The 144,179-nt window shown below is 34.0% G+C and overlaps 4 protein-coding genes, 1 long non-coding RNA gene, 1 other non-coding gene and 1 pseudogene across 6 annotated transcripts; all 7 read right to left on the reverse strand.

Annotated features, from left to right (window-relative positions):
- Positions 1 to 940: 940 nt before the first annotated feature.
- LOC128225750 (adhesion G protein-coupled receptor L3-like) lies at positions 941 to 13,057 on the reverse strand. The gene is made up of 23 exons (XM_052935653.1): positions 12,982 to 13,057; positions 12,236 to 12,403; positions 11,745 to 11,936; positions 11,321 to 11,521; positions 10,319 to 10,419; positions 9,996 to 10,175; positions 9,641 to 9,721; positions 9,314 to 9,434; positions 8,706 to 8,819; positions 8,333 to 8,405; positions 7,710 to 7,812; positions 7,034 to 7,077; positions 6,740 to 6,851; positions 6,229 to 6,332; positions 5,768 to 5,876; positions 5,278 to 5,428; positions 4,057 to 4,126; positions 3,665 to 3,731; positions 3,419 to 3,504; positions 2,949 to 3,075; positions 2,682 to 2,723; positions 2,187 to 2,290; positions 941 to 2,084 (listed from the first exon to the last, which is right to left on the reverse strand). Exons 1-22 carry the CDS (start codon positions 13,055 to 13,057, stop codon positions 2,198 to 2,200), a joined length of 2,415 nt encoding a protein of 804 aa, XP_052791613.1. The 3' UTR covers positions 941 to 2,084; positions 2,187 to 2,197.
- Positions 13,058 to 24,784: 11,727 nt separating this feature from the next.
- LOC128227198 (putative adhesion G protein-coupled receptor E4P) lies at positions 24,785 to 40,948 on the reverse strand. Its single transcript, XM_052937498.1, has 22 exons — positions 40,768 to 40,948; positions 40,529 to 40,627; positions 40,196 to 40,296; positions 39,876 to 40,055; positions 39,508 to 39,588; positions 39,129 to 39,249; positions 33,238 to 33,351; positions 32,869 to 32,941; positions 32,272 to 32,374; positions 31,967 to 32,010; positions 31,694 to 31,805; positions 30,862 to 30,965; positions 30,443 to 30,551; positions 29,940 to 30,090; positions 28,527 to 28,596; positions 28,147 to 28,213; positions 27,902 to 27,987; positions 27,246 to 27,372; positions 27,023 to 27,064; positions 26,587 to 26,670; positions 26,364 to 26,472; positions 24,785 to 26,027 (listed from the first exon to the last, which is right to left on the reverse strand). The coding sequence occupies exons 2-21, from the start codon at positions 40,542 to 40,544 to the stop codon at positions 26,416 to 26,418; spliced, it is 1,842 nt and encodes a 613-aa protein (XP_052793458.1). The 5' UTR covers positions 40,545 to 40,627; positions 40,768 to 40,948; the 3' UTR covers positions 24,785 to 26,027; positions 26,364 to 26,415.
- Positions 40,949 to 42,288: 1,340 nt separating this feature from the next.
- Positions 42,289 to 43,886, reverse strand: LOC128227199 (uncharacterized). Its single transcript, XR_008259776.1, has 3 exons — positions 43,743 to 43,886; positions 43,023 to 43,214; positions 42,289 to 42,449 (listed from the first exon to the last, which is right to left on the reverse strand). It is a non-coding gene; the product is annotated as an uncharacterized LOC128227199 (long non-coding RNA).
- Positions 43,887 to 50,686: 6,800 nt separating this feature from the next.
- LOC128225751 (adhesion G-protein coupled receptor D1-like) lies at positions 50,687 to 63,178 on the reverse strand (annotated as a pseudogene).
- A 7,728-nt stretch (positions 63,179 to 70,906) lies between these two features.
- Positions 70,907 to 71,659, reverse strand: LOC128225752 (GTPase IMAP family member 9-like). Its single transcript, XM_052935654.1, has one exon. It carries the CDS (start codon positions 71,651 to 71,653, stop codon positions 70,907 to 70,909), a length of 747 nt encoding a protein of 248 aa, XP_052791614.1. The 5' UTR covers positions 71,654 to 71,659.
- A 3,160-nt stretch (positions 71,660 to 74,819) lies between these two features.
- On the reverse strand, positions 74,820 to 74,896 carry Trnah-gug (transfer RNA histidin (anticodon GUG)). Its single transcript has one exon. It is a non-coding gene; the product is annotated as a tRNA-His (tRNA).
- A 17,539-nt stretch (positions 74,897 to 92,435) lies between these two features.
- On the reverse strand, positions 92,436 to 129,361 carry LOC128225753 (uncharacterized). The gene is made up of 56 exons (XM_052935655.1): positions 129,224 to 129,361; positions 127,590 to 127,746; positions 127,111 to 127,283; positions 125,074 to 125,251; positions 124,784 to 124,944; positions 123,575 to 123,800; positions 122,817 to 122,944; positions 122,052 to 122,219; positions 121,142 to 121,333; positions 120,753 to 120,953; positions 120,373 to 120,555; positions 120,109 to 120,207; positions 119,652 to 119,752; positions 119,313 to 119,492; positions 118,871 to 118,951; positions 118,551 to 118,671; positions 118,143 to 118,253; positions 117,741 to 117,813; positions 117,319 to 117,421; positions 116,964 to 117,007; positions 116,439 to 116,550; positions 116,078 to 116,181; positions 115,108 to 115,216; positions 114,633 to 114,783; positions 114,276 to 114,345; positions 113,803 to 113,869; positions 113,558 to 113,643; positions 112,875 to 113,001; positions 112,594 to 112,635; positions 112,079 to 112,162; positions 111,864 to 111,972; positions 111,607 to 111,667; positions 106,704 to 106,865; positions 105,375 to 105,502; positions 104,035 to 104,226; positions 103,126 to 103,311; positions 102,586 to 102,686; positions 102,271 to 102,450; positions 101,901 to 101,981; positions 101,532 to 101,652; positions 100,781 to 100,894; positions 100,423 to 100,495; positions 99,820 to 99,922; positions 99,503 to 99,546; positions 99,225 to 99,336; positions 98,727 to 98,830; positions 98,254 to 98,362; positions 97,750 to 97,900; positions 96,427 to 96,496; positions 96,047 to 96,113; positions 95,803 to 95,888; positions 95,147 to 95,273; positions 94,921 to 94,962; positions 94,484 to 94,567; positions 94,261 to 94,369; positions 92,436 to 93,932 (listed from the first exon to the last, which is right to left on the reverse strand). Exons 1-56 carry the CDS (start codon positions 129,297 to 129,299, stop codon positions 93,868 to 93,870), a joined length of 6,489 nt encoding a protein of 2,162 aa, XP_052791615.1. The 5' UTR covers positions 129,300 to 129,361; the 3' UTR covers positions 92,436 to 93,867.
- Positions 129,362 to 144,179: the final 14,818 nt, after the last annotated feature.

Here is a 144,179-nt window from a genome sequence, read left to right on the forward strand (position 1 = left end):
AAGTGTTCGAAAGTACTCCGCGTAAGTATGAACCATAGAATTATGTCCGCTAGAGTGTCAACAGCTAATACACAATGAATGCCCACTTTTCACCTTAAAAAAGTATAAGGGAATATGGAAATTACAAACAATTGACGTTTCGGAAATGCCTTCGTCGAGCCATGTGCATTGCAATAGGGATATGAATAGCAGAAATGTCATCACCGTAACTGAATGTTGATGCTAGACACAGAACATCTTTTACCTAACCGTTAAGAACATGTTTGCGGTGATTTTTTCCGAGTCACTTGTTGAATCTCGACCAATTTCCCGGCCTAAATATTCCAATACCATATCGATGGTTGACCATACCGAATTTGTATTCAAATCAACTTTGTGTTTGACTTCAATAGTATGAAAAATGTGCACGTATCCATTGTTAATAAAAATATCTTTAGCGTAGATGAAACGATGTTTACAGTTAAAATCTATGATTTATCAGATACAAACACAAACCAACCAGGGTTCGCTTTGGGTTCTGAAATGTTGTCACCATCCCGATCCGTCGGGACTTGAGTAGGCCGTGGTCGGCCCCCTTAGAGGTCAAGGCCCGCGCCCTTTGGTGGGTTCTTTGAAGCTCCTTCGCTTATAAGCATTTAAAGAGCTTTAAATTGCATTTGAACATATCTATACATGTTGATATAAGACAGACATAAAGAAGGAATATCATTCAGATGTTATTATATGAATAACACATTTTTTTAGCATATTTAATTTACACATTGCCATACAATAACATAAATCTTATTGTATATGAAGCACATGTTATAAGCACTTTGTCATTCAATAACATATCATATTTTATTAACAAACACAGGGTTAAGTATATAAATACAAAAACAATAATTAAAGTGTTGCAACAAAATGGGACATTTGTGTTAAAATGTGTTTAATGCCTCCATACAATTGTGTTGTAAAATTAAACGATACATTTATGATTACAGGATACACACTAATAGGCAGTGTTTTATGTTTGAGCATTATATACTACAGACGAGGTAGTTTGTTTCTTTCCCGACATTAGCCAAATAAAAATACCTGTCCTATATTCCAAACGATTCGATTTTCTCTAGCAATGTGAAAAAAGGATACAAGGTACATAAAAATTATTTGTGTTACCTACTCGATTATTTCCACCTCATTATTGATTTTTAAGAGGGTATGAATTAAACATACTTGCCAGTTCCTACCATATTTATTAAATCAAACATTAATTTTTAATTTATTCCCTTCCCCTTCCCGATATTATTTTGGAAAAAATATCGTTGAAAGAGAAACGTATTGTATGAGTATGCCTGAAAGGATCGCTTAGGCTTTTTATTCATTAAAGTCTGATTTCTGGGTTTTACAACCAGGATTCATAACAGCTGAAGTATTACACAGTAGTGCCAAGTTGTGTCTCTGGCTTAAAAATATCTTAAAATTCTTCTCTAGTAAGGATTTTTAAAAGGATTTAAATCATACATGTTTTTCATAAGTCTTAATTCACCCGCTCCTTCCGTATGTAATTTTGGACATTATAAAATAAAAAGCTACGTCACAAAGTACGGCTAGTTTCATGTCATAAGTTATATACATTTGGTTCGTTATTACATTTCAGTTTCATCTAAGCACAATATATTTTTCAGAACTTTAAGCGTCTGACAATTTACAGCAGAGGATTGTTGGAAAAATGGGATATTTCGAAATATTATCTCGGTCCAGAGCGTCTCCGAACTTGCATGGTTCAGTAATCAATCATATAAAATATTAAGATCAAATGAATGCCGGTCAATAAAAAACTATGTGGTTCTTTCGAACATTTACAGCCCCATATAGCACATAAAAATGCTCACCTAAAATGTGCAAATTTCACAAAGAGAGAAGCAAACCTTCCCTTATATTTCTATTCCTTGCTAAATCATTACAATGCAATTAAGTGTCTTTGTGTAATCTTCTTCCAGCTTTAAATTCCCATGCATTATTTTGCAAAATTGTTAAAGCTTACAAGATAAAGTTTATGTTTGTAGGAGATGGAGCTGACGTATTGTCTTCTTCTTCATCTCCTGAAACAGAGTGAGATTAATAGTAACATGCTAAATAAAAAGGTCAAACAGGTCATAACCGCCAAAACATAATCAAAAGACCAATGGAAAGAGTGTTCTTACTTTTCGTATTCTCATAATTCCGCCGGTAATATCTCGTTTCTTTTCATCTGAGTAAGCATAACCGTTTCTCTGCGTTTTCTGCATTGTAATACAGCATCACGAATCTATAATAAGATGAAATATCATTTCATCATATTCTGGTTTAAAGGAAGAAAACAATACAAACTACAGCCACAAGCAAAATAACCTAATAATCCAAGATTAAAAGAAAACGGAACAAAGCCAAGCAGACTTAAAACATCGTCACAATGCCAATCAAACGTAACAAACAATCGTTATGTGAAAATGTTGGGATGACCGTTTTGGCACGATCAGTGAAGATTTATCAAAAAATAACTGTTGAATTTAAAACAGGTTAATGAGCGCATCACATTTACAAATGTTCACTAATATACCTAAGGTCAACATTATCTAAGCTAGTGGCATTATGAGCGCATTTATTTCGTCAATCAATAGTCAATTGAATAATATAGATATTTTTGAGCATATTCGTACCTGTGTATTTAAGGCACAGTGAAAGATGAAAATAACCAGCCCCTGCAACATGTATAAAAAGTTAAGTCAGTTATACTGCAATCGTGAATATTCGAGTAACTTAAATATACTTTTCTGTATATCTTTTAGCTCAAATCAACCGCATTTATGATGAACTTAAGTTAATATACATTGACAATAATTTAAGAACAAAATATGTATAAATTGTTATTTTTATAAGAAAATACTCTATTGACGCAGAGGTTCTATATTTGAATCAAGATTTACCTGCAGAGAATTGCACACTGCAAATACATACTGCACCCACGCCATGCTTTTGTTGACGTAAATTATCCCTAACACCCATGTTATTCCAGTTAATGGTAATAATACCAGAAGGCCTCTAACTGCCATTCTTAAAAAAAAATGTCTCTAACCGTACGATTATCAGTCTTGTGTCAGCTTCATCAAATATCATAGAAGGGAGTTCGCGCTTTGGATAAATAAAAAGTAGTACTTCACTATTGAACATTTATCATGCAATTGCCCCAAACGAAGGCCTGTGGATTTTGCTTAACGACAAACAAATTTAAAAAAAAACTTCGGTCGAAAGCAAACATGAATCATTATGTTTTCAACTATTTGTCTCTGAAGAGGAAAACTATGATACATATTAAATTATACAATACATATAACGAACATAATTTGGCTTTTTGATAAAATAGAGCAGCAACTATACACCTTCAAATGCAACTTACTTAGATTTGTATAATGTACTTCTTTGTGATATTGCATGGGACCCAAACATCGTCTTCATAACGACGACCAGGATCACAACATTTACCTAGGTAATGTATTTGTTGATTAAAACGGCAGCATATATGGAACTGGTAACCATTTTAAGAATACAAATGTTGAAGTTACAACCAAAACTTATTTAAAAGAAGGAATGCGTTCATTCTCCATGCCGGTAACAAATAACAACATCAAATTAAATCAAATACCGTTATTATTGCAAGAGCTGGTCCGACAAAAGCCCAAATAACTCCACTCTCTACTGACAACCAGCAACTGAAGAGGAGAAAAAGAAAAAAAGATGCATGTTTGTATCCTGTGTGCTGCTTGGCTTTTGACTTAGAATATTGAGAGATTCTGCAAGAGCATAGTAAGTTCTGGTTAATAGCGATGTCCTATCAGTTTTCATTATAGTTATGCAATAACAGACAACATTGACAACATTACTTGATTCTGGCAATCAAACGAATGCGAGTGTGTTTATCATGTTTTTAAAGCTGTTATTATAATTGATCACAAATTTTCCGTGTTTTTTTTTATAATGCATTGTTTTTATTATTAAAAATACATCAAAGCTCAAGTTATTTGCAACTGCTCTTACAAGTGTTCAGTTTCGTAACCATACGTTCTACCGGCTCCTAAAGTTATCCCTACTATCACCGCTGGAAAAACTGTGAAATAAACAAAATAGCAAGATATCATTAACTTATGAAGAAAAAGTATAAAAAAGGCATACTCATTTCCTTTTCATTTCATTCTGGAGATCATTCATTTTAAGAAATTAAACTGACTGCTGTTTGCATATTTCACATGTTGCTTTAAAATGACACTCTTATTCAAAATCGTTGCAAACACATATATTACAAACATAAATTTTGAGTGATATGCTTTACCTACATACTAAAGAATGTATTTATAGAAAACAATTATTACTGATTACAAGACTATAACCGTGTATTTAATACCTGAATACGAAAAAATATTAAATGTTTGGTGAATGCTAAAAGATTTAATGCGATCTTCTATAGTCTCCTAAGGTAGAAATACCGTGTTTTATGCACCTTGCTTTCAAATTAAACTCGGTGCCCTTCATAAGAACCATTGTTTTCGAAATTTATTTACTTTTGTTGGTATGTCAAAACATTTTAATTAATTGTGCTAAATCTTTTTTGAGAGTAAGAGTGCAACTTTAAAGGCCGGCCAAAAAGAATCCACATTCTTTCGGAAAAGTCAGTCGACAGTATTACTTTTTTATGTGTAAAAGTCCCAGACTAACCAATCAACAATGTATTGAGAGTTTTCGATGATTTATTTTTAAAACAAGACAGTTATTCAAACAAATAATTGAAAGTAGTGGATGAAATTCAAAATGCAAACATCTGTTTGAAAGTAGCTGCAATCGTCAAAATGCCTCAAGACAATATTGATTGGCTAGTTAATAAACTTGACTCATAAACATTTTCATTTTGTGTTAAAACATTTCCGGGAAAAAGGTTATGTTTTTTTATTGGAAATCTTATACAATCTTCTTTCGTTAAAATTACTCAGTTCTTAATTACAGCTTCACATGTTGCAACGGATATATAAATTATGTTTGCTAAATATTGAACCTCAAAATAAAATTAAAATTGCCTTTTTAAACATTTTAATTTTTTCTTCAAAGAAAGTTTGTATTGTGGCCGGCCCTAATAATGAAACCGCGATTAAATAAACAGTATTCTTCTTGAAAACAAATTTTAAACTTAAGACGAAGAACTTCTGACAATAATCATAATTTAATACAATCATGACACATGAAACAATAGTACATAAATAGTCGTACTCCAAGCCGCCACAATGATCCACTTAAACTTCGACTTTGTGGTGAATACAAAACGGACAGACATGAATATGTTCAGTCCTTCCGTGAGCATGAGGCAGAACACTACGAGGTAGATGTAGTGTAGAAGGGCAGCTATTGTAGTGCAAACTACCTAGTAAGTGTAGGAAATATAAAGCGGTATCATGGCTGTGTCTGTTATTGTTGTTGAAATAATTGGACAAAGAAATAAAATAGTAATGAATAACATTAAATCATTTAGTTTTAACGTTAGTGCTTCTGTTCTGAGAGGATTGCCGTGGTTTATTTATCAATCTCAATTCGAAGAATTTAAAAAGGAGCAAAAAACTGAATATATTTATTCTTTATGATAATATAAACTGTCTAAGAAAAAAACTTAAGGAAAACTCAAAGTTATGGTATTTCGATCTAAGTACAAAGAACATTAAATCAAGTCTGATGATAATTTAAAATAATTTTATAAGCTACGTGCCCTGTTTCCTGTTCTGTCTACTCCACCCAGAAACAACGCATAAGACAAAATAAGAGCTGTCGATAAATTCATGAGAATAACTATTCGTGTATGGTCAGTTTTCATGCATCTGAAATGAGAGGAGCAATGGGTTAGGATCAAAAGTCAAGTATTCCCCTCAAGTAATTTACTGACCTATCTGGTAATTTAAACGATGTGTAAGAATGAAGCTCTAAAATGGTTAAACAGAATTACACGTTAACTTTGAACAATGTAGTACTTTAAGGTGCTGGCTCGATGGCGACGACGAAAATGCTCAATACCCTAATTGATCGGAACGTTTTCAGTTTAAATCACAGGCAGATTAATTCGCATTATACAAATACATATAATCACATATGCACAGTGATAAAGCATATAGCCATACTTGCACTGTAGTAGCAGTATTAGTGATTTAAATTATTCCCGTTTATAGCTTATACCTATGAAAGTATATGTGTAACGCCACTGTTAGCACCAGACCCAGCATCGAAATACTGCAGCAGACAATGGAAATGATATCCAGTGCTTTGGTGTTCACATTATCCTGAAAGGCACATTACGACCAAAATTATTGAAGATAAATTGCATACTACATATGTTTAATGTTTTAAATATATATTAAAAATAATATTGTTTAAACGCAAGCATTTTTCGGATAACGTTCGAAATATAATAGTTATTTGAATCTCGAGTTGTGTATATTTTACGAAAATAAGTCATTGCTAGCCACAACGACGGAAATGTCAAAGTCTCTTTTAAATTAAGAAAATGGATATTAAGATAAAAAAAGATAACTATCACAAGTCAAATTTTTCTTCAAATGCACTTAATGATATATAGGGTGGAGGCATTTTAAATCTTTAAGTGAATTATGGCCATATAGAATCGGTATATTAATAAATTTATAAAATCATAAAAACCATCGATTTGACTTGCCCTTTCCACCATTACCTGGATAAATGGGCTCATTAGAATGGCAAAGTTGGTAAGATGACTACAACTGCAGACTGTAATAGATGTATTTGTGTCGATAACCACGCAGCCACTGCTGTCCCAAACCGACCTATATGATAGGAAATATTATAAAGCTATACTATGTTTGTTAAACTGTATAGTAAATGTAGAATTCGTACCAAAATGGCATATAGATCCAATTGCTTATGGATAATAATGTCGTTTTACAGAATTGGTCGTAACGATTGTTAAAATTATTAACTGTGCGAAATTAGATTGTACATTGCATACTCTGATTTATTCCAAAACGAACAGGTTGGAAAAGACAGGCTTTTCTGAAATTGATAACAAAGTGTTGGTATAAACATAAGCATTAAAGCTGCACTCTCACAGATTTAACGTTTTGACAATTATTTAAAAAAAAATCTTGAAACAAGCCAATTTTTGCGAAAATTTATATAAACCAGTTCTATAAGACTGCTGACAAAACAATAGATCGCAGATTTTCATATTTAAGTTCAAAAATTGATGTTTTATGCATTTTTCTTAAACTGTTAGTAACGGTTTAAGCCATAAAACATTAATTTTCGAACGCAAATAGGAAAATCTGCGATCTGATCTTTTGTCAGCATCTTATATCATTGGTTTGCAGATATTTACGCAAAAAAATCCTCTTTCCAAGACAAAAAAAAATAAAAAGTTGTAAAAATGGTAAATCTGTGAGAGTGCAGCTTTAAAGACATTGTCTATCATTGCAAATCATTTAAAGTGAACATTCATTCTAACAGTGTATTTGTTTTGAAAGGAAATTAATTATTTAACAATAATCATCTCATCATTAATGTCACTAAGTAAGCGATTGATAATTTGAATTAATGGCCTAAATATCTATAAAATATAAGTTTAAGTCGACATCAAGCTAAATGTTCAATTGGACATTTCACAATTAAGACAAATAGGCAATTACCTCAAAATGCGTGAACGTAAGGATTATTTCAAACGCAGGATTAGATTCCCAGTTGTCCATATTTACAGAAACAATTTCGGTGTTGATGCTTCTTTCCAAAGGTCTGAATTAAAAACATATCAAAACAGCAAATAGGGGATGCTATATTGTACATTACGTTACACAAGATGTCGATGCATCACAATAAGTTAAACCAAAGAACATGACAGGTAGCTTTAAAGTATGCCATTATTTCACTCAAATGATTACTTTTGTAATTGCAGTGTTACTTTTGAATGGGCCATGTTAATGTTAAAAACAATGCTATTCAGTAACCGTATATAAAATACAAAATTTTAATAATGTCATTTATCTGTGTCGTTTTTTATTACAGACTATTATTTAATTCTGCAGCATCTAATTGTGCCAAATTTGATAAGTTATCCACAGGTTACATTTCTGCAGTTTTGAACATCAAACCAATTCGATTGGACAATAGTAATTATTTGACAAATATTGACCAATCAATCAGCATCTTGATAATTATTATCCAAACCAAGGAATTATCCATGTTTATACATTTTGCTGTATGTAAGAATTATGTAGGGTTATATGTTTTTAAAATGAAAACGCGATCTGTTTACCTGTGTTCGTTTGACGAAGCAGAGACGATGCCAGACAAATTTCTGTAAAATACAGCCGAGTACTTCATTGAATCTGTATTTAAGAACAGAATATAGTACACATAATCTCAATAGCGTTTCAGACGTATTAAAAACAACTCAAATAAACACACAAGTGTTGCATCTAGCCCTCTGAAACAACAAAAGAGGCGTAACTTATTGACGACTGGTAACACGTCAAGTTCAATGTACTACGATTTGGCCTATCTTGAGGGCTTCTAATATACTCATAGCAATTGACGTTTTTCATAATTCTAGAACTATAGTTCAGTTAATCCTATGTTTAAATGTTGAAATCAAAATAACAAGATTACAAAACAAAGAAAGGATATACCTTTCAAAGATTTGTTTGGCAAATGTAGTGCGCTTGAAATCCCTAAATTAGTGTTATTTCCAGGAAACGATATGTCATCATTTGTTGTGTTGTATATTCCTGCTACATGCACAACTACAAAGCAGAAACGATTCCTAAATTAATATAAAGGATTTGAAGATGTTTTATTAAAACAAAATAATATATACAGGAAAGCTCAGTAACCCAATTTAATTAAACGAAGACTTTGTTAAGAAGCACACAATTTAACAAGCTTTACTGCTTAACATTTCTGCTATCCAAAGCAAATATCATCGCGCAAAGGACTGGGCCACACAATGGCGTTATTTCCGAAATTACTTTACTTATACATTTAATACCAGATTTAGGCATATAATAAACAGAAAAAAGGTTTCTTTTAGTGTAAAATTGCAAAATCGCCACTTGTGAAATATAATTTTTAGTGCTCTCTTGGTGAAATTTAAACAACGATATTTCACCGAACCAAACAATGATCATCTATACAAACATGTCAACAAAATAAATGGTATAAGTTGCATGTATGGAATATTTTTTTCCTTATAGTATGTGTTTCTGTTTATTGATTTGGTAATTGATTTCGCATTTACCTAGATTTGAAGCAGCGAATGTCTTCGATGTATTGCCAAGGTCCCCTATACCCTCAGAAATTAAGGCGACATATTTGTCAACGACATTCAAAACCCTCATTGCTCCTTGACGTTCCAGTGTCTGGAACGTTAACAAATAGAGTTTATGTAGTTTTTCACTTCTTGTGTAATATCAAAAACGTTTCCTTCTCAATTTGAATGCGAAACATGTTTATATTCACTCCACTGTAGCAGAAACTGTTATTAAATTCAAACTAGAAAAATCAAACTCATATAGAATCGTACAACAGATCATGATGACAAACTAAGACAGCACATTATAACTACCAGTTCTGTATCATTCTCCATCGCTTGCCAGGATTTTGCATTTTGTTGATCTAGCAAGTTGCTTATAACGGACAGGAACGACTGCAAAGAAAGGAGATTTTTCAATGGCAATTATGAAACATTTTATAACAAATGCCTTCTGCTTGTCATACACTGAGTCATTGTGGGGTTTGATACTACCTGTTAAAAGTTATATACGTAAAACGTACTGTAATGTGAAAATGGACCATTTTCATGTACGATTTCTTTTCTATCACCAAGTCATGCATTGATATTCCATTAAATCATAGCACATTCATTGATCTATAAATATGCCCGTAGGCATAAACTTTCTATTTCATCTTTAATACTCCACCTCTGTCTGTTCGGTTGTGTCAGAAATGTTTTCCCCAATGGTCGCAATGGTATCTAAAATGTTGGTCACTTGATTCAGATCACCACCAAATGCCGGGCGTCCATTTGAATGCGTGACTGAGGTTAGGTTTGACAACTTCAGAAGGTTGATTTGAATGTCTTTTTCTGTTGGATGCTGCAGCTGAAAATATTTCGCAACAAAACAAAAGTGAAATGACATACGTGTTGAGTCTCAGCACGAGTCAATAAGTTTATTGTTACAGATTTGTGTAATGAGTGGGTTTTTTAAAACAAAAGATAAATACAAAATGATTATCAACATACCGCTTGCGATATTTCTGCTATCGACTTGTGAATGCAGTTGTAAATTGGGTACAGCCACGTTCCATCCATCAAGCAATGCCGGGTTATTTCTCCTATATATCCTGAGAAAGGTTCAAGCATCAACAAGTTTTGAATTACTATCACTATCCGTTATAGTTACTTAATCGTTATAGTCATTGTAGTTGGAGAACGATTGAAAGAGAAGGAGAGGTATCATTATTATTGTTTTTATTATTATATTTATAATAATAATAATCATTATTATTATTATCATTATTATTATTATTATTATTATTATTATTATTATTATTATTATTATTATTTAATTATTATTATTATTATTATTATTATTATTATTATTATTATTATTATTATTATTATTATTATTATTATTATTATTACTATGATTTAATTATTATTATTATTCGCTTACCATCAGGACAAGCCATACTTATGATTTGCCCAGCCCTTGTTATGTTCCAAATGTGTCCGTATAAGTCAATATCGTCTGGGCAAAACTTCTCGCTCGTCACTTTAAAATCAAATGTTATCCATGAAGAAATTAACAACAACATTTAATTTCATAATTTGATATCATCTTTGACGGTACTATGTGACAGTAATTTGACTGGTTTACCTTTCTCACAAACGGGCGGGTTTCCACTCCATGCTCCGTCAACTAAACACGTGATGAAGTTTCGACCAATGATCGATGTTGAATTTTGGCAACCGAATTTTATGATTGAGCCGACCAAATATTGTGAATTTAAATGGTTATAATTTAAAATATTCACATTTGGTTGTAGCTTCACATGTGGACATTCTGTGAATGACAGAAATGTGATATTTTTGTATATTTTCATTATTTCATATCAAACAATTAAAGGTAGTATAATATTAATTGGACTGTACTTAAATCGTACTGCTGCAATTTATCAAATAAATAACATCAATGAAATAAATAAAATCAATAACAGTATGAATGTTCAAAAGAGTTATTACCAATCGCAACACATGTTGGAGGGAAACGTTTGCTCCATGCTCCATTTGCAGTACATGTTACAATTTCGGTGAAGACATCCCTTGTGTGTTCAATATGAAAGCCTAAGTCACACCTCAAAAACGCTTTGGACCCATAGATGGTAGAATTGGAATAGGTGACAGAAGATGAGGTTGTATTTGACTCCACCCAGTCTTCACAGTCTATCGTATTTACAACATTTTTTATTAGAGATGAATTAGTAGACAGTCAAAATAACATATATGCATGAATCTCCGAGACACACAGGAAACGAATTGAATAATTAGTGTTTTATTAATCTTACATATTTCAAATAAAAGAAAAATTGTTAAACTTATAGTTCATAGTTAGACACATTATTTGACGGGGTCAACATGGAGGAAATAAGCTGAGCACATAACATACCCACTGGGACACACGTGTAGTTTTCTGAACTCCATTTCCCAGTTTCTATACACTGTAGAGTTATTTCGCTGTCATTATAGCCATATACAATATACCCATCTTTGCACCTAACGCGGGCACTAGATCCATACGTTGAATTGTTGTCTTTTAACAACACCTTTCCATTACTTAGTAGATGAGGCATTCCACAGTCTGTTTGTAAAACCAGAATACTATGATATGGTCATTTTGCAAAATGTTTGCAAATTGAAGGATTTTAATCAAACTTCTTTATTCTAATACTGAGATTTATCTGCAAAACTAACCGGAGACTGGAATACAAATTGAACTTTATACATAGAAACGGTATCAGGGACCTTAATAAAACAGTTCTAAAACGCGAAGACTGTGAACCTTTACTGAATGCAGTGCTGTATAATGGATGTTGTGTTTCTTGTCTGATTTTGCTTTATTGTGCAAACGTATATATTGATATACGTAGCATACTTAACCTTTTGGTTGACAAGAAACGTTTATATTAGACCATTCTGAGTTTTCCAAACAACTTGAAAAATTGTGACCACTGAAATCAAATCCTTCGATGCAATGAAATGTCGCGTTAGATCCGATGAGGTTTGTTGAAATTGTATAGCCATTTTTTATCACCAAATCAAAACAACCTGAAATATTCATATTCAACAAATATATCATAATATATCTACCGCTTAAATTAAATGTTCACTAAATAGCCATCAACATCTGGTCATTGAAAGTATGACAAGACTCCGATTTGTTCAGAAATACTAAGGTTCTACACCATTAAATCATGTATAATTTATGTCTCCATGATACAATCCTGGCTGTCTCTCGTTCCGTCTCATTTTGCCAGTACCGCTGTGAAGACAGAAAGCTAATCGGGGCCTGTTTCATGTAATTAACTTAATTAACAGAAACAGGAAAACGTTCTTGATGACGTTTCCTATTGTACCAAGTTCGTATATGTATTCCCGTGATTACTCTCTTTGTCAGCAAAACTTTTGCTGGCCGTTCTAAGGCGTACCCTAAAACAGCTATTTATATACTATATCTTAAATTTAAAGTAAACTTGCCCTACGATTAGTTACGGCTTACTTTCAGTTCTATATGACTCTTGGTGCCGAACCAAAACTACCTTCATGTTTTAAAAAAGGGCATACAAGTTATAGATTTAGTTATTTTTAAGGTTTAAATAACAAAACAGCAGAAAATTGATTCTTACCGTGCATGACAATCCAGTATCTAGCTTTGAACCCAGTATAAGAATAATACTGGTCTGTGGTAAATTTCAAGCTCATCGCGCTTGATGTTGAACAAATCCTACCAATTAATCCACTGGAACCACTGAAGCTGTATAGTGACAAATATTTTCAAAATCATTTCAACGAAAACTCAAGTGAAAAGGAACGATGGTTAAACCATTGCGCAGATCCTGGTGCGCTCATATTACGTGAGTGGTAAGTTTATATCATTGACCTAACTAAGGTTTAACTCCATAAGCTATCGATTAAACAGCTGGTTTGGTTTTTATGTCCCTTTCTTTTACATTGATAATTGATTGGAGAAGTGTGGTCAATTCTTGTTTATTGGCTTAGAATCCCTCGAGTAAAATAATGTCAATAACTCCGTTGGTTGGTACCGTAACTATTACAACAACAAAAACAAAAACAGCACTTTCATATTTGGTACACGCAATAAGAAAACAGTATTAAGATTTAAAAATGAGTTATTTATCACTGTTTTTTTTCTTTCTTGGAAATAAATGCGTAAATGTACTTAATTCACTGGCATGTATATTGGTGTCATGCACGCCCTTACTTTCCTATTGATCTAGAAGCATCAGGAGGTCCATCAAATACCCGCACATAATCGCAGCAGTGTTCAGTTAGAAAATCATCAAACTGTATGCATACTGTTGAAAGTTGTGGTCCGTTTATGTAGTAAGTACAATTAAAATTATTGGGGTAGTTCCTTGGAAAGTTCGGTGAAGAAACGTTCCCAGACATTCCTTGCAGCCATACGATGTTAGAGGTAGATGTTACTGCAGAGTATAACGTTTATCTATAAGCGTCGTGTAACATTTTTTGATAAAAAGCTTCCATGTCCCATTATTTGGAATTAAGCTATTTGATTTGTCAAACGATTTCATATATGAACAGGGCAATCATACCTGAATACGAACTCACCGTTATGTCGTTATTTTTATGTGAATACTGAAACATTAGTAGATTTACGTCTTCGTCATTGATGATAAAAATTGGAGGAAACATGGGAATGTATTCTTTTTTAAATGTTTTTCAACAATGTTTCACTTACTTTTTTAGAAATCGTAGTCAATTTTGGATGGGAACAGCCTTCAAACAGTTTTAAGTGATTAAATTGTGAGCACACACTTTTATAAGATCTAAAAATGTCATCTATAATGGTAGTTAAAATTAAGAAAGAAAAGTCACAAAAGTTTTAATGATGTAAATCAGAGATAAATTACCTAATCCTAAAATGATATAATTGAATATCATCATCATCATCATATTGTGTCACTATTTCACATGTTAGACATTGGTTGTATTCCCGCACACTTAACCTCTTGTTAGTATCAAAGAAATAACACTTACCATTGACTACGATCTCCGTTATAATAAAAAACACCACACACATATACATTGTTATGTTTAAAGTTATATTCAGCATTTCGTTTTTAATCCGGTTGATATTAATGATTTTGAACACATCCTTTACGAATTGAGATAATAAAAACCCATTGCGGCCCACGTAATTTCTGTTTCTGAGCATTTGGTTCAAGTGCTGTTCACTACCCAACAGCATGACATGTGAAGGCATACTTTGTAGTAAAATACAAAATATTTTAGCTAGTTTTCTACATTGCATTTCTTCATAATGCCATATTACGTAGTTTGAAATACCGAACTCAAATGTTCATATTATTTTTTTCAAACAAATTTATTTTCTAGTGCAGCCTTGTATTTATCTTTCGTATCGAGTGCATATTTTGTTATCATTTAACCTCAAACGTTGGTTATCTCGCATTTCAATACTTATTTTCTTGTCAAACATTATAATCATCATCCCGGCGCATCACTATCGCATACAGAGGTCACTTAAACAATCCAGGTGAACATTTTAAGTCAATAATTATGATAATGGGTTGATGTATTCATTACAAACAATGCATCATTTCTGACTGAAAATGTCCATATTTTAAACACCAAAAAACACAATTATTTTGAAATCATGTCAGAAAAAAAATACATTGAAAAATATTTATATGTATGATTAGATAAACATAGCGTTCTCTTAATCAGGGAAATGGTGATCGATTTTATTATTTGGAATACAATTGCCTTAACCAATGTTTATTGATAAATGTAAATCAATGTTTGGACAGAAAATAAGTAAGAAATAAAACGTTCTTGGAGAATCCAAGCGGCAAAACCGGCGTAGGAATGACATTCTACATCATTGGCACTAAAAGGGTATGCAATAAAGACGGCATTCAGAATAAATATTTTACAACCCAACATAACTCTCCACAATCAGGCATTAAGGGAAAAGTAAACTTGTTGCGTTCAGTAAAAGGTAGTATTTAAGTTAACGGGTGTTTTAGAAAACCATATTTTTTATATATCCACGAGAGAAAACATTGTGTTATATCAACAAGAAAAATACCAACGAACATCCTCTTTACTCGTTATTACATTATATTTGATTAGCTGATATTGTCTTAAAGGACCACTAATTCAACCCGAGGTGCACAATTTCAAATGCAGATTGACATAACATTAAAACCAACATCCTAGTGATGATTTATGACTCTAACTCAAATGCAATTCTCTGTATGCCACATTCTAATTATGCCAAGGACCTAGCCTCAAACAAAACACCAGATGCACACTTTTACATGCTGGATAACATTTCATAACAATTCCATGCTTTTTGACCATCAGCATATATATGTGTGAACATGCCCAACTAGGGTAAATTGCATGACTGTTTCTACTAGATTATTATATTATTATATAATTATTATATTTACGCTAGTTGAGGATCTTCACAAATTGGCTAACAGTCATGTAATGTTTTATGACTAAGGCTGATACTGTTGGAGATAGGCGCATGCTCTATGTGAGTTATTTCTTGATGGCTCATGGCCATAGCTCTGTACTTTTGGTGTGAAGCAACATTTAACACCCATGAGTGAAACATAACTTGTTCTGTTTAACATTCCTATGATGTTTTGTTACTCTTGCTCACATACGTTTGGAGATACGCGAGACATATTACTGCATGTTGTATAGATTAAGACTAGGCCATAACTACGACATCCTGCAATTACAGGGTGGTTCGACACATTAAATCACAGGTACACAACAACAGCTGCTGCTTACATTCCTGTTCAGTTTCATTACTCTGGCTATTATACATTTTGAGGTGTGTGCGACAAAAAAAAATTATGACGGACATGCGCAAGGTGAAGAAGCCCCTCTCGACTCTTTCAATTAAGGCATAAAAGGGTTCGCGTAGCTAACGGGGAACATTTAATAATATTAAATGATGTATATCATTTTAAAAAAAACACATACATTGTACATTAATGCTGATTGATTCCATCGACACAACGCCAACGCCATTGATATGTCAACATAATCTTATTTTTGGTGGTTTTTAACTTGGAGAGGCGTTTTTGGTGTAGCTTTTGAATATCATAGTGCACATGTAAGCATGTGTTGGTGAACAGTGTGAATTAGATTACATGTTTAGACCGATATGTTTGAATTGTTAAAGCAATGAATAGTTATCAGTTAGCATTACAATATGTACCACTATAATATAAGAAAGGTCTTTATTATTACATATCAGTACGAACTGATGACATTTGGACTTAAAGTACAAAGCAAACGCATTTTGAAATTTAGAAAATCCCATGACAACTAAAGCTTTAGTGGTTACATTTGCCTGTATATTGCACACCACATAATGCATTTGTCGGAGTGAAAGCGAGATGGACGGAAACGACGTATCAAACAGTATCAAACAGTCGTACCTGCGCGGCGATCACTGGATAACTTCTTGAAAGACAGCCTTAATTCGACTTGCTATCAAAATTAAAACTAATACAGCAGAAATAGGCAGAAATACAATATATTATATATAATAGCTTTCTATCATAAAACCTCTCAAAGGCCATGATAACAATGCTACATGTTTCACGATATAGTATTGACACTGAAAATTGTTAATTGAGTACAAATATATACGGTTTGCCCGATGCAAAGATCTCTGATTCATATCAAGAGAGATCCCTACAATGGTGCCTGGACAAAAAGATGGCTGGTTGCCTTGTTAAGATGATATTGAATCAGCTTCGACAATGTTTGGATTCCTTTTCCAACTCCAAGTTGTGTAAATGCAAAATCCTTCTCAATGTACGATTGTATGAACAGATAAAAATCATAGTTATTCTTGAATTCGATCAAATATTGTTGCATCAAACTAAAGTTATCATTTATTACATCCTCAGACCCGATATCCATTTTGAAAGATGTCCACGAAATGTGTAAACATTGTTTTAACGTCTAGGCAGAGTCACTAAAGCAAATGCACCAGTCAATTGAATCTGTCAAAAACCAGTTATATTAATATACAAATATCAAGATTATTTCAAACATTGGTAACACAATGCGACTATCTTGAGCAGAGTTTCTGGAAGGGTAATCAACCGTAAGCTAATGCAGACCCTCAGACAGGCGAGTCCAGGACGAAGCACACCTCCCAACTCGGAGTCACTCGAACCATCTAATAACTCGATCTAAGGTATGTCCCGAGCGACTCTGAGTTATCGCCAATCTACTGTAGTTTAGTGGTATTGGTAAGTGTGAGAGAACAATGTCAACGATCGAGTTGCCCTTGCGTTTGTAAACAGAAGTTAAATAAATAGATTCGGTAAACAAAGGCAAATAATTAACAATGCTGGAGATGAAGCTTCTGTCGATGAGTATAAGCCTCCGTATAAAACTTAACACTCAAGAACACAAAAAGTGTTAGGAAAACACACTACAAAAAGAGCGTGATTATGAACACTGCAAAACTTTTCTGATCTTTGTAGAACTAATACAGTGGTATTCGTTGCCTTTAGACATTTTCTGCATGCTTTAATTTTGTTATAAAAGTCAGCCACTCATATGTTACCAAATCCGTTACATTTTACAAGGCGGTGTGTCTGTTTGTAAAGTAGATGACGTCTTGTCGGCATTCTCATTTACTGAAAAAAGAAAACAACGTTCATTCGTTTTGCTTTTGCTCTATAGATGTGTTTAAACAATTGTTCTTTTTTATAACCTGAAAAAATACCTGCAAAGAATTGCAGACGGCAAAATAACACATACTGCACCAACGCCTAGTTTTTGTCGACGTAAAATATTCCTAGCACCATGTTATTTCTGTTAACAGCAGCAATAACAGAAGGCATATAACTGCCTTCTGAAAAGAAATCACAAAAAACCTTCATCCGGACAGATGCTATATTTGGGGACAGCTTCATCAAAAAACCTAGTAGCTAGTTGTATCTGAATGTATTGTGGTCATAAGAATTGAACTATTAGTAGTAGAAGTAGAAGTAGTAGTAGTAGTAGTAGTAGTAGTAGTAGTAGTAGTAGTAGTAGTAGTAGTAGTAATAGTAGTAGTAGTAGCAGCAGCAGCAGCAGCAGCAGCAGCAGCAGCAGCAGCAGCAGCAGCAGCAGCAGCAGCAGCAGCAGCAGTAGTAGTAGTAGTAGTAGTAGTAGTAGTAACAAAACAAAACATAAACAAATATAATTCGATTTCAAGTAATACCGAAATTTGTAACAGTTATTTGATAGATCTACCCTTCTCACACACTGGCTGGATTACACTCCATGTCCCATCAACCAAACACGTGATTTAGTTTCGACCAATGATCGATGTTGCATTTTCCCAACTGAATCTGACTATTGAGTTGACTTGATATTGCAAATTTAATTGACTTTTTAAAATAATCATATTTACGGGCAATATTCTGTAAAAGACATTTGTGAAACATCAAATCCAATTATTATTTCTTTTATATCATTTTAAGATTTTATAACAGAAGGAATGATATTCAACTCTGTTCTTCCTCAATATACCAACTTATCGAATAATCAGTATTTAAAACAGTTGTCCATAATGTTAGGCAATGAATGTTCGAAATATTGATTACCAATCGGAACACATGTTGGTTTACTCCATGTTCCATTAGCAGTACATGTTGCAGTTTCGTAGAAAAGGTCCTTGTTATGAAGAATGAGGAATCCCAAGTCACACTTTAACCGCACTTGGGATCCAGAGATGGTAAGATTGGAATAAGTGATAGAAGATGAGGTTGCATTCGACGCGTACCAACTTCCGCAATCTGTTAACGTAAGTAATACGTAAGTAATACGTAAGTAATACGTAAGTAATAAGTAACATGGTATGGCTACATCAAGAATAATCAATAATACTCAAAGTAATGAAAGATCGATCCTCCAAGTAAAATTGGTCACAAATGTATGATATGTTGCAAATTTGAATAAAATGTTGGTCACAATTCCGAATCAAATAATTACTAATATCCTTAAAATAGTTGAATGCAAACTTGTCATAAACAAGCTCAACTATATATCTATGACATACACGCTGGTAAATACGTGTAGTTTTCTGAACCCCGTACCCTGTTTCCATACACTTCGTTATATATTTTGTCAGTTAAATGAAATCAAGCAACGCACCTAACGTAGGCACTCGATCAATATATTGTACTGCTGTCTTCCAACAAAACGTGTACATTTCTTGGTAAATGAGGAATCCCACAGTCTTTGAAATAGGAAAACAATAAGTGATACTATTATACAATGATATGATTTTGATTAAGCAAAAGAAGCGCAAGATGAAAGTTTTCAACCATAATCTTTTTTTTATAAATATATATATAATTATTTTTTAAACTTAATGGAACCTTTTGGAAAAATGGACTAAACTTTACCATTCCACAAGCACAACTTGCAATACAACTTACCGTGCGTATCATTTCAGTCAAATGTTAGAATGTATAGTTCAGAACTCGTAATATCAGAGATTTTGGAAATAATTGTCTATGATCACGAGTACAATAAAATACGATAATTCCCGTTAATCAAGAAATATTCTGTTTATCTTATGTCTTTCTTAGACATGATTATATATGTATTTGTATTATTATTAACCGTAGTGGGTATCTGAGCAAAATAGGTAGAAGAGTAGAAGAGCACCTGAAAAGCACTTGACAAAATAGTTCCTCAAATGTTGTATGCGTTATCATTATTTCTACAATATTGCAGATAACGTCTTTTTTATTATTTTAATGACTGAAGCAACTATTCTCTTAAAATAATAGCATGCTAATTTAGCGGCACATGAATACATGTACGTCTCCATGGGACACCATTTTATGTTTTGAGCGGGGGTAGCATATAGCTCAACAAACAAAACGTGTCTAAGATTTATTTCAATTTCGATCAACAGGTAGTTGCATAAATTTATAATAAAGTTATATTATATTTTAGTGTTATTATTTCACTGACAAAACTGAATATTATACCGATAAGCATTACTTATTACTTATTTTATACAATCCAGAGCGCCATGGAACGAATTCAAACGCTATTTCTTTTAATCAAACAAGGGCTATAACTTAACAAGTATAAAAGCCAGGGTTATGGACCATGCAACACATATGCATATTGTCTTTGGCAACGTGGAGAAGTATTTAACGATGACTTCAAGTTATTAATCTTCATGATGTTGATGTCAGTAAACAAGAAGGCTCTCTCTTTTTTGAATTTTATAATAAAAAGCATATGTAAAGCGTCACATTTATCGCTTCATGACCGGTAACCCGGCAAGTCTCGTAACCGAATTTTTCTCGTTATGATTTGTCGATCCGATCTGCATATACGTGAAAATTATTTACATGGTGTTTGTCTTTGCAATAAAAGATCTTTTTAATAATTAAACATTCCTGTTATATACTTACTGATCAGTTCCTTGTATTTTCTTTATTCTTTGTTTTGTTTGATTTGCGCAGTACTTAGGATAATATTTAGAAAACAATCGATAGTATTTGCAAGAATGAACGGAATATATATAAGTATGTATAGAGCGTCTAAATATGTTCATTGTTTCAACTCCGGTAGCGCTTTCTTTTTGTCGCACTGACAATATAGCATAAGGGACAATCGTCATTGTATCCATATATTATGTAATCATTTCAGACAAATAGACGAGAGAGACAATCTGTTACTGAATAGCTTCTCTGCCATTTGAAAGTTAATTTAAATATATTTTGTAAACGATTTATTATATTAAATATTAAAAAATATCAAATCTTTTTTACAAGTTTGTGTAAATGAACAAAAACAAACAATATGGCGGTCTTGCAAAGCTTACAGACCTTCCGAGAGAGTTTTGTGAATGTTTCCTGACTTATTGGCCTTTAAACAACTAATCAAGCCATAAAGTATCCCAATAAGAATTATATTGTAGATGTTTGTGTTAAGAAAAAAGATGCAGAGTTCACTATGAGTGCGACAAAACGTACATACCGGTCACAGCGAAAGAATGAGAAGCTGCACGTTATTTAAATTTTGGTCGAGATTCACTTGTTAAGCGGTGAAATTTGACAAATCCTAGCAATTTAACTTAATATTTTGTAAATTGGTATTATGAAATACTTTGAATTCAATTCTTCCGGTCTAATCTGTAACATACTTTGATAGCATTGATCACCAATTCATATTTAAATGTTTAAAGCACTTCAATTTTGGAGAAGAGCTTATACAGTGGGTAAAACTGTTCTATACAGACATTTAAGGAATTATTCTAAATAATGGTCATCTCTCGGATAGTTTTACTATAGAACAAGGTGTACGACAAGGGTGTCCCTTGTCTTCTTTTTTTTCTAATATGCATTGAAATACTTTCAAATTATATTGAATGTTGTCCTGAAATCGAAGGTATTAAAATACAAAACTCTCATATAAAACAAACATTATTTGCTGACGATGCTACGTTTTTCAATAATGGAAATGAATGGTCATATACAAATCTAATTCATTCAATTCAAGATTTTGGAATAACGTCTGTATTAAAAATAAATTACTCAAAAACGATAGTTCTTCAAGTAGGTGACTTAAATGGAAAATAATATACATTTTAGTAAGGGAAGTCGTTTTACTTGGACCTCAACATCTGCAAAAGCACTTGGAATCATATTTTCCAATAATAGAGATTCTTGTTTGACCAACAATATTTTATCAAAAGTACAAGAATTTAACAAATGTCTTAAACAATGGCAACATATAAAGTTAACCCTTCTTGGAAAAGTTAATGTAGTTAAGACATTCGCCCAACCAAAACTAATTTTTCCTTTTACTGTGTTACCAAATCCTCCTGATCAACTGATAAACGTAATAAAAAAATCTATGTTTGCTTTTATATGGGATAATAAACCTGACAAAATTAAAAGAGAACAGTTATACCTCTCCCGTGAAAATGGGGGTTTAGGGCTCCCGAATTTGAAAATATTTATACAAGCTATAAAATGAAGCTGGATTAAAAGATTAATTGATGATAGTAATCATGGGAAATGGAAAATATTTTTAATAAAATACTTTACAAACAGGGTGGAAATATCATATTTGACTGTAATCTGTATGAAAACGATATCAAAATTTATGTGGTCAAAACATTTTTTTTTAAAACATTCTTACATCTTGGAACATGTTTAAAAAGAAGCAAGCCAACACACACATAAGAAAAGTCATAATTTGGAATAACTCCGAATTAAAATGTAATAATGAAACAATATTATTATAAAGAATGGCACGATAAGGAGATACTCTATCTCGAACACATCTTCGACTTTAGATTTAAAATGTTCTATTCATTTGATAACATGCAACTTCTGTACGAAATCCCCAATCGTGACTATCTAAAGTATCTACAACTTATCAATAATATACCGCAATATATGAAAAATGAACTAAAAATATCAGATATTACGGTTTTGGTTGAAAAAAATTCGATGTTGGAAAAAATTAAGACCCAAAAAAAGATAACGCAGTTTCTGTATAATAAACGTATTCAAAATAACACTTTTGAAATAAAACATAAACATATATGGGAAAACTCTTTAAACGAAACACTTAATTGGAAGGAAGTATATTCACTGCCATATATAGCAACAATTGACACATGTATGCGAGCCTTTCAGTTTAAGATAATCAACAGAATTATACCAACAAATAAATATCTATTTAAATGCAAATTATCCAATTCTAGTTTATGCAACTTGTGTTCCAACTTTGAGGAAACAATAAACCACATGTTCTGGGAATGTCATATCATACAAGACCTGTGGAATGATTTGAAACGCTTTCTCCACTCAAAAAATATTAGAATTGAACTAAATCTAAAACATGTTTTATTAGGAATAACCGTTGAAAGAAATTATAGCTGCATTAACTTCATAGTTATACTTCTAAACTTCTACGTTTTCTGTTAAAAAAACAGAGAAACCATTCCTTAGTTCCGAAATTTTGAAAAATACTTATATATTCGAATCAATATTGAACGTGAAATAGCTATTATGAAAGATAAATTAAATGTCCATTTGCAAAAAAATGGGCTTCTCTTTTATAATCACTAGATATATAATACATTTTAGAAAGCCAGATTGTCTCTTCTCCTTTTCTTATTATATAAAAAAAAAAATGGGTATTTTCTCTTTCATTTTTTTTTTAATTTCGCCCAATCTCCCCCCTTTTTTTCTAAATCAGAAAATCGCAAAACAATTGGTTCTTCATATGAAAGATACTTTTTATATACATGTCAAATGTTTTCTACGTATAGCTGTATGAAGTGCTTTTTGTATATGTTTGAATAAAAAAAAGAAAAAAGAAACGTATGATGTTTTATTCGGTAGTGATTTTATTTGTGTCTTAAACCTAGCGCTTTAAGTATTATTGTTTTACTGTACATAACAAGATTCATTGGAAGAGTGTGGTCTGTCTCTAGTAGTTTTTGCTAACGCAGTCACAAAAGCATTTCAATATCTTTACTTTAGTGTTGATGGATACTTTGATTAACAAATGGATATAATCCCCTCTATTTCAGTCGTCAACAATTTTGATTTTTTGCGCTATATATTGCTCGCTCAATGAGCACAGAATGACGTCTGTTGGAGTGTAAATTGAAAAAGTGATATCGTCAACAGTCAATGCACAATGAATGTCCGCTTTCACTGTAGAGAAGTTAATAGGGAATGTGGATTTTGCAAACAGTTGACGTATCGGAAATGCCTTCGTCAAGCCAATGTGCATTACAATAGAGATATGAATTGCAGAAATTTCATTACCGTAACTGATTGTCTAGACTAGACATAGAACATCATTTTTAAAAAACAAATCGAATTATGTATGCACTCCATTGATGTGAGCGGTCTTATTTGTATATGTAACTCCCCTGTGATTTAATCAGATACAAACACCAACCAACCAGGGTTCCCTCTGGGTTCTGAAATACTGTCACAACCTTTCCGCCGGGAGTAAAGAAAACCGAGGTCGGCCTCACGTACGGGTCAAGGCCCGCGCCCTTTTGGGGGTTCTTTAAATCTCCTGGAGTTTAAGCATTTTAAAATCTTTAAATTGCATTTAGACATTCTAGTACATGTTGATATAAGACAGACAAAAAGTAGGAATATCATTTAGGTTTTATTATATGAATAACATACTAAATTAGCATATTTAATTAACACATTGTCATGCAATAACATAAAAATTGTATAAGAAGCACATGTTATTACCAAGTTGTCATTCAATAACATATCAATTTTTATTGGCAAAACATATTGGTAACTATATACATACAAAAACAATAATCAAAATATTGCAACACAATTAGACATATATGTATATGTTGAATTCTGTGTAATGTCTGCATACAATAGTGTCATGAAATTAAATAATACATTTATGATTGCAGGATACACACTGAAACGGCAGTGTTTAATGTTTGCGCATTATATTAATACAGAAAAATTAGTTTGGTTGTTTTTGTTCCCATATTAGCCAAAGAAAATACCTGTCCTTTGTTCCAAACGATTACTCTAGCATTGTGCAAAAAAATACAACGTTCGTATCAATTATTTGTGTGACCGAAAAATATTGTTGAAAGAGATACGTATTGTAGGAGGACGCCAAGTTGTGTCTCTGACATTCAAATATTTAAAATTCTTTTTCTAGCATTTTTTTTTAAAATATTTAAATCATACATGTTTTTCGCAGTCGTACAACAACACCTTATTCTTAATTCATTCGCTTCTTCCGTATTGGAAAATATCGTTCAAACATAAAATCAAAAGCTACTTCACAAACTACGGCTAATATCATGTCTTTTACAAGCAAGGACTAATTAGTTGTATACAACTGATTCTTTATTTCCCTTTTAGTTTAATCTAAGCACAATATATTTTCAGAGCTTTGAGCATTAATACGCATCTGCATAAAGAGGTCAAACTTTCACGCCATCTGGCTAAAATCAAACTCCCTAAAATCGCCTTATTACGTTATGCTATGGAATTCTGATGACATCCCGTTCGTACAAAGCGTTATGAAACGAAGCGAAAGTCACGCAATTAACTGTCACGTTCAACACATGTTTTGATCATCCATTAAATGGCAGAGTCGTTATAAGATAAGATTCATTCGAAGCTTAAATAATCAATAAAATTAATATCAAAATATATTTAGCTGAGTTTCTTGAAGGCGATCTATCTGACAATTTGCAGCTGAGTATTGTTGGAAACCTGGGATATTTCGAAATATTATCTCGGTCACGAGCTTGCGTGGTCCAGTTATCAATCAAATAAAATATCAAGATCAGATAAATGCCGGTCAATAATAAATCTTGTTGAAAAAGCTTATTTCGAACATTTACAGCCCCATAATGCACATTAAAGTTCTCATCTAAATTGTGAAAATTTCACAAAAAAAGATAAGAAGCAAACCTTCCCTTACATTTCCATTCCTTGCTAAATCATTAAAATGCAATTCGTTGTCAATGTGTTAACTTATTCAAGCTTTAAATTTCCATGCATTATTTTGCAAAATTGTTAAAGTTTACAAGATAGAATTTCTGTTTGTAAAGGAGATGATGTTTTGTCCTCTTTTTCATCTTCTGAAACAAAGTGAGATTAATAGTAACATAAAAATGCTAATTAAAAGGCTATAGTCAAAAACGTCATAACCGCCAAAACATCCCTTTGCTTTTACTGTAAAAATATCTACACATGTATAAACAATTCCTAAATTAAAAAAAATACTGATACCTATCCTGTGAACATTTTTTCTAGCATATGCAATCGGCTTATATAGACAACTTATAGTTACAAATTAATAAAGTTAAAAACAGTTTTACTCTAGATTATCTGATGTGCATTACAAGTGCAAACAATATCATGAATATATAGGAAAGTCTCGATGATCATCTAACCAATGGGAAGAGCGATCTTACTTTTCGAGCTGCTCATTATTCCTCCGGTTAACACTCGTTTCGTTTCTTCTGACTAAGATATCGAGCTTTCAGTGACTGTCATTGATGTCGAGTTCATTCCAGACATGCGCTAAAAAGCATGATATATTGGATTTTATTATTTTACAAAGACAACTGAGCTGTATACTTTGGCTAGGCAAAAATACTTGTTGTTAACATAACACTAGATCAAAGCTCTACTTACTCGAAATGTTACACTGGTGCTTCTACTTTTGGTTGACATAACAGTTTCACTGCGTTTTCTGCTTTGCAATACGGCATCACGAATCTAAAATAAAATGAAATTTAATTTGATCATATTTTTGGTTAAAGGAATAACACAATGCAAACTACGGTCACAAGTCGAATAATCAAACATCGTCACAAGGCAACACACACGTACCACAAGTAATCGTTATTTGAATATGTTGGGATAAGAATAATGGCTTGATCAGTGAAGATTTATCACAAAATAACTGTTGAATGTTAACCCGGTTGATGGGCACCTCACACTTACTAATGTTTATTTATCTACCTAAGGTTTACACCATCTAAGCTAGTGGCCTTGTGGGCGGATAATTTTCGTCAGTGAATAGACAATTGAAAAATATCGTTATTTTGAATTTAAAGAATATTCATACCTGTGTATTTAAGGCACAGTGAAAGATGAAAATAACCAGCCCCTGCAACATATATAAAAAGTTAAGTCAGTTATACTGCATGAATATTCGCGTTAACTTATCTTAATGCTCAAATCAACAGCGTTTATGATGAACATAAGTGAATATATCGACAACAATTTAAGATCAAATATATATATAGTTTTTTCACTAAGGAAATAAACTATTGTGAAACGAGATTAACCTGCAAAGAATTGCAGACAGCAAATACATACTGCACCCACGCCATGCTTTTGTTGACGTAAAATATTCCTAGCACCCATGTTATTCCAGTTAACGGCAGCAATATCAGAAGGCATCTTACTGCCATTCTGCAAACAGTATTTAAAGGACTTAAACGGGACGAGTATTGGTCTTGTGACAGCTTCATCAACGATCATAGAAGCGAGTTCTCGCCTTGGATAAATATAAGAAGTAGTACTGCACTATTAAACATTTTAAAAACACTTCGGTCAAAAGGATACATGAATCATGATGTTTTCAACTATATTTCTGAAACAGCTATATACAATACATATACCGAACATAATATAGCTTATTGATAAAATAGGTTGTCCAGTTAGCGCAGTGGTTAGTGCACCCGCTTCTCACCAAGGCGACGCAGGTTATATTTCTGGCCTGGGCGTATGTGAGTTTGGTTGGTGGTCAACAAGCCGGACAAGTGGGTTTTCTCAGGGTTCTCCGGTTTGCCCCACATCACAAGACCACACTCTCGCGCAACATCGTGCCAACAAGAATGACAAAGTATAACCTACCATAGCCTTCTTCACAATCGTTGTAAAATATATAATGTTTTAACTAAAAAAGAGCAGTAATGATAAACCTTCAAATGCAGCTTACTTAGATTTGTCTGATATCCTTTTTTGTGATATTGCATGAGATCCAAACATCGTCCTTATAACTACGACCAGGATCACGGCATTTACCTAGGTAATGTAATTGTTGATTAAAACGGCAACATACATGGAACTTGTAACTATTTCAAGGATACATATGTTGAAGCTACAACCAACGCTTATTTAAAAGATCGAATGCTTTCATTCCCAATGAAGGTAACAGATGACAAGTTCAAATAAAACAAACACCGTTATTATTGCAAGAGCTGGTCCAACAAAAGCCCAGATAACTCCACTCTCAACTGACAACCAGCAACTGAAGAAGAGAAAAAGACAAAAATGTATGTTTGTTGTCCTGTGTGCTGCTTGGCTTTTGAATTCGATTATTAAGAGATTCTACAAGAGGATAGTAAATTCTGGTTAATCGCGATGTCCTATCAGTTCCCATTTCAGTTACAAACACTCATGACAACATTACTGGATTCTAGCATTCAAACACGTGCGAGAGTGTTTATCATGTTTATAAGCTGTTATAATTATCGATCACAAATTTCCTGTATGTTCTATATAATGCATTGTTTTGATTGATGAATAGTCAACAAAGCTCAAGCTTTTATAACTCCACTTACAAATTTTCAGTTCCGTAACCATAAGTTCTACTGGCTCCTAAAGCAATTCCTACTACCATTGCTGGAAAAACTGTGAAATAAACAAAATAGCAAGATATCATTGGTAATAAATTATAGTGATAAAATATGAATAAGACATTATCATTTTACTTTCATTCTTGAAAAAATTCATTTTAAGCATTTAAACTGACTGCTGTTTACATATTTCGAATGTTGCTATAAGGGCCGGCCACTGTCCAAATGTGGGTGAGAAAGGTTAAAAATTAAAACGTTTCAATAGTTCATGTTTTATCTAGTTTTGAGAAACGATCATTTATCAATAATAAAATGTACATTCATTCTTGGTGAAATGTTTTGCGGGAGTAAGGAGTTAAAACAAATTTTACAAAAGAATATTTTATCACATTTTGGATAAAAAAAGCATTAAAAGTCTGTCGAAATTATTAGTTTGTTTTTATGTGAAAATGCCCCAGACTAACTATTCAACAATGTCTTCAGAGTTCTTGATGAAATATTATCAAATAAGAAAGTTATTCAAACAAATAATGATAAGTAGTGGATTAAAATTAATTTCCTGGTTACAAAAATCCCCAATATCTTTTTAAGAATAGCTGCAATCATCACAAAACCTCAAGACAATGTTGATGAGTAGTTCCGATAAATATGAATTACAAAAATACTAATTTTGTTTCAAGATATTTCCGGGAAAACGGTAATGATTTTTTATTAGAAATCTGAAATTGTCTTTGGTTAAAATTGCTCAACTCTTTATAACAGCTTCACATTTTGCTACTAATATATGAATTATGCTTGCAAAATATTGATTTTATGCGAAAAGCTACAGAAATAAGCTCAGTAGCAAAACGTTTAAACATAAACCCGGTTTTATGGCACTTGGTAAACGCCAAAGACATAGAACATAAAATCACAAACAAGAAACATGGAAGAACAGCACAAAACTCCACAAGCAGCACAGTGCCTACATACTTTATATAAAAAAACTAGGTATGTTTATCAAGGATTGTTAGGTACTGCCTTGGAACGGTCAGTAAAATGTAAATTTATGGGGGTTAAAACCAGTTTAAGTGCACAAACCTCACTCTTATCTCAACAATCCAAAATAAAGATAAAACGCAAAAGGTAAATCTTATCAAAGAATGCATTAGTGTTCAAAGTATGAACCTCAAAACTTAATACAAATTGACTTTTTTAAACATTTTACAATTTGGTTGTTCAAACGAAGTTTGCATTGTGGCTTGCCCTTATAATCAAAACCTCCATTTTTTTGGCCGCGATTAATTATACAGTGAGGTTATTCTTCCTAAAAAATATCGTAAACTTGAGACGAAGAACATCTGACAATAATTGAATACAATCATGACACATGAAACAATAGTACAGAAAAAGTCGTACCCCAAGCCACCAGAATGATCCACTTAAACTTCGACTTTGTGGTGAAGACAAAACGGACAGACATGAATATGTCAACTCCCTCCGCGAGCATGAGGCAGAAGACCACGAGGTAGATGTAGTGTAGAAGGGCAGCTATTGTAGTGCAAACAATCTAGTATATGTAGGAAATACAAAACGGTATCATGGCTGTGTCTGTTGTTGTTGAAATTATTGGACAAAGAAATGAAATAGCAATGAAATAACATTAAATCAATTAGTATTAATGTTAGTGCTTCTGTTCTGAGAAGATTTGCCTGGTCGAATTTAATATAATTATCAATCTCATTCGACGAATACAAAAAGGAGCAAAAAACTGAATTTTGTTCTTTATCATAATGAAAATTGTCTAAGAAAAAACATTCAGAAAAACTCAAAGTTATGACAGTTCGATCTAAATACAAAGAACGTTAAATCAAGTCTGATTATAAATGCGTTAATTTAACATAATTTTATAATCTACTTGCCCTGTTTTCTGTTCTGTCTACTCCACCCAGAAACAACGCATAAGAAAAAATAAGAGCTGTCGATAAATTCATCAGGATAACAATTCTTGTTTGGTCGGTTTTCATGTGTCTGAAAAGAGAAAAGCAATGGGTTAGGACCAAAAGTCAAGTATTTTCCTCAAGTGTTTTACTGACTTATCTGGTAATGTTAATGATGTGATTGATGTTTAGTTCTATTATGATTAAACAAAAGTTACACGTTAACATTATAGTACTTGAAGATGCACGCTCGATGGCGACGGCGAATATGTTCAATACCGCAATTGATCAGAACGTTTGCAATTTTAACCACAGGCGGATTACTTCTTTGGTATTGCATTATACAAACATATATATTCACAAATGCTAATATTTTATTTTTTCCCATTTATAGCTTATACCTATGAAAGTATATGTGTAACGCCACTGTTAGCAACAGACCCAGTATCGAAATACTGCAACCGACAATGGAAATGATGTCCAGTGCTTTGGTGTTCACGTTATCCTGAAAGGCACATTACAACTAAAATTATTGAAGATAAATTGCTTACTACATGTGTGATTTAAATTTATATTGAAAATAATTTTGTTTAATCAAAAGCATTTGTCGGATAACTTTAGAAATAAAATAATCATTTGTATATAGAAGTGTCTATCTTTACGGAAATAAGTGACTTCTAGCCTCAACAAATAAAATGTCTTCCTTAAATACAGAAAGTGTATTTTAAAGCTGTACTCTCACAGATTGAACGTTTTGACAACTTTTTTTTTGTCTTGAAACGAGCCAAATTTTGCGAAAATACATGGACACCAGGTATAAGAAATTGCTGACAAAAAAAAATCAGATCGGAGATTTTTAAATTTAAGTTCAAAAATTGATGTTTTATGCGTTTTTCTTAAACCGTTACTAACAAAAAAAAAATTTCGAACGGAAATATGAAAATATATGATCTGATTTTTTGTTATCAATCTTATTGGTTTGCAGATATTTAAGCAAAAAAATGCTCTTTCCAAGACAAAAAGTAGAAAAGTTGTAAAAATGGTATATCTGTGAGAGTGCAGCTTTTATGATAAAAAAATAATTATTACATGTCAAGAAATCTTCTGCAAATGAATTTAATTATATAAATGATAAAGTTGAGGCGAAATAACTATTGACATACTGATTTAGAATATCAATAATTTAATCAAATTATGAAGAAAATCGATTTATCTTGCTCATAACACCTTTACCTGAATAAACGGACTCATAAGAATGGCAAAGTTGGTAAGATGACTACAACTGCAAACTGTATGAGATTGATTTGTGTGGACAACCTTGCAGCCACTGGCGTCCCAAACCGACCTACACAGGAAATATTACAAATGCATACGAGGAAGTTTATAGTATATGTGAAATTGGTACCGAGATAGCATATAGTTCATTGATAACAATGTCGTTTTTATAGAATTGTTTTGTCGAAACGATCGTTAAACATTATAAAATGTGTGCAAATAAATACATACTCTGATTCGTTCCAAAACGAACAGGCTGGAAAAGACAGGCTTTTCTGAAATTGATAAGAAAGTGTTAGTATATACATAAACCATAACTGCATTGCCTATCATTACAAATTTTAAGTGAGCACTCATTCTAACTTTTTGAAAGGAAATTAAACATTAAACAAGTTATCATCTCATCATTTATGTCACTATGTTTAATGATTGACTATTTGAATAAATGGCTTAAATATCTATAACAATAAGTTTAAGTCTGCGTCAAACTAAATGTTCAACTTGACATTTCACAATTAGGACGTTAGGGCGATTACCTCAAAATGCGTGAACGTAAGGAGTATTTCAAACGAAGGATTAGATTCCCAGTTGTCCATATTTACAGAAACAATCTCGGTGTTGATGCTTTTTTGCAAAGATCTGAATCAAAAACATATCAAAACAGCAAATAGGGGATGCTATGTTGTACATTAAGTTATACAAGATGTCGATGCATCACAATAAGTTAAACCAAAAAAACATGCCAGGTAGCTTTAAAGAATGCCATTATTTCAATCAAATTATTACTTTTGTATTTTCAGTGTTACTTTTGAATGAGCCATGTTTAAAATAATGATATTCAGTAACCGTATATAAAAAACAACATTATAATAATGCCATTTATCTATATCGTTTTCCATTATGGGTTATAATTTCATTATGCAGCGTCCAATTGTGCCACACTTGATATGTTATCCGCAGGTTATATTTTTGCAGGTTTGAACATCAGAGCAGTTTGGTTAGACACTAGTAATTATTTGACAAATATTGACCAATCAATCAGCATTTTGGATTTATCCATGGTTCTACAATTTGCTGTAGGTAAGAATTATGTTAGTTCATATGTTTTTAAAAATAAAACACGATCTGTTTACCTGTGTTCGTTTGACGAAGCAGAGACGATGCCAGACAAATTTCTGTAAAACACAGCCGAGTACTTCTTTGAATCTGTATTAAAGAACGGAATATAGTACACATAATCTAAATAGCGTTTCAGACGTATTTAAACATCTCAAATAAACACACAAGTGTTGCATCTAGCCCACTTAAACAAGAAAAGAAGCGTAACTTACTAACGACTGGCAACACGTAAATGTACTACGCTTTGACCAATCTTCAGGGCCTATAATATACTAATAGTAATTGACGTGTTTTTATAATTCTAGAACTATTTTCAGTGAATCCTAAGTTTGCATGATAAAATGAAAATAACGAAAACAAAACAAAACGAAAAAGGAAAATACCATTTAAAGATTTGTCTGGAAGATGTAGTGCGCTTGAAATTCCTAAACTAGTTCCATTCCCAGGAAACGATATGCCATCATTTGTTGTGTTGTGTATTCCTGCTACATGCACAACTACAAAGCAGAAACGATTCCTGAATTAGTAAAAATGTTTTAAAGGCGTATTAATAAAACAAAACCATATATACAGGCAAGCTCAGTATTCCAATACAATTATACGAATACTCTGTTTAGAAGCACGTCGCTTAACAGACAATTTAAAATTAAGACAAATAAACACGACAAAAAATAGACACATAGCTTTATTATATGCTTTAGTTTATGCTCTGTTATATCTTTCCCGGTACTTGACAGAGAAAGCAGAATACAAATGTAATTTCATTGTTTCAAACATAAAAAAATTGACAATCTTCACTGCTTTGCAATTCTACACCTTTAGCTATCCAAAGTATTTATTATTGCAAAATATACGTCAATTGTGAAATATAAATTTTAGTGCTCTTTTGGTAAAATATACAACGATGTTTCAACGAACCAAATGCTCATCATCTATGTATATAAGGTCAAGGTCAAGGTCAATGGTCAGCACGGGTATTTTCAGCAGTGTGTTAAATAGTAATTTAAATCAATCTAAACGAAGTAATCGGATTGTTTTCCTGGTGATATGGCTTCATGATGGGATGGAGATGGTATGGACGAAAGTGGTCGGATGAGTAGTGGGGATAATGGGGATAATGTGGAATATAACATTCAAACAGGTAACAGATTCGAACAAAGGCAAAATGGCGGCTTCGAAACTGTAAACAGAAGAAAGAAAAGAAAGTTCAAAAGCGGATCAAGTGGCTCAAGCACCTCATCAAATATGTTTGCAAGTATGACAACCGATGATAAGTTGATAAGTATATTTGAACAAGTGAATAAAAACTATGATCAAATCAGAGTAATTGAAACCCAACAATCAGATTGTAACACTGAAATGAAAAATATTAACAAGAGTTACCGGGAAATGGATGAAAGTATGACTCGTATGGAAAGATTACGTGAGGCTCAGCTTTGGAGCTCTAAAGTGCTTTCATACAAATCCATAGATGCAGAAGCTAGAAGCATGCGTAACAACATTGTTGTGTATTGTTTAACAGAAAGGTTAATAGGTAACAGCAATCAGCTTGTGTTAAACTTTCTGAGCAATGAACTAGATATGGACACTAGTGAAATGCATATTGAGAGGGCACACAGAATGGGGAAAATATTTGACAACAGGAAAAGAGATCATAAACGGCCAATGGTTATCAGATTCAGGGATTACATAGACACAGAGACAATAATGAAAAATGCATATAAATTAAAAGGGAGCTCATTTGGCGTGGATAGACAATATCCAAAGGAAATCTCGAAAGCAAAATCATGGAAGTTCAAGAGGGTCGTAGTAGGAGACAAAAGGTTAAAATTATGTTTCCAGCTAAGCTTTTTATCAATAGAAAGTTGTGAATGACATGTTTCCTGAATGTTTTAAGGTTCTAGGATCTGACAGTCTGACAGGTTCACATGACAGCAAGAGTCAATCACAACATAGGGAGAGAGAATACACTCGAGTTTACTCAAACGATACTGTCACTGATGACGATGTGGGATTAGATGAATCGTCCGGTGAAAGCGAGCTGAGTGTGGGTGAGGTTTTCGAAGAAGGGGACTTGATGGTAAATGACCGGGGTAACGCCCACAAAAAGGCAAACAAGACATTATCATGTAACCAATCGAAAAACAGCGAATATCGAAAGTCAGACTTACCTGAAAATAATGTAGATAATTCCGTAAAGAATGATGCACAAGTTAAGGATACTTCAAAGAAAGCCACTCATCACACCACAAAGTCAAACAGTCCACGAAAAGAATTAAAAACAGGCTTGCAGAATACACCAAAACATGTATCACTGCCAGGGAAATCACGAGGTAAAGAGAAGCAAACCGTGTCAAGCGCTAAAAATAGAACTGTGGTAAACCAAGACCGTGGCAATTTGACGGGATCCAAGGCTACGGGGGGTGGACGGAATAGCAAACCGGCGGGGGTCGAGAAGAACAGCGAGTCGAGAACCAATGGTAGACAAGGTCGATTGGAGAAGTAGGACAGCGGGGAGGAGTCAAGAGAGGTCATGTTTTGTGTACTAAACGTTCAAGGACTTGTGGGGAAAACCTATAATAAATTAGACTGTGCAAAAAAATAAAAAGTTATTTAATGATAATGATATTGTTTTGTTGACTGAAACGTGGTTGAATGATAATTTAATTTATGATGTGGATGGATTTAAATATTTCGTACTTAGTAGAAAAGATAAAATTATTGGATCTAAACGAGCCAGTGGTGGTATAATAGCATATATACATAACAGTTTGACAGGTCAGGCGGAACTAGTGAAACAAACTGAAGACTGTGTTTTGTGGTTGAAAATAAATGGTAATTTATTTAATCCCAGCAATGATATTTTCTTGTGTTTAAATTTATAATGTCCCACAACGTAGTAGTAGGGAAATGTTTGCCGATACAAATATATTTCATTTATTGATAAATGACATGATCTATTTAGAAAATATGTACGACTATGGTTGTAATTTTGTAATAAGTGGAGATTTCAATGCACGTGTTGGTGAAAAGCCGGATTATGTTGAAAATGAAAATATTCATGTTGTGAATTTATTATCAGATGATTATATTATGGATGATTGTATTCCAAGAACCGGTAAAGATAAGACTATAAATGTGTATGGCAAACAGTTGTTAGAATTTTGTAAGGCGACAGGGTTAAGAATTGTGAATGGAAAGTGTGGATTAGATAAGGATATTGGAAAGTTTCATTTGTAAATTCTCAAGGCTGTAGTTTGATTGATTATGTCTTATGTTAAAGTGATTTTTTTTCAATGTATTTCATCTTTTGACATTATGGACATTAATGTTATATCAGATCATTGTGTTATTAGATTTGGTTTAAAATCATGTACACAGACTAGTATGAATCAAGGTTTGCAAGATGATGTTTTGAATATACCATTTAGATATAAATGGAATGATGAAAAGAAGGATTTGTATTTGCAAGCACTTTGTTCTGATAATGTGGTTGAACAATTAGAGTTATTGTGTGAAAACATAGATTAAACAAGAGGTAATGCTGATTTAGATGTAAATCTTTTGTCTTTTACTGATAAAGTGGATACTATATGTAAACCTTTATTTAAAAGAAACATTTGTAAAAAAATTATAACAGAAAAGAAAATGTTTGCAAAGATGCTGAATATTTTGATAGTGACTGTTTTGATTTAAAGAGAAGGTATTATAAATGTTTGAATTATTATAGAAATAACCCTTGTGATGTTACAAGAATAGATATGGTGCATGCAAGGAGAGATTATAAAAATGAGGTTAGAAAAAAGAAATTTGTATTTGACAAGTCACAAACATGTAAACTCGAAAATGCTAAAATGAATAATGCAACATTGTATTGGAAGATGCTTAAAAGGATCTATTGTTAACAGCTCATGCGCCCTTACATCCGGTGATTTTGTAGTATATTTCAGATCTATAAATGATCCTGAATCAGTGTTTTTCCAACCTGATGAAGACATATTGTATTTCAATGAAAGATTTTTAAAAGGATAATTAAATGTTATGTTTGAGGAGCTTAATGTACTTTTTACTATTGAGGCTATCAGAAAGGCTTGTACTAAATTAAATAATGGTAAATCAGGTGGCCCTGACTGTTTTATTCATGATTTTTTCAAGTATGGATCAAACAATGATGCATTTAGTACAGCTTTATGTAAATTGTTTAACAAATTATTTGACATTTGTTATTTCCCTGAGAAGTGGTCTGAAGGGTTCATTGTGCCATTACATAAAAATGAGATGTTAATGTTGCAAGTAATTATAGAGGTATTACATTATGGAGTACACTTGGAAAGTTATTTACTAAAGTTATGAATGATAGACTTACTGATTGGGCTGAAAATTATCAAGTGTATATTGAGGCTCAGGCTGGCTTTAGGCAAAATATGGGAACTATTGATAATGTTTTTGTTCTACATGGCATTAGAAACTATTTCACAAAAACAAATAAGAAGTTATTTACTGCATTTGTTGACTTTACCAAGGCATTGATTATGTTGTACGGGATATTATATGGTATACACTTATTGAACTTGGGGTAAGAGGTAAAATGTTAGATATTATACGTTCAATGTACAGGAATGTTAAGTCTAGAGTAAAATATGACAATGTTTTAAGTGATAGTTTTACATGTTTGTTAGGTGTTCGTCAAGGAGAATCCTTATCTCCATTTTTATTTTCAATGTATCTAAATGATATAGAAGAGTATTTCATGACTAATAACCATCAGTGTATAGATTTAGATGTGTTTAAACTATTTATATTGTTGTATGCTGATGATATTGTTTTGTTGTCAGAATCAGAGGCTGGTTTACAAGAAGGTCTTTTATTACTAGAGAGATGTTGTGATAGATTGAAGTTAAGTGCTAACTCACAAAAGACCAAGGTCGTGATATTTAGGAAAGGCGGTAGATTAAGGATGAATTTAAATTTTTTATATAAAGGCCAGGAATTAGAAATTGTTGACAAGTTTCAATATCTTGGAATTGTATTTACACCAGGGGGTTCCTTTACTAGTACTTTTGAAACATTGTCAGGACAGGCTATGAAGGGTATATATAAACTTAGACAGTGCTTATCCAAATTTCCGACGTTGTCTGTGAAGCATAGATTAGATATTTTTGATAAACTTATATATCCAGTTACGGCTCTGATGTGTGGGGTCTTTTTAATAGTCAGCAAATAGAAAAAGTACATTTAAATTTTTGTAAAGAGATATTAAGAGTAAGAAAACAAACTCAAAATAATTTTGTTTATGGTGAACTAGGTAGGACTTCATTGTTTAGTAAACGTTCTGTAAATGTGATTAGATATTGGATTAAAATAGTAAATATGCAAACCATAAAATATGTCAGAATTGTATATGATAAAATGTACCTAGAAGTAGATAGAAATCCAAATAATAAATCATGGATATACATGTTAAGAGAATTATTACAGAGGCTTGGATTCAATGATGTATGGTTAAACCAAGGAGTTGGGGATATATCTTTATTTTTAAATTTTTTAAGCAAAGAGTTATTGATATTTTTATACAGAGTTGGAGCTCAAAATTAACAGAGTCTACCAGAGCTAGAACCTATGTATTTTTTGCAGATTTCAACATAACAATATATTTAAAGGATGTTAACATTGATAAGTATAGAATTGCATTGTCAAGATTAAGGATGTCTGCACACAGATTACAGGTAGAGGCTGGTAGATGGCATAAACCAGCTGCTATACCTTATTCGGAAAGAAAATGTCATTTATGTGATTCACTGGAAGATGAATATCATTTTGTTCTTGAATGTAAATTGTATACTGATATAAGAAAAGCTTACATAGATAAATACTATTTTGCAAGACCTAATATGCTTAAATTTATAGAATTATTCACCTCTCAAAATTATCTATGTTTGTTTTCAAAGCTTTCGAGTTGAGAAATGCCTACTATAGTTATTACGGATAATATTTGGTTATTCCTCTCGCTGTGTTTATGTTGTTGTATGGAACTGTGATTGTTAAACCAATTTGTTACTGTATGATTGGAAGATTGAGTGACCATTGACTATGTTAAAAACATAAACGTATTGTATTGATTGTGTACGCATGGGCGTATTGCCTATTGTATTCTGAAATAAACTCTATAATAATATCTTCAAAATAACTGCAATAACTTACATGTATGAAAGACTTTTTTTTCCTTATTGTATGTGTTTCCGTTTATTGATTTAGTCATTGATTACGCATTTACCTAGATTTGAAGCAGCAAATGTCTTCGATGTGTTGCCAAGGTCCCCTATACCCTCAGAAATTAAGGCGACATATTTGTCAACGACATTCAAAACACGCATTGCACCTTGACGTTCCTGTGGCTCGAACATTCAAACAAAATAACAGTGAATTTAGTTTCTCAATTTTGGTGTAATAAGCAAAAATGTTCCATTCTCAATTTGAATGCGAAACGTGTTTGATATTCAATCACTCCACTGTGTGTTTATGAACGTCAAAAAAACGTACAGAGTTGTTGAAGTACAAACTATAATTAAATTCAAACTAGACAAACCAAACTATACCATATAGAATCGGACAACAGATCATGATGACAAAATAAGACGGCACATTATAATTACCTGCTCTGTATCATTCCCCATCGCTTGCCAGGATTTTGCATTTTGCTGATCAAGCAAGTTGCTTGTAACGGACAGGAACGACTGCAAATAATAAAGATTATTAAATGGTAATTATGAATCATTTTAGAACAAATGCCTTCTGCTGATCATACACTGACTGATTGTGGTGTTTAATACTATCTGTAAAAGTTGTATACGTAAAACGTACGGTAATATGAAAATGGACCAATTTCGTGTACGATTTCTTTTCTATCACCAAGTCAGGCATTGATATTCCATTAAATTATAACAAATTCATTGATCTATAAACTTCCCGTAGGCATGAAATTTCTATTTCATCTTTTATAAGATAAACATGAATACTACACCTCTGTCTGTTCTGTTGTAACTGACATGTTTTCCCCAATGCTCGCAATGGTATCCAAAATGTTGGTCACTTGATTCAGCTCACCACCGAAAGCCGGGCGTCCACTTGAATGCGTGACTGAGGTTAGACTTGACAACTTTTGAAGATTGATTTGAATGTCTTTTTCTGTTGGATGTTGCAGCTGAAAATATTTTGTAGCATTACAAAAGTAAAACGATATACGTTTTGAGTCTCAGCACGGGTTAACAAGCTGAATGTTACAGATTTGTTTAATAAGTGCTGTTTTGGACAAAGATATGTACAAAATAATTATCAAAATACCGCTTGCGATATTTCTGCTATCGACTTTTGAATGCAGTTGTACATTGGGTACAGCCACGATCCATCCATCAAGCAATGCCGGGTTATTTCTCCTATATATCCTGAAAAAGGTTCAATCAACAACAACTTTTGAATTACTATCACAATCTGTAATAGTTATTTAATGACCATGGTTATTGTAGTTGGAGAACGATTTGGGGAGAAGAATAGGTTATTATTATTTTTATTTATTATCATTATTATTATTATTATTTTTAGTAGTAGTAGTAGTAGTAGCAGTAGTAGTAGTAGTAGTAGGTAGTAGTAGTAGTAGTAGTAGTAGTATTCGCTTACCGTCAGGACAAGCCATACTTATGATTTGCCCAGCCCTTGTTATGTTCCAAATGTGTCCGTATATGTCAATATCCTCTGGGCAAAACTTCTCGCTCGTCTCTTTAAAATCAAATGTTAACTATAAACGGACCCTTGATGAGTTTTCAAAATTTTCTTAAAGAAATTTACAAAACCATTTAATTCACATATTTTGATATCATCTTTTATCGTACTATGTCACATTTACTTGACTGGTTTACCTTTCTCACAAACAGGCGGGTTTCCACTCCATGCTCCGTCAACTAAACACGTGATGAAGTTTCGACCAATGATCGATGTTGAATTTTGGCAACCGAATCTTATGATGGAGCCGAACAGATATTGTGAATTAAAATGGTTATTATTCAAAATATTCACATTCGGCTGTAGCTTCAAAGGAGGACATTCTGTGAAAGACAGACATGTAATAATGTTTTTGTTTATTTTCATATCGAACAATTAAAGGTAGAATAATATTAATTGGACTGTACATAGATCGTATTGCCGCAATTTATAAAATAAAATTACACAATCAATACGATAACAGTATAAATGTTCAAAAGATTCTTTACCAATCGCAACACATGTTGGAGGGAAACGTTTACTCCATGTTCCATTTGCAGTACATGTAACAGTTTCGGTGAAGACATCCCTTGTATGTTCAATATAAAATCCTAAGTCACATCTCAAAAAAGCTTTGGACCCATAGATGGTAGAATTGGAATAGGTGACAGAAGATGAGGTTGTATTTGTCTCCACCCAGTCTTCACAGTCTATCGTATTTATTACATTGTTTTATTTGAGATGAATTGATAGACAGTCAAAACAACATATATGCATGAATATCTGAGACACACCGGAAACGAATTGAATAAAAAGTGTTATATGAAGCTTACATATTTCAAATCAAAGAAACATTGTTATACTTAAAGTTCATAGCTTGAAATATTATTTGACGGGCTCAGCATGGAGGAAATAAGCTGAGCACATAACATACCCACTGGCACACACGTGTAGTTTTCTGAACTCCATTTCCCAGTTTCTATACACTGTAGAGTTATTTCGCTGTCATTATGGCCATATACATGATACCCATCACTGCACTTCACGCGGGCACTAGATCCATACGTTGAAATGCTGTCTTCCAACAAAACTTGTCCATTATTTGGTAGATGGGGCATTCCACAGTCTGTTTGTAAAACCAGGATGTAATATGATATTGTCATTATGCAAAATGTATGCAAATTGAAGGATTTTAAATAGACCTCTTTTCTACAAATGCTGAGTTTTATCTGCAAAACTAACCGGAGCCTTTTTGATATATAAATTTAACTTCATCAATAGAAACGGGAAAACGTATTTGATCATTATTCTATCTTACAAGTTTTACCGTTTAATGTATTCCCGTGATTACTCGCTTTGTCAGTGACACTATTGCTGGTCGTTCAAAAGCGTTAACTAAGACATTTATCATAAGACTATTTTTTTTATCCGAAATAAACCTACCCTGGGTTCAGCAGAGGCTTACAGTCGCACACGACATCTAACATGTGTATGTTTGTCTCCCGCTAGCTGTGTATGCGTTACGATATCAGGGACACATAATGCATCAGTATGTTAAGGTGATCGACTGTGAGCATTAACTGAACGCAGTGCTGCATATTTTATGCTGTGCTTCTTGTCTCCTTGTCCTACAATGCGCTAAGTGTATAATGATATACTTAGCATAATGTACCTTTTGGTTGACAAGAAACGTTTGTATTAGACCATGCTGAGTTTTCCAAACAACTCGAAAAATTGTGGCCAACGAAATCAAATCCTTCAATGCAATGAAATGTCGCGTTAGATCCGACGAGGTTTGTCGATATTGTATAGCCATTCTTTATCACCAAATCAGAACACCCTGAAATATTCATATTCAAAAGATGTATCATAATATATCTTCCGCTAAACAACATACATGTTCACTGAATAGCCATCAAACATCATGTCATTGAAACTATTAGAAGACTAATTTGTTCCGAAATACTTAGATTATAAACCCTAAAATCATGTATAATTCATGTCTTAATGATGTTAAACTAGCTGTGTCTCGTTCCGTCTCATTTTGCGAGTACCGCTGTGAAGACATCCCTTGTATGTTCAAGATAAATTTCTAAGTCACACCTCAAAAGCTTTGGACACATAGATGGTAGAATTGGAATAGATGACAGAAGATGAGGTTGTATTTGACTCCACCCAGTATTCACAGTCTATCGTATTAATTACAAATTGTTATTCTAGAGGAATTAATAGACAGTCAAAATAAACAAATATGCACGAATCTCCGAGACACACGGAAAAAGAATTGAATAAAAAGTGTAATATAAATCTTATGCAATTAAATCAAAGAATAATTGCAATGCTTGTATTTCAAAGCTTGAAACATAATTTGACGGGGTGAATTTGGATGAAATAAGCTGAGCACATAACATACCCACTGGCACACACGTGTAGTTTTCTGAACTCCATTTCCCAGTTTCTGTACACTGTAGAGTTATTTCGCTGTCATTATGGCCATATACATGATACCCATCATTGCAACTCACGCCGGCACTAGATCCATACGTTGACCTTCTGTTATTTAACAAAACGTTTCCATTACTTGGTAGATGGGGCATTCCACAGTCTGTTTGCAAAACCAGAATACTATGATATGGTAATAATGCAAAAGGTATGCAAATTGATGAATTTTAATCAAACCTCTTTTTTCAAATACTAAGTTTTATCTGCAAAACTAACCGGAGCCTGTTAAATAAAAAAAATACTTCATAAACAGAAACGGGAAAACATATTTGATGACTTTTCTATCGTACCAAGTTTAACTTCTCATGTATTCCCGTTAGTACTCGCTTTGTCAGTGACGATATTGCTGGTCGTTCAAAGGCGTTAGATATAACAGCTATTATAAGACTATATTTTGAATATGAAGTAAACCTGCCCTGCGATTAGTTACGACTTACTATCAGGCGCACGCGACAGCTAACGTGTGTGTTTTGGATTCCCGCTTGCTGTGTACGCGGTAAGATATCAGGGACACATAAAAAACAGATTGTGAGCCTTAACTGAACGCAGTGCTGTATAATGTATGTTGTGTTACTTGTGCGCTTGGCTTTAATGTACAAAAGTCTTTATTGATATATGTAGCATACTGTACCTTTTGGTAGACAAGAAACCTTTGTATTGGACCATGCTAAGTTGTTCAAACAAGTCGAAAAATTGTGGCCACTGAAATCAAATCCTTTCATGCAATTAAATGTAGCATGAGATCCGACGAGGTTGGATGAAATTGTGTAGCCATTCGTTAACTCCAATCTACTACAATGATCTAAAACATTCATTTTGCAACAGATTTATTATGATATAGCTACCACAAAAACAACATGAACACTCAATAGCCATCAAACATCATGGAATTTAAACTTTAGGGAATATCCAATTTGTGTAAATTTTGTCTAAACCCTTAAATGATGCGACAACTGGCAGTCTCCCGTTCCGACCCATTTTGCGAGTACCGCACCGAAAAGGCGAATTAGGCATATTTGTTTTTAACATTACGTAGAGCATGATCCTTTGGCAAGGGCGTAGCAACCGGCCATCGCACATCTTTACGACTTTGGCGTCGAAATTGTTATTACCAATATATATATTTTTTATTCTGAAAAACACTATAGATTTGGTTATTCGTAAGGTTTGAATAACAAAACAACAGAAAATCAGCTAAATGGTACTTACTACTGTGCATGAAAGTCCAATATCTAGCATGGAACCCAGACAAAACATAGCGATGGTCGGTAGTAAACTGCAAGGTCATATGGCTTGATGTTGAACAAATATCCCAAGTATGCCTGAAGCCACTATTACTGTATAATGACAAATATTTTCGAAATTTTATCAACGAAAACTCGAGTGAAAAGGAACTATAGTTGAACCATGGCGCAGAATTTGGAATGCCCATATAACGTGAGTGTATAGCTTTTATTAAGTGACCTAGCTAAAGTTGTAACCCAAATCGCTATCAATTTATTGTTTTGCCTTTACGTCTCTTTCTTTTTAATACATACATGTTGGGACAAGGATGTGACTGATTTCTTGTTTATCGGTTTTTAATTTTTGCGTGTTAAAATAATCGCATTTAGTCGGGTCGTTGGTACCGTATCTTTTACATCTACTAAAGACTTTCGTATACTTCACGCAATAAGAACAATATTCATATGTAAAACGAGTTATTTATAGCTGTTTATTTCTTGGAAATAAATACATAGATGTACTAAATATCAAGCTTAACAGTTTATTCACTGGAATATTTATTGGTAGCATGCACGACCTTACCTTCCTATTAATCTAGAAGCAACAGAAGGTCCATCATATACTCGCACATAATCATTGTTTTCCAGTTGAAAATGATCAAACTGTACGCATACCGTTGAATGTTGTGGTCCGTTAATGTAGTAAGTGCAATTATAATTATAAGGATAGTTCCTTGGATAGTTTAAGGACGAAAAGTACCCAGACATTCCATTCAGCCTTTCGATGTGATTGGTGGATGTTACTGTCAAGTAGAGAATAACGTTCATCTATAAACGTTGTGGAACACTTTTTAATTGAAAGTATCCATGTCGAATATCAATATTTTATTAGTATATTAATTACTTCAGTAAGTAAAATTTGCAATATAAGCTATTTGTTTTTTTCACACGATGTCATACATGAACAGAGCAATCATACCTGAATACGAACTCACCGTTACGTCGTTAGTTTTAGTTGAATACTGTTACATTATTAGATTCATTTGTTCGTCATTGATGATGAAAATTGGAGGAAACATGGGAATGTTTTTAAATGTATTTCAACAATGTTTTACTTAATTTATTCGAGATCATAGTCATAGTCATTTGCAGATGGGAACATCCTTTAAACAGTATTGAAAGTGATTAAAATGAGATCACTCACTTTTATAAGATCTAAAATGGTAGATAGATTAAGTAATAAAGACGCCAAAATGAAATAATGTCAATCTAAGATAAATAACCAAATCGACCTTTCTAAAATGCAATAATTGAATATGTTCATCATCATAGTGTGTCACTATTTTACGCAAACTGTAATTGTCTATTCAGAAATACCAATGAAATAGCACTCACCTACGAGCCCTGTTAAAATAACAATCACTACACACATATACATTGCTGTGTTTAAAGTTACATTCAGCTATTCGTTTATATTTCGGTTGATATTAAGAAATGTGGTATCTCGCATAAAAATGCGTTTGAACACATCCTTTACGAATTGAGATAATAAAAGCCCATTGCGGCACATGTAATTTCTCTTACTGCTCATTTGTTTCTAGTGCTCTTCACTGTGCAATAACATGACATATGAAGGGATTTCACTGTAGAAAAAACACACAACATTTTAGTAAGTTTTCTTCATTGCATGACTTCAAAAGGCTATTTCACTTAGTTTGAATTATTGAACTTAATTCTCCATATAATTGTTTTCAAACAAAATTATTTTCTAGTTCGGCCTTGTATTAATCTTTCGTAACGAGTTGCCAGTTTCGTTATCAATAAACCTCTAACGTTAGTTATCTCGCATTTCAATGCTTTTAAGGATCTAGTTCAACATTCTTATCAATATCCCAGTGCATACTAGCGAAAACATAGGTCCCATATAATAAATAATCCAAGTGAACATTTTATGTTTATAATTATGATAGAGGGTTGATGCATAAATTACATTAAATGCATCATTTCCGACTAAACTTCAGCATAATTTCTAAGGTGAACACAACAAAACTACAATTTTCAAATCATGTCAAAAATAATAATTTTATATGTTTATAACGTATTTTATATATTTGATTAGATACACAAAGCGTACTCCTAATCAGGGAAATTGTGATCCAGTTTTCAAACGTTTTCTAAAAACGAATTGTTCGATCATATGTTTGTACACAAAATCATAACACATTTGTACGGTGACACAGAGGTGACAAGTGTATGAATTATTTTTCTCGTGCGCACGACATATTAAGTCGGGCGCACGAGATACTATTTCGTGCGCACGAGATAAATAATTCGTGCGAACGAGATAATTGAGTCGTGCGCACGAGTTACTATGTCGTGCGCAAGAGTAAGTTATTTGTGTGCAAGAGATACTATGTCGTGCACACGACATTAGTTAGTCAATCAGAATTCACGTTACAAACAAAGATGTTGTTTGAAAAAGGCTGATAGCAGGTATAACTGTATTCGATTATATTTTAATGCAGGTTTAACGTTAAAAGAAATTCGGTTTCTTTTACGCGATAAGCATTATTTACACATATCACACAGAAACACTCTTCCATTTATGCCAAAGCTATTTAATGAAAAGTTATTTTTGAAGAATAGTATTGAAGAAATTGTTCCTTTTTATTTATCACTATAGCAACCAAGCGGGGACGGTGTCTTTTATCGCCTTATAGGCTAAGATTTATCGGACATTAACCAATTTCTACAATCGGTATTTCGGCACCAAAGTATACATACACTTTCGGACATCGTGGTCTTCATTCGACAAATTTTCACCATCATTTCTGTCCACATAAATGACAAACACCACTTCATCGTTACTACCCCATACGTATCACGGCGTCATTTGATCACCGGGAAAGTCGCACAATAATCAAGTGTGTTAGCTTAGATATTCAGCAATGGAAATATTTGAATATAATGCAATAAACACATACGTAAACGAATATATCACAGTCTGAAGTTTTTGCGTGCTAACGGCGATTCTGTGATGGATGGCGGTCAGTAAATGAGAAGTGGTCCGGCCGTAAGGGTTCAGTGGACGCAACCACGTCCACTGAACCCTTACGGCCGGACCACTTCTCATCTACTGACCACCATCCATCACAGAATCGCCGTTAGTTGAAATTATTAAAGACAGGTAATGGTAAGGGAAGTTTTCAAAATCACTGGTTAGTTTTGCAACCGTTTTAATACACACACCAAAATGGATATAGGGCTTCTTGACTGTCAATTAGTGGACAACTCTGCCTTTTTGAGATATTTTGATAAAATGGCAATGGACGTACCTTTCTCGTTATTAAATCTGTGATTAAGGGGAACATGCTTGATACGATTGTTTAATTATGTTGAGCGCATGACCTAGTAGCACGTGTGCACGACAAATTATCTTGTGCGCACCACTTAGTAACTCGTGCACTCGGCAAAGTAGCTCGAGTGCACAACTGAATTATCTCCTACGCACGACATAGTATCTCATGCGCACGACTTAAATTCTTGTGCGCACGAGATAAATAAAAACATACACATGTCACCTCTGTGCAGCCTTTCATTTAACCTTTTAAATATTTCATTCGGTAAATGATGAGCAGTGTATTTTTTTAATATTTTTTATGCGCTTTACAGTAATTAAGTTAGTTTCGTACATTAACTTTTATTATTTGGAACGCAATCGCATTAATCAATGTTTACAGATAAATGTTTTTACAACGTTTGAAAGGGAAAATGTAAATAACAAACTAAAACGCCGAATCATAGCAGCGAAACTGGCGTAGGAATAACAGTCTACATAATTCGGCACAAAAAGGGTATGCCATAAAGACGGCAATTAGAAAATATAATTGACAGCCCAACATCGATCTCCACAACTAAGCATTAAAGAAACGGGAAACTCGTTGCTTTCAGTGAAAGGAGGTACTTTATTTCACGAATATCATAGAAAACCATTTATATAAAACTTTGTCTTATATCAACATGAATAATAACAACGAACATCCTTAATACACGTAATTACATAATATTTAATTAGGTGATTTTAACTTAAAGGACAACTAATTCAACCTGAGTTGTACAATTTCTCATGCAGATTGGCATAACTTTTAAACCAACATCTTAGTGGTGATAAATGACTCAGACTCAAATGCAATGCTCTGTGTGGCACATTTAATTATGACAAATACCAAAGTCCTCCTGTGTATAGCCAAACAAAACACCCCATTCACAACTTTACATCCTGGTTAACATTTCTTTAAGAGTTCATGATTTTTGCTCATAATCATATATGTATAGGTATGACATAAACTGTCATGCTTCACATGTTTTTTTTTTAATAAAGTCAATGACCATAACTCTATGCTTACTAGAGGCAGCCATAATATTTTACCCCAGTTTAAAAAAACTAGCTATCAGTCCTGTAATGTGTTATGACCCAGGCGCATATACAGTCGCATGCTCTATATGAAAATTATATTTCCTAATGGCTAATAGCCATAGCTCTGTATGTCTAAAAATATTTCGTTCTGTATAGGTTACGACTAGGCTATAACAATGAACAATTATCAATTATTATTATGAGATGAATCACTTAAATACATGGCCTTGCAAAGCAAACGAATTTTGTAATTTAGGAAAACCCATGATTCTTCAAGTCAAACGACAACTTAAGCTTTGGTGGCTATATTTGCCTGTTTATTATCTCAAAATGCATTAATCGGGGTGGAGGCAAGATGTACCAAAACGAGGTCTTATGAGTATCAAACAGTATCAAACAGTCGGCGATCACTGGATAACTTCGAAACACAGCCTAAATTCGACTTCTTATCAAGATGAAACTTAAACAGCAAGAGAGAAATATAAATAAAATACCGCTTTATTTACACACACCGCCACATTCATGACAACAATGTTAAATGTTTCAAGATATAGTACTGACATTGAAAACTGACAATTGAGTACAAATAGATACGGTCTCTAATACATATCAATAGAGATCACTGCTATGGTGATGGAAAGAAATAAGGTGGCTGGTCGCTTTGTTAAGATTTTATTGAATCAGCTCCAACAGTGTTTGGACTCCTTTTCCAACTCCGTGTTGTGTAAATCCAAAATAATTCTCGATGAAAGATCGTAAGAACACATCTAAACTTAGATATTCTTGAAATAATTCAAAAAATGTTGTATCAAACTAAAGATAGTGTTCATTCCGTCCTCTGACCCGATATACGTTTTGAAAAATATCAATGAAACAGAAACGAAAATACTGCTTTAGAACATACGGGTAATAACATTTATATAACCAGCAACTGCTTAATAATTCATTTACAAGTTATCTCTTTTATTTCTGTTTTGTTATGACATCAGCAAATTGGACTGTTAATTAATTCACATGATTGTTCTCCCTTAACAAAGATATATGGTCGGAATATCGATACTGTTAAGCATTCCATTGCTCAATCGAAGTGTTTTGTTGTATTAAATACACCCCGCTACAAATGAGTGAATTACTTAAAGATGTCTACTTAATGTGTTAACATGGATAACCGTTTCGGCAGTGTCGTTGAAGTAAATTCACCACTCAATTGAATCGTTTAAAACTCATTTATATTCATATACAAGTATGTAAACAAATCGTTCAACATTTGTAACACAAAACTCTTTAGCAGAGTTTCTGGAAGGGTGATCGACCTAAAGCCAATGCAGACCCTTAGACAGGCGGGTCCAGGACTTCACATAAGAGGTGGTGCACCTTAGGACGTGCGCTCCCTTCACCAAATAGTTTCCATATTTAACTTTTAAGGCGAAAGTTTAAATGTTAAACATAAGGTGACACTATATGGCTATCTTAAGTCGAGTTTCTATAAGATTGACTTATCTGAAGCACACTTCACAACTCGGGGTCACTCGAACCATCAGATAACTCTATCTCAGGTCGGCCCCAGTGACTCTGAGTTATCGGCAATCTACAGTAGTTTAGGGGTATTGGTAAATGTGAGAGAACACTGTCAACGACGACCAGTTTGCCCTAGCTTGTGTAGACAGAAGTTAAATAAAGAGAAACACAGGCAAATAATTAACCATGCTAGAGATGAAGCTTCTGTCGATAAGTTACAGTCACTGTATAACACCTAACAGTCAACAACACAAAGAAATGTTAGAAAAACACATTTCACAAAGAGCGAAATTACGAACACTGCAAAAATTATCTGATCTTTGTAGAACCAATACAATTGTATTCGTTGTTTTTTGACATCTTCTCCATGCATTAATTTGGTTATAAATTTCAGCCACGCATATGTTACCATATCCGTTACTTTTCACTAGACGGTGTGTCTGTTTGTAAAGTAGATGACGTCTTGTCATCATTCTCATTTACTGAAAAAGGAAAACATAGCATTAAAAGTAATATGAACACAGTCACAGCAAAGGTAAAAGACAGAAAAGATAAAACGGTCACAACGTATATTCGTTTAACTTTGCTCTATTGTTGTATTTAAACATATCTTAAAGTTTACCAGAAGTTTATAGTTTTAAATAAATTAGGTGAAATGCAATTTTACTCTCAGCAGGCGAGCAATGTTCTTAATGATTTTACCAATGGAAAAAGTGAATTACTTTTAGAACTGGTAATAATTACTCCGCTATACACATTTTGCTTTTCTTCTGATTCAAATGTCGAGCTTTGAGTGTTTGTCAATGATGACGAGTTTTTTCTTGACTTTCGCTGAAAAGAATGATGCATTTTTTAAACGTTCAATTAACAAAGAGTGTACTTTTGTCTTCGGGGAAATGTTAATATAGCGTTTGAGAAATGCTTTACTTTCTCGAGAAACTGAACCGGTGCTTTTAACTTTGGTTGTCATTGCGTTTCCTTCTTTGTACTATGGCATCATGAATCTATAATAAAAGGAAACATAAAAGGTCGCAAATAATATCTTAAGTAAAAAGCAATGAAAACAACAGTCACAAGCCAAATATCTTAGACTTATACCAAGATTCAGTTCAAAGGACATGGAAAAAAGCCAAGAAGACCATAATCTTAGACAAACTTCGTCGTAGGGCAATACAAACGTATAACAAACATCAAACAATCGTTATCAGTAAATTGTGGTATAACTGTCTTGGCACCATCAGTGAAGACTTGAAATAACTTGAAGATTTTAAACCGGTAAACGAACGCTCAACCTCACACATGCAAATGTTAACTTCACCACCTTAGGTCAGCAGCATCTATTTTATATGTTAACATTGTTTACATTATTTTTGTTTTTGTCACCGATTATTTAATTGACCATTTTCATTATTTTAAAAATAAAAATGTTCATACCTGTTAATTTAAGGCACAGTGAAAGATGAAAATAACAAGCCCCTGAAAATATAATCATAAGTGTAGCATTCAGTTCAACTGAGGACAGAAATATTTTAATTCACCTATTATTACTTCTCTGTAAAATTCATAGCTTAGATCATTCGCATTTATGGAAGAATTAAGTAAATACAATGACAAGCATTTACGAGCAAAGACATACTTTTTTATCTAAGCAATTACAACATTGACACAAATGTTCTATATATGATTTTAAGGAAATTTATAACTTGATAAATGATTTACCTGCAAGGAATTGCAGACAGCAAATACATACTGCACCCACGCCATGCTTTTTATTAACGTAAAGTCCTAACAGCCATGTTATTCCAGTTAACGGTAACAATATCAGAAGGCACCTAATTGCCATCCTGGAAAGAAATCACAAAAAAACTTCAACCGGGTTATAAATTTGGTTATAAATATATAACAATTGAAAATCTCTTACAAAAATGTCTTCATATGAACGCATATGGGTATCTCGTAAGGATCAATACTTATGTGAAAAACTACAGAAAAAAGCTCAGTGGCAAAAAGTTTAAAGATAAACCCGGTTTAACGGCACTGGGCAAACGCCAAAAATATAGAACACAAAAACAAAAAATCGCAAACAAGAAACATGGAAGAACAGCACAAAACACCACAACCAGCACAATGCATAAATACTATATATAAAAAACTATGTATGTTTATCAAGGATTGTAAGGAACTGCCTTGGAACGGTCAGTAAAATGTAAATTTACTGGGGGTTTAAACCAATTTTAGAGTACAAACGTCACTCTTATCCCAAAAATCCTAAGTAAAGAAAAAACGTAAAAGGTAAATCTTATCAAAGTATGCATCAAAACACTTTTGTCATACCTTATGTTTTACACTTATTGTCTCTTAAGAGGAATTGAAATAAACAACCTAATACAATATTTAGACCGCCCGCTATTTGCCTTATAGATAGATATAGTAGCAATGATAACCTTAAAATACAACTTACTTAGATTTGCCTGATGTACTTTTTTGTGATATTGCATGGGACCCAAACATCGTCTTCATAACTACGACCAGGATCACGGCATTTATCTAGGTAATGTACCATATCATTAAAACGGCAGCATTTACTGGAATGCTAACCATTTTAAGAGTACATATGTTGATGAAACAACCAGAAAATAATTTAAACAATTAATTCTTTCGTTTGTATACGGGATAAAGATCACCTCATCATACTGAAACAAATACCGTTATTATCGCAAGAGCCGGCCCGACAAAGGCCCGGATAACTCCACTCTCTACTGACAACCAGCAATTGAAGAAGATAAAAAGACAAACATTTATTGTTGTTGTCATGTGTGTCTAAATTTGTGCTTGCCATTTTGATTCTTTCCTGAATTCATCGAGTATAGTAAGTTTTTGAAAAATGGGGATGTCCTTAAAGTTTCCATTGCAGTAATGAAATTGCAGACACTCTTGAAAACATTACCGGAATCTGCCAAGAAATCGCAACCCAGCATGTTTATAACATGTTTATAACATTTTTATAGCAAATTCAATATCCATAATTGATCTCAAACTTTCCATATTATTTATAGTACAACAAAAAATACAGGGACAAGCTCAGTGGTCAAAAATTCAAAATAATCTAACAACACACAAACAGCATTATTTTGAATGTCAGTAAAATCTAAGTTAATGAAACAAATCTTACAAATGTTCAGTTCCGTAACCATGCGTTTTACTGGCTCCCAAAGCAGACCCTACTATCACCCCAGGGACAACTGTGAGATAAACAAAATGAGCAAGTTTAGAATTGCAAGATATTATTGGTTGTACATCGAAATGAAAAGGAAAAGATACGGCCATAATCTTATTATTCAAATTTTTCTCTTGATGCTTTTTATTTTAAGTATTTAAACTGTTTCCATATAACACAAGAACGTTAATTTCTTCTTTTTTATATTGAACCTAGCCACGATGCAATATTTTGTCACGATTTTCGGAGAACATAAGACTTAAAGGCTTGATCATTTCGAAGTTCATATTCATGATACATTTTTAGTGAAAAAAATGGTTGTACCCCAAGCCGCCAGAATGGTCCACTTAAACTTGGACTTTGTGGTAAAGACAAAGCGGACAGACAGGATTATGTCAACTCCTTCCGCAAGCATGAGGCAGAAGACTACGAGGTAGATATAGTGTAGATGGGCAGCTATTGCCGTGCAAACTGCCTAGTAAATGTGCAAAAAAAATACATTATTGTTTCATGGCTGTGTCTGTGTTGTTCGTATTATTAGACGTTGAAATGAAATGGAATGTATTAAGTTCGAATAAACGCTCGTGATTATGGTGTAAAAAGGTTTCCGTAGTAGAATATAATATATTAAACACATCAGACGAATATAAAACAGGGCACAATTATAAAGGTATATATTCTGTATGTAACTTATGCAAAATAAAATCAGGATAAATTAAAGCTATGAAAGTTAAATCGAAATAAAGCAGTCGTTAACTTCATACTAAATGCGTTAATTATGTAATAATAAAACAACTTACCCGGTTTTCTGTTATGTGTACTCCACCCAGAAACAACGCATACGAACTAATTAGAGCCGTCGATAAGTGCATAAGAATTACTATTCTTGTCTTGTCTGTTTGCATGTGTCTGAAAGAGAATATCGTTAGGCTAATACAAAAGTAAAAAATCAATTCGAATTTATTGACTTCTCTGGTATGTGGCGCTGAACAATGGGTGGATTTTTTAGGTTATTTAAGATTGTTTTTCACAGTACGGAGATATATTTGGACGAGTACAAAGCTGGAAAACTATACTGGACGGGCCGAATCTAATCTATGGTTTCCTAGCTGTGTACGAGTCCAAATATATCCTGTATTATACAGAACAAATGTAAAATAACCATCGAGAATTTATGAAAGAGGATTTATGTAACTCTAACATCCGACGATCCGCCGATTTTCAATCGGAACCATTTCATGCGTATCGTTGCTTATCAGAGGTTTAACATGGCACCTGTGAATCGTACAATGCGGAGAATACAAGACTATTTGTACGCACTTGCGTCCCGATACGGAAGTGAAATGTACGGTCACGTGTATGAAGATAAGGAATAGAAAACAGAAATAGAAATATAATAGAATAGAAAATATTTCTAATAGAAATAGAAAATAATAATCTACGATTTGGCGTTTAAATCAGCTATAGAATAAAATAACATATAACATTGATCAATGTAATACTTGGAAACCCGGAAAAGTTCACGCCGAAGGGGACGGTTACTTTGCTCAACGATATATATCGCAGTAATCGATCTATATGTGAATAACAATAAATACTAGCACAAATAAACCAACTATGTCGTATCATTTACTCTTATTTCCTTTATTGCCATGTAAAGACAACAAACCTGTGAAAGTATACGTGTAACGCCACCGTGACCACCAGTCCTAAAATCGAAATGCTGCAACCAACTATAGAAATGATGTCCAGTGCTTTAGTGTTAACAGTGTCCTGAAAGGCAAATATTAATATGGGGATTGCATACTTTACTTGAGAAAAGTAAGACTATAAAATATAATAAGACGATAAAATATTTCCGGATAACTCGTTGAAAAAAAAGATATACTGCAAGCTTTTCCTTTTATTGTAGAATATTCGTATTGCTATTAAACTTTTTTTACATAGAGTTAGTACATGAATAAGCGAACATCATGACTTAATTATTGCATGCCTATTAAATTCAATTTGATTGATTGTATAACCGTTTATGGTGAAATGTTTAAATTTTGTACATACTATTGAGCAACTTGATCTGTACACCTTTACCTGGATGAATGGGCTCATAAGAATGGCAAAGTTGGTAAGATCACTACAAATGCAAACTGTATGAGATCTGTTTGTGTCAACAACCTTGCATCCATTGCTTTCCCATACTAACCTGAGGTAGATACCCAATTAAAAGTCACCTCATATGCGTGAATATTATAAAATTATTTATTGATAATAACTCTGCATCCACATTTCTGATTGGATTTAACGCGGTGAACTGATCCGTGATACAAATTGGGGCATTGAATCGCGGGCTTCGCTCTTATGTCGATATAACTTCATCATCTCAGAACCTCATTAAGATACTGTTTATTTTGTATAATACAGTACAAATATTACCAAAGCACTTGATCTTTCTAAAAGCGTATATGAGGAGATGGATATAGAACATTTATCGAAGGAACATTTGCGCAATCATTTCAAGGATAATAAAGAAGTGGTATAAAAGGGTGCTTCACAAAGTTAATAACAATGTTGTAGATACAATAAAATAAGTATGCATACAAATGGTCAATTAGTTATTACTTACTCTGAATAATTCCAAACACAACAGATGGAAAAGGACATGCTTTTCTGAAACGTATGACAACGTGCTTTGTTACGAATGTATACTAAATGATACATCGAATGCTTTGCTAATCAGTTTTCGGATTACAAAAAGTCTACAATCGTTTAAAGAATCTAGGAACTCAATAATTTGACGAAAATGAAATTGCAAATGTATGACACACAGTTCACTAACTATATGCATTTATATATTTATTATTTTTAGTAATGTTTTGACTACCCGAACCAATTGCTAAAATGTATACCAAATAAGATACATCCACATAAAACTTAACATACAAAGTCATCATTCGCAATTATTACTTCACGACTGTACCTGAAAATGAGTAAATGTAAAGAGTATTTCAAATTCTGGATTTGATTTCTAGTGGTCCATTATGACAGAAACGGTCTCCGTGTTGAGGCTTCTTTGCAAAGTTCTGAATCGAATACAAATCTAAAAGTTAATAGTAACATATCACAATACATTAAACATTCACCAAAACAACACCACAAAATGCTTTAAGTGATGCAAGTCTATTATCAAATGATTGGTTTGTGCATGTGGGGTGTTGGTTTTGAAGGTAATTTTTTATGTTTTGGAAATTTGTGAAATTGTAGTACAAAAACCAATAGAATAGCCGTCTATGAAATACTACATAATAAAAATGGAAATATACCTATCTTTAATCTAAAGTGCAGGTCATATGTTTTCTATCGAATAAACGGGACCTCTTTGCACTTAAATTTGTTAACCTGTGTTCGTTGGACGCAGCAGAGACGATACCAGACAAGTTTCTGTAAAACACAGACGAGTACTTCGAACATTGAAGCGTTAAAAAAAAGACATCTAATTGCACTTTAAACTATATCATGAAAGCAACGGGAACAGTGAAAGAGGCGGTATGACCCGCAAAATGTCATGTTCAATAAGCAAAGACTTGACCTCTTAACTATCTTGAAGGATTTATTGATAATTTGTACCATGTCAGGTTCAATTAGGTCCACTGTCTTGGGAGACAAATCTTTACTCATAGCTACTCACGTTTTTCAGAAAGCAAAAACAGTTATATCACTGTATCCTATCACTATCACTGAACGACTAATGAAAAAATGTACAAAATGACTAATGAAAAAATTAACAAAATGAATGCACTTCATCGAGAGACACATACCTTTCAAAGATTGTTCTGGAAAACGCAGTGCGCTTGAAAGTCCAAAACGTGTTTCATTTTCAGGAAATGTTTATCCCTCCTACATGGACAACTGAAATAAAAATTTATTGTAAAATAAAAATGCACTATTGGAAAGCATGTTGAAAATACAATGGAAACTAAATAGACAAGCTCAGTTGCCAACTATTCAAGGAATATGGTTTTTAAGAGGACAGGAAAAGACCTGTGAAAATATACTAAAAAGAGCACATAGAATCGCAAAAATCTAGGACATATATCAACATAACTTTTTTTCAAAAAGTATTTAACAAAAATGTCTAGCAAGATACAAGCATGACGAGTGTCTTTTCTTATTTAAATTGATTTTGGTCAATGATTTGATATTGATACCGGATTTACCTAGATATAAAGCAGCGAACTTCTTCGATGTGTTTTTAAGGTCACCTAACCCTTCGAAAATTAAGGCGACATACTTGTTAACGATATGTAAAACCCTCATTGCTCCTCGATATTCGACGAGCTGGAACATTCAAACAAAGATCAAGTGCATCTATTTCTTCACTTTTTGTATGCTGTAGTAAAACAGTTGTGTTTCATACAATAACGCCCTCGCATGTGAATGCCGGAAAATCATAAGATAAATACCTTGTTATTGTATTACAAACTATAGACTTAGTGTAATTCAATAAGAACTTGTGAAGCAAACGCTCAATAATTACTCATTCTGTATCAACTGCCATCGTTTGCCAGGAGTCTGATTTTGCTGATCTAGCAAGTTGCTTGTAACCGACAGGAACGACTGCAAGATTGTGAAACATTACGGAACAAGTTCATTTTGTTGATCATACACTGACCGATTATAATACTATGAATAGAATATGTACTGGCTGCAAAATCAGAAATTGAATGTCTTTCAAAGCCACCCGAAAGTGTTATGATGACAATCTAGACGATAATCGTTTGTTTAAGTGTAAGATCGCAATGTGTGTATCCCACACTCTTTTCGCGCTGAAGCTTTATTTTGACGTGAGAACGGTCAGGAATTTTAAAACAGTGAAAAATAGGTAATGGATCATTTAACTGTCTGTAAGAGTTGAATATCAAATCTATATCTTTGTAACAACCGGGAGGCTTAAACTAATTGTTTCATATTTTGTTCGATTAGTGCTAATCCAGCACCTCTGTCTGTTCGGTTGTGACTGACATGTTTTTTCCAAAGTTCGCAATTGTATCTAAAATGTTGGTCAATTGATTTAGATCACCACCGAAAGCCGGGCGGCCATTTGATTGCGCAACGGTGGTGAGATTTGACAACTGTAGAAGGGTTATTGAATGTCTTCTCCTCTTGGTTCTTGCAGCTGAAACTATTTCGTAGCATTAAAAAGACGAAAATTACTTTCAGTCTCAGCGAGAGTTACAAGTTCATTAAAACATATTTTAAAAAAATACTGTTTTTTGTTTACAAAAAAATCAGTGCAAAAAAATATTATTAAAAATTACCGATTTTGATATTTCTGCTATCAACCTGTGAATGCAGTTATACATTGGGTCCAGCCACTATCAATCCATCAAGCAATGCCTTGTTATTTCTCCTATATATCCTGAAAAAGGTCAAATGATCAATAACTCTTCTATGACTATCACTATCCGTATTACATGGTCAAAGTAGAAGTCGGAGAACGGTCGATTAGTAGGAGAGGAAGAAGAACCAAAAATATAATTGAAACAATTAAACAAAAAAAAACACGTGTTGTTTTCTGAATTCCAATTCCCAGTTTCGATACACTGTAGAATAACTTCGTTATATATTTTGTTCAATTAAATTAAATCCAGCATTGCACCTGATGCGGTCACTAGATCCATAACCAGTATCTGCCAACAAAATATGTCCATTACTTGGAGAATGAGGCCACACACAGTCTGTATGTGAAATCGGAAAACAATTCAATAATAGCTAAAAATCAAATTGGACAAATAGCGTTCAACTAAAAAGCGTGCCATGTGAAGGTGTTCTTGCCAAACCCGTTAATTAAATTATGATTTGCATTTCAAAGAATAACACAGCGAAACTACAGGGACAAACCCAGTAGACGAATTGCTAACAAAAACCCTGCATAAAGGCACACAACTACGGCCTAACAGACACGACAGACGAATACCGCAGACAGACCACACATACATTAAGATGTCTTTATCAATATATGTTGGAATAAAACCTTAAAAGATTTTTTAGACATAAATTAAACGTTTCTTTTCCACAAACACGTATGAGTAAAGGTAAATATAATGCATATATTATATTTTTACGCAATATTTGCGTGTGTTTGGTTGAGAACTCGCCATGCCAGTGAACTTTGTTAGCTTTTAAATGGTGGTTACTCAAGCATTTAATGAAAATAAGGTAAATCTGTTTTTGGAATTGTGGATATCTGTTTAGTTTTCAGTTTTTGATGTGGCTTTTGATACCTGTAATATTACGCACGATGATATAAAGTATGTATCCGTCTAATTGGTGTGTTCCTATTGTTTCAAATGTATGGCCTTATGTCAACCGGAGCGCCATTGAGCGAACGCAAACGATTGTTTGTTTTATCGAACAATGGCAATAACTCAGCAAATATAAAAGCCTGAGGTATGCGCCTTGCTAAGCATGTTCTCTGTCAACCTGTGTACTATTGGATGACATTGATATAAAGGCAAACACGATTACTCGACTTTCTTTCCTCGAAAAACAGACGAGTTAAAACACGTCAATCAAAGAACAACATTTATATAGTTAAAGTGCAAATTGTTATATTTGTGTCCCACTGTACCTTTTGGTGGACAAGAAACGTTTGTATTAGACCAAGTTATGTTTTCAAAACAAAGCGATAAATTGTGGCCAATGAAATCAAATCCTATGTTGCATCTGAACGTTGCGTTTGATCCAACATGGTTTGACGAATATGTATCACCATTTCATTACAGCCTTACAAATTAACGTACACCATTTGTATTTATAACTTGGCTGTATCTTTTCTTTGTAGGCACTTTACAGAGCGTTTTTTTACACGGGGCTCTCGGCATTAAAAGGGTTTTGTAAACATAAATCAAAAAGATGGGAGTTACATCCAGAGGTATGGGTGTTACATCCAGAGGTATGGGAGTTAAATCCAAAAGTATGGGTGTTACATCCAGAGGTATGGGAGTTAAATCCAGAAGTATGGGGATTACATCCGGAGGTATGTGGGTTACATACAGAGGTATGGGTGGGTCACATCCAGAAGTATAGGGGTTAAATCCGCCATGATACTTGAACGTTAAGGAATCTTCACAGTGATTCGTAAAAATGAAGGCCATAAAAACATCCTTAATGGGCTGAATGTTCAGACTTTTGTTAAAGTTAACAAAAGTAGCTACAGTATTCCTACCAAGTTTTGTGCTGTTCTTGTCGGTATAAAAAAATAAGCACATTATAAGTGTTTTTTGTTCAACTTGAAAAGTTAACAACGACGTCGTTGATCACACAGTTAACAAACTTTTTTTTCAATTTGCCCATTATCTTGTAAAATTCCAAACACATGTTTACAACAAAAACCTAAAGGATAATTGCTGTGCATGATAATCCAGTATCTAGCACTGAACCCAGCTCTATTAATTGAGCCATCCGTCGTAAACTTCACAGTCATCAAGCTTGATGTTGAACAAATTATTTCATTTAATCCATCATCGCCGCCATAACTTAATGAAATACACAAGTATAAAATATCATATGAAAAGAGCACGTGTCAAACTTAAGTTTTTATTCAAACAAAAAAGGTATTATACAATATCATCATGACTAATGCAAAAACATTTGAAAAGATAGTAACATAGAATCAAACCATTTAGTTTGTTCACCATTTCTAGTCTAGAGCGTTTCTTGCGATATTTGTGTCGGGGGATGTCTAAAGTTAATTTAAAGCAAGGCTGGACAGCTGACATCATGCAGTTACCATGGTAAGCAAGACAACAGCCAATATGGTACCCGTTTTCTGAGTCCATGGCTAGTCTTACTATATGTAGTATAAATATTAAGCCAGACATGTATTGACTTAAATGTTTGTAGTAAATTATTTACATTATGTCACTCAAGCTTTCCAACATGCTGCCCATAAAATGACACTCTTATTCAAAATCAATATATACACATGTTTAACAAACAAATATTATGAGTGACAAGTTTTTAATAACTTACTTACTAATGCATTTATGCATTTATGCAAAATATTGATCACCGATAACAAAGTTGTAACAGTCTATTTACTAGCTGAAACGCAGAACTAATAAATGATTTGTGAGTGTTAAAAATATTTACTCTGATCTACTATTGTTTCAAAGTTTAAAAAACTGTGTTTTCCTTACCTTATTAACAATTCCCGACATCTTTCATAAGTACCATTGTTTTCGACATTTATTTATTCTCTTGGGTATTTTAAAACACCTTGTATTAATTGTGGTAAATCTTATTCTGGAGTAAGAGTGCATCTTTAAGGTCGCAAAATGTGCTATGCGTTTTCTTAGTTGAAATAGGTTAAACCTCAACAGGTATCTGTATTTAATAATGAGCTTGAATCCCATATACCAATCCTTTGACTGGAATCAGTTGCGCACAACACCGTCTGTGGTATGTTAAGCATTACCAATATCCTATTCTTCAAGGATTTATTTCATAGGATAAAAATGATGATGACAAATGTTTAAGCAATGTAAATACAAATGGAATTTATGAACGAATTACTTAACGCTATTTTTCTAGTATTGAGTGCCTACTCAGGAGTGTTTCAAATCTCAATTTCATTGCATTGTATTTCTAATTACAAAGTTGTTTCACTGGAATGACTTATACCTTTCTATGGATCCAGAATTATCCAAGGGAACATCAAATATCCGAACAATATCGCAGCAGTGCTCAAGCTTAAACGCATCAAACTAAATGCACATGCTTGAAGTGAGGACTCCAGTTATATAGTAAGTACAAGACTAATTATCTGTTTAATTCGAGCTTGGGTAGTTTACAGAAAAGAATGGACCATACATCCCATAAAGCTTTACACTTCGAGTAGAGCTTGAAACTGCAACATGGAATGAAATAAACAGGTTTATGCTGTTAATAAAAACGTGGTTAACGTTTCCATTCAAATATTTTTATCGTTTAGTTTTCTATCAAAATAGACAATGTCGTTTGGTGTATTTACGGTTATATTCCTAATATGCTAATTATACCATTATCAATGCACCTCTGAACTTTTAAATTTACGTAAAATAAAAACGCACAGAGAAATTTGAATGTAAAAGGCACCTATTTGCAAGACAACTGTCCCTTGTCAAATTACTTGCTATAGTTCTGGGTGTCTAAATATCACCAACAATGATCAAAAATACATAATTTAAGGAATCTAGCCCACCAATTATGAAGTTCTCTTATACTTCCATTCACCTTAATATTAAGTTTTGATGCCTGCTAATCCCATTTCATTTTTATATGTTTTAAAAGGATATTGCTTGCCAATTACCAATTTATAAATTATATGAATTAAGGTGAATAAAACATAAAGACAGATTATTTTGTACTTTATGTCTTTATTTTAACCAAAAGCGGGCAAGAAAATTTCCTAGTTTGCAAACCTTAAAGTAAGAAAAACGTGTTTGATAAATCATATTTAGTGTTTAAAGACCGCGCGCAAAACCCTTTTCAAAATATACCAAAACTATATGGAGTTAACAAGCATCTTATGTTCTATGTTTGTGGGCATTTAGTAAAACATGTCCAAGTGATCTTCTGAAACATATGACACAAACCTGCACAGTTGGAGGTGACAGCTCTGTCTGATGTACACGTTTGTCTGCGACCGTTACCATCCTCATCTGTACATTCAGCATTATATCCACAGTTTCGAAGACAATCGAAATCATGAATCCATACAATTGTGTTGCCACTGTTTATGTCTATCAGTCCGCTCCTTTAAAACAAAATTTCGTTGCACATGAGTATAAGTACACACCAATAAGTGTTCCGGTAAGTCAGCAATGTTTAAAATAAATGCGAATGGAGTACATGCGTACATAAGATTAAGAAGTTAAATGCTTACTCATTATCATCAAATTCATATCCAGCTAATCTACAAACTATTCTAGCATCACCTTCTGTAAAATGCTGCACTCAAACTGTGCCCGTTGACCGTTATGGTATATTTCAAACGTTTCACGAGGGCCATTGTGTATATGATTTTTAACTTCATATAAGCGCACATCATATTCTCTTGGTGCTGTAACATTAACACATCATAACACACATATAGTTTTGCCTGTACATGATAGCTGTTATGACATTTCAGAATAAATGTTTACACTCTTGAGAAGCGATAGTTTGCATAATTGCAGCAGACTCGTATTAATGCTTATACATGTATATATGAAAATATCTAGTGTGTGTGTGAAACCATAGTTGTACGGGAATTGCTTTGCAAATAGGAAGAACAGAAACAGCGTTACGTCTTTAATATGAACAACATCAACACATCAACAAGGAAATACGCTCACAAATATGCCGATCGTTTTAAAGAACAGAACACAACTTTATTTCAGAACATAACATAACATCTAGTCAATGAAAGTGGATGGCATTACCCATGATCATTTATATAATAAAACATTTAAAGGCGTATACGATGGACAATTGATGACCTACCACAACACAAAGTCAATGTGGAAAGCAAAATGTTCAAGTTAAGCTTGATCGGAAGAACTTAAACATAATGAACATGACAGAAACATGTTTGGAATCCTGTTATATACAGAAGTAGTCTTCAAAACTGACAAATTTATTTAGTTCATAAAGTCGTATTTTTTAAGGGGAGACATCAAAGCCACAGATATGGTTGTTCGAACAGAGTTGACTGTAATAATACCTAAACTATTCTAATTTTTGTGGCACATGCACGATTCTGTCAAAATATTCTTGCCTTAAATTTGTAAAGTTCTAAATGAACACCTTTTAATATATTCACGACATGTAATTTGCAAAATTTGAATTTGTTATCTTTCAATCTTTAAAATTTATGTTTGCACTGTAGCGTTTTTAAAGGTTATGATAAAATGAAAGTCAGGGTGTAAATGAATTCCGATTTTCATCTTATTAGTAGTAGCCGACTCGTACAACCAACTAGATGAACCGTCTTTATATATCCACCTGTCCCGCCAGTGTAATCCCCCATCAACATGGCGGACTGTTGTAAATGGTAACCACACATTCCAACTAACCTTGCGCATACCCCTTAAACCAGACGAATGGCTATTCCATGTATCATGCCCAGCCGTGTTTCTGTCGCGGTTAAACTCCACCAGACCAAAGACTGTCTATTGTGATCCACGGATAGTACTAGTTTCAAGTTTCTTTACTACCCAAAACACTGCAATTCAAGTAGTATATATTAGAAAAGTACAAACGCTTCAAATAGTTTTATTCACATAAAGGAGTCAATATACACAGATGAAATTATTGACCCATTAAAACTGTTTTAAAAAGATATTCTTTGATTATGCGGCCGCGTCATTAACATGCTTACTAGTAAGTATCGTTGTCATTAAACCGCAATGTTTATGTTATACGCATATCCTTGTTTTAAATCACCTTGACTAACCTTATCATCAAAACACCGCAAGAGATTACTTTCTCAGCATGATTAATACACATGTATTCCATCTTTTATCTTAACAATCTAACAATCGCTGAAACAATAACAGCCAAGATGGCAGGATAGGCCTTGTGTGTTAATAACAATGATGAAATATAGTTTTTTCAAAATAGATATAAAACAAGTGTAAACTTGTAAAATCTTTTGCAGTAGTTGGATGGTTAAAAATCACTGACTTAACTCTTAGATTGGAATTGAACTTGAAGCATCGAAAGCATAAATAACATAATAATTAAAAACTCAATAACAGATTGCATTACGATAATTGAGTGACAAATCTGTTTCAGTATGTTTGCCGTATGTTTGCCGTTTAAGATGACGACCTTATCACAGTGGGTTGAGGATAGTTGAACGATGTATGTACCTAATGATACTTTGACAAATGAATCGAATTAAGGGTTGATTCTCATCGAATGTTACCCGTATCCTAAACTGTCAAGTCACCAAACAGGAAAATGTGCCGTCGCTAAACCTTTTGAAAACCAAAACGCGCGAATGCCAGATACAGACTTTGAAAATTATACCAAGTGTTTGGACAAAATGTAAATAACTTTTGAACACATTATCTGCATAGGAAATTTGAATTATGCCTACTGAAAAGAATAAAATGTTAACGTCTTCGTAACGTTTGTGATAACTTTAGCTTGGAAAATATTATCTCTGAACCTATATGTTTTATGAAAAATTGCAGGCCCACACTTATTGATGTCATCCTCACCAATTTAAAGTCTTTCATGTGTAAAACTGTAAACTTTCATTGCGGCCTAAGCGACTGTCACAACCTCATAGCTACCAGTTTAAGAGAACACTGTGAGCCATTTATGAAAAAGAAGGTCACTTCCAGGTCATACAAGAACTTTGACAACAAATCATTTAATGAACATCTTTCTCGTGTACCGTTCCATCTCGCCCATATCCTTGAGGACATGGACGATATTTACTGGGCTCACGAACACCTATTGAAACAAGTTATTGACGAGCATGCCCCACTTAAACAGAAAACCCCCAAAAGGAATCCACCACCTTATATGAACTCTAGGTACCGTAAACTAATTTACAAGGCGTGTCAAGCAAGAAACACCTATTACAGAAATTAGAACATGAAATGGTTAAACTAAACTAAGTTCAGAAAACTCAAAACCAAGGCGAAAAGAGAATCTATAGCTGTTTATTTCCAAGAACGGTGTAGTGGAGGACCCAAATCTAAGGACTTCTGGCCGACAATTAAACCTTTTCTCTCACAGAAACAGACAAATAAATCGGATAACCCAATAATACTGCAGAAAACATAGGGAATTTGGTTTCTGATCAAAAGCAGGTGGCCAATAAAATGAACTCATTTTACATTAATATAGCTGAAAATATTGGACTATCTGGAACTCAGGTTAAAGATAAACACCCTACTCTTGACAAAATAAAGGAAAATTGCCAAATGCCACCTGACTTTCACTTTAACCTGGTCACCGATAAAGATATTGGCAAATACATTGACAGGTTAAATCCCAAAAAAGCAACTGGTATAGATCTGATTCCTCCCAAAATCATCATTGCTGGTAAAGATACTTTACAGTTTTCCATCCAAAACATGGCCAATGACATTATTAACCAAGGATCATTTCCAAATAGTCTTAAGCTAGCACAAGTTACCCCTTTATTCAAGAAAGATGACCCCTTTATTGAAAAGAACTATAGACCAGTAAGTATTTACCATCAATGTCCAAATAATAAGAACGGGTCAACTGATAAGTCATTTTGATAACATTTTTCATCCTTTCCTGGCAGCATTCAGAACAACATTTGGATGTCAAATTACCCTGTTAAGGCTGGTGGAAGACTGGGAAAAAAGCCCTGAATGAGAACAAATATGTATGCAGTTCTAATGGACCTCTCAAAAGCATTCGACTGCCCTCCCATGATCTCATCTTAGATAAGCTTAATGCATACGGCCTCTCAGCCCCAGCATGTAAACTTTTGCACAGCTACCTTACAAACAGAAAGCAACGTGTCAAACTCCTGAAAGGCGTACCACAAGGATCAGTACTAGGGCCTTTAGTTTTCAACATCTTCCTAAATGACATCTTCTACTTTATCAATCATGCAGCTTTGTATAAATATGCAGATGACAATACTTTTTCTGTTTGTGATAAAAATTCTGATTGTTAAGACCACTCTTGAAGAAGAAAGTAACATTTTGATAAATTGGTTTACCTCCAATCAAATGCAGGCGAACCCTGACCAATTTCAGGCAATTTTAGTTGGCTCAAGTTCTGTTAAAGAAATAAAACAATTCAATATACTTAATCACACCATTGTTTGTGAAGAGCAAGTGAAACTTTTAGGTGTTGAGGTAGATAGTTTATTAAATTTTGATGCCCATGTTTTCAAAAATGTGCAACAAAGCTGCTAATCAATTGAATATTCTTCAAAGACTAAGAAATCTTTTGACAACCAATACAAAGCTTATTATCTTTAAATCTTTTATCAGATCCAATTTCAACTACTGTCCTGTCGTTTTGGCATTTTTGTATCAAGACCAACACAGAAAAATTGGAAAAGATTCAATACAGAGTTGTAAAAATTGTCTTTAATGATTACACCTCAGCTTACGAAAATCTTCTTCATAGAGTTCAATTTCCAACATTACATTTGAGTAGGATAAGATACATTGCTATTAAAACTTACAAATGTCTGTATGGTATCTTACCAGAATATGTTCAAAACCTTGTAACTTTTAATCTGAGATACGAAAACTGTGTAGACGTTCCATGATTAAGAACAACTAAATATGGAAAAAAACTCTTTCCGCTTTGAGGCCAGTCAGGTATGGAATAGCCTCCCAAAGGAAATAAGGGTCTCCCAAAACTACTTGGAAATTAGAAGGCTGATCCGCACCTTGACAGGTCCCTCTTGTAAATGTTCAATGTGTAAATAATACCTTTTTGCTTTAAAAATTGAAGAAATTGAGAACTATAAGATGTTGCACTGAATATCTTTTATCCTTTGTCTTAACGAAAAAGGAGTTTTGTTTTTTTACTGGGATGGCTTACACCCACTGGACAAGATATGGGATTTAAATACCAGAAAAAAATTCAGCGGACTTCTTTGACTAAAATAGCAACTTATTAAATAAGATTACATGGGCTAATATCTAATTATGGTTGTTCAAATTTATATAACATTTGTCGAACACATACAACTACTTGTGTTTTTCTTGCGGCAAGTTTTTTGTTGAGGTGTTACGGCTTTACTTTTTCAATTAATATTATTTTACAGTGATATGTGTAATATCAAAATAACATGATACCTATCATACCTTCTCTAAGCAATACTTGCAAAGTATTTTTCCTATCATGCTATATAAATTATTTTTCATTAATTATTATTATTTTAATTAATTAGTTTTTTGGTTGTTTTTTGTTGTGTGTTTTTTTACAAACTACACGTCGATGTTCTAAGCTGCTATTCCCTTGTATACTTTGCTACTTACAATTTTGCTACTTCAATGTATATGATTACCCTTTAAGCTATATTGTTGAAACAACTAACCATTTTACAGTGGTATATCAACTGGTGGAACTGTGCGCGTGTGGACTGGCCCTACAGCCGGGAAAACTTGTTGGTGTTATCACTGTTCATAATGTTCTAATCCTACTTTCCTATTTGTATTTGTATGCAAGCTCCACGTACGTTTAATTCCATGTCACAAGCTCATTGCTACTGTTATTTGATATGTTATGTATGTTTGTTATTCATGTCGGAAAATAGCTCATTGAGCTAATGTTTCTTGTTAACACATACCCGACTTTAAATAAAGATTCTTGTATCTTGGGAACGATATAGATGGCTTTACAAAAGAAAACGGTTAAAACGCTTTCAATTTCTATAATGAGTAACAACCGTTTTGCGTCACGTCCGTGGTATGTTCAAGAATGTGGCAATAAGATAACTCAATATACGTTATCTTTGGGTCAAACACAGCTTAAAATACAATAAAGGTAACAATATTTATTCAAGAAGCTACAGAAACAAGCTCAGTAGCAAAAAGTTAAAACATTAACCCGGTTTAATGGCACTTGGTAAACGCCAAAGATATAGAACATAAAATCACAAACAAGAAAAATGGAAGAACATCACAAAACTCCACAAACAGCACAGTGCATATTTTATATAAAAAATAGGTATGTTTATCACAAATTGTTAGGTACCGCCTTGGAGCGGTCAGAAAAATATAAATTTACTGGGGGTTTAAACCAGTTTATGTGCACAAACCTCACTCTTATCCCAACAATCCTTTAAACAAGATAAAACGCAGTATGCATTAACTTGAGGAAACTTAACAATAAAACAAATAATAATAAACTTATAGGTAAACCCCAAGTAGTTCTATGATTAGAGATCCCAACTCTCTCTGCAGACGGAGGAATACAATTCAGAGCATCTGATGCAAAAACTATAACATCACAACATCACAAACAATCTGCCTTATAACGTAAAAGGTTTAAAACTGTGTGATCATAGAGTTTCATAATAAAAAGAATAAAAAAAGGTTTAAAGATAACATGAGTTAGCAAAATCTTCATAAAATCAGAGGACTGAAAGCTTAGTTATGTAAGGATGATATATTCAACCCTATATTTTGTTTCAGGTATTCAACTTCAAAAAATAAAAGGCAAGTGCTTTTCAAAATATTGACGTTATAACCACGGTTTAAATAAATGCAAGTTTTTTTATTTAGTCTATATGCCCAAAAAACTGATGGAAACATTTTAATTTTACGAAATTTCTTTAAAACATCAACATCAAAACCGGGATTAGAAATACTATTAGCAATCAGCGATTTTAGACTAATATTGTACTTTGATATGAAATTATAATGACCATTAACACATTTTGAGAAAGTTTTCCTTAATCTATAATATCTGAAACTCTAGAAGATTTACCGTCATAAGTTTACTGCGAGAGCTGAATTTTTCTACATCTGTACATATTCTAGCAAATCATATCAACTGTGCAATAAAAGCACCATATGATGGTGAACTAGGAACATCTCCATCTAAAAAAGGGTAATTAAGTATTTTAAAATCATCTCGTATTTCACAAAAAAATGATACTCAAATCTCCCTTTACTTCGAGTTGCAGATCTGAATAGGATGCTTTTAAAACGAATGTATAAGATTTATTAAGTTGCAATCAATCTTTTGTTTACTAATATATTTTAACAAATATCATATTCACAAAACTACTTTATTTATACAACACGGTTGCTATAGCGCATTATAAAGAACCATACACACAAACCAAACTTCAAAAATCAATATTCTAAGCACAACTAATCCATGTAACACACACTAATATAGTTCCATATATATATAGAGAGAAAGAGATCGAAATACAATTCAGTCATTGTTGAATTATTTGCAACACCATCATTTGACAAATTAAGCGTAAGTAATTTAAAACAAATATTTATATTTATATATAATGAACAATAATATAATTGAGTCTTTAAACATGACATTTTGGAGCACAACTGGGTGTAAAGGTTTCATTAATACCTTTCACGTCTACGATGTCTATGTGATTTAGTACGCCCACACTTGATTTTAAACAAAACAGGGTAGATTACAAGTCACATTTAAGTACCATTCGTTTCACAAAAGACCATATAAATCAATGTTAAGTTCATGTACACTTATAAAGAATAAAATGACATAAACTTCAGACCTCAATATGAAACACGAAGAAATGTTGATAGAGCTAGCGAATTAACCACTTAAATAGTGAAAATATTCCCCTGGCATCCGGTACAGCCCTATTTGAAACCACAACTTCAGCGACTCTCGTGGCACCCTGTGCAGTAATATCGGCGACTACGGCTCCAGCTACTGCTGGGTTAGAGGTTATTGTCATAACAGCAGCAGCAGCCTGGTAACTTTCTTTTAAGAATTTCCTGGATGTCTTGCAGCTGCTTGTCAATATCTTTTGGACCCTTATAGTTCGCAAGGCTCTCGGCTAACGCCTCACTGCAGGTGCTTAAATACTTGCATGAGTAAACTTCTTTTCCATTTCTACTTAACTTTTCAATTGTTTCTTCTAAGTTCTCTCGCGCTGTTTGCTTTGAGTTGGATTCATTTTCAATTCGTATAACTCGCCCTCCACACTTTTTAATGAAATCCCAAAGAGGGTCATTTTCCTTTAGTTTTTTCATAAAATGATCATCTGACTGAAATCGTTCTCCGTGTGTGACGACAATAATCAAGTGCTCACATATCTCCTTCCCAAACATCATTTGTAAATAGCTTAAGGTAAAACAGTCCTCATGGTTAAACCTTGTGGCTTCCAAAACTAACAGGAATGCATGCGGTTTATGGCAGTGCTTTGTTACGGACGACTGGATTTTCAAAGCCGTTTCTGCTAGTTTATCACTTGAATCAAATAGCCCCGGTGTGTCTACACATATATAGGTCAAGTTCTTATTGTGGTCAACAAACCTCCCTTCAACACATTCCTTTGTCACAGCATTAAAACTCAATTTTGCATCAAAAACCTTGCTGCCCAGAAGAGTATTTCCTGTAGAACTTTTACCGGTTCCAGATTTTCCTATCAAAACAACTCTCATTTCTTGCATATCGTTGCTCATGTTGACGGTTTGATTGTGATCATGCATTTAACTATTCAATACAAAGTTCTTCATGGTTATCATTAAATTATCATACATTGTTACCACGTGATTACGAAAGAGATACTAGTAGGCATGAACTGATATTGTAGTGCAATAGATAATTGCAGTTTTTAAATATTTAATAAAATGTTCTCCGTGTGTATTTCCATTGTTATTGACATATTACTTCGTCAATTTTAATTTGTAAAAACGAGTTCACATCATTTTTATGCGTTTATACGAATGTATGTACACTTGTTAGGAGGAAAACAGCCCTTTGGGTAAATGTGAGGAATCTTTCTAATTCCATTATCTTCCTATTGCATGTATTTGTATTTCCATTGTAGGTACAAAACAACATTTGTGTAAGATAATTTCGAAACACGTACTTCCTCTAAGTTAGATGTATCAGGAGCAATTGATCTTCAATTAGATGTCAAAAACACTGATGAACGAACGCTAATACTCAGCAGTTTGCTGAAATATTTTGATGTTCGAATAATAGACCTTGGTGTTGTCTCTGGAAACATATATACCAAGTTTTATTTGAAACCATGAACAAATTTTAGTTATCACCAAGGTAAACGTGTTTGCTCAACGATGACACCAAGGCTATTGCGATTTTTTTCTTCGAACAGCAAACGAGATAAATACAAAGCTAACCTCAAAATCAGTGTTAACCAAGGTTACTTTGTCCTTATTGCATCAGTCAAGAATTTTTGTTTCAACTGAAATAAGGTATCATTAAACAGTCTCTCGTTTGGCGATCTAGGACCACTTTAACCCTTTCGTTTTTAATTCATGTTTTTGGTTCAAGAATTGGCAAATTGAACAAATAAATCTTTCTTTCTGAAGAGCAGCAACTTCCATATTATTAGTAAAGATATATGAAGTCATATTTATATTTAACAACCCAAACCTAACCAACAAGTTATCAAAACATGTATGATATGAAGTTTGCAAATAATATTTCAATGCAATCTAATCAAAAAGCTGATATTAAACTGCCGATACGCGCTTAATGTATGACATCATAACATTCCTGTTTTATGACAAACATATAAAAATAAAACATTTTAATATTAAAATCAAAAAGTTTTACTTAGCGTGATAGTTTGCTAAACTACAATAATACATTGAAATAAAACAATAAACATGTTAAACTCAACATGAACAGGGTCAACCTACTTGTCATTTTGATTGAAAACCATTTAATTCCTAAAAAGTCTGTGACCTAAGTCTGACTTTAAATTTATTATTGTTCATGCATCATCTACTTGTCAAGTCAACTCTGTTGTGATCGTGGAGTTCTAGAGTGATTGACTCATTACTGAAACTAAGTGAACATTGAACTTGAACCCAAAATGTATAGGGATCATGTACTTGTCATGAGCAGCGTTATGTAATGCTAATAACGCAAGCACATTACACGTCTTGACTATTTAAACTGATTAAAAAGCGTAACATATTAAGGGGACCCGAAAACGTAGTAAATAGTCAGGTACATGAAAAATGAGTTAAATGTGAACACATATTCTGATCTGATTTATGCTTTGAAAATATGACAGAAAAAATTTAGTTTGCCGAAAAAGGTGGTTGATACGCTCTTCAAAATTGATTTAATTTAGGCTTGAGTTTACAACAATGAATAGGTGTCATCAACTCGTGATATTTTAAAATCCTTGTTCGTTGTTCTCGCACTTTAAACTGAGTTTCATATGACTGTTGAAACATTAACATTGGCCTTTCTATCTCAAAAGTATGACTCATAAACTTATCAATTACAACCTACTACTCTAATTTTACGGACTTGATTTTAGGACATTTCACAAGTCATATACTGAAAAACGGCTATCTACTATAGATGTATCATTGTCCTAGGTCAAAAACAATCGCTTGAAAATGCGAACAAAACTTAATCATTCTATTTTTTGACCGACATTTGTTTAAAATCGTGCACAAAAACAGCTTTAATTTTACATCAAGGGTAAAATATGTCTTGCTTGGTCACAAAACAGAAGTCCATTAAATTGACATTAAATCCAAAGTTATAATTTAATCCCCAACTCCACAAAACCTTAAGTAAGGCAAACTTCAAATAATGAGTATGTGCATTTGATGAGAAATAATTGAAAGTTAACCTCATTGAAAATAAAGTTATAGAACAAATCTTTAAAGTAATTCAGCACGTCATATTTTGTAAATATTTATGCGACGCCAACTTATTGACCGGTGTACAACCTACAGTAGACTTTTACTAGTCAAGTGTAGTTTTTTAGGTAATGAAATGCGAGGTTGATGTCATTTTCGGGGTATGAACGCAATTGGGCTAGTCTAAGTGTGTGAAGTCCGCAGGACTTCACGCGTTCTTTGACCAGCCCAACTGCATTCATATCCCTGATAATGATATCAACCCCGCAATTCATTCCTTATATGTACATCAGTAGTTCATTATTTCATTCAAGAATTGATAAAAAAAATACTTTATTTCATTTAAAAAAACATTTAGTAATCCTTTCTTACCCATTCTGTAAATAGAACGGCCCGAAGGTAGCCGGAAACGTTTTTTTCACAAGAACGCGGGGAAAGATCAACCATTTGAAATTACTTTTAAACGTAAAATTGAAACCCTTATGGCAAAATTACATTTAAAATATAATAAATCAACCCTTTCTAAGATTTTGTTTTATATTTTACGGGACCTGCTGACACAATACAAACAATCAATAGTTTTCATGTATATTGTTAAGCGATGTATTGCGATTCGAACATATCCGAAGATGTTTCGTTCATCGATTGATAAACACAATTGCCGAAAGGCAGCTTTTTTAAGGAATGGAAGTTGAGATGTAAATATACTGCGTTAACCTTCCTTATAGTATTCTGCGGACAATGTGTTAACAAATGTGTTAACCATGAACTGGTGGTGTTAGTAGATTATACTCCGGGTCCCGGTGAGAGCACATTGAAGGGTCCCTGAGTGACAGTTCAACCACCGCAGACTGGGCATACTATCAGGCGGTTAACCAGTATTAGGTGCCTTCATCTCTGCAAGGAACTGACAACTTCTGTACATGCCAGGGGCAGTGTTACAGTGCGAGTAGTCGTAGAAAGGATTTCATAACTAATCACATCAGAAGTAACCTGGTCCGCCCGGGAATCGAACCCGGGTTGTCGGATTCACAGTCCAACGCTCTACCGATTGAGCTAACCGGGCGGACTAACCATAAACTTTAATCTACGTTTCTCTACAAACAACAGTACACCCGGAGGACAAGATTTGATCTATTGCCTGACTGATTTTCCTATATTCATTTGCAAACGAAAATGCCCTTTTTACAAAGGGGGCGTACTAATAGATTTAAGTTCAAAACAAACACATTTATAATTTCTGCAAACAAGCTTAACTTTTTCAATATTTAAAGAATAATGCATCGGGTAATTATTATTACAATAATCAACCAAAAGCCATGGCCATCCATGCATTCTCCTGTTTTGTTCATTTGTCATTTGTTTGTCATTTGTTTGAACTGGTTTTGAAAATTATGTTGTGAAATATTAAAACATAATATATATATTATATTCGAGGGGGGTTCTAAAAGTGTCGGGACAAGTGCCGTTACATTCTTATTTCTAATATTTGTACAAACTGCGTTAAGCATTTATAGCTCTTTTTAATTTGTGTTCATTTTAAAAAGCAAAAAAGACGCTAGTAATTATGACCATGGCAACGTTATTTTAACGCCAGTGGATCAAATAAATAATTGCAGACGATCTATGCCGAAATATTGGACGCAATACACTTGTCAACTTTCCCCAGACTCAGCTCGTACTTGACGTTGGGGAAAAGCCTAAAGTCACATGGTGCTAGGTCCAGAGAGTACGAGGGCGGTGTATAGTTTTAATATCTAATCCAGCTTGTAAGGGTGTGAGGTACTGTGAAGTTTGGGTCTTGAGTAAAATGCAACCCTTCTCAATATCAATATAAATAGCTTCAGAAACAAGCTCAGTAGCCAAACGTTTAAACATGAACCCCGTTTAATGGCACTACAGTTATTTCCGTTCTGACAATGGTAAGTGTTATTACTTTTGTGTCTATGGCGCTGACTAGAGTTTTTATTTCTATTGTTTTCACATGAGTAGCTTTTGCTCCTGTCTTGTTTATTTCGGCTACTACTTCGTCTAGTTAAAACTTATGTCTGCTTCGGATCTCAGAAAAGAGGCTAAGCAAATGATATTTGGCAAAATGGGTTAGTGCAAAACATATACCACCAATTAAGACTAACTTTTGCCCTTTTAAAGCCGAAAAGTGGTTGAAAAATGGGGTCTATGGTCAAGGGGTGATTTTTTTTCGTATTTTGTATTAATATTATAAAGGATGAAGAAATGTTAAAAATAATAATTTATATAAAGGATACCGAGTTAATTTGAAACAAATGAGCATAAAACATATTATTTCTACCTTATGAGACTATAGTAAATAACAGCAAGTCTTTAAGCATTCACCAATCATTTAATATTTCTGCGCTTTCTGCTATTAAATTAACGGTTACAACCTTGTCAACAGTTATTCATGTTTTCCATAAATGCATTATTAAGTGAGAAGTTAAAGGTTTATTGGTCAAAATTGACGTTTGTTATGCATGTGTATGTATTGATTTTGAATAAGAGTGTCACTTGAAGATATCATTTATAAAGCTTACCACTTTTCGTTCATTTTTAGAAGTTATAAGATAAACCTTATTGTCACACAGTATTTTCACACACTTCTCGAGAGCATCTTGGACAGAAAGTTTGATGGTACTCAAATGGTAGTTAATCAAAGGGACGCTGGACAGCTATTATCAGAAAACCTATTCAGTGAAAGTGATATTACTAAAACAGAAAAGGAAACCATGCAAGTGTACAAAACCATGTACAAAGCTTATGTTGAAATGGTCATCACTACCAAACACGAATTATTGCAACACGCTCGCTAGTTGTGAAAAGACAACCAACAACATGCTTCGTACGTGCATGGGCGGTTACAATGCGTTCAAATAATGTTACGCAGCACGTTCTTCCGTGAAACTCATTCGATTAAGCTGCATGTACCGTATATCTTCCAGCCACCATATCATGCAAGATACCAATACTTCATGCACCTGCTGGCGAATTTGACACGATTACTAACCTATTCACTGGTATTATCGAAATATAAGACAAATCCACAGTATCATTATATCGGATGAACCATTGAATAGCTAAAGAATGGAACGCGTTTGGCAGAATCAAAAACCTCTAGTAGTATTTGTTTTAATTTCTTGCGAGCGATTGGTCATATCATGAAGTGTTTAAATATGGACGAAATAGAGGATATTTGTTAATTTCAGTGTAAGATCGTATTTTATTTCACGAGTGTCATAGAAAAACATATTTTTACGAGTGGCGAAGCCACGAGTGAAAATATAGTTTTTCTATGATCACGTTTTTTCTGTTTCTTTTATGCTTATTTTCCAAGTTTTATAGAATTTTAATTCATTTTCTTAACTAACCCCCTTTTTGAAAAGGGTATTATTACGCCGCTACCAGTGGGGTGCCCCTCATAAAAAATTATAGCTGTCAATTTTCTATTTCCGGTTTGTTGAGAAAGAGTTCCCCTGATATTTTTATAGTTTATTATTTGCTCATTTTTTAGTGAAACTTATTTTATGAACAGTTATTAATGCATTTTTATAAGTGCATAAATGTTCAAAAATAACGAAAACACTTTATTTTAACCGTGGTATAAATTCAAACCCAAATTACTACGCCGCCATTTATTGAATGAAAATTCGAAAGATCGAATGTGATGTCAAAACAATTGCGGATAATCATTGGATGTAAAAATTATTTCTTAGTTTAATTTTGAGTTTCATGATCCTTGGATATTCAGTCATCTTAATGTCAGAAACCAGTATGTTTTCTTGAAGGCAGGTCGATATCCATGTAATGATGAGGACCACGCTAGTTTGTTGCCACATTTTGAGGCGTGGGTAGGGTAAACAAAATCAGTAAATCTGTAAATTGTTGTGTGAAATTTCCGGGAGGTTCGTTTTGCGTATTACACCGACAAACAGTTCAAAATATATTTGAACGATTTTATAACATTTTTTACGTTCGAACAGTTGTTTTCATCTTTAATTTGTTTGACATGGATTGCATTCATTATGAAGTTAAAATCATAATACCGGTCGAATGTAACATAGTCTTGTTATTAAAAACAGTGAATACAGACTGCCTTAAAACTGTGCAAAGTCACAAAATGTTTCACACTTTGGTTGTTTACTAAGTGATTGCACTTACACATGCCCATCTATAACCACGCAGAGGTCTTTGCCGCACGAAGGTGGTTCCTACGATGATTTGATACCGAAATCCGCCGTAAAACATATTGAATCTACGACTTCGTTGTAATTCATGTTTCCACTTGCATTATGCAAAGAAAAAGACAAACGGCACCAGCGTATGTTGTTATACTTAGGCAGTTTGTACAGATTGTATCGAATATGCGGCATTGAATGCCGCTATAGCAATTTCATGTCAGACCTTATTGACTTTTGAATAATCTGCATATATTATATATGGTTGTTTCCTTCTACAAATCAGAGAATGTTTCACACTTATTCATTTCCACATTTACACTTTTTCCCCTTCCAAGCGGTTAACAACCAATTTCTTAACTACTTGGCGCTCCCTTACTGTACAGGTCAGCAGGTGTTGTTTTATAATTTGATTTGTTCGTTGTTCGGGAGTTTGCTGTTATGCCAAAGACATCAAGAGAAGCAATATGTTTCATTTGCTTTTTTAAATATACTTACTTCAACGTTGATAGGCGTAGATGAAAGTTTCAGCTCATTGCCGTTTGTTCGTCTCATTCGAGCATTCTAAACAAAGTAACTGTTTCGTTTAAAGCTTGAGACATCGGGCCAAAGTGATAAAGAACCGATTTCTGACTTGAGTTATACCTATAATCCCTTCGGCAGTCCTACTAATTTTGTAGATCCAATCTGTGGCTTTATTTCTTGAAACTTCATTGAATAAGTTTTCAGTCTTATCCACGAAGTCCCTAGCCTGACATTCATTGTAATCAGTCTTTAGGCAGTGCATTCATTGGTTAACCATGGTAACATTGCTACAAAGGTCTCCACATATAGTTCCCTGTTACCCGTTTGCTGTGCCTTTATATAGCTAAACAGTATCTCAACTACTCCCAAGTATGAATGCCAATATGCAAAATACTTCATCATCTCAGATTTATATTCATGCACCGATATAACAAAAACGTCCATTTGCTTTTTAATACTAGCTAAGGTAATCATCGATATCACATTCGAGCGAAAGCATGTCCTGTTTTGAACGAACATCTGATGCAGATTTCGGGCCAGATTTTGTTACTTATATTGGCTGTTGGGTTATAGATAATGGTGTACTGAAACAGTTTGGATGACCAAAAGTACCATGTAAATGCACCACAGCATGCAGCACATGTTGAATTGTAATTTTTATTTATCAGGATTCCTTTGTTTGCTTTTCTAGTAATTATCTGAACATAAATAGACACATATCGCATCAATGAGGGTCTTCGGTTGTATGTTTTAAACATATGTTGAATTATGTTTTAAAAATAAATGTACTGACATGCACTGACATGGTCTTTTCATGTATCTTAAGTGTGTATTACAGTGAGCGGTTTATTGTGTTCATCTACCAAGCAAATATTCCATGAAATACTGAAGCAGTTTCAGCGATGGATGCATGTGTACATTTATGGTAATTGTGTAAGACAGGGGGGGAGAACGGGTTATACTCCTAAAAATGGGCCGATTTTCGTATTGGTAGTATTTATTTCTATTCGTCATTGAAAGCAAAATAATACTAAGTATATGTTTTGAAAGAAATGCTGATTTCTTTTTGACCTTAAATCATCAGCTGTATTTCTATGTTAAGATATCCTATAGTTGTGTACAGGTTCCGGAGTTTGAACAGACTACAGTTGGCAAACAAATAGTCCGAGGAAAAAAGAAGCGTTGCTTTCATTTTGGCTCAACTAACTTTGTGGAGTAATTTTATTGTTTGCCGAAGACAACAAGATGGCATTGCTAAGTGCCAGTTGTTTGCCACATTTTTGTTGACTTGCTGGTATTTCCATGGACATTTGTTTGAAGAAAATGTACCCTCTTTGCACAACTCTTTTGGTGTCCACTTTAAAGAAGAATGACAGGAGTTTACAAACACTTGACAAGCACATTAACCATATCTTAACTATGGATTGAGACTATATTAAGCCAAGTTGCTGTAATGCGAAGATTAAATTTTGGTAAGAATATTAAGATTACATGTTATCACTCTGTTTAAAGTTTTTAGTCACTAAAAGAGTGGGAATATTTGGTTGAATGATAAATATAAAAAGGTAACACGCAGAAAACAGTGAGTTATCGTCCTTTATAGTAAAGGTCCAACAAAGGTTTGCTTGCTTTCTTCCCGCTGGAAAATTCACAATTATATGGCACAGATGTTTCTGATAGGTCAAAATAATTTACCAATGGGGATGACATATGTTTCAATGTATTCTGTATAAAACAATATCTAGTTTAAAATAGCTGTGAGTATTATTTTCCATGTTGGGCGACACGGATTGTGCATATTGTTTAAATAAAAAGTCAAAAACTAAATGACAGTTTTGTGTTAATTTCTGTACAATTTAACTGGTGTTTGTGAGACACGAATGTTTAAGACAACACGGAAATGATGACAATTTAAGATAGGGTACATTCTGAGGGTTTAAAGGTTAAAATTGACGATGATCAAACGATTATGAGTTGGTATTGGATTGTATTTGTGATGTCAATTGAAACGTTACTTCTTCATAAAAGAAAATATGCTTATACTAAAAGTTAAATTTGATTTCAAATTATTGACTGAAAGAAATGAAATACTTGACCAGCGTGTCTCCGGAAACCATTACCAAGACTTGTCAAACATCAAACGTTTTAGAACATTTTAATCTATGCTTACAAACTTTTCAATGATTTAGGTAGCGTATGTTATTCCATATATAGCCTGAAATGTAGGGACCGAAAGAAAAACGACTCAACAAGTATTTGTTTTTTAATGGTATTTATGTAAATGTATATACCACTCGAACTTTCTGAAAATCCCAAAACCACCTGCTTACATGTCCTCATATAGGTCTTTTAATTATATTGGAAAAATACACACAAATTGTTCCGTTTGGGAAGAAATATCATACAGAATAATGGATTATTTACTAGATATTTAGCCACAGGTGTTGGTTATTCAAGGTTGCTTAGGGCAACAACACTAGAAAGAAACACACATATGAAAGAAAATACTTTCAAGTGTAGTTTTTTCATGTTAGGTTTGCGTCTCAATACAAACAAGAGATGTCACGGGAACAATGTTTATTATTTTTAATATCATAGGGGGTCGACTAACTAACTGGCTCTTATATTGCATGAAGAAAAGAAGTAAATTGAATGAATGTTTTCTTTGGATTTGACTAAAATTCCGCCGAAAAACTAAATTTTATTAAAGTTTTTCAGCACCGCACCGTTTTCTTTTTTAGTAACAGTGACCTTGACCTTGAATCCCTAGACCAAAACACAATACCATGAAAGGTTTCAACAAAACCTTTCTATATACCGCATTTGGTCGCAATTTCTCAACACTAACTAAAGTTTATTAGGACCAGCCGCTTTTCTATCTCATATTTTAGTATCAGTTACCTTACCCAATGGGCCCTTTAAGCAATCCCGTTAAGTCTCGTTTAACTCTTCTGATATACTTAGTTTTGGTCACAATATGTCAAGCATAACTAAAAGTATTTAGTACTTACAATTGATCTATTTTAGTAACAGCGATCTCGACCCTAGGAGCCCTAGCCACAGTTTCGTGAAAGGTTGTATAAACTCTTCCTATATACCTTCTTTGGTCACCATATGTCAAAGATAACTAAAATGTTTGATACCATAGGCAACTCCGCTCTGTTACCAACTTGCCCCAACAACGGCATTTATCACTCTAAATAATATGTTTTACTTTGGTTAAAATATGCAGAGTGTGTCTACCAAAATCAATAAAAAAAAAGAAAAGTATGTGAGTCGAGGACCAAACTATTTATTTAGGGTTTATATGGAGTTATTGAACCCCATTTGCAATTAAAACATTTGCCTCCTATCAAATTGTTAGTAAGAAACATGTGGAATTAGGTCAAATCCTATATGCTTAACAATTGTTCATTAATAACCACGAGTTCTTGAAAGACATTTGAGCTTCTTATATAGATGCAAAATTATCATAATCACCATTTGCGTTTCAATAAAGGGCACCAAAAGAGTAGAAAAACTCAACTTCATTTGCATTTATGTCGCAAAGTGCACATATACTTTTGATGAATAACAGAGATGAGTTTTCCTTTTATTGGGCCTGGAAATACACGTCATGAGCATATCTTTAGAAAACAATAATTTCAATAATCATGTTATGGAAAAAGAGCCTGGGACCAAAAAACAAAAGAAATGAATCGAGTAATGAGGTCTCGTGCATGAGCACTGCTCTATCCCTCCATTGACGAATTGTGAAACCCCAAAACGTAACTTGATAATGCTCATGATTATATCCCGGACTAAGCATTTGCATGTTTTACTACATTCATATGCATCCGCCGTAAGTATCTGCAATTGTTTTTATTAAGATATTTGAGATTTTATCCGGTTTTAAATCGGTTATATTCGGACAAACTGGCGATTTTGTTGTTAAGGAGGTTTTGATTTGTTAGTTTTAACACTTACGAATAGTATATACGGGCAACTTATGTGTGTAATTGAAAAAAAAACATAACTTAGGCTAATAATATTGTAAACATTTTATAAACTTTTTTGCCTACATATGACTCTTCCATTATGTTTTGAAATGTAGTCATTTTTGGAGATTAAAGTGCTTTTAAACACACTTTTCGTCACATTGGTGATATCGTAGTTAATTTCAAATTATTTATTTATATATGTTAATCATAGTTTGTGCATAATTTTGCGAGTAAAATAATAAAAGATGTTAACGTACATCTTTGAATATACTCCGAGGTAAACATGTTGCTATACATGTGGCATAAATAAGTTCTGTTTGAGGTGTTTGTGTTTGTGTATGTGTTGTCTCGTTTGTTTTTTCGATTGAGCATCAGGTTCCTAGCGGATTTATGCATTGCTCGTTATGTTGTTGTATTTCTGTAACTTACAGTAACAATCAAATGGCAATTACTATGTCAAGCTTTCTAACACTTATTTTTTTCATAAATCTTACAGCATTATTACATAAAAAACAAGAATTGATATTGAGAGATGGAATATTTACTTTTGCCATTAATCGGCCATTTGAGCTGTATTTTTGAAATTTACTATGTTATCCCGAAAGAAATTTAACTACCCGAAATTATGTATCTTATCAATAGAACATTAAATGTTCAAAATACAACTTGTTAGATAAATGTAATCGTTTAACTTTAAACATCAAATTACGTCCTAACATCCGACCAGGACCTACATACTGGCCAATGTGTTGAAGAAGTCACGATTCGTTTCTTACTGTTTTTTTTTATATTTGTATTTCCTCGACAGTTGTCATCTGTGTATCGGTAATATCCCTGTATATGAAATTTGTTATGAGCAATCGTGCCTTTTTACGGTCTCTGACACGTTTGGAAAGACAGACTGAAGTTGGCTATTTCGTTCAATCTAGTACAGCCTTAATTGTAAATAAAATAGTGTTTATATCAGCACCCATCTCAAACATGGTGACACAATTAGCAAATGCTGCATACTATAGTTTCGACAATACAACAAGTGAAAAATTAAAGAAACGGTAAGGAGGACACACTGTTTGCCCGATGAGAAGATATCCGATATATAATATTGGAGATTACTGCAATGGAGACGGGAAAATGATAATTTGGTTTGTCACCTTATTTAGAAGCTATTTAATGAGAGTAAACAGTTTTAGACTGCTACTGGTTCCAACACATGACCGGACATTCGCAGATTAAATGGTTTGAAAAAGGCAAGACTACCAGTGTTTTTCCTGTTTGCGCGATACGAAGCATTAAGGACAATTCAGTAGATTCCCCTTTCTACTTTTGCCCTAAAACAATTACCTTTCTTATTTTCCCTTCCTTGACCCTTGCAAAATGCAAAAGACACATTCATAAATCAGTTGTGTAACAGACTAAAACCCCAATATCAATGCCTAATTTTGTATAAGTCTCACCCTACACGATATGTTTTTAATAATTTCGTTGACACATTTAAGGAGTGTAGAAGGATGCCTCAAAAGATCACCCCATGGCCTTTTACTCATTAACGTCATTAAAGTCTGGTTTCGGAGTTTAACATCCAGAACTCAAAAGGAGCTAAATTACTACTAAAGTCTTGGTAGGTAGTAACATTTTCCTGTATATGTAACAGATTGAAATTTACATTCATGGGCAAAAGAACCCGAATATAGGTATTGTACTGAACGGAGAGTTACCGAGTTTCCGTATTTTTTTCCAAATACGGTTGAGATACATCTGACGTCCACGACGGCACATTGTAGATGCTTTTCCTCCCGTCATTTTTCTAGTGAAGGGAAATACTATTGCAATTTTGGAACTGCTACATAGTAATTAAAGCATTTTCCTTATTGGTCACTCAAGTACTAGGCTTAGATTTCTAAGAGGAAAATTTCAAGCACTGTCTTAAAAATAAATTATTTAAATGAAAACTACTTTTTTTCAAAAACAAAAATATTTCTTCTTCTGAACACAGACAGTGACCTTTACCATTTTTATATTAATCTTATATCCAACCCAAAGCTAAGAGCAGAAAACTATAGTGTCTGTTTTAAGCACCTGCAAACTTCACCATTTCTCAACTAGTTCCTAATACCAATCCAATGCACATACAATTGCTAACTTCCGGGAACCGTATCAGTATAGATCCTAGTTTCTAAACTGATTTTTTTTTCTAACTCAAAAATGGTTGTTAATCTGTTTTATTTTCGTTTGATTTGAATTTTTCGTGCAGTTTTCAAGTCACGACATAGATAGTTCAGCAAAACGTGGCCCGTGTTATATTAAAGTATCCAGGAATATTTCTCTCCCATTGTATTTTAATAGAAGACCGAAAAAGGTAAAGAAACTCATTTTAATTTCTGTAGCAAACTAAACACATACTATACTTCATACTTACATACTCAAAAACTTGTCCAGCATGCATGAAATATAATTATCTTCCTAAAACAGGAAATACAACTCTGATGTTATAATGAGCCACCAAAATCTGTTTTAATTATGAATAATGATACGTTTAGGCGCTTTAATGGTATAGTTTTGTTTTTTAGGTAAGAAAGAAAAAAGTTCATGCACACGTTTCACGTACATTCACGTGTATGCAAGTCGGATCGCTGCGTGACCGTTAACCCAACAGATCTCGTAACTGACGATTTATCATTCAGACTTGAATCATTCGATCTGATCTGCATGTGAAATATATTTACATAATGATTGTTTTTGCCATGAAATAACGGATAAATAATCATTCCTCTTAAATTTACACTGATCAAGCTGGACTTAAGGTGCCAAAACGAGATTATTTTTTTTAAATAAGGATTTGTGCCAACAACTTCAAATCAGCGTGTTCTATCTGAAAACCATTGCAATATTTTTACCGGAAATCATTTAATCAAGAACATCAATTGGTAACGAACACAGAAGCGAATTGACGAGCGTGCATACCACACTCTTTACAATTTGTTTATGATATATAACCAAACCGAGCTCTTCAATTTGCCTGTGTCTCGTATATTAACCTATGATGCTTATATATATATTGATTCCACGTGTGTACAAACATCGAATTTATAAACACAAACGTCGAAGCTATACCTATATATAAACAGAAAACTAGAATATAAATGATATTAATGGTAAAATTTTGACTACTAAGATCGTATCCATATTCAATTATATATAAATCATATTCAACATTTAGACCCTAGTTGATAATGGATTTAAACAAACGCTGATAATTAAGCATTAAGATTTTAACTACTTTTGACCCGGATGAGATGAAGTCGTTTTGGAAAATAAGAGTAGTAATGAGTAGTAATGACGTCCGCATAGATCTCAAATTATAACGAATTAATGATACATATAAACAAAGTTTTAATTTTGATTGCAAAATAAACAATTCAGCTAAACTGGAATCATACTGCTTAAATAAACATTAAAAACAAAACAATCAAACTGCTTTTAAATTGTTTAGGGTGAGTGCGCATTCACTGAACATAGAAACAGGCAGATAAAATAACAGAACGAGAAACAAAAGGCTATGCTTAAACTACAATCTAAGACAAACTGAACTTGAATATCATTTTCTTCTAAAAATATTGACTGATGACGAAATTACTCGAGCCCATGCAATTGCTACTGGCCGAATCTAGAAACATTTGAAAACATTGTGAATAATACGTCAAGCCAATCAAAATAAAACATAACAAAATTCCTATATTTTGCAAATATTTTAAAAGCCTGCACATCAAAGAAATGGCTAAAACAACGATCGATATCAACGTTTAAATTAAACTACAAATAAAACATTATAACCAGTTCTATAAATACTTATTAACTCGTTTTTATTACATAGTTTGGGTTTTCGAAATAGCAAGGATATGAAAAATCTAAAAAAGAAAACATTAATTAAACATACCGTTAGCTGCAACTAATCCACATGTACAATACCAGTGTCTAGTTGTAAAACTTAATTATTTTAAGGAAGAAATTGACAGTCGATCGAGTATGAAGTTTGTATACAAAGAAGTTACCCAATTTAATTCCAAAATAGGTTAATTTATTTTGATTAAAAATATTTTTTAATTATTTTCGCGAGATTGAAGTAAATCGTTATTGTCACTTAGGTAATCAATCAGAATACTCGGTAACTACTGTTACATATAATACGGACTGGTTCACACAATTTGTAGATTAAACCGCTCAATGTATTGTGAAATTTTAAAATTTACTGAAGCTATTTAATTAATTTTATATTAATTAAAATGCACTTCATACGCCTTAGTCAACCATGACAGGTCGAGGATGTCGAAGAGGGTGAAAATAGAGGATAGGAGAAGTAGAAAATGTTCTAGAAGAAAGGAATCCATGTGCACGGTGGCAAAGGCAGTCGCCGCAGGTACCCATGGGAACGCAGGTACTTCTGGAACCACTGATGGAAACGGTATTGAGGGTAATGTTATCGATTTTCAAGATATACTTTCTCGGTCCAAAATTTAGTCCTCTCTATAAACTGAAAATATTGTTCTCACAGTGGATAGGGATGGACCTATATATTCTTGATGTTGCTTTGCGGGCTCTGATCAAGTTGGAACTATTCTAATGGTTGCAATCTAAAGTGATGGTTAATTGGACATGTATAGGTAGGCGAATAATGATTTGTCAACACGTGTAACTAAACAATTGAACCAGCAAATAATGAGGGGGGTTGTGGGTCCGGGGGTGGGGGGGGGGTGAATTTGGCCATTCTTTTGAAAGGCGCAATGTACTTAATTGACATGTGCAATGGCTTGGTTTCGTAGTGCATCCGGTACCGAACTTGTGTTTTTTTTGGCCTCTGTGTTCTTAAGTGGACATTTGGCGGGTTTTCTCTCATTCAATATTGAGGTTCGAAGCATTTAGTAAAAACAATAAATGGGATGTTCAGGCTTTGGCCGGCGTTTGTTTAATGAATATTCACAACTTTGTTTACTTACATTTATCATTTATGTACCTAGTCAAACAAATACGTGACAATTTTGATTCTCTTTGGTGTTGACAATTTTGAAAAATAAAAATTATATATATATATAATTTTTATTTTTCAAAATTATATATATATATATCTTCGGAAAAACACGACCAAGCCTTGTGTTGCGGATGTGTATATTTTTCCTTCTTTTTGGTGTGGGAGTCGGTGGACTGTCAGCCGCCATCCACATTAATAAAACGGTTGGGATGCTGGTATATTTTGCTTATGAAGAATCTGCATTTAAGTTAATCGCGTAGTCGCTTCAATGCCGAAAACGTTCTCTTTCAAGCGGTCTGCGATTATGGTGTTTCTATCAAATATTTACCTTGGTGGAGCTAGAATTTCTTACAACGTGGAACCTCTTCGGCAAATTAACGAATGTTTATTAAAATTTCAATTTATAATAAAAAAAATTGCATTCCTCCCTGATCATTTTGAAGCATAGAAAATAAAAGTATGTATTCGATTATCTCTCTCTGGGGATGTGCATAAAACAGAAATTACCATTTAATATTATCTTTGTTTTTACACTACGACTTTGGGTCATGTTTACCCTTACTGTATTTAGCATTGCCTTACTTCAAGAATTCAGGACACGTGACCAGCATTTATTAATTGCGTGCACAGCCGATGGGGTGGCCGGCGGGTTTTTTAAGGATGTTTGGTGGGAAATATTGAGGGTTTCGAAATATGGCAATTCAATTGGGAATAGTAAAACTGCATTATATGCAGTGTTCACGTTTGTTTGTGGTGGTTTTATCTGCCTGTTTTTTTTTTGCTTTTACGAGAAGTTTAAAAGAAGTTACTCTAATGATTAGTTATAGGTAAAATGATGTCATAGCCCTGCAGACACGCGCAATTGTCGTGATAACCAAGTAAAACAAAGATTGCCGCGAATTTAAGTCACAGTGCTCAAGATTTTAGAAACAATGACGATACAATTTCATTTAAGTTACAAAAATAGATATATTATTAAAGAGGTATCCAACTAAGATTGTGTCAATATAATTAGATGGCTCTATTGGGTCCAAACCAAACGATTGTAAATAAACAAATACAATCTATTGAAAAATGAAATGCTCCAATACATGTATAGCATTAGAGAAGGCGCGTCACGGCAATGATGCTTTGCATGGCGTTTAAATGGTAATCATGGCCTGTTTTAACCAGAATTGATTACCATTTGAGCGCTATGCAAAGCTCCGTCATCATGGTCCAAAATAAATAATAATCTGAAGCGGCGTTGTGTGTTAGTACGTGATATCTTCCAGGGAAATCGAATGGCCCCGATTTATCAAAAGGGTCAAACACGATCGTCTACGCAATATGCTTGCATTGATTTAAGCGAAATACTCGTGGTTGAACTTCAAATTTATCCAGAGATACATTTCAGACATTACCAAACAATCATGAGTGCAAATATCACCCCTGCAAACGCCAATTCAGGGGGAGCATTGTTTGAGTACATCTCAACTTCCGGTGGATATATTTTATTAATAACGTTCTTCGTGATTCTATCATAGAAAAAGATTTTTTGGAGGAAATTATTTAACAATTTGCAGGTGGTAAAAAGTCGCAAGCCGAGAGTTGGCTAAGCTGTCTGCCATAACAGTTGAAAAATGCATATATACATCAATAATTTTTAATTTAGTTGTATTTGGGCTTGTCGAGACCTTCACCTTGGTCGGGCATCTCGATGCTATTTATCACTTGGTGGGGAAATCCACAAATTGGCTTTAAATATAAAATTGGGATAAATACACTAAAATCGTTTAATTGTGGGATGGATATAGAATATAGATATAAATAACACTGACAATCCCGTTGCTGTAATAACAAATTCGTACGTGTCAGCTGCATGTATATTTCTCAAGGTCCTAGTACTTTGCGTCCCGTTGGTTGCATTGTTGCGGTACCTTGCTTTGCCGTGAAATTGCTGATGTTGCATTGGCCATTGGCAATTAGTGGTTGCATGATTGCGTTTCGTTGCATTGCCATGTGATTGCTGATGTTGCATTGGCTATTGGAAATTGATGGTTGCATTTTTGAATTGCGTTGCTTTGGATATTTAGAAGTAAACTTTCAATGTCGTTTTTCCGGTTTCTGTTCACACGAAGTCGTAAAATACTGAACATATATTTCCTGATAAAATTCAATATCCGGTTGAAATGTGTATGTTAATCATTCGTACTTTTGTTTTAAAATGCTATAGTTATGTAGGCAACTGAACGCATAATTGCAATAATTGGTCATAAAATGGTTTACAAACAAACCCTCGATACGGAAGAAATATGTTCAGGTGCCAGAACGAGTCAACAAACAATAACTTGAGATGGAAACATTTGTTTAACCGAAGTGACCACAAACATGTGTTTATGGAATAACGCAGTCTCATACTTTTATTTAAACTTTGATTAATTTATCTAATATGTGTTTGCCGTATTATTGTTGCTTTCATAGTCTTCTATATAAGGGCTAGAAGCCATGCAAAAGTCAGTAGAGGGAATGATTTTTTTAAATGTTTAGAAAAAACAATTTCTATTTAGTTGTGAGGTTATATAATTCATATATCCGCTGCAACATGAAAAGATGTAGCCAAAAGTTCAGCATTTTTTACGAAACAATATTTTATCAGATTTCCAAAAAGCAAATTCGTTTTCCCGGAAATGTCTTCATTCAAATAGTGTATATTTATGAGTCAAATTCATCGGAACTGCCCGATCAACAATGTCTTGGGCTTTGAGTTGATTGCAGCTACTTTAAAACAAATATATACATTTTTGTTACCCATAAATTAATTCATCCACTATTTTTCATTATTTTTCTGAATAACTTTCTTATTTGACACGATATCATCATGAATTCTCAAGTCAATGTCGATTAGATAGTCTGGATCATTTTGACATAAAGGCAAAGTAATACTGTTGACAGACTTTTCCGAAATAATCTGAATGCTTTTGTATCCAAAACCTGATAAAATCTTCTTTTGTAAACTTTGTTTAACGCCTTATATTCTGTTGTCGTAATATTTGTGTCTTAAACATAACGTTTTAATTACTATCCTCCTACTGTACTAAGCAAGATTCATTGGTAGAGTGTTGTCAGTCTCTAGTATCCTTTGCTCACTGGTTTGAATTGACAGAAACATTTCAATAGTCTAACTCTAGTGTTTGAGGGAATTCATTTACCACTGGAAATAAACTGACCTCTATTTAAGTCATCAACAGTTTTGCATTTCTTTGCAAGATATTGCTCGCTGAATATGGACTCTATGTTCGACAGTATTCCGCGTTAGTATAAAACATAAAATACCATCCGTTGGAGGGAAAATTTAAAAATAACGTCAACAGTTAAGACACAATCACCTCAACAAACCTCAACTTCCATTCTCTCAATAATCTGCCTTCCGGCAATTTCGATTCATATCATCCGATGAATGCAACATATCTTTGGATATGTTCGGATCGCGAATCATCTCATAACAATATGCATGGAAATTGTCTATCGCATAACAATAATCATGGAAATTGTCTATCTTGTAATTGCGTGTATTGTGTCAGCAGGTCCCGTTAAAAATAAATCAACATATAAGGATGCACTCTTAATCCAAAATAAGATTAACCACACTTGAAACAAATGTTTTAATTAACAAAAAAGGATGAATAAATGTCGAAAAAAACGTAGTTCTTATAAAGGATACCGAGTTTATTTTGAAAGAGAGGTGCAGAAAACACAGTATTTCTACCTTATAAGACCATAGTAGATCACAGTAAATCTTTTAGCGTTTACAAACCATTTAATAATCATGCGTTTCCAGCTATTAATTACACGGTTACAATATTGTTATCAGTAATTAATATTTGCCCTAAATGAATTATTTAGTAAGAAGTTAAAGGTTTAAAACTCAAAATTAATGCTTGTTTTGTATATGTGTATGTTTTGATTTTGAATAAGAGGGTCACTTTAAGAGTATTAACTTATGATATATAAAATGTATTGTTGCAATTAGTGTTTCAATTTTACGTTTAAAGGGGATTTCATATGGTTGATCCTTCCTCGTTTTAATGTGACGTCATTTGAAAAAAAGTGTTTCCGGTTACGGTCGGGTCGTGTTATTTACAGAATGGATCAGAAGGTTTTCTTAAATGAAATGAAGTATTTTTTACATATTTTAAGAATATAATTAACTATATCGGGTATATGAACCCAGTTGGGCCTGTCAAAGTACGCGTTGAGTCCGACTCCACACACTTTAACCAACTTCGTTCATACCCTGATTGTGGCAGCAATCCTAATTGAATGTCCGCTTTCCACTGGAGAAAGGTCAAAGGGAACGTAGATATTACAAACATTTGACGTTTCGTAAATGCCTTCGTCAAGCCATTGAACATTGCAATAGTGAAATGAATGGCAGGAATTTTGCTACCGTTATTGATTATCTAACTGATTGTCTAGACTAGACACAGAACATCATTTCAGAAAACTCATATCAACTTTGTGTATGACTTAAATAGCATAAAGTATGTGCATGTATGCATTGTAAAAATGAGGTATCTCTAGCGTCGATAAAACGATGTTTGCAGTAATAATCTATGTTAAACCAGATACTAGTACCAACCGAACAGGTTCCATCTGGGTTCTGAAATGTTGTCACCACCTTTCCCCCGGAGTTAGGTAGGCCGCGGTCCCCCCCCCCCTTATGGGTGAAGGCCTGCGCCCTTTTTGGGGGTGCTTTGAAGCTCCTATGGCTTAATCATTTCAAGAGCTTTAAGTTGCATTTCAACATACCTACACATGTTGATATTAGACAGACAAATAATAGGAATATCATTTATATTTTATTACATGAATAACACATTTAATTAGCATATTTAATAAGCACACTGTTTTGTTTTTGGTATAAAAATCATATGTTATAAGCACTATTTATTCAATATCATATCATTTTATTGACAAAACATATTGGTAAGTATATAAATATAAAACAAAAAATTAATTAAAGTGTTGTAATAAAATGGGACATGTGTGTTTATGATGAATTCTGTCTAATGACTGCCTATAATAGTTTCAAAAAATTAAACAATACATTCATAATTGCAGGATACACACTTTAAAGGCAGGATTTTATGTTTGAGCATTATATTACTACAGACAAAGTTGTTTGGTACTTCCCTTCATTAGCCCAAAACAATATATATCCTATATTCCAAACGATTTCTCTAGCAATGTGCAAATATAATACAACGTACGTATCCATTATTTGAGTAACCGACTCGAAAATTTCCATCCTCATTCTTGATATTTTAAGAGAGTTTGAATTAAACATAATTGCTAGTCCATACCATATTTATTTAATCAAACCCTTGTTTTTAATTCATTCCCTTATCCTTCCCAATATTATTTTGGAAAACATATCGTTGAAAGAAAAACGTTTCGTGGGAGTATGTCTTAAAGGATCGCTAATGTTTTTTATTCAGTTGAGTCTGATTTCTGAGTTTTACATCCAGTATTCAAAAGAGCAGAAGTATTACACATGTGCCAAATTGTGTCTCTGGCTTGAAACTATCTAAATATACTTCTCTTGTAAAGATTTATAAAAATATTTAAATCATACATGTTTTTCGCAGTCATACAACTTCACCTAAGTCTTAATTCACCCGCTGATTCCGTATGTAATTTTGGACATTATAAAATCAAAAGCTACTTCACAAAGTACCTCTAGTTTTATGTATTTTACAAGCAAGGACTAATAAGTTATATACATTTGATTCGTTATTACCCTTTCAGTTTCATCTAAGCACAATATTTGTTCAGAACTTTGAGCATTAAAACACATCTGCATCAGAACGTTTAATCATCCATCAAATAGCAAAGCCGTTATAAGATTAGATTCATTCGAAGATTTAAATAATCAATAAAATTAATAAACCGATTTTTAAGAGATCAAATATCTTTAGCTGAGTTTCTAGATCGGCGCTCTGTCTGACTATTAACAGCTGAAGATTTTTGTAGAAATGGATATTTCCAAATATTATCTCGATCCCGAGCGTCTCCGAGCTTGCATGGTTCAATAATCAATCATTAACAATATTAAGATCAAATAAATGCTGGTCAATAGTAAACTATGTGGTTCTTTCGAACATTTACAGCCCCATAAAGCACTTAAAAGTTCTCACCTAAAATGTGCAAATTTCACAAAAAGAGAAAAAGCAAACCCTCCCTTACATTTCTGTTCCTTGCTAAATCATTACAATGCAATTAGGTGGCTTTGTGTTATATTCTTGCAGCCTTAAATGTCCATGCATTTTTTTTGCAAAATTGTTAAAGTTTACAAGATAGAGTTTCTGTCTGTAAAGGAGATGGCGTATTGTCTTCTTCATCTTCTTCTGAAACAATGTGTGATTGATAGTAACATGGAAATGCTAAATAACATGATATCGTCAAATACGTCATAACCGCCAAAACATTGTTTTGCTTTTACTGTAAAGATATCTATAGACAATTCCTAATGTTAAAAGAATACTGATACGTATCCTTTGAACATTTTGTTCTAGCATAAAAATAGGCTTATATACACAACTTATAATAACAAATGAATAAAGTTAAAGACAGTTTTACTCTAGATTATCTGATATGCATTACATGTGCAAACAATATCATGAATATACAGGAGCGTCTCGATGATCATTTGACCAATGGGAAGAGTGATCTTACTTTTCGAACTGCTCGTAATTCCGCCGGTAATCCCTTGTTTCTTTTCTTCTGATTCAGATATCGAGCTTCCGGTGACTGTCATTGATGTCGAGTTCATTCCAGACATGCGCTAAAAAGCATGATATATTGGCTTTTAGTATTTTACAAAGACAATTGAGCTTTTATATTATTGTCTCGGCGGAAATACTCTGTTAACATAACACAAGAGCAAAGCTCTACTTACTCGAAATGTTACACTGGTGCTTCTACTTTTGGGTGACGTAACAGTTCCACTGCGTTTTCTTCTTTGCAATACGGCATCATGAATCTATAATAAAGTGAAATATAATTTGAACACATTTTTGTTTAAAGAAATAAAACAATGCAAACTACGGTCACAAGCCCAATAATCAAAACATCGTCACAAGGCAACACACACGTAACACAAGCAATCGTTATTTGAATATGTTTGGATAACTATTTTGGCTTGATCAGTAAAGATTTATCAAAAAATAACTGTTGAATTTAAAACCGGTTGATGGGCACCTCACACTTACTAATGTTTACTTATCTACCTAAGGTTTACACCATCTAAGCTAGTGGCCTTATAGGCGAATAATTTTCGTCAATGAATAGACAATTAAGAAATATCGTTATTTTTAATTTTGAGCATACTCATACCTGTGTATTTAAGGCGCAGTGAAAGATGAAAATAACCAGCCCCTGCAACATGTATAAATAGTTAAGTCAGTTATACTGCAATCATGAATATTCGAGTTAACTTATCTTAATGCTCAAATCAAAAGCGTTTATGATGAACATAAGTGAATATAACGACAACCATTTTAGATCACATCAATATAGTTTTTTTCACTAAGGAAATACACTTTTGTAAAACATGCTTTACCTGCAAAGAATTGCACACTGCAAATACATACTGCACCCAGGCCATGCTTTTGTTGACGTAAAATATTCCTAGCACCCATGTTATTCCAGTTAACGGCAGCAATATCAGAAGGCATCTAACTGCCATTCTGCAAACAGTATTAAAAGGACTTAAACGGGACGAGTATTGGTCTTGTGACAGCTTCATGAAAGATCATATAAGCGAGTTCACGCCTTGGATAAATATAAGAAGTAGTACTGCGTTATTAAACATTTTAAAAACACTTCGGTCAAAAGGATACATGAATCATTATGTTTTCAACTATATTTCTGAAACAGCTTTTTACAATACATATACCGAACATAATATAGCTTATTGATAAAATAGGTTGTCCAGTTAGCGCAGTGGTTAGTGCACCCGCTTCTCACCAAGGCGACGCAGGTTATATTCCTGGCCTGGGCGCATGTGAGTTTGGTTGGTGGTCACCAAGCCGGACAACTGGGTTTTCTCAGGGTTCTCCGGTTTTCCCCACATCACAAGACCACACTCTCGCGCAACATCGTGCTAACGAGAGTGACTAAGTATAACCTACCATAGCCTTCTTCACCATCGTTGTAAAATATATAATGTTTTAACTAAAAAAGTGCAGCAATGATACACCTTCAAATGCAACTTACTTAGATTTGTCTGATATTCTTTTTTGTGATATTGCATGAGATCCAAACATCGTCTTCATAACTACGACCAGGATCACGGCATTGACCTAGTAATGTAATTGTTGATTAAAACGGCAACATACATGCAACTGGTAACCATTTCAATGATACATATGTTGAAGTTACAACCAAAGCTAATTTAAAAGAAGGAATGCTTTCATTCCCAATGAAGGTAACATATGACAATATCAAATAAAACAAACACCGTTATTATTGCAAGAGCTGGTCCGACAAAAGCCCAGATAACTCCACTCTCAACTGACAACCAGCAACTGAAGAAGAGAAAAGGACAAAAATGTATGTTTGTTGTCCTGTGTGCTGCTTGGCTTTTGACTTCGATTATTGAGAGATTCTACAAGAGCGTAGTAAATTCTGGTTAATCGCGATGTCCTATCAGTTCTCATTCCAGTTACAAACACTCTTGACAACATTACCGGATTCTAGCATTCAAAAACGTGCGAGTGTGTTTATTATGTTTATAAGCTGTTATTATAATTGATCACAATTTTCCTTTATTTTCTATATAATGCATTGTTTTGATTGATGAATAGTCAACAAAGCTCAAGCTTTTATAACTCCACTTACAAATTTTCAGTTCCGTAACCATAAGTTCTACTGGCTCCTAAAGCAATTCCTACTACCATCGCTGGAAAAACTGTGAAATAAACAAAATAGCAAGATATCATTGGTAATAAATTATAATGATAAAGTATGAATAAGACATTATCATTTTACTCTAATTCTTGAAACAAAAATCATTTTAAGCATTTAAACTGACTGCTGTTGACATATTTCGCATGTTGCTTTAAAGGCCGGCCACTGTCCAAAAGTGGGTGGGAAAGGTTAAAAATTAAAACGTTTCAATAGTTCATGTTTTATTTAGTTTTGAGAAACGATCATTTATCAATAATACATTCATTCTTGGTGAAATGTTTTGGGGGAGTAAGGAGTTAAACCAAATTTTACAAAAGAATATTTTATCACATTTTGGATAAAAAAAGCATTCACATTCTTTAAGAAAAGTCTGTCGAAATTATCAGTTTGTTTTTATGTGAAAATGCCCCAGACTAACTATTCAACAATGTCTTTAGAGTTCTTGATGAAATATTATCAAATAAAAAAGTTATTCAAACAAATAATGGAAAGTAGTGGATGAAATTAATTTCCTGGTTAAAAAAAGCCTCAATACAATGTTGATGAGTAGTTCCGATAAATATGAATTACAAACATTTTGTTTCAAGACATTTCCGGGAAAACGGTAATGAATTTTTATTGGAAATCTGAAATTGTCTTTGGTTAAAATTGCTCAACTCTTTATAACAGGTTCACATGTTGCTACGAATATATGAATTATGCTTACTAAATATTGATATGTATGCGAAAAGCTACAGAAACAAGCTCAGTAGCAAAATGTTTAAACATAAACCCGGTTTTATGGAAGAACAGCACAAAACTCCACAAGCAGCACAGTGCATACATACTATATATAAAAAACTAGGTATGTTTATCAAGGATTGTTAGGTACTGCCTTGGAACGGTCAGTAAAATGTGAATTTATGGGGGTTAAAACCAGTTTAAGTGCACAAACCTCACTCTTATCTCAACAATCCAAAATAAAGATAAAACTCAAAAGGTAAATCTTATCAAAGTATGCATTAATATGCAAAGTATGAACCTCAAAACTAAATACAAATTCACTTTTTTAAACATTTTACAATTTGGTTGTTCAAACGGAGTTTGCTTTGTGGCTTGCCCTTATAATCAAAACCTCCATTTTTTGGCCGCGATTGATTTTACAGTGAGGTTATTCTTCCTGAAAAATATCGTAAACTTAAGACGAAGAACATCATCTGACAATAATTGAATACAATCATGACACATGAAACAATAGTACAGAAAAAGTCGTACCCCAAGCCGCCAGAATGATCCACTTAAACTTCGACTTTGTGGTGAAGACAAAACGAACAGACATGAATATGTCCACTCCCTCCGCAAGCATGAGGCAGAATACCACGAGGTAGATGTAGTGTAGAAGGGCAGCTATTGTAGTGCAAACTATCTAGTAAATGTAGGAAATACAAAACGGAATCATGGCTGTGTCTGTTGTGGTTGAAATTACTGGACAAAGAAATGAAATCGCAATGAAAAAACATTAAACCAATTAGTATTTATGTTAGTGCTTCTGTTCTGAGAAGATTTCCCTGGTCGAATTTTATATAATTATCAATCTCATTCGACGAATCCAAAAAGGAGCAAAAAACTGAATATTGTTCTTTATGATAATATAAATTGTCTAAGAAAAAAACATTCAGGAAAACTCAAAGTTATGATAGTTAGATCTAAATACAAAGAACGTTAAATCAAGTCTGATTATACATGCGTTGATTTAATATAATTTTATAATTTACTTGCCCTGTTTTCTGTTCTGTCTACTCCACCCAGAAACAACGCATAAGAAAAAATAAGAGCTGTCGATAAATTCATCAGAATAACAATTCTTGTTTGGTCGGTTTTCATGTGTCTGAAAAGAGAAAAGCAATGGGTTAGGACCAAAAGTCAAGTATTTTCCTCAAGTGTTTTACTGACTTATCTGGTAATGTTAATGATGTGAATGATGTTTAGTTCTATTATGATTAAATGAAAGTTACACGTTAACTTTGAACAATATAGTGCTTGAAGATGCACGCTCGATGGCGACGGCGAATATGCTCAATACCGCCATTGATCAGAACGTTTCCAATTTTAATCACAGGCAGATTACTTCTTTGGTATCGCATTATACATAAATACACATTCACATATACACGGTGATAAACCATATAACCATATTTGCACTGTATTAGCAGTATTTGTATTTTATATTTTTTCCCATTTATAGCTTATACCTATGAAAGTATATGTGTAACGCCACTGTTAGCACCAGAGCAAGAATCGAAATACTGCAGCAAACGATGGAAATGATGTCCAGTGCTTTGGTGTTCACGTTTTCCTGAAAGGCACATTACAACTAAAATTATTGAAAATAAATTGCATACTACATGTGTTTAGTGATTTAAATATATATTGGAAATGATATTGTTTAATCAAAAGCATTTATCGGATAACGTTAAAAATAAAATAAGCATTTGTATATAGAAGTGTGTATCTTAACGAAAATAAGTAATTGCTAGCCGCAACAAAATAAATGTCTTCCTTAAATACAGGAAGTGGATTTTAATTTAAAAAAAAATAATTATCAAACGTCAAGAAATCCTCTTCAAATGCATTTAATTATATAAAAGAAAAAGTGGAGGCGAGATAACTATTGACATATTGATTTGGAATATCAATAAATTAATCAAATTATGAAGAAAATCGATTTATCTTGCACATAACACCTTTACCTGAATAAATGGACTCATAAGAATTGCGAAGTTGGTAAGATGACTACAACTGCAAACTGTATGAGATTGATTTGTGTGGACAACCCTGCAGCCACTACTGTCCCAAACCGACCTACAGGAAATATTACAAATGTGTACGAGGTACCTATAGTATATGTGAAATTGGTACCAAGATAGCATATAGTTCATGGATAATAATGTCGTTTTTATAGAATTGTTTTGTCGAAACGATCGTTAAACATTATAAACTGTGTGAACATAAACTGTATGTTCCATACTCTGAGTCGTTCCAAAACGAACAGGCTGGTAAAGACAGGCTTTTCTGAAATTGATAACAAAGTGTTAGTGTATACATAAGCATTAACTGCATTGCCTATCATTACAAATCGATTTAAGTGAACATTCATTCTAACTTTGTAATTGTTTTGAAAGGAAATTAAACATTAAACAAGTAATCATCTCATCATTTATGTCACTAAGTTTAATGATTGACTATTTGAATAAATGGCTTAAATATTTATAAAAATAAGTTTAAGTCTGCGTCAAACTAAATGTTCAACTTGACATTTAACAATTAAGACATTAGGGCGATTACCTCAAAATGCGTGAACGTAAGCAGTATTTCAAACGATGGATTATATTCCCAGTTGTCCATATTAACAGAAACAATCTCGGTGTTGATGCTTCTTTGCAAAGGTCTTAATCAAAAACATATCAAAAGATCAAATAGTTACAGAAAGGGAGAATAATTATGTTTTACAATACGTTATACAAGATGCATCACACTACGTTTAACCAAAAAACATGCAAGGTAGCTTTAAAGAATACTATTATTTCAATCAAATTATTACTTTTGTAATTGCAGTGTTACTTTTGAATGAGCAACGTTTAGAACAATGCTATTCAGTAACCGTATATAAAATACAACATAATAATAATGCAATTTATCTATGTCGTGTTTCATTATGGGCTATAATTTAAGTCTGCATGATCCAATTGTGCCACACTTGATATGTTATCCGCAGGTTATATTTTTGCAGGTTTGAACATCAATGCAATTTGATTAGACACCAATACCTATTTGACAAATATTGACAAATCAATCAGCATTTTGGATTTATCCATGGTTATACAATTTGCTGTAGGTCAGAATTCAATTAGTTCATATGTTTTTAAAAATAAAACGCAATCTGTTTACCTGTGTTCGTTTGACGAAGCAGAGACGATACCTGACAAATTTCTGTAAAACACAGCCGAGTACTTCTTTGAATCTGTATTTAAGAACGGAATATAGTACATGTAATCTCAATTACGTTTCAGACGTATTTAAACAACTCGAATAAACACACAAGTGTTGCATCTAGCCCACTTAAACAAGAAAAGAGGCGTAACTTATTGACGACTGGCAACACGTCAAGTTCAATGTACTACGCTTTGACCTATCTTCAGGGTCTATAATATACGGTTTTCATAATTCTATAACTATATTGCAGTGAATCCTAAGTTTGCATGCTAAAATGAAAATAACATGATTACAAAACGAAAAAGGAAAATACCTTTCAAAGATGTGTCTGGAAGATGTAGTGCGCTTAAAATCCCTATACTAGTTCCATTTCCAGGAAACGATATGCCATCATTTGTTGTGTTGTGTATTCCTGCTACATGCACAACTACAAAGCAGAAACGATTCCTGAATTAGTATAAAGGCTCTAAAGGCGTATTAATAAAACAAAAGAATATATAGAATATATACAGGCAAGCTCAGTATCCCAATACAATTAAACGAATACTCTGTTTAGAAGCACATCGCCTAACAGACAATAGAAAATAAAGACAAATAAACACAACAAAGACAGACACATACATTAACATAGCTTTATTATATGCTTTAGTTTATGCTCTGTTATATCATTCCCGGTGCTTGACAGAGAAAGTAGAATACAAATGTAATTCCATTGTTTCAAACATAAAAATTGACAATCTTCACTGCTTTGCAATTCTTGACCTTTCTCCTATCCAAAATATTTATTAAAAAATATTGCAAAATATACGTCACTTGTAAAATATAAAATTTAGTGCTCTCTTGGTAAAATATACAACGATATTTCAACGAAACTAAATACTTATCATATATGTGTATAAACATATCAACAAAATAACTGCAATAAGTTACATGTATGAAAGACTTTTTTTCCTTTTTGTATGTGTTTCCGTTCATTGATTTGATCATTGCATGTATAAAAGATGTTTTCTATCTTATTGTATGTGTTTCCGTTTATTGATTTGGTATTTGATTGACGCATTTACCTAGATTTGAAGCAGCAAATGTCTTCGATGTGTTACCAAGGTCCCCTATACCCTCAGAAATTAAGGCGACATATTTGTCAACGACATTCAAAACCCTCATTGCTCCTTGACGTTCCAGTGGCTGGAACATTCGAACAAAATTAGAGTGAATTTAGTTTCTCAATTTTGGTGTAATAAGCAAAAACATTTCATTCTCAATTTGAATGTTTTATATTCAATCACTCCACTGTGTGTTTATGAACGTCAAAAGATACGTACATAGCTGTGGAAGTACAAACTATAATTAAATTCGAACTAGACAAACCAAACTCATATAGAATCGCACAACAGATCATGATGACAAAATAAGAGACAGCACATTATACTTACCTGTTCTGTATCATTCCCCATTGCTTGCCAGGATTTTGCATTTTGTTGATCTAGCAAGTTGCTTGTAACGGAAAGGAACGACTGCAAATAATAAAGATTATTAAATGGTAATTATGAAACATTTTAGAACAAATGCCTTTTGCCGATCATACTCTGACTGAAGGTGGTGTTTAATACTATCTGTAAAAGTTTTATACGTATAAAACTTACGGCAATACTAAAATTGACCAATTTCGTGTACGATTTATTTTCTTTCACCAAGTCACGCATTGATAATCCATTAAATTATAACAAATTCATTGATCTATAAACTTCCCGTAGGCATGAACTTTCTATTTCATCTTTTATAAGATAAACATTAATACTCCACCTCTGTCTGCTCTGTTGTAACTGACATGTTTTCCCCAATATTCGCAATGGTATCTAAAATGTTGGTCACTTGATTCAGCTCACCACCGAAAGCCGGGCGTCCACTTGAATGCGTGACTGAGGTTAGACTTGACAACTTTTGAAGATTGATTTGAATGTCTTTTTCTGTTGGATGCTGCAGCTGAAAATATTTCGTAGCATTACAAAAGTGAAATGACTCTTGAGTCTCAGCACGGGTTAACAAGCTGAATGTTACAGATTTGTGTAATAAGTGCTGTTTTGGACAAAGATAAGTACAAAATAATTATCAAAATACCGCTTGCGATATTTCTGCTATCGACTTTTGAATGCAGTTGTACATTGGGTACAGCCATGATCCATCCATTAAACAATGCCGGGTTATTTCTCCTACATATCCTGAAAAGAGTTCAATTATCAACAACTTTTGAATTACTATCACTATCTGTAACAGTTATTTAATGACCATGGTCACTTTGGTTGGAGAACGATTGGAGGAGAATAATGGGTTATTGTTATTTTTATTTATTATTATTATTTATTTTTATTATTATTTTTATTTATTATTATTGTTATTATTATTAGTATTATTCGCTTGCCGTCAGGACAAGCCATACTTATGATTTGCCCAGCCCTTGTTATGTTCCAAATGTGTCCGTATAAGTCAATATCCTCTGGGCAAAACTTCTTGCTCGTCTCTTTAAAATCAAATGTTAACTATAAACGGAGTCTCGATGGGTTTTCAAAGTTTTCTTAAAGAAATTAACAAAACCATTTAATTCTCATATTTTGATATCATCTTTGACGGTACTATGTCACAGTTATTTGACTTGTTTACCTTTCTCACAAACGGGCGGGTTTCCACTCCATGTTCCGTCAACTAAACACGTGATGAAGTTTCGACCAATGATCGATGTTGAATTTTGGCAACCGAAACTTATGATGGAGCCGACCAGATATTGTGAATTAAAATGGTTATGATTCAAAACATTCACATTCGGTTGTAGCTTCACACGTGGACATTCTGTGAAAGACAGAAATGTGAAAATGTTTTTGTAAATTTTCATATCAAACAATTAAAGGTATTATAATATGTATTGGACTGTACTTAGATCGTATTGCCGCAATTTATAAACTAAAATTACATAATCAATACGATAACAGTATGGATGTTCAAAAGAGTCTTTACCAATCGCAACACATGTTGGAGGGAAACGTTTACTCCATGTTCCATTTGCAGTACATGTAACAGTTTCGGTGAAGACATCCCTTGTGTGTTCAATATAAAATCCTAAGGCGCACCTCAAGACAGCTTCAGACCCATAGATGGTAGAATTGGAATAGGTGACAGAAGATGAGGTTGTATTTGACTCCACCCAGTCTTCACAGTCTATCGTATTAATTACAGATTATTATTAGATATGAATTAATAAACAGTCAAAATAAACATTAATGCACGAATCTCCGAGAGTCACTGGAAACAAATTGAATAATAATAATAATAATAATAATAATAATAATAATAATAATAATAATAATAATAAAAATAATAATAATAATAATAATAATAATAATAATAATAATAATAATAATAATAATAATAAATAAATAAATAATAATAATAATAATAATAATATAAAACTAACGTATTTCAAATCAAAGCATTATCATCATACGTATAGTTCATAGCTTGAAACATAATTTGACGGGGTTAACTTCGAGGAAATAAGCTGAGTACATAACATACCCACTGGCACACACGTGTAGTTTTCTAAACTCCATTTCCCAGTTTCTATACACTTAAGAGTGATTTCGCTGTCGTTAAAGCCATATACATGATACCCATCACTGCAACTCATGCGAGCACTAGATCCATACGTTGATTTTTTGTCTTTTAACAAAATTTGTCCATTACTTGGGAGATGAGGCGTTCCACAGTCTGTTTGGAAATCCAGGATGTAATATGATATTGCCATTATGCAAAATGTATGCTAATTGAAGGATTTTAATAAAACCTCTTTTTTTAGATACTGAGTTTTATCTGCAAAACTAATCATAGTTTTTTTTATATAAAAATTTAACTTCATTAATAGAAACGGGAAAACGTGTTTGATTTTTTTTTCTATCGTACCAAGTTAAACTTATCAAATGTATTCCCGTGATTTTTAGCTTTGATAGTGACACTTTTACTGGTATTTCAAAGACGTTAACTCTTACATGTATCATTAGACTATATCTTTGATTCGAAGTAAACCTACCTTGCGTTCAGGTAAGACTAACAGTCGCGCGTGACATCTAACGTATGTGTATGTTTGTTCCCCACTCTTTGTGTTTGCGTTACAATATCAGGGACACATAATAAATCAGTATGTTAAGTTGAGCGACTGTGAGCCTTTATTGAACGCAGTGCTGTATATTGTATGCTATGTTTCTCTTCTGCTTTTATATAATCATAAAAGTAGCATACTGTACCTTTTGGTTGACACGATACGTTTGTATTAGACCATGTTGAGTTTTCCAAACAAATTGAAATATTGTCCCCACTGAAATCAAATCCTTTGATGCAATTAAATGTCGCGTTAGATTCGATCAGGTTGGATGAAATTGTATAGCCATTCGTTAAATCTAATTCACTACAACCTGAAATTTATATATTCAACAGATGTATCAAAATATAGCTACCGCAAAAAAAACACGTACACGCAATAGCCATCAAACAGTATAGCATTAAAACTATATGGAGACTCCAATTTGTTTGAAATTTACTAAGGGACTTAACCATGAACTCATGTATAATTTATGTCTCAATGATTTAAAACTGGTCTCGTTCCGTCTAATTTTACAAGTGACTGCGCCAAAAAGGTTTAAGTAGGCATATTGCTGTTGGCATTTTAAACACAACGGAGAGAGGGACCCATCGACAAGGGTGTAACAACCGGCCGTCGCATATCTTTAAGACATTGTCGCCGAAAGGTTTATTCCAAACGTATCTTCAATAGATTTGTTTTTCTTTAAGGCATTGAAAGGTTTAGATATTTGTAAGGTTTAAATAACAAAACAACAACAAATAAGCTTATTGGCACTTACCGTGCATGACAACCCAGTACCTAGCATTGAACCCAGCCATAACAATCGAATAGTCCGTTGTAAAATTCAAGCTCATCGCGCTTGATGTTGAACATATTCTCACATGTAATCCGTCGGTACCACTATAGCTGTAAAGTGATAAATATTTTTTTTTAATTAGACCAACTAAAATAAAGCGATTGTTAAACCATGAAACAGATTCTGCTGCGCCAATAATTTCAGTCTGTGTAGGTTTATTTCATTGACATTGCTAGGCTTGTAACACTTAAAGTTATTAATTGAACAGCCGGTTTGCTTTTGACGTCTCCTTTATTTTAAATACATAACTGTTTGGACAAGGGCGTGATTGATTTCTTGTTCACCGGTATCATATATTGATTACAATCTTAATAATCCGGATCGTTGGTACCTATTACATATACGAAATCATAAACAGCACTTTCATTTCTGGTACACGCAATATGATAACATATTGATATTTAAAAACGAGTTATTTATCACTGATCTTTCTTGGAATTTTATACGTATATGTTCTTAAGATCAAGCTTTGCAGTTTATTCACTGACATGTGTATTGGTATAATGCATGCCCATACTTTCCTATTGATCTAGAAGCAAGAGAAGGTCCATCAAATACCCGCACATAATCGTAGCGTCTTTCAAGTTGAAAATCATCAAACTGTATGCATACTGTTGAACGCTGTGGTCCGTTAATGTAGTAAGTGCAAAAATAATTATTGGTGTAGTTCCTTGGATAGTTCGTAGAGGAAAAGTGCCCAGACATTCCATGCAGCCTTACGCTGTGAGTGGCGGGTGTTACTGTCAAGCAAAGAAATACGTTTATGTATAAACGTCAAGGAACACTTTGTAATAAAAAGCGTCCATGCCTCCCTATCAATAATTTATTTACTACTCTAGTTAGTTACATTTGGACTATAAGCTACTTTGTTCTGTCAAACGATGTTCTATTTGAACAGAGCAATCATACCTGCATACGAACTCACTGTTACGTCGTTATTTTTAGTTTAATATTGTAACATTAGTGGATTCATGTGTTTGTCATTGATGAAGGAAAATGGCGGAAACATTGGAATGTTTCCTTTTTTATGTCATTCTTCAATGTAGCGGCATCCTACAAGAATCGCAAAACTGGGACATGTTGGTAGACCTGGGGAAAAAGTTGAAGTTTCCAGAGGAAGTGGCCCAAACCACTCTTCAGCCAGTCATAGTACTTTGGTCCAGGTCTCAAAAGCTGGCTGTACGGGTGGAGCTAACAGTACCCTGGGAAGAGAGATGTGAAGAGGCATACGAACTGAAGAAGGGAAAATACCAAGACTTGGTAGACACATGTAGAGAGAGGGGTTGGAAGACGTGGCTCTTCCCAGTGGAAGTTGGATACAGAGGCTTTCCATCACAGTCAGTGTGAAAATGCTGGGAGCTGTGGGCATCAAGGGACGAGTCAGGAAGACCGCCGTCCAAGCTCTTGGGAGAGCTGCAGAGAGGGTGTCCAGTTGGCTCTGGCTACGACGCAGCGATCCGACTTGGAAGCCAACATAAACGAGGTAGTGACTGATCACCACTACCTGCCCCGCCATCTAGAGGGTGTACCGAGATAAGGGGCGAAACACCCAGTGACAGATGGGCACTCGGCTGAGGACGTCTATGTTAAGCAGTACAGCTGTATCTTCACAACAATTTACTTACTTTAATCGAGATCTTAGTCAATTTCCTGATGGGAACAGCCATCAAACAGTTTTGAAAGTGATTAAATTGTGATCACACACTTTTATAAGATCTAAAATAACATCTAAAATTGTAGTTAAGATTAAGTAATAAAAATCGCCTAATAATATTATGTTAATCTGCGATAAATAACCAAATCGACCTTCCTAAAATGCAAAAATTGAATTATATCAACATCATATTGTGTCACTATTTCACATGCTAGGCAATGGTTGAAGTCCCGCACACTTTACCTCTTGTAATTATATATACAGAAAATCCAAAGAAATAACACTTACCATTAACTACGATCTCCGTTAAAATAAAAAACACCACACACATATACATTGTTGTGTTTAAAGTTATATTCAGCATTTCCTTTGTAATCCGGTTGATATTAAGAAATGATGGATCTCGTACAAAATGCGTTTGACCACATCCTTTACCAATTGAGATAATACCCATTGCGGCACATGTAATTTCTGTAACTGAGCATTTGTTTCTTGTGCTCTTCACTACTCAACAGCATGATATATAACTTGGCATACTTTGTAGAACAGTACAAAACATTTAAGTAAGTTTTCTTATTGCATGACTACATAAGGTCATTGTACGTTGTTTGAATTATTGAATTATTGAACTTATTTCTTCATATAATCGTTTTCAAACAAAATTATTTTCTAGTGCGGCCTTGTATTAATCTTTCGTAACGAGTGCATATTTCGTTATCAATAAACCTCAAACGTTGGTTATCTCGCATTTCAATGCTTTTGAGGATCTTGTTTAACATTCTTATTAGCATCTCGGCTAATCACTAACACATACAGGTCCCTAAAATAATCCAAGTGAACATTGTATGTCAATAATTATGATAGAGTGTTGATGCATAAATTACATTAAAATGCATCATAATTCCGACTAAAATTAGCCAAATCTTCTTATGTTTGATAAGATAAACATAGCGTACTCTAAATCAGGGAACTGATGATCCAGTTTTCAAGCGATTTCTTAACATTAAATTTATGAACAGTTGTTTTTTTGTACAAAATCATTACACATTCGTATGGTGGCACAAAGATGACATGTGTATGTTTTTATTTATCTCGTGCACACGACATACTAATTCGGGTGCCCGAGTTACTATGTCGTGCGCACGAGTTTCCATGTCGTGCGCACGAGTTACTTTGTCGTACGCACGAGTTACTTTGTCGTGCGCACGTGTTACAATGGCTTGCGCACGAGCTAATTGACTCGTCCGCACGACAAAAATAGAATACGTTTTACATACATGAATGATGTTTGAAAATAGCTGGTAGCAGAAACGATTTTATTCTATTATATTTTAATGCAGGGTCAACGTATGAAGAGATTTGGTTTATTTAAGGCGATCAACATGATATACACAAATCACTCAGAAACACACTACCATTTATGCCAAAGCTTCCTGTTGAATAGTAATTATTGTAGAACGTGGTTATTCTTTTTTAATCATTACCAAGCGAAGCGTTACTGGGGGTGGTGTCTTTTATCGTCTAAGATTTATGAGATATCCATCAATTACTACAGATGATATTTCGACACTGAAGGACACATACATTGTTGGACATCGATGACGTCATTTGAAATATTTTCAACATCATTTCTGTTCACATTAGTGAACAACACCACTTCTATCGTTACGACCCCTTTCTTATCACGGCGTCATTTGGTTCGACGGAAAGTCGCAAAGTTTTGTTACTCGGTGAAGTAGCTCGTTGGCACAACCGAATTATCTCCCACACACGACATAGTATCTCATGCGCACAGTTAACATTTTGTGCGCACGAGATAAATAAAAACATACACCTATCAGCTCTGTGCAACCGTTCATTTGACCATTTAAATATTTCATTCGGTAAATGATGAGCAGTGTATTTTTGTCATATTTTTTCATGCGCTTTACAGTATTTAAGTTAGTTGTGTGCATTAACTTTTATAATGTTTGGAACACAATTGCATTAATTAATGTTTTTCGATAAATCTTTATACAACATTTAAACAGAAACAAGTAAATAACAAACTAAAACGTTCTTGGATAATCCAAGCGGCGAAACTGGCGTAAAAATGACAGTCTACAAAATTCGGCACAAAAAGGGTATCCAAAAAAAGACGACATTTAGAAGAAATAATTAACAACCCAAAATTAATCTCCACAATTAAGCATTAAAGAAACGGGAAACTTATTGCTTTTGATAAAAGGTGGTATTTTATTTCACGAATGTCATAGAAAACCATAAATCTACAGGAGAAAAACAATGTTTTATATCAACACAAATAATACCAACGAACATCCTCTATACACGTAATTACATAATATTTGATAAGGTGATATTGTCTTAAAGGACAGCTATATCAACCCGAGTTGCACAATTTCTCATGCAAATTGGCATAACTTTTAAACCAACATCTTATTGGTGATAAATGACTCAAACTCAAATGTAATGCTCTGTGTGGCAGATTTTAATTATGACAAATACCAAAGTCCCCTGTGTATAGCCAAACACCAGATTCACACCTTTACATCCTGGTTAACATTTCTTTAAGAGTTCATGCTTTTTGCTGATAATCATATATTTATAGGTATGACAAACTGTCATGCTTTATATGCATTTTAATATAGTCAATGACGATAACAATAAATAGCTTACTAGAAGCAGCCATAATATTTACCCCAGTTTAAAAGAACAGCTATCAGTCCTGTTATGTGTTATGACTCAGGCGCATATACTGCCGCATGCTCTTTATAAAATTATATTTCTTAATGGCTAATAGCCATAGCTCTGAATCCCTAGGGCGAAGCAGCATTCAACAACCTTAAGCAAAACTTAACTTGTGCTGCTTAACATTCCTATGAAATTGTGTTACTTTTGCAGATATACTTCTGGAGATACGCGAGAGAAATAATTTCGTTCTGTAAAGGTTACGACTAGGCCATAACAATGAATAGTTATCAATTATCATTATGAGATGAATCACTAAAATACATGGAATAACTTTAACGTTACATACCAGAACTGTTTACTTTTGGACTTAGAGTGCAAAGCAAACGAATTTTGTAATTTAGAAAAACCCATGACTCTTCTAGGCAAATGACAACTGATGCTTTGGCGGCTACATCTGCCTGTATATTTCACATCCCATAATGCATTGGTCGGGTTGGAAGCAAGAGGTACGGAACAAAGTTTACCCAGTATCAAACAGTCGGCGATCACTGCATAACTTCGAAAGACAGCCCAAAATCAAACTTATACAGCTAGACAGAAATATAAATAAAATAGCGTTTTATCATCAAACACCTCAAACATTCATGACAACAATGTTACATGTTTCAAGATATAGCACTGACATTGAAAACTGACAATTGAGTACAAATCGATACGGTCTCAGAAACATATCAAGAGAGATAATTGCGATGGTGACGGAAAGAAATTTGGTGGCTGGTCGCTCTGTTAAGATGTTATTGAATCAGCTCCAACAATGTTTGGACTCCTTTTACAACTCCGTGTTGTGTAAATCCAAAATAATTCTCGATGAAAGATCGTAAGAACACATTTAAATCATAGATATTCTTGAAATTATTAAAAAAAAATGTTGTATCAAACTAAAGATAGTGTTCATTCCGTCCTCTGACCCGATATTCGTTTTGAAAAATATCAATGAAACAGAAACGAAAATACTGCTTTATAACATACGGGTAATATCATTTATATAGCCAGCAACAGCTTAATAATTCATGTACAATTTATAATTTTTTAATTCTTTTTTGTTAACACATACAAGTATATTAACAAATCATTCAACTTTTGTAACACAATGCGACTATCTTTAGCAGAGTTTCTGGAAGGGTAATCCACCTAAAGCCAATGAAGACCCTCAGACAGGCGGGTCAGGACTTGACATTAGAGGGGGTGCATCTTAGGACGAGCGCTCCCTTCACCGAATAAAGTTTTCATAATTAAACTTTAAGACAAAAGTTTAAATGTTAAACATAAGGTGACACTATGTGGCTATCTTAAGTCGAGTTTCTATAAGGTTGACTAATCTGAAGCACACTTCATGTCACTCGAACCATCAGATAACTCTATCTCAGGTCGGTCCCGAGCGACTTTGTGTTATCGGCAATCTACAGTAGTTTAGGGGTATTGGTAAATGCAAGAGAACACTGTCAACGACGATCAATTTGCCTTAACTTGTGTAGACAAAAGTCAAATAAAGAGTAACACAGGCAAATAATTAACCATGCTAGAGATAAAGCTCCTGTCGATAAGTTACAGCCACTGTATAACATCTAACTGTCAACGACACAAAGAAGTGTTAGAAAAACACATTTCACAAAGAGCGAAATTACGAACACTGCCAAATTCTCTGATTTTGTAGAACCAATCCAATTGTATTCGTTGTTTTTTGACATCTTCTCCATGCATTAATTTCGTTATAAATTTCAGCCACGAATATGTTACCATATTCGTTACATTTCACTAGCCGTTGTGTCTGTAGATGACGTAGATGACGTCTTGTCATCATTCTCATTTACTGAAAAAAGGAAAACAGCATTAAAAATAATATGAATACAGTCACATTAAAAGTAAAAGACAGAATGTTTACCAATTAGCTGGTCCAAACCCGGTGAAGTTTATAGTTACCAATAAATTAGGTGAAATGCAATTTTACTCTAAGCAAGCGAGCAATGTTCTTAATGATTATTTTACCAATGGAAAAAGTGATTTACTTTTAGAACTGGTTATAATTCCTCCGCTAATCATACTTTTCTTTTCTTCTAATTCAAATATCGAGCTGTGAGTGTTTGTCATTGATGACGGGTTCTTTCTTGACTTTCGCTGAAAAGAATGGTGCATTTTTTTAAAAAAAACTTTCAATTAACAAAGTGTGTAATTTTGTCTTCATGGAAATGTTAATATAGCGTTTGAGCAATGCTGTACTTACTGGATAATCTGAACCGGTGCTTTTAACTTTGGTTGTCATAATAGATTCATTGCGCTTCCTTCTTTGTACTATGGCATCATGAATCTATATTAAAAGGAAACATAAAAGGTCGCATATAATACCTAAAGTAAAAATCAATGAAAACAACAGGCACAAGCACAATAGCCTAGACTAAAACCAAGATTCAGTTCAAAGGACATGGATAAAAAGCCAAGAAGACCATAATCTTAAACAAACTTCGCCATAGGGCAATATAAACGTATAACAAACATCAAACAATCGTTATCAGTAAATTGTGGTATAACTGTATTGGCACCATCAGTGAGGATTTGAAATAATTTGAAGATTTTAAACCGGTAAACGAACGCTCAAACTCACGCATGGAAATGTTAACTTTCCCACCTTAGGTCAGCAGCATCTATTTTATATGTTTACATTGTTAACATTGTTATTGTTTTCGTCACCGAATATGTAATTGGCCATTTTCATTATTATAAAAATAAAGATTTCCATACCTGTTTATTTAAGGCACAGTGAAAGATGAAAATAACCAGCCCCTGAAAGAATAATCATAAGTGTAGCATTCAGTTCAACTGAGAACAGGAATATTTAAATTCACCTAATAGTATTATAACTTCTCTGTATAATTCATAGCTCAGTATATGGAGTAATTAAGCAAAAACAATGACAGGCATTTACTAGTAAAGACATACCTTTTTATCTAAGCAGGAACAATATTGACACAAATGTTCTATATATGATTTTAAGGTAATATATAACCTGAAAAATGATTTACCTGCAAAGAATTGCAGACAGCAAATACATACTGCACCCACGCCATGCTTTTGTTGACGTAAAATATTCCTAACACCCATGTTATACCAGTTAACGGCAGCAATATCAGAAGGCACCTTATTGCCATCCTGGAAAGAAATCACAAAAATATTGAAAATCTCTTATAAAAATATCCATATATGAACGCATATGGGTATCTCGTAGGGTTCAATTCTTATGTGAAAAACTACAGAAACAAGCTCAATAGCAAAATTTTTAAGCATAAACCCGGGTTAATGGCACTGGATAAACGCCAAAGACATTAAACACAAAAACAAAAAATCTCAAACAAGAAACATGGAAAAGGAGCACAATGCATACGTGTTTTATATAAAAAAAAAAACTATATATGTTTTTAAAGGATTGTTAGGTACCGCCTTGGAACGGTCAGTAAAATGTAAATTTACGTGGGTTTAAACCAATTTAAGTACACAAACCTCACTTTTATATCCCAACAATCCTAAATAAAAAAAACGTAAATCTTATCAAAGTATGCATCAAAAATCTCTTTTGTCATACCTTATGTTTTACACTTATTGTCTCTAAGAGGAAATAAAATAAAGAACCTAATACAATACGTAGACCGCACGTTATTTGCCTTATAGATATATAGAGTAGCAATGATAACCTTAAAATACAACTTACTTAGATTTGTCCGATGTACTTTTTTGTGATATTGCATGAGACCCAAACATCGTCTTCATAACTACGACCAGAATCACGGCATTTACCTAGGTAATGTAACATATGATTAAAACGGCAGCATTAACTGGAATGCTTACCATTTTAAGAGTACATATGTTGATGCAACAACCAGAAAATAATTTAAACAATTAATTCTTTCGTTTGTATACGGGATAAAGATCACCTCATCATACTGAAACAAATACCGTTATTATCGCAAGAGCCGGTCCGACAAAGGCCCAGATAACTCCACCCTCTACTGACAACCAGCAACTGAAGAATAGAAAAAAGCATAGTTTTATTGTTGTTGCCCTGTGTTTCCAAGTGTTTGCATGATATTTGAATTTGTTTCCTGAGTCATTCTACAAGAGCAAAGTACGTTTCTGGAATATGGGGATGTCCTTCTAGTTTCCATTGCAGTGATGGACTTGCAGACACTTTTGGTAACATTACTGGGTAGCTGCACAGCAATCGCACCCGAGCATGTTTATAACAATTTGTATAGTATATTTAATATGCATAATTGATCTCAAACTTTGCGTATTATTTAAAGTTGTACATTGGCAACAAAAAATACAGGGACAAGCCCAGTAGTCACTTATTCAAAAATAATCCAACAACACACAAACAGCATTCTTTTGAATGTCAGTAAAATTTAAGTTAATGAAACAAATCTTACAAATGTTCAGTTCCGTAACCTTGCGTTCTACTGGCTCCCAAAGCAGTCCCTACTATCACCCCTGGAAAAACTGTGAAAATAAACAAAATGAGCAGGTTTAGAATTGCAAGATATTATTGGTTGTACATTGAAATGACAAAGAAAAGATAGGGCCATAATCTCATTATTCAAACAAATTTTTCTTGATGCTATTTATTTTAAGGATTTAATATGTTTCCATATAACACAAGAACGCTAATTTATTCCTTTTTTTGTACTGAACCTAGCCACGATGAATTATTTTGTCACGATTTTCGGAGAACATAAGACATAAAGGCAAGATCTTTTCGAAGTAAGTGAGTGAAAAAATGGTCGTACCCCAAGCCGCCAAAATGGTCCACTTAAACTTGGACTTTGTGGTAAAGACAAAGCGGACAGACAGGATTATGTCAACTCCTTCCGCGAGCATGAGGCAGAAGACTACGAGGTAGATATAGTGTAGAAGGGCAGCTATTGCCGTGCAAACTGCCTAGTAAATGTGACAAAAATACATTATTGCTTTATGGCTGTGTCTGTGTTGTTCGTGTAATTGGACGTTGAAATGAAATGGAATGTATTAAGTTCGAATAAACATTCGTGATTATGGTGTAAAAAGGTTTCCGTAGTCAAAACTAATATATTAAACACATCAGACGAATGTAAATCAGAGGCACAATTATAAAGGTAAATTTTCTGTATGTAACTTATGCAAAATAAAATCAGGATAGATTAAAGCTAGTAAAGTTCAACCGAAATTAAACAGTTGTTAATTTCATACTTAATGCGTTAATTATGTTATAATAAAACAACTTACCCGGTTTTCTGTTCTGTCTACTCCACCCAGAAACAACGCATACGAAATAATTAGAGCCGTCGATAAGTTCATAAGAATTACTATTCTTGTCTTGTCTGTTTGCATGTGTCTGAAAGAGAATATCGTTCGTTTTATTTAGAAAGACAAAAGTATAAAACAATTCGAATTTACTGACTTCTCTGGTTTGTGGCGCTGGTGTATTTTTTAGGTTATTTAAGATTGTTCTTCACAGTACGGAGATATATTTGGACGAGTACAAAGCTGGAAAACTATACTGGACGGGCCGAATCTAATATGGTTTCCTAGCTGTGTACGAGTCAAAATATATCCTGTATTATACAGAACAATGTAAAAACACCTTTTTATTCTTTACCATCATTATTCCAAAAAAATTAATTATAGAGGTATGATTGATATCAGATTTCGAAAACACCTGGCGTTTTGTTTGTAAACCATCGATAATTTATGAAAGAGGATTTATGTAACTCTGACATCCGACGATCCGTCGATTTTCATTCGGAACCATTTCACGCATATCGTTGCTTATCAGAGGTTGAACATGGCGCCTGTGAATCGTACAATGTGGAAAATACATGAGTATTTGTACGCACTTGCGTCCCGATAAGGAAATGTAATGTAAGGTCACTTGTAGGATGATAAGGAATAGAAAACAGAAATAGAAATATAATAGAATAGAAAATATTTCTAATAGAAATAGAAAATAATAATCTACGATTGGGCGTTTAAATTAGCTATAGAATAAAATAATCGAAAAACAAAAAAAACATTGATCAATGTAATACTTGGAAACGCGGAAAAGGTCACGCCGAAGGCGACAGTTACTTTGCTCAACGATATATATCGCAGTAATCGATCTATATATGAATAATAATAAGTAATAGCACAAATAAACCAACTTTGTCGTTACATTTACTCTTATTTCCTTAATTGCCATGTAAAGCCAACAAACCTGTGAAAGTATACGTGTAACGCCACCGTGACCACCAGTCCTAAAATGGAAATGCTGCAACCAACTATAGAAATGATGTCCAGTGCTTTAGTGTTAACATTGTCCTGAAAGGCAAATATCCAAAGACAATATAAACACGGAATTGCATACTACTAGAGAAAAGTAAGACCCATATAATAAGGCAATAAGTTATTTCAGGATAACTCGATGGAGAAAAAAATACATATACTGCAAGTTTTTCCTTTTATTGTACAATATATTTATTGCTATTTAACATTTTTTACATGGAGTTGGTATATGAGTAAGCGAAATGTTTTAATTTTGTACACACTATTGAGTAACTTGATCTCAACACCTTTACCTGGATGAATGGGCTCATAAGAATGGCAAAGTTGGTAAGATGACTACAACTGCAAACTGTATGAGATCTGTTCGTGTCAACAATCTTACATCCATTGCTTTTCCATACCGACCTGAGGAAGATACACAATTAAAAGTCACTTCATATGCGTGAATATTTTAAAATTATGTATTGATAATAACTATGTATCCACATTTCTGATTATATTCAACGCGGTGAACTGATCCGTGGTAAAATTGGGGAATTGAATCGCGGGCTTCGCTCTAAGGTCGGTATTACTTCATCATCTCAGAACCTCACTAAGATACTGTTTATTTTGTATAATATAGTACAAATATAACCACTTGATCTTTCTTAAAGCGTATATGAGGAGATGGATATAGAACATTTATCGAAGGAACATTTGCGCAATCATTTCAAGGATAATAACGAAGTGGTATAAAAGCTTCACAAAGTTAATCACAATGTTGTAGATACAATTATAAAACAAGTATGCATATATATGGTCAATTAGGCATTACTTACTCTGAATCATTCCAAAAAGAACAGATGGGAAAGGACAGGCTTTTCTGAAACGTATGACAACGTGCTTTGTTACGAATGTATACTAAATGCTACATCTAATGTTTTGCTAATCAGTTTTCGGATGACAAAAAAGTCTACAATCGTTTTAAGAATCTAGGAGCTCAATTATTTGACGAAAATGACATTGCAAAATTTATGACACACAGTTCACTAACTAAATGCATTTATATATATTATATTTTAGTAATGTTTTGACTACCCTAACCAATTGCTAAAATGTATATCAAATAAGATACATCCACATAAAACTTAACATACAACGTCATCATTCGCAATTATTACATAACGGCTGTACCTCAAAATGCGTAAACGTAAAGAGAATTTCAAATTCTGGATTAGATTCCCAGTTGTCCATATTGACAGAAACGATCTCCGTGTTGATGCTTCTTTGCAAAGTTCTGAATCGAATACAAATCTAAAAGTTAATACTAACATATCACAATACATTAAACATTCACCAAAACAACATCACACAATGATTTGAGGGATGCAAGTCTATTATCAAATGACTGGTCTGTGCATGTGAAATGTTGGTTTTGACGGTGATTTGTCATGTATTGGACATTAGTGAAATTGTAGTACAAAAAAGCAAAAGAATAACCGTCTATAAAATAATACATAATAGCATAGGAAATATACCTATCTTTACTTGCAAACCATAATTAAACAATGCAGGTCATATGTTTTCTATCGAATACACGGGACCTCTTTGTTTACCTGTGTTCGTTCGACGCAGCAGAGACGATGCCAGACAAGTTTCTGTAAAACACAGCCGAGTACTTCATTGAATCTGTTAAGTAACAAAACATTGAAGAGTTCAAAAGAAAAACATCTTATTGCGCTTTAAACTATATCATCAAGGCAACGGAAACAGTAAGAGAGGCGATATGACCCGCAAAATGCCATGTTCAATGAGCAAAAATTTGACCTGTCAACTATCTTGAAGGATTTATTGATAATGTGTGCCATGTCAGTTTCAATGAGGTCCATTATCTTGGCGGACAAATCTTTACCCATAGCTACTAACGTTTTTCAGAAAGCTACAACAGTTGTTTCATTGTATCCTCTCTCACTGAACGACAATAACAAAATGAATGCAAATCATCGAGAGACACATACCTTTCAATGATTGTTCTGGAAAACGCAGTGCACTTGAAAGTCCAAAATGTGTTTCATTTTCAGGAAATGATATACCTTCTGTTTTATAGTATATCTTTGCTACATGGACAACTGAAATGAAATGTATTTTAAAATAAAAATGCACTATTGGAAAGCGCATTAATAATACAATGGAAACAGAGACAAGCTCAGTTGCCAACTATTCAAGGGATATGATGATTAAAAGCACAGTAAAAGACCTAATATAAACTAAAAAGAGCACATAGAATCACAAAAAACTAGGACATTTATCAACATATTTTTTTTCAAAAAGAATCTAAAAAAGTCTAGCAAGATACAAGCATGACGCGTGTCTTTTCTTCTTTAAATTGGTTTTGGTCAATGATTTGATATTGATATCGGATTTACCTAAATTTGAAGCAGCGAACGTCTTCGATGTGTTTTTCAGGTCACCTAACCCTTCGGAAATTAAGGCGACATACTTGTCAACGATATGTAAAACCCTCATTGCTCCTCGATTTTCGACGGGCTGGCATATTCAAACAAAGATAAAGCGCATCTATTTCTTCACTTTTGGTATGCTATAGAAAAACAGCTGTGTTTCATCCAATCACGCCCGTGCGTGTTAATGCCGGATATTCATAAGATAAATACCTTGTTATTGTAGTACAAACTATAGATAAAGTGTGATTTAATAAAAACTGGAGAAACTAACTCTCAATAATTACCCGTTCTGTATCAACTGCCATCGCTTGCCAGGAATCTGCATTTTGCTGATCTAACAAGTTGCTTGTAACCGACAGGAACGACTGCAAAATTGTGAAACATTACGGAACAAGTTCATTTTGCTGATCATACATTGACCGATTATTGTACTATGAATAGAATATATACCGGCTGCAAAAACAGAGATTGGATGTCTTTCAAAGCAAAAACGAAAGGGTTATGATCACTATATAGTCGATAATCGTTTGTTTAAGTGTAAGATCGCAATGTTTGAATCACAGACTCTGTGCGAGCTGAAGCTTCAGAAATTTGAAAACAGGGAAAAACAGAAAGTGAATAATTTAACTGTCTGTAAGAGTGGAGTATCAAGTATATTACTCTGTAACAACCGGGAGGCTTAAACTAATTGTTTCATATTTTGTTCGATTAGTGCTAATCCATCACCTCTGTCTGTACGGTTGTGACTGACATGTTTTTCCCAAAGTTCGCAATTTTATCCAAAATGTTGGTCACTTGATTCAGATCACCACCAAAAGCCGGGCGTCCACTTGAATGCGCAACGGTGGTGAGATTTGACAACTGTAGAAGGGTGATTTGAATGTCTTCTTCTCTTGGTTCTTGCAGCTGAAAATAGTTCGTAGCATTCAAATGAAGAAATTATTATCAGTCTCAGCACGAGTTACAAATTCATTGTAATATATTTTAAAAAAATGCTGTTTTTTATTAAAAAAAATGCTGTTTTTTATTAAAAAAAATAAGCATAAAATAATTATCAAAAATTACCGCTTGCGATATTTCTGCTATCGACATGTGAATGCAGTTGTACATTGGGTACAGCCACGATCCATCCATCAAGCAATGCCTAGTTATTTCACCTATATATCCTGAAAAAAAGTCAAATCATCAATAACTCTTGTACGACTATCACTATCCGTATTACATGGTCAAGGTAGAAGTCGGAGAACGGTCTATGAGTAGGAGGTGAAGAAGAACAAATATTGTAATCGTCATTATTTTTGCAGAAGTAGTAGTAGTATTCTTAGTAGTAGTAGTAGTAGTAGTAGTAGTAGTAGTAGTAGTAGTAGTAGTAGTAGTAGTAGTAGTAGTAGTAGTAGTAGTAGTAGTAGTAGTAGTAGTAGTAGTAGTAGTAGTAGTAGTAGTAGTAGTAGTAGAATCAGTAGCAGTAGCAGTAGCAGTAGTGGTAATTACCGATTTTACCGATTATAATAATGTTGCTTACCATCCGGGCAAGCCAGACTTCTGATTTTACCAGCTCTTGTTTCTATCCAAATTTGTCCGTACACGTCTATATCATCTGGGCAAAACTTCTCACTCGTCACTTTAAAATCAAACGTTAATTTTAGAGTAAACGGACCCGTAAAGAGCGTGCAAACATTTCTTAAGAATGCAAAAGAAGTCAAACAAAACAAAAACAAATACATTTTTTTTTATATTTTGATTTCAAGAATTTCTGTATTATGTAACAAGTATTTGACCGGTTTACCTTTCTCACAAACTGGCGGGATTCCACTCCATGTCCCATCAACCAAACACGTGATTGAGTTTCGACCAATGATCGATGTTGAATTTTGGCAACCGAATCTGATGATAGAGTTGACTGGATATTGCAAATTTAAATGACCCTTTAAAATAATCACATTCACTGGCAACATCACAACTGGACATTCTGTAAAAGACATTTGTAAAACATCGATTCAAAATTATTATTAATATTTTTGTATCATATTAAACTTGTAAGATATTATAACAGAAGGAATGCTATTTAACTCTTGTTCTTCTTCAATATGCCAACTAATCGAATAATCAGTATATCAAAACAGTCGTCCATAATGTTAGGCAAGGAAAGTTCAAAATATTGAATACCAATCGGAACACATGTTGGAGCTAAAGGTTTACTCCATGTTCCGTTGGCAGTACATATTGCAGTTTCGGAGAAAACGTCCCTGTTGTGAAGAATGTGGAATCCCAAGTCACACTTTAACAGCACTTGGGATCCATAGATGGTAAGATTGGAATAAGTGATAGAAGATGAGGATGCATTCGACGCGTCCCAACTTCCGCAATCTGTAAAGTAAGTTACACCGTATGGCTAAAGCACAATTTATAAATTATACTCAAAATGACATGCTTATATGGATCATACGTTGGTCAAGACTTTGAAGCAAACAGTTACCATTAACCTTAAGTGCCTGTAAATTAGTTATGGCGACCAAATTGCATGAAACAAGATCAACTAAACAATTATGACATACCCACTGGTGCACACGTGTAGTTTTCTGAACTCCAATTTCCAGTTTCCATACACTGTATAATAACTTCGTTATACATTTGTTCAGTTAAATGAAATCCAGCATCGCACCTGATGCGGGCACTAGATCCATAAGTTGTATCGTTGTCTTCCAACAAAACATGTCCATTACTGGGAAGATGAGGCATTCCACAGTCTGTATGTGAAATCGGAAAACAATTCAATAATAGCCAATCATCGAATTGGACGAATAGCGTCCAATCAAAACGCATGCCAGGTGGAAGTATTCATACCCAACCCTTTAATTAAATAATGGTTTTCATTTAAAAAAAAAAAACAGCAAAACTACAAGGACAAACCCCGTAGACATTTTTTAACAAAAACCCTGCATAAAGGCAAACGACTACGGCCTAACATACACAACAGACAATCACTGCAGACAGACCACGCATTCGCCATGCCAGTGATTTTGCCGGCTGTTCAATTGTGGCTACTCAAGCATTTACTAAAAATAAGGTAAATCTGGTTTCTTGTATGGTGGGTACCTTTTTCGTGTACCTGTTTGTATTGTGGCTTTTGAAACCTGTAATATTACACACGATGATATAAAGTAGGTATCTGTCTAATTGGTTAGTCCCCAAAGTTTTAAAAGTATGGCTTTATGTCAACCAGCGACGTGGTACGAGTGTTTTAATCGAAGATTGGCAATTATCAAAGCCAGAGGTATGCACCTTTTGCTAATAATGTTCTCCAGCAACCTCTGTATCAAAGGACGACATTGATACCAAGGCGAACACAATTACTCCACGTTTCTTCTTCGAAAAACAGACGAGTTTAAACACGTCTTAGCAATCAAAGAAAAACAAGTATACGACTGTTAATGTGCAAAGCCTATTATACGTGCCCCACTGTACCTTTTGGTTGGCAAGATACGTTTGTATTAGACCAAGTCATGTTTTCCTGACAAAGCGAAAAATTGTGGCCCATGAAATCAAATCCGTCGTTGCATCTGAACGTCGCGTTTGATCCAACTTGGTTTGACGAATTTGTATAGCCATTCGGTATCACCATTTCATTACAACCTGACAATTAAACGTATACTATTTATATTTATGACTTAGCGATAAGCCTTTTTTGTAGGCACAATTCAAAGCGTTTTTTACACGAGGAACTCGGACTCAAAAGGGTTCAGTAAGCAGAAAAAGATTGCATTACATGTATTTGGTATGCAGACCTTCGAAATCAATATTAATTTTGATACGCAGGATTCGGGCAGATCCTTCGCGAGCATTGCTAACGCAAAAGAGGTAAGCGGGTAACATCCGCCAAAATACTTCAAGAATCTTTACACTGATTCGTAAACCAGAATGCCAAAATAAACATCCATAATGGGCTGATTGTTCAGTATTTGTTAAAGTTAACAGCATTGTTAACGTTATCGTTGTTAACTTACAATTCTATATTGTTCTGGGAGTTTCACGGACATGTTAAAGATCTGCAGTATTCCTTACACGTTTTGAGCTGAACTTGTTTTTCAAATATATGAGAACATCATAAGTGTTCTTCATCTTGATAGTTTACAACGATGTAGTTAATCTCACTGTTTACAAACTTCTATACAATCGGCCCACTTTCTTGTTAAATTCCAATCACATGTCTACAACAAAAAGGGTACTTGCCGTGCATGACAATCCAGTATCTAGCATTGAACCCAGCTCTATTAAGTGAGCCATCCGTCGTAAACTTCACAGTCATCGAGCTTGATGTTGAACAAATTCTCTCATTTAATCCGTCGGCGCCACCATAGCTTAATAATAATAATAGATATAAAATATCATATGAAAGAGCACGTGTCAAACTTATGATTTTAATCAAACAAAAACATATTATACAGAAAATCATGACTTTATCGCTCCTTTATAGTCTAACCCTAGATTTGTGTGCATTTTAGTCTAAAACGTTGGGGGATGTCTGAAGTAAATTTTAAGCGAGGCTGGACAGCTGACATCGTTTTTCTGAGCCTTACTATATGTATGTTTAACGCAAACATGTATTGACTTTAAGGTGTGTAGTACGTTATGTACATATGTCACTCAAACTTTCCAACACACTTCCCAATAAAGTCACTGCTATTTCTCAGTTGAATCAGGTTACAATTGAACAGGTATCTGGATTCATTAATGAGTTTGAATCCCATATATCTATCCGAGGATTGGAATCCGTTGCGCACAAGACAGTCTGTGGTATGTAAGGTATAAGCAATAACCTATTATTCAATGATTAAGTTACCAGGAGCAATATAAATGAAATTAATTCCTGAACGAATTATTTAGCGCTGTCGTCCTAGTATTGAGTGCCTACTCAGGTATCTTTTATAGTACAATACCCTTTTATTGAATTGCTAATTGCAAGTTTAATTCAGTGGAATGGCTATTACCTTTCTATGGATCCAGAAATATCGGAGGGACCATCAAATATCTTAACAATGTCGCAGCAGTCCTCAAGCTGAAACGCATCAAACTGAATGCACACGCTTGAAGTAAGGGGTCCATTAATATAGTAAGTACAAGAAGAATTATCTGTGTAATTCGCGCTTGGGTAGTTCACAGAAAAGAATCGCCCAGACATCCCATGAAGCTTTACACTTCGAGTAGAACTTGAAACTGCAACATGAAATGAAATTAGCAGGTTAATGTTGCCGTACAAAACGCAGTTGTCGTTTCAATTACAATATTTTTTATCGTTTTTCATTCTGCAAAATGGACCATGTCATTTGGTGTACATACAATTATATTCCGTGGTATGATTAAAATACCAATGTACCTCTGAACTTTTAAGTGTAAAAAAATAGAAACCGACAAAGAAATTTAAATGTCAAAAGCAATCGCCGATTTGCACGACCGCTATTCCTTGTTCTAACAGAAAGTTACTGGGTTTATTTTGTTCAGGGTATCTAAATATCATCAATAATAATAGAAAAATACTTAATTTAAGGATTCCGGCTGATGAAAAATGAAGTTCTCTGATACTTCAAATCACCTTAATGTTGATTTCTGATGCCTGCTGACCCCATGTCAATTTGATATGTTTTGAAAGGGTATTGCTTGCCGATTATTAATATATAAACAAAATGAATAAAGAAAAATATTACATGAAGACAGATTAATTTGTACTTTTTGTTTTTTATTTCAACCAAAACCGGGCAAGAAATTTCCTAGTTTAAAATCTTTAAAGTAAAAAAACGTGTTTGATTCATTATTTTCAGTGTTTAAAGCCCGCGCAAAGCCTTATTCAAAATATACCAAAAATATGGAGTCAACAAATACCCTTAATTCAAATATAGGTGTGCTTTAAAGCTGCACTCTCATAGATAAACCGTTTTACAACTTTTTTTACTTTTTTATCTTGGCTTAAACCTTTACTAACAGTTTAAGAAAACTGCACTTAACATAAATTTTTGAACTTAAGTATTAAAATCTGCAATCTAGTTTTTGTCAGCAGTCTTGTATAACTGGTTGTCATGGAAATTTAGCTAAAATTGGCTCGTTTTAAGACAAAAAATAAAAAGTTGTCAAAGTTCAATCTGTGAGAGTGCAGTTTTTAGTCAAAAATGTTCAAGTGCTCTTCTAAGACAAATGACACAAACCTGCACAGTTTGCGCTGACAGCTTGGTCAGATGCACACGTTTGTCTGTGACCGTTACCATCCTTGTCTATGCATTCAGCAATATTTCCACCGTTTCGAAGACAGTCCAAGCCATGAATCCATACAATTGTGTTGCCACTGTTTATGTCTATCTGCCTGTCCCTTTAAAACAAAATTTCGTTGCATATGAGTTTAAGTTTACACCAACAAGTGTTCCGGTAAGTCACCAATGTTTGATATTAATAAAAATCGAGTGCATGTGTACATAAGATTAAGATGTTATATACTTACTCATTATCATCAAATTCATATCCAGCTAATCTACAAACTATTCTAGCATCACTTTCCATAAAATGCTGCTCACAAACTGTGCCCCATTGACCATTATGGTATATTTCAAACGTTCCACGAGGGCCATTGTGTGTATGATTTTCAACTTCATATAAGCGCACATCATATTCTCTTGGTGCTGTAACATTAACACATCATAAATGTTATGAACGCATATAGATTTGACTGTACGTAAAAGCCGTTATGACATTTCTGAATATATGTTTACACTCTTGAGAAGTGATAGTTTGCATAGTTGCAGCAGACTCTTACAAATGCTTATAAACTCGTATATGAGTGTTTGCACTAAATTGTCAGCCTATCGGGATCGCTAGATTTTTAAAATGTTTCGTTTTTTTATTTGTGAAGAATCGTTACTTATTTCTGAATAAGACAATTGCTATAACTGCGTATGCGCATATAGGAACGCTTTCTGTTTGCATATATGCAAAGGCGCAATTTCAGTGTCAACGCTGATTTAAATGACGTCACAATATATTGATTGACAAGTCTTTTTGACAGGCGAACGGCTTAATTTTAAAGTTGATGCAATTTGGGAGGGGCTAACACTAACTCGGTTAGAATTTATTAAGTAATTTCTTCGTGAATAAGAAACCACGGTCGTTTCACTTACTCCGCTTCCTTAGGTTACTTATTCACGAAGACTTTACTTAATAAACTCTAACCTATACTAAAAAATTCAATTTGGTGTTGTACCATACTTGTACGATATTTGCTTGGCAATTAAGTCGAACAAGAACAGCGTTACATCTTTAATATGAACAACCGATACATCAACAAGGAAATACGGTCACTAATATGCCGATCATTTTAAAGAACGGAACACAACTTTATCTCAGATCATAACATTACATCTAGTCAATGAACGTGGATGTCATAACCCATGATCATTTATATAATATAACATCTAAAAGGCGGATACGATGCATAGAGTTTATGGCTTACTACAATACAAAGTCGATGAGGAAAGCCAAATTGTTTAAGTGTAGCGGGATGGGAATAAAGTGTACATTATGAATGTGATAGAAACATGTTAGAAATCCTGTTAATACAGAAGTAGTTTCAACTGCTAAATTTATTCAGTTTGTCAGTATCTAATGTTATATTATTAGTTTTATTCAAAACAAAAAATAGATATAATACCATCTTAATCATTTAATTATATGCCGGTTTAAGAATACCTGTCTATCAGGTTTGTCGAAATCAACGAAAGACGATATTCAAAAATTGGTTACTCAAACTTATGTTTAAGATACAAAAGTTAAAAGGTCGTTTTTTAGTGGAGAAATCAAAGCCACAAACACTGTTGTTCAAACAGAGTTGACTGTTTTGACACCTGAACTATTCCCATTCTTGAAGCACCTGCATATGTTATTAGCTAGATTCTGCCTTAAATTTGCCAAATTCTAAAAACAAAATACTTTTTAATATATTCAACAATGAATACATTTATTGTTCCAAAATTGATTTTGTTATCTTTCAATCCTTACTTTTGTTTACACTGTGGCATGTCTAAAGGTAATGATAAAATTTAAGCCATGGTGAAAATGTATTTCGATTTTCATGTAATAAGTGATAGCAACGGTAGTCTTATGTTTAGTAAATACCATTTTCTATAAACCTTATATTAACATTCGCAGTTGGTTTTCTGTAAGATGATATTTACGTGTATATGTTTGCATGAACCGATCGATTTTCGTGGCATCTGATGTGGAGTTTCGCAAGAAAACCCCGGATCATGCATATGTAAAACACGAATTTAAAAATGTTGATAAAAAAGCGAACAATATTACAAACAAAATCATTCTTAACTCCAAAAATTAATGTTATGAAAGGGGGGAAATGCAAATATTAGGATTTATTCTAATTTTCCAAGTTCTATAGCAAAATCACAGCCAAGCTAGCTTTCATTCTGCGTGAACACAGGAACAAGAAAGAAAATCCTTAAATAAACAGCTTTTGATGTAAGCAAATTACCTGCGCAGCTTATACCGGCGTCTTCGTAATGTTCACAATCATGTTTTCCATAAGTGTTTTCATTAAAAGAACAAAGGCTGATGTCACTCTCCTCGCCATTGCATCCCAAATCGTCCAACCATATTGGACCGGAGCCTTTCCCAAAATAACCAGCTCGATAAGCCATCCCGTATCTATGTAAAGAAGATATTCAATATGTTATTCCAGTATAGATTATTATTTTGTACATTCATGCATTCTTAAAGGATGATCTAATATTGTAGTTTATGCCCAAAATGTAAACGTGTAGCTTCAGGAGTTTAGTTTCAAAACAAGGCAAATATGTTTCATTAATATGCACATACGATTACATATGTATTTGCCAGGCTATGTACTAAACACGCTAATGGTGATTTAATTGATATGTAGTCGTTGTCGACAAAGTTTATTTACTCAGAGTCTTTATGCTTATAGAATAAATTTAATGCATATTCCCTTACCCCGGATAGCCAAGCATTCTACAGAAAACCATGGCGTCCTTATCCTCAAACTGGTCATCGCACACGGTACCCCACTGGCTGCTATGATACACCTCCACCCGTCCCTCTAGCGCACTTGCACCTCCCACTAGACGGACCTCTGTTCCTTGTGCTCCATCTGTAGCAATTGTTAAATTAGTAATGATAATCTCCATCCGTTTTTCTCGAGCACTCCCGCTTCCACCTAGACAGACCGCTGTTCCTTGTGCTCTGTTCTATAGTAACTTTTACGATAAACATTAAACATATCCACCCTTCCCTCTTAAGCATTACCCCCTCACACAAGACGGACCGCTGTTCCTTGTGATCCATCTATAGTTATTGTTACATTAACCATGCTTCCCTCTTGTTCATAACCCTCTTGCACCAGACAGACCGCTTTTCCTACCGCATATAGTAATTGTTAAATTGTTGATTCCATCCCCCCCCCTCACCCAACCGTCATGTTACATCTGCACCAATCCCTCTAAAGCACTCCCCTCTCCCTTTAGACCGACTGTTTCACGCCCATCTTTCAAGCTCTGTGTGTCCGTCCGTCCCCAAAGAGGTATTGGGTGCAATCCCCGTCAGAGGTACATTCTCGTGACCTCTCAAAATGGACACCGCACTGGTTTCAGCTGCATGCACAATCGAGATTTAAAAAAAATGACAAAGCTCATAACCCTCGCTCCCAACCCCAAACAGACCGCTGTTCCTTCGCTCACCTATGATAGTTATAACAAGAGTCAAGATACACTACCGCCTATCTCTCAGGCACCTCCCCCTCCCATCAGACACAGACAGACTGCTTTTTAGTGTGTTCCACCTATAGTAGTTGTTAAGTTAGTCTCGATACACCCTGTGCGTTTCCTAAGCCCACTCGTCCATCCCGCCAGATGAACCGTGCTAACATCTCCACACGTCTCTCTATGGTAATCCCCCCTGTAACAAGGCGGACCGCTGTTGAATGTGCTACACTTAAAGCTGCACTCTCACAGATATACCGTTTAAGAAAAATGCATAGAACATCATTTTTTTTTAACTTAAATATAAAAATCTGCGATCTAATGTTTTGTCATTAGTCTTTTATAACTGGTTTCCATGGATTTTCGCAAAAAATGGATCGTTCCAAGACAAATCATAAAAAAGTTGTCAAAACGTTCAATCTGTGAGTGTGCAGATTTAAATGTAATTGCATTGCTAAAACTTAAATAGTACACCACACCTGCCCATAGCACATCACCCCCTCCACCAGACGAACCACTATTCCATATTACAAGCCCAGTCGTATTTCTAACGTATTCTGAAATCTACAAGACCGAAGACTGTTTATGTGATTCACGTATAGTTGTTCTTATATTTACCATAAAACACCTGCATCCGTCGCTCTAGACAGATTATTGGTGTGTCTTAATAGTGTACCCTTTGTTAACGCTGTTAATTTCCAAGGAAACATTTTAGACATTTGAGGTATGAAAAGCACTACACAAACCCCGGTTTCAATATTCCTTGTATACGATCACCATTTTAAACTATGTTTAAGTATTAATTGCGGCACAATGTCGGCATACTCCTCCAGTTTCAGTTATTAAATTATAAAAAGAAAATACAATTACCGTAGAATGTAATTTCCGTCAAAAAAATCAAAAACAAAGAACACTTCCTAGTTAAAATTGAAATAGTTTTCGGCATTGCGTTTTTACTCTGATTCAATTACAGAATAGCGGTATCTTGTACAAAATGCGTTAAAACCACATGTTATCGAATTCAAAATCATTATGATAAAAGCCCATTTGTGTACATGTGGGTCCGGGTATTAAGTATTTGTTTCTAGTGCCTTTACTACCAAAAACACTGTAATTATAAGTACAAAACAGTATATAATAGAAAAGTACAAACACTTCAAATAGTTTTATTTACATAAAGGAGTCAATGTACACATATTTATTTCTCAAGATATTGAAATAGTTTTAAAATAAACCTATTTTTTGCCAATGCGGCCTTGTCATTACCATGCATAATCAGTTCGTTTCGTTATCAATAAACCGCAATGTTTGGGTTACGCGCATATCCTTGTTTTAAATCATCTTGCCAAACCTTAGTTATCAAGACACGGCAAGAGATAACTTATTCGTATGATAAAATACACATGTTACAGTGCATGTTATATCTTAACAATCTAACAATCGCTCTAACAATTACAGCGAAGATGGTGGGATCGGCCTGGTCGTATATATGCGTGGGTTTCCTCCGGGGACTTGGGTTTCCCAACGCCCTCGATCAAGTAACATTCTCTTAAAGAGAGTGTTTAATAATAATACTGTAGATTATTTTTCACAATCAATATAAAATAAGTAAAAACTAAGACGGATTATGAAATAGTCGTTGGATTGTTAAAAATCTCTAACTAAACACTCAAATTGGAATTGAACTTGAAGCATCAAAAACATTAATCAAATAACAATTAAATGCTCAATAATATATAACATAACGATAATTGAACAAAGTCGCAAATATGCTCCAATATGTTTTCAAACGTTTGCCATTTCAGGTGACATCCTTATCACTATGGTGTAAGGATATTTGTACGATTTTTAGGCCTAATTGTACTCTGACAAATGAATTGTGATAAAAGTGAATTCCCATCGAATGAGTCTAAATATTACCCGATACCGTATCTGTAAAGTCAACAAATACGGAAAATGTGGCATCGCTAAACCAAATCAAAGCGCCGGGTACGATATGGAGGGCTAAAAGCAAAACGGTTATAACGCCTTTTATTTCTATAATGAGTTACGACCGCCTTGCATGAAGTCCGTAATATGTTCATATGTGTGGCGATTAGATAACACAATACACGTTACCTTTAGGTCGAGCACAACTAATTCATAGTTCATACTAAAGTTACAATTCTGGCCCCAAATTCTCGAAATTTCTTAAGATCAACAGGCTTAAGTAGCTTATTTTGATTGGCCAAAATACATGTACATTGAATTTTAATAATTGAAAAATTGTTTATTGGGATTATAATAAAAATAATTCCTATCTAAAGTATAAAAAATCATTAAAGAACTAAAAAGTATGCGAATTATTGAAAAACAATTATAGTGAGGTTAGCTTTATCCTGTTATAAGAGACTTAAGAAGTTTCGAGTAATTGAGGCCAGAGTCACAAGTCAATCATATATATTAGAACATTAACCTGGGTATTGACCTAATTGTCAATTTAACTATCTACCCTTACTATTCTGTGATTCTGAGCAGAAAACTTGTGAGTATGTGTTTTTTCTTCAACTTCTTCCCTTTGAAAATACAACACCATCATGTCAAGAAAAACGCAGCATAAAAATTGAATTGCAATTAACGTTACTTAGCTAGGGTTTAGTTTAAGAGTAACCGTTAAAGATTAACGGAAGGTGCTGCACCCTGTTATTTTTTTGGTAGCACCCTTAGAGACCGTCATGGGCATCATTCTGTCTGTATGCAGTTAATTGCTTTAGATAATCAAGAAAAAAAATATATTAAGACTTCAGATATAATTTAAGTCCTTGCAAAATGTACATATTTGACAGTTGATGTCTAATATTACTTCAATAAATCACATATTAAAAACTTTCGAATGATTCAAAGCATGATACATTTGTGCCCTTTTCCGCCAATTTGGAAGTGACAACTCAGTGTGTCATTACTTTTTTTTCTCTTTTTATTAACATATGACAGTGTATCAAAGCATGGTTGCACATCTCAGCCCATTAACCACTGTCCATCTTTATAGATTTCGAAGCTGAATGTTTTGTGATTTCAGAAACAGACTGTACATAACACGGCTACTAATCGTAGGCATCACCCAATGAGTTGTCGACACCCTGGTGCAGCTGTGCCTTTTGTTTACTTGTACACGCCTGAGTATGACTGATTCTTAACTGATATTTTTAATTAAATGTACATGTGTCAAAAATTTGAGAATGTGGTACCGTGTAAGAACACTTTTACCACAGGTTGACTACGATTTCGTATCAATATTGTGCGAAGTCTTGAGTGAGTTTGTGAGCTAAAATTCTCCCGATTCGGATTTAAGTGCATGTTTTTAGATTTGCGAACATTTCAACTACACTTCGATGCAATGACACACCGTAGGTACATTCTGGCGCCTGCAAATAGAACTGTTATGTATAGTACTTACGCTGGTACACATAAAAACTTATAACCATTCTTATAAAGCAAATATGCATAATTTTATAAAAGTAGTGGCACTATCGCTCTAGTGATGACGCTGTGTAGAAGTGGTGGCGCTTTTGAGTGTGATTTGCGCTGAAATTTGTAACGGTTTATTTCCTTTGGAATTTGCCAATTGACTACTAGTATTAGAGTATATAATTTATGATAAATTTATTTTGTGGTCTCTGACCCCTTATTAAGGGTCAACCCAAAAGACAGATATTTTACCATTGTTGCCTCCCAGTGGTAGAATTGTGACATTTAAACCCGTTTTCAGGGTTACGATAATTATGAAAATTTGTTGAATTGAAGTTTTCGGTAAAATCTATGGAAGATCATCGGGTCGTCCGCCTTTATCTTAAATACTTTCTTGCATGATTTAATCTTAAATCGTTTCGTGTTTACGAGCTTCTTTTTACTTCAACCGTTCAATAGATTCTGTTTAGACAAACAGATAAGTTATTTCGAGGGCAAATGTGTAAAAAATGGGAAAACACACACACACACACACACACGCACGCACACACACACACACACACACATACGTGTATTGCATGCGCTTCGAGGACCTTGACATATATCGACGCTCGGAGGACCCATTGTTTATATGGACGCTACATCGTCGTCTTTTTCAGTATATATTGTTCATGAACGGCAATTTCCAATGTTGAAAATTATATATTGTTTCTATTTTTGGTTTCTATGAAATTGCCATTTATTTATTTGTCAATGTTTTCGAAGGCAATGAGGACCCCCATAACCTATCGGCATTACGAGGACAGTGCTAAATATTACAATGCTTGCCAACTTTGAGAGGCCTTTAAACAAAACATTTAATATGCTTCAGTTGAATATCTGAGTTCTCAAACACTATAACAAAGAACATGTTTATGTGTGTGTTTTTAAAGAAAGAAACAGAGCCGAGACAGCGGCCGCCATACAATCTTCTTTGACAAATATCAAATATGCATACTACTCAGAAGTTCTAAACCGCCATGGGCCAGCAAACCTATTGTTTAATTCCAACCATATTTTCTTACCAATTTATTTTCATTGCATTTTTTAATCATATATCTTAAAGATATTTCAGTGGCTCTTCTTTTCTATATATGTATCTGTAAGGTAGCATTTTTTCTGTAAATGGCATGTTGTTTCTTTACATGGGATAGAAGATCAGAAAAGTTATATTTTGTCTTTTTATAACAGTGAAACTTAAGTTGAGTGAATCACTCATGGAGTCATTAAGTTACAAGCAGTTTCGCTTGGTATTCTTCGATTTTATTGATTTTAACATAAAACATACACATATCGTAGATATAGCGTATTTTAAGAGACTCAAATGTTTATGTCCTCCAACAAGGAAAGGTCATTGTCAACATTAGTAGAAATATTTGACCTTCGTTTTCAGGGACCATGGTAATTTTTTTCTATTTGTGGGGACTTTCTTATATGGGGAATTATCCTGATGACAGAAATTGCTTAATCATGATAACCTAGAAAATGTGTCCATATGACACAGATGCCCTAAACCTCTACTTCTGCTTTTTCACAATAATGCCATATTTTCACAAAATAGAGGTCCAAAACTCCGTGAATAATAATTTCGGACGGATGAAAATACCCAGGTGTACAAGTTCACACCTTGAATATTATATCCATACGGTTTCAAATCTGTAGAAAAAAACACGCTTTTTTGAGTAACGCGAGACACAAACTGTTCGGGACGTACATACATTGTGCCACACACTGAACACACTGCAACAACAAACAATCAATCTGAGGACTTAACATTTTGAGGACTTGCACAAATATTGTCAACTATTTGCACAAGTTCATTTAATATCTGCAAATTATGTGATGCAGTCTGACAGCAGAACAAACAAGAAATTGTGAAACAGAAATGCCCCCACAGGTTATTGTCACAAAAACTAGAACATGTGTCCATAGGACACAGATGCCCCCACTAGCGCTTTGTCAAAAATGCAGATTTTTCACTAAATCAAGGCCCATAACTCCGTAAAAATAAAATTTAGCTGACTAAAAATACTCAGGTGCACAAATTCACACCCTGAATAATACATCCATGCAGTTTCAAGTCACTACTACAAACGCTTTAAGAGTTTTGGACGACACAAACTAAAAATGCCGTTTTTCACTAAATCAAGGCCCATAACTCTGAAAATATAAATTTTGGAGGGATGAAAATACAGGTGCACAAGTTCATACCCTGAATAATACATCCATGAAGTTTCAAGTCTGTACTACAAATGCTTTTAGAGTTATGGATGACACAAACTTAAAATGCCGCTTTTTCACAAAATCAAGGCCCATAACTCCGTAAATATAAATTTTGGCCGGATGAAAATACCCAGGTGCGCTAGTTCACACCCCGAGTAATACATCCATGAAGTTTCAAGTCTGTACATCAAACGCTTTTAGAGTTATGGACGACACAAACTTTTCTGGACGGACAGACGGAATGACGGACGGACATACCAAAATTTGTGTGTTTATGGGCTTTTTGTTCTTTAAAAGATCAAAGGAAAAGCCCGTAATAAACAAAGATATTATGGGCTTACGGAATGAACCTATTGTATTCTTTTGTCTTAGGCTCCTCCCCTAAGCTCATAAACCCACATTTGTTGGCTCGGACGGACGGAATGACCGACGGACAGACGGACAAAGGCAAAAAAGAGGTGGGGGCATAAAAAATGACCTTTGACTTTAATTTGACCTTTGACCTTGAATGGTGACCTTGACCTTGACATGCAACCACTCAAATGTTTGGTTTCAGACGACGTACATGCATGCCAAGTTTCAAGTATGCGTATATAATGGTTCAAAAGTTATGGACAATGGTAAAATTGGTAATCGGGGTTTGGCGAAAGACTATTGTAACTCCTTCACAATTGTGAAGGAGTAACAATATTCTTGCGCCAAACCCTCGAACTATATATTTGACCGCTGACTTTGAACGATGACCTTGTACGTGTAATATTTGCCCTCAAAATGTGTGGCTTTATGAAATACATATGCATGCCAAATGTGAAGTCTCTATCTGTATTATTTCAAAAGTTATGGCCAATATTAAAGTTGAACACACACAAACAAACAAACCAACAAACAGACAGGGCAAAAAAAATATGCCCCACATCTATAGATGCTGGGGGCATAGAAATATCCCAATTCAATTTAATTCCCTTGAATTCAAAAGGTAAACACTTACTAAATACAATCCCATAGCCCCCCCCCCCTCCCCCTTCTCAATAACGGGTTTCTCAATGTGTATGGCACTCTTTTGCCAATATGCCTATATAGTGTTGGTTTAGTGATTGATTTATTGGCTTATTAACAGGTACTTAATGGTTTCTTGAAAACGTTAATTACCCCCACCCTCCCCACAAACACACATCTTTTTTAAAACATTTTTATTGCTGATACTTGTACTTTTATAGTTGTAATGTCGGTGTAGATAAAGCATGTGTTGCTTTACCTTCTTTTGCATTGCATTCGGCCATTTAAGTGTTTTCTTTTGTTTGCTTCCCATTACACAGGTTGGCTTTTTGGATGTGGATATGGGGTGTATTTAACTTGGCTTGCGTTTTCTATTTTCTACTTTTGGTATTCTCAGGATGGTAAAGGAGAAATGATCCAAAATAGTTTTTTTTTCTTTAACTGAAGTCATAGGTTAAGGTTAAGGTCACAGAGTAACACAAATAGGAAATGGCACACTTCCTATCCATGATGTATTGACACAACCAAGTAACCAGCTAACAGCAAAGCGGTTTAGATATTGTCTGGACAAAATATGTCAGGCCGACAGAAGCATGGAAAGGCGTAAGGACCGATGGACAGAGTGCAAATCTCTAGGCCCCACACCCCATCAGTGGGGCCTAATAACTCTACTAGTTCTTACCACTTTGATGTATGTCGGGGTGGGGTTGTAGAACTACCAACGACTGGTACCCTAGCTGACCATCATCACATTCATCACCACTGGACGACCTCACCATTTCATCATTTGGCCCTGTTTTATAAACATTATATAATGACATTAACAAGAAAGCTGTGTTTGTGAAACAGCAATGCCACCACAGTTTGTTGTCACAAAAGAAATGACCTTTAACCTTAAATGGTGACCTTGACCTATATATGTCTGACTTTGAACAATGATCGTGACCTGTCTGCATTCAAAATGTGCGGCTTCATGAAATACATATGCATGCCAAATATGAAGTCTCTACCTGTATTTCAAAAGTTATGGCCAATGTTAAAGTTGGTCCCAAAGAAACCAACCAACCAACAAACAAATAGACAATATGTCTCTAGATCTAGGGGTATAAAAAACACACTTTGTAAGATCAGTACCCAATCTGTATGAGAACCTAACATCCTGAGAACTTGCAAAAATTATAAAATATTATATTGTTACAGTTCATCTTTTATCTGAAGATTATGTGAAACAATTTGACAAAATAACATAAGTCATTCCAACTTCAATGGGGGCAGCACAATATGACATTTATAATACACACTGTAAGGTCACACAATCTGTGTGAGGACCTAACATTCAGAGGACTTAAACAAAATATTGTCAACTATTACATAACTAACCAGTTCCTTAAATATCTGCAAATTATGTGATAAAGTCTGAATTATGAACTAAGGCTTTCCGATTTCAACATAGTTGCTAGAGACTAATACTGTAAATAATTTTTTACTAACGAAGAGACATTATCTTAACTAGATCTTACAATTGAGCTGTGTGTTGATATGGTACCATTGCTGGCAATGTTTAATGGGCGACCTCAACTGCAGCTTATCATTCTGCCCTGTTTTAAAAACAAAACAACATAAGACCTTTAAAATTCACTCTCTGTAATATACACTCTTTGAGAGGACCTTAGTCCAGAGGACACACAAAATAGTGTCAGCTGTAGTATAGTGCACTATACGATGCAATACATTATAGCATACAATCTCATTCGATGTTGGTGCCAAATTTAAAAGCAAGGTAAATAATAAGCTGCTGTAAAATTTGTTTTTAATACTATGGTTTGTTAAAACTCATTTGCAGGGTAACAATATACAATTATTGATTTTTAGTGAGGTCGATATGAGGATTTATCGACTTGGAAAAAGTGATATTGACCGAGGGCGCAGCCCGAGGTCGATATCACTTTTTTCAGGTTGATAAATCGTCATATCGACTGAATCTGAAAGGCAACAATTGTTTAATAATTAAGTAAAGCCTACATGTACGCTTTCAATAACTTTGACTTAATGTTATCGTTTCGCACCAGAGCCTATATTCACAAAGCCTTTAAGTATTTCCCTAAGGAGTTTCACCTAAGTGAGATTTTCCCTTAAGTAGCGAAACTCCCTAAGGCGTATTCACAAAGCTCCTTAGGAATTCCTTAGAAAATTTGCTCCTACAGGAAATCGGACTTCTAAGTATGTCGGAAATAATACCAGACCTTGTGTGCAACATGGCTGCGCAGGACGTCGTGTGTGACGTTGCTGCGCAGGACATTGTACATGACGTCAGTAGGAAAGCGTTAAGCGTGAGTTAAATGGATGCGATTGTGTCAGAAACTTATGGAATTATTCGGATCCGGTCAGTTCATATTTAGGCCACGACTACGACTCATATTTTTTTAGGCCACGCCTTTGAGTCAATATAGTAAAATTACTGAAACTCACGTGACCTCATTTAAACCAATCAAGTTCATGAAAAATATTCATTTAATAATAATTTCGCTTATTCCATCTTTTTTACACACAAACATTTTAATATAAAATCACTTTAAATAAGTAACAATACACTTTTTATGCCCCCAAGATCTAGATGGGGGGGGCATATTGTTTTTGCCCCGTCTGTTTGTGTTTGTTGGTTTGTGTGCAACTTTAAAATTGGCCATAACTTTTGAAATAATACAGGTAGAGACTTCATATTTGGTATGCATGTGTATTTCATGAAGCTGCACATTTAAAATGCAAACATGTCAAGGTCAAGGTCATTGTTCAAGGTCATACGCCAAATATATAGGTCAAATAACCAATTTTAACATTTTACATAGCTTTTTAACATACTAGATACTTGGCATGCATGTACGTATCCTGGAACCAAACATTTTGAGGGGTCTCATGTCAAGGTCAAGGTCACCATTCAAGATCACAGGTCAATTCAAGGTCAAATGTCAATTTTTGTGACAGTAAACTTTGGGGGCATTGCTGTTTCACAAACACAGCTTTCTTGTCAAAATTAAAGCAAGATCCAATTGAATGGTCAGAAAATGTTGACATGCTTATGTTCCTCCACGACAATCAAAAGACTGAATGACCCGATTCTCATATACTTAACATTTTGAATCTGGAGTAAACTAGGGTTCCAAAGGCAGATTTAGAGGGGTAGGAAGCAGCGTACGCCTACACTAAAATTTGCCAAGGTGCATTTTTTCAAAGAGGAAAATCGCCTAAAAAAGCCCAAACTTTGATAAAATGAGATCGAAAAGAACCATATTGAGTGAAATAAGTCATGTTATTGTAGTACCGTATTTCTCCTAATAGTAGCGCCCGGGTGCCGTGCAAACCGATCAGGGGGCGCTCTTATTTCAGACCTTATTTTTCATTATCTAGAAATTTCACGGTCACTAAGTGCTATGAAACTCTATACACAAATACCGATCGGTAATTGCAGCTTCTCTGATAGTACGACGTTATCTTTCGATTATTTGAAATTGTAGACACCAAGTTTTATCTACAAGAGATCCAAAATGCCTGCCAAACGATCTTTTCCGCAAATTTTAACTTGTAATATCATCGGAGAGGAAAGCAGAAGTTGACAATATTGGAGTCAATGGCTAGCACTCGGGAGTGGATCGGATTTTCTCTGAGTACCCTAAGATCTACTTTAACCAAATATGAAATTCATTTTTTATAACAGAATGTTTGACGGATATATTTTAAACTGGGAATTTAATTAAAATAATCAGGTATTATCATTGTTTACGAATGGAAACAATCCAGCTGTATCCGGGGGAAAAGAGACCGGTCCCGAATGGTAGTGCAGTAATGTTTACGTTTTACGATGAAACGAAACACTTAAGAGTTTCTAATAGAATTTGTGTTTGGAAACGGCGGAAAATCTCGTTTTTTACAAATGATGTATTCATGTTTAGTTTACTTTCAGCCTAATTAGCAATAGAAACCTTTTTTTTTTCGATCGCAATACAAGATTCACCAGTGCATTGATATCTTTTAGTCAGTGGGTGGGGTTGACATTTGGATTCAAAACATGGGGGGGGGGGGCGCTACTATTAGGGAGGGTGCTTCTATTAGGGGAAATACGGTATTTATCAACTTTTCCTTTATCACAAACACTGTCGTTTATACCCATTGACAGACCCCTGCTTTGTAAAACCTGGTGTGCATTTTCACTAAACTCGTCACAGTTTACATGTATTTTTAGATGTTAAACACATTAATTTGTCTATTAAGACTTTAAGAGTCTAAGATACCCTTGGGGAAGACCCAAAGTTTCTTGCATATAATCATGGTCGCTTTATTGTTCATTTGTAGGGGGTTACATTGCCAAACAGTTGCCCCCCCCCCCAACCCTGGACCCGCCCCTGGGTTCCCTTAAAGTATTTCCATAAAACAGAATTCCAATAGAAAAACTAGAAAATGTGTCCATAGGACACAGATGTCCCCACTTCCACTTTGTCAGAACAAGTTATACATAATACATAAGTCCCTACCGGATGAGAAAAGCACAAAATCAAAAATTTGAAATACACACTTTGAAAGATCACAAAATCAGTTTGGGGACCTTACATTCAGAGGACTTGCACTTTGGAAGATGAACAATCAGTTTGAGGACCTTACGTTCAGACGACTTGCACAAACTAGCGTAAAAAGCACCCTTTAATTAAATATCTCTAGATTTAATTATACAAACTGAATGATAAACAACGGCATTCAAATATCAATTGAGTTGCTAAATATTAAGAAGTAACAAGCCACAACCTACTCAGCCTGAGCTGTCTGTCAGTATTGGATGTTACAGCATTTGGCGACTGGTACCCTTGCTGGGAATCATCACTTGGAGACCCCTCCTGCATCTCATCATTCTGACCTGTTCAAAAAACAGCATAAAATGACTTCTAACCTATTCCCTAATATGGGGTTTCTGCAGCAAACAACATTTAGAAAGATGTGGATAAAAGATCAAACTGTTTACAGAAATGAAAATTTCATGTTTAGAAAGCATTAAAAAATTGTGGCAAAGTGAGAAATTGCTACTGCTACTCCCCCTTTGACAAAATATTTTCAACTGTTGTCTGCTGCAGGAGACCTAAAAACATGTTAGCAGGGCCTCTGTGGTAGCAAGGTTAGAGTCGCTGACTCATAATCTCTAGCCCCTCACTGCTGTGGGTGTGAATCCCAAAAGGAGTGAATATCCTTATGTGAGGAAGCCACCGGCTGGCTTGCGGTAGGTCAGTGGTTCTACCAAGTTGTCTGTCTGTGTAACTCAGGTGGGATTCTTGGATCTTCCTCCACTTGTTATAAGCCGGGCGTCGCAAAATGACAGAAATACTGTCGAAGTGATGTGAAAAACCCGGCCAAAACAAGCAAAGACATGTTAGTATCTAGTATTGGAATACAATATACTCTTCGAAAAATATCACAATCTTTGTGAGGACCTTACATTCAGAGGACTTGCACAAAATATAGCCAATTATCGTTAAAAGGCAACAGTTTCATTAAATATCTGCAGATAATGTGCTACAGTCTAAAAGATAAACAAAGACATTTCAATTTCAACTTAATACCTATTGATTAACAAGATAAACACTTCCTAAATAACAGGCCAATTTTATCTCCGCCAGTTCTTACTATTGAGCTGTGTGTCTGTATTGGATATAACAGCATTTGGCGACTGGTACCCTTGCTGACCATCATCACTGGGGGAGACCTCTCCTGCTGCTCATCATTCTGCCCTGTTGGTAAAAATAGCATAACAAGTCATTTGAAATACACACTTTGAAAGATCACACAATCAGTTTGAGGACCTTACATTCAGAGGACTTGCACTTTGGAAGATAAACAATCAGTTTGAGGACCTTGCGATCCTGAAGACGACTTGCACAAACTAGCGTAAAAAGCACCCTTTAATTAAATATCTCTAGATTAAATTATACAAACTGAATGATAAACAAAGGCATTCAAATATCAATTGAGTTGCTAAATATTAATAAGAAACAAGCCACAACTTACTCAGCCTGATCTTACCATTGAGCTGTCTGTCAGTATTGGATGTTACAGCATTTGGCGACTGGTACCCTTGCTGGGAATCATCACTTGGAGACCTCTCCTGCAGCTCATTATTCTGACCTGTTCAAAAAAACAGCATAACATGATTTCTAACCCATTCCCTAATATGGGGTTTCTGCAGCAAACAACATTTCGAAAGATGTGGATAAAAGATCAAACTGTTTACAGAAATGAAAATTTCATGTTTAGAAAGCATTAAAAAATTGTGGCAAAGTGAGAAATTGCTACTGCTACTCCCCCTTTGACAAAATATTTTCAACTGTTGTCTGCTGCAGGAGACCTAAAAACATGTTAGCAGGGCCTCTGTGGTAGCAAGGTTAGAGTCGCTGACTTATAATCTCTAGCCCCTCACTGCTGTAGGTGTGAATCCCAAAAGGAGTGAATATCCTTATGTGAGGAAGCCACCGGCTGGCTTGCGGTAGGTCAGTGGTTCTACCAAGTTGTCTGTCTGTGTAACTCAGGTGGGTTTCTTGGATCTTCCTCCACTTATTATAAGCCGGGCGTCGCAAAATGACAGAAATACTGTCGAAGTGATGTGAAAAACCCGACAAAACAAGCAAAGACATGTTAGTATCTAGTATTGGAATACAATATACTCTTCGAAAAATATCACAATCTTTGTGAGGACCTTACATTCAGAGGACTTGCACAAAATATAGCCAATTATCGTTAAAAGGCAACAGTTCATTAAATACCTGCAGATTATGTGCTACAGTCTAAAAGATAAACAAAGGCATTCCGATTTCAACATAATACCTATTGATTAACAAGATAAACACTTCCTAAATAACAGGCCAATTTTATCTCCGCCAGTTCTTACTATTGAGCTGTGTGTCTGTATTGGATGTAATAGCATTTGGCGACTGGTACCCTTGCTGACCATCATCACTGGGGGAGACCTCTCCTGCTGCTCATCATTCTGCCCTGTTGGAAAAAAACAGCATAACAAGTCATTTGAAATACACACTTTGAAAGATCACACAATCAGTTTGAGGACCTTACATTCAGAGGACTTGCACTTTGGAAGATAAACAATCAGTTTGAGGACCTTGCGATCCTGAAGACGACTTGCACAAACTAGCGTAAATAGCACCCTTTAATTAAATATCTCTAGATTAAATTATACAAACTGAATGATAAACAAAGGCATTCAAATATCAATTGAGTTGCTAAATATTAATAAGAAACAAGCCACAACTTACTCAGCCTGATCTTACCATTGAGCTGTCTGTCAGTATTGGATGTTACAGCATTTGGCGACTGGTACCCTTGCTGGGAATCATCACTTGGAGACCTCTCCTGCAGCTCATTATTCTGACCTGTTCAAAAAACAGCATAACATGATTTCTAACCCATTCCCTAATATGGGGTTTCTGCAGCAAACAACATTTCGAAAGATGTGGATAAAAGATCAAACTGTTTACAGAAATGAAAATCTCATGTTTAGAAAGCATTAAAAAATTGTGGCAAAGTGAGAAATTGCTACTGCTACTCCCCATTTGACAAAATATTTTCAACTGTTGTCTGCTGCAGGAGACCAAAAAACATGTTAGCAGGGCCTCTGTGGTAGCAAGGTTAGAGTCGCTGACTCATAATCTCTAGCCCCTCACTGCTGTGGGTGTGAATCCCAAAAGGAGTGAATATCCTTATGTGAGGAAGCCACCGGCTGGCTTGCGGTAGGTCAGTGGTTCTACCAAGTTGTCTGTCTGTGTAACTCAGGTGGGTTTCTTGGATCTTCCTCCACTTGTTATAAGCCGGGCGTCGCAAAATGACAGAAATACTGTCGAAGTGATGTGAAAAACCCGACAAAACAAGCAAAGACATGTTAGTATCTAGTATTGGAATACAATATACTCTTCGAAAAAATATCACAATCTTTGTGAGGACCTTACATTCAGAGGACTTGCACAAAATATAGCCAATTATCGTTAAAAGGCAACAGTTCATTAAATACCTGCAGATTATGTGCTACAGTCTAAAAGATAAACAAAGGCATTCCGATTTCAACTTAATACCTATTGATTAACAAGATAAACACTTCCTAAATAACAGGCCAATTTTATCTCCGCCAGTTCTTACTATTGAGCTGTGTGTCTGTATTGGATGTAATAGCATTTGGCGACTGGTACCCTTGCTGACCATCATCACTGGGGGAGACCTCTCCTGCTGCTCATCATTCTGCCCTGTTGGAAAAAAACAGCATAACAAGTCATTTGAAATACACACTTTGAAAGATCACACAATCAGTTTGAGGACCTTACATTCAGAGGACTTGTACTTTGGAAGATAAACAATCAGTTTGAGGACCTTGCGATCCTGAAGACGACTTGCACAAACTAGCGTAAAAAGCACCCTTTAATTAAATATCTCTAGATTAAATTATACAAACTGAACGATAAACAAAGGCATTCAAATATCAATTGAGTTGCTAAATATAAATAAGTAACAAGCCACAACTTACTCAACCTAATCTTACCATTGAGCTGTCTGTCAGTATTGGATGTTACAGCATTTGGGAACTGGTACCCTTGCTGGGAATCATCACTTGGAGACCTCTCCTGCAGCTCATTATTCTGACCTGTTCAAAAAACAACATAACATGACTTCTAACCCATTCCCTAATATGGGGTTTCTGCAGCAAACAACATTTAGAAAGATGTGGATAAAAGATCTAACTGTTTATCGAAATGAAAATTCCATGTTTAGAAAGCATTGAAAAATTGTGGCAAAGTGAGAAATTGTTACTGCTGCTCCCCCTTTGACAAAATATTTTCAACTGTTTTCTGCTGCAGGAGACCTAAAAATATGTCAGCAGGGCCTCTGTGGTAGCAAGGTTAGAGTCGCTGACTCATAATCTCTAGCCCCTCACTGCTGTGGATTTGAATCCCAAAAGGATTTGTGAATATCTTTATGTGAGGAAGCCACCGGCTGGCTTGCGGTAGGTCAGTGGCATTCTGGCAAACTTTCGCATTCTGTTTCCGTTTTGCGTAGTTGCATGGAGGAGTAACAATATTGCTAT

The sequence above is a fragment of the Mya arenaria genome, chromosome 3 (genome assembly GCF_026914265.1).
Source record: "Mya arenaria isolate MELC-2E11 chromosome 3, ASM2691426v1".
In the NCBI taxonomy this organism is placed as follows: domain Eukaryota; kingdom Metazoa; phylum Mollusca; class Bivalvia; order Myida; family Myidae; genus Mya; species Mya arenaria.

Excerpts from the sequence above, each read along its gene's own strand:
- LOC128227198 (XM_052937498.1), bottom strand. Across the intron at positions 39,589-39,875 it reads TTACAACAGAACAGACAGAG|TCGTTCCTGTCCGTTACAAG; the intron begins GTGTAGTATTCA and ends TATTATTTGCAG. Across the intron at positions 30,966-31,693 it reads TTATGAGTCCGTTTATTCAG|GATAACGTGAACACCAAAGC; the intron begins GTAAAGGTGTTA and ends TGTGCCTTTCAG.
- LOC128225753 (XM_052935655.1), bottom strand. The coding sequence starts at position 129,299 with ATGCCGAAAACTATTTCAATTTTAACTAGGAAGTGTTCTTTGTTTTTG. Across the intron at positions 117,422-117,740 it reads GCTGCGTCGAACGAACACAG|AACTTTGCAAAGAAGCATCA; the intron begins GTAAACAAAGAG and ends TATTCGATTCAG. Across the intron at positions 102,451-102,585 it reads TAGCAGAAATATCGCAAGCG|CTGCAGCATCCAACAGAAAA; the intron begins GTATTTTGATAA and ends AAATATTTTCAG.
- LOC128225752 (XM_052935654.1), bottom strand. The coding sequence starts at position 71,653 with ATGAGCAACGATATGCAAGAAATGAGAGTTGTTTTGATAGGAAAATCT.
- LOC128225750 (XM_052935653.1), bottom strand. The coding sequence starts at position 13,057 with ATGAGCTTGAAATTTACCACAGACCAGTATTATTCTTATACTGGGTTC. Across the intron at positions 11,522-11,744 it reads CTACACGTGTGTCCCAGTGG|ACTGTGAAGACTGGGTGGAG; the intron begins GTATGTTATGTG and ends TAAATACGATAG. Across the intron at positions 8,406-8,705 it reads GCCAAACAAATCTTTGAAAG|ATTCAATGAAGTACTCGGCT; the intron begins GTATATCCTTTC and ends TCTTAAATACAG.